Raw genomic sequence first — 144,179 nt, 5'->3', positions numbered from 1 at the left:
GCATGTTAACATCAATTCATATTGTGTGTGATGAATGTTAAATTTGTGTCACCAGACGTTTGTGGGTTGCCGTCCCCGACAGAGAGGCACTCGAGGATTCTGCTGAGCTCCAGCACCTCCTACTCCGTGTCTGTGAGGACCACTACTTGTTGTGGCCCCCCCATCAATCCTTGCCCTCTCGTGTGCATTTTGCATGCTCTTCTCCTACAAGGGGACAAAGAACAGACGTGTGAGTGAGTGATGGTGAAGTGGCCAACTGATGAATGCATTGCTTTGGGTGAGACTGACCGTGAAATAGATGCATCAGAGGGTGAGTATGAGACAGAGCCATGACATTGGATGAGGATTTGGGTGAGTGGTAGTGGTGGGGTGACTAATGGGGAGGTGATGGAGTGCTGAGGAAGTGCAAGTAAGTTGAGGGTGAGCTTTAAGTGGGTGTAAGGAGTGATGCGATAGAGTAGTGTTGGTAGTTAAGAATGAGTTGGGGGGGGAGGGGTGATGATGTGGAAGAAGGAATGTAGGAGAATGAGTAAGTGTACTCACTTTTGCTGACCTAGTTAGGTCATTGAAGCGCCTCCTGCACTGGATCCAGGTGCAGGAGATGTTGCTGCTGCTGGTGACCTCCTCTACCACCTCAAATAAGGCCTTCTTGGTGGCAGAGGCAGGGCACTTCCTCCCGTCCGCCAGGTAAAACACTTCCCTCCTCCTCCTCACCCCATCCAGTAGCACCTGGAGTGAGGCATCATTAAATCTTGGAGCATCCTTGCCTCTGTGCTGCTCCATCGTGATTTCTGGGTCATTGCTCCAGCAAAAGCCTTTGGATCAATGGCCCTTTAAATAGAGCTCCTCCAGCTGACAGCCTGTGATGCGGGTGCGCAGTCCACCCGCTGCACAGCTTTCCAACGGCAAACCTGGAAGCCACGTGAAGTGGCACCAATTGAATTGCGATCGCGTGAGAAACGGACATTTTTTATTGGTCGGGATACCCACGCACCCAATCACCCCCCTGTTGCCATCCTGCCTCCACTCTAATATCGGGGCCTATGTTTCTTCCCACAACTGGAATTTATGGATTACTCTGGTGTCATGGATTGTTTGGAAGGTATATGCCTATGGAAAGAAATCCATAAGGAGTCCAGTGTCCCTCAGATGAAATACATTACATATGCATCAATCAACGAAACAGAATAGTGCTACCGTTTGGATTGGAACCTACAACCATAGGGGTGCAAAGAAAGTAGCTTGACTGCCATGCTGGCAGGGCATAATGTAAATTACAAGATGGTCCAAAGATCGTGACACAGAATTGGGGTTCTCTTTCCCATTCTTTTCTCTATTCAGTCTTTCCATTTTTTTGAACAATAATCATTATTGACATAATTAGGATCTGGGACATTGTACGCAGCTGAATAGTGTAAAGGAGCTGAATTTCTACACATAGTTGAAGCTAAAGCACTTTGGCTTAAATATTTTTGGAACGAATTTCTGTGGGTGTTCTCCCGCTCATCTGCCATAACTTTAGTAGAAAAGCCACTGAAGCCCTGGAAAAATGGTGCAAACCATTACCAAATTACACTATTCCTCCAGGATTCCTGCAGTTCTTCCACCAAAGTTAGGGCAAGCGAGCAGGAGAAGCCCTGCAGAAATTCACCTTACCAGACTTAGGGTTCCTCCCAGGGCTCAGTAAATGTATTTAGTGTGCAACTGAGCTCCGAAGTTTGATCTAAGGTGAGGTAACTGATATCAGCTAGGGCATTAGTAGAGACACTACAGTTGGCCACAGGGCTATCACATTGGAAAGGGGAAAAACAGCCAGGTTCCCATTCTTGATTTCTATCCTTTGATCTCTGTTGGAAGTGTAATTGTGGATGTCAGCTGAGGAAAGTATGCTCTCTGCAGTTGAATAGCACTCGTTGTCTAGGTTCACAAAAAGTGGCCACTTCAGCTATGTATTGGAGGGTGTACACTATCTTTGGAGCCATGTCCCAACAAGCAGTCAGCAACTACACGTGAGGAGATGCAAAGGGGACAAAATTGTTGAGAAAAAAGGAGAAAAGGGAAAAAAAGACAAAGTTCCTGGACTTCCTTGCTGGAAGAAAGCATGCTGTCCAAATCGTCAAATGTCAACAACTACCACCAGGGAAAACAGCTCTCTCATTGACACTGACTTACATTGTCAGTGATTTACCCAACTCCTGATTAATGACTTCTGAGCCTGAATAATTCTGCTTAATTTGTGTTTGTCGTAACTTAGCAACAGGTTAGCTGTAATAAATGTAAAGGGGGTGATGTTATTTGAAGACCATTAACAATGTTAAAAATTATTAAAAGTACAGATTGCACTTGTTGATTGTATCATGTGATTTATATCAATTAATGTTAATTGTATTCAGGTGATGTGTATCAATTGGGGTTCTCTTGTATCCATGTATAAGAGAGCTGATCTCGGGTGTGGAGTGTGTAATGTGGAGCTCTGTGAATAAAGGCTGGGAAGCAAGTGAAGACCAGGCTCTAGTAGTCTATCCTTCAACCACCGGGCTATCCAGTTTAGAACAGCACTTGCTGGATTTGACAGGTAGTAATGTTCTATCTACAATGATAAGAAAATAATTGTGTTTTTTATTTGTTCTTGGGAGGTGGTGATGCTGGCAAGGCTGCATTTAATGCCTATCCTTCGTTGTCCCAAGAAGGTTGTGGGCCTTCTCCTTGAACTTCTGCAGTCCTTGCGATGATGGTACTCCTACAATAGTGTTAGTGGGGAATTCCAGGATATTGACCCAGTGATGATAAACAATGATCTATGTCCAAGTTAGGATGGTGAGTGACTTGGAGGGGAACCTGGAATGTTCCCACAACATTGGGAACAGTACAGCTCATTAAATACGTGAGTACACTGCCACCACCCTCCTGGCCACAGTCATAGACGGACACCATTTCCCATTGAATGATGGTTCCACTAGTGCTGCTTACTGCTCTGCAACCCAATCATGGTTGGTACTGATCCCCAGATATATGAGCACATGTTCTCACACACAGTCTCTAAATGATGTCTTCCAGCAGTTGTTGTGCCAAATCTCAGAATTTCCTCATTGACAATAAAATAGGCTTCTGGTTTTAGCATTGCAGGGCAACTTACACAGCATAATCTGTGCCATGCCAGCCACCTCATTGTTCTAGACATCCAAGTCTAATGCCGCATACCAGGCTTACATCACAAACTATTTAATTCAGATCCTCATTTGAGGGACTTTAGGAAAGAACATAGCCATTATGAGGCCAATGGTACTTAGTGATAAGTTGGTGTAGGCCAGAGCACCTATCCCTGCAGCCACTTCTCCATTTTGCCATAAATCCATCTCACAGCTTAGACCTGGATCTTACACATGAGCTGAAGGAAGCCCTACCATTGCTTGCTTAGGAGTTCTGAAGTATGAAGGAAAACCCTTTGGACGCATGTTTTACACCACAAGCTGAACCTACTGGGAAATGTAAATCCACCTTTAGGATTCAAAGACAGGGTAGATAATATTAACTTGACACATTGAAGTCAACGGAAAGTAAAATCGGACAATGTGTAAAACAGGCGGCCGATCTGGTCCTGTCAGTTTCCCGCCAGGCTGGTCAAATTAAAATGATCTCACACGTCATTGAAGATGATAAAAATGAATAATGACAGAACTTAGCAGGCAAAAATGCACCAAGTCATTTTAAGCTCGAGAGAAACAAAATCTGATGACAAAATATAAATTAGGAGAGAAAAATAGAGAATGGAGATGGAGGGAGTCAAAATAGGAGAGGACCAAAAACTATGTTGGGGAAAATATGCTTTTGAACTGTGCTTTGTGGGAATGAAACAGAGTATATAAAATAAAGAACCAATTGGACACTTGTGATAGTGTTAGCATTTATGCATGACCCTTATCAGATGTTAGGCTTTAATTCCAACTGATTGACCTCAGGAAATTAACCCTCGATTCATACAACTAACCCTAGGTAAAACAATTCAAGACAGTGCATCAACTGACTCATGAATACCTATATCATAGACTACTAGTTGATCTCCCAAGGCATGGCTCATTGCAAGTCAAGGATACACGGCCTTATAAGGACAGGAGCATCATACAAAGCATCATACAATGCATTACAATCTGCTGCTAAGGTAGATCTGTGTCCGTTTAAGTCCACATATGCGCAAATGGGCTGCCGTGTTTCCTATATTACTACTGTGACTACACTTCAAAAGTACTTTATTGGCTGCAAACACTTTGGGACGTCCTGAGGTCGTGAAAGATGTTATATAAATGCAAGACTTTCTTTCATTCTTTAAAGTGTAATTTCTATAAGAAGGCATACTCTGAGGTCAATTAGATAGCAATTATTTTCTGTAAATTGGCAGCTGATTGCAAATCCTGAAGGTCAGAAAAACCAGCAGGAAATGACTAGATTTCATCAATTTTTAAGATTGTTTTGCAGTGTGACAGCTCAAGTGTGATGGACTCAAAACCTTTGTATGTAGACAGGGGAGCCATAAAAATTTCCACGTGACCCAAACTGGCTCCATTGTTCCTATTTTGCCACTTCCATTGGGTAGATTTGTATGTTATTGCGAACCAAAAATATGAAAAGCACTATACCAAAAATCACATCTTAATCCTAAACGTCAAACAAACATATTCACATAACATTTAGAGTCTTAGCCTTGGATGTGATCTAAAAGAGTTAAAAATAGTTAGTTTACAGTGTGAAACTTTTCATAAAAACTACCTGACTATATAACACCAAAAATCTGCGGCAGTGACCATATTTTGAGAACAGAAACAGTTTAATGTCCCTGCACCTGGCCAAAAGCATGACCATATTTTGTGTTGCTAATTTCAGAATGGAAAATTTTGATTTTATTTTGCTGAAGGACGTAGAACCCAAGAATGGGCAACAGGAAAATAAAAGAAGTGAAAAATGAACAATGCTTTAATTGGACGTTTAAGTGGAAAATGAAATAGAAAGGAGCTTGTAAAACTGCCTTAATCTAAGAAGGTGAAACTCTTATGGAGGAAGTGAAAACTATAATATTCTAAAGGGACTAAGTACAGGATAAAACTTTCAACCCCTGGCCCCGCAGATAACTTTTACTGATGGTTTTAGCACTGACACAAATTGCAGGAATAAAACAAAGTCCTATTTTTCTCTGTAATTCATAATTTAGAACTATAAAAAGTAATCTAATGCTAATGAGAGAGAGAAAAATCTTGCTTATATTGAACAAATACTATTGAATAAATATTCAGCGTCTGACTATCTGGAATTCCAGATACCAGATACCAGGGGCAGGATTTTAAAAGGGAAAAACTGGTGGTTTGGGGGCAGGGGGACAGGGGGGCATTGAAAATTGCAAAAACTCAGACCTGCCCCCAACCCGTCTGCAACGGGCCAATTTCCGGTTTGCAGGATAAGGGGATGGCAACCAATCCGCTCTCAAGAGGCGGGTTGGTCACTAAAACCCACCAAGGAAGCTGCGGACCTCCATTTTGAAAGTTTTTTTGATTTCAACCTCTGGGGGCTAGGATTCCCGGGCCTTCTCCTTCCCGTCGAAGGAGAGAAGGCCCAAAACTGCGGGTAGTTGGCTTTATAACACAACTTGTGGGCCCAGAGGAGCAGGAGTGCTTCCCGCAGGCTCAGCAAGACTACCTGCAGCGACCCCCCCCCCCCCCCCCCCCCAATGATCGTTCCGCTGAGCCCCGATCGCCCCCCCGATCACCCCGATTGCCTCCCACCGATGACCCCCAATGGCTGACACCCTACACCCCCCACCCCCCCCGATGACTGACCTCTGAAGACTGACATCCCCCCTCCCCGGATGACTGACTGTCTCCCCGCTGGTGACCCCCATACCATCAATGCTACCATGCCCACTGATGCCCCCATGCCCACCATACACCCTGTGCCCCATGCCCATACATGCCCCATATCCACCCATGCACTCCCCCCCATCCCCCCATCCATACAATCTAAGACTTACCTGAACACTTACCTGAAGACGTCCTCTTCCTTCCTCTGCTCCCATCCGACTGAGACCAGCCTGTCAATCAGGCCGGCCTGTCGGACGGCAAACCGGCAAAAAAAAGAAGACGTCCTTACATCAAAATCGTAAGGACATCCGGGAAATCTATACTTTCGGGTTCCCCATCCATGACTCGACCCCCTCGCCCCTTTCCCAGTTCCGGGCTAAAATCCTGGCCCAGATATCCAGATTGTAGTTCTATCATTAAGATGGTCATTTAAAGGAGCATTGTGATTTCAATAGGAAGGTATTCAAGAGGTTTAGGCTTAGAAATTCATTGAAGCCTCACCCATTTTACAGGAGTAAATGAGCGCCTAACCATCCAATACCGCGGGCAGCGTGTGTACCACCCACCTTATTGGTAAAGGCTGAAGTAGAAGCATCCAGGGCCCACACCCGAAACATATGAAAATTGGGGGCCTGAGGCCTGTCACAGGACCCCTTCCCAAAATTGGGCTGCTCTGAACACAGCCGGTGCTGAATTTTCATGTGGCCTAACTGATGGTCCTTATAGGAACCACTGGAGGCCACCACCAAAAAGGTACATTTTTTCAAAAATATTTGCTTGAATGTGGAGCCTTAAGGAGCAGGAGTGCTCCTCTCAGCTCCACAGCAGTCCCAGAGCTTTACTTTAGTTGGGGCCCTTAAAAACTGATAATGGTGATATTGTAAATGAAAATAAGAAAATGACTGACATGTTCAATAATCCCTCAGAACGGTAGAGGACGTTGTGTTTATAGAAAAAAAAAGTGAAAAGAAAAGCCGCTCAATTAGATTAGAGAGGCTTCAGGTGAACCACGCGTTAGGTCCCGAGGTTTAAAACATCTGCAAAAGTCGAAAAAGATGCTTTGAGAGCAATAACTGAACACACAGATGCCGGGACAGCGCGGATGGAATGAGGAACTGCACGGCACACAACAGACTGCTGCGCGGTCACGCACACGCGCAGCTTAGAGGGAAAAGTGTTAGAGAGCCGGTCTATTGAATAAAGTCCTCATGCCCGTAGTCAGCAATTTTTCCAGAAGTTGCATAATCTCGTCCTTATGAGCTGGCACGGATGAACTGAGATGGCGGAGTGATGAACCTCCATCTGTAAGAGTTGCTATCTGTTCCACCAAGATCCCTTGATCCTGGGTAAATTCACCTTCTGTGCTGATAGCTGTATCTGGACTAGCTGGCTTAAATCTCACTTCCCTTGATTTCTTCGAAGTGACACACTTATACCTGCCTGTATCTGGCTGGTATAACCATGCAATCTGTAACCTTCTCTCTGTCAGAGATGTATATATCAATTTTAAGCAGAAACCCTTCTACAATATACTCGACAAAATACTACCAGAAGAGCTTGAAGTAAACTAAGAACTAAGGACTGAAGACTGAGAATTGAGACTGAACTTTAGTGTCAAAAATACTATTTTATATATCCTTAATTTCTAGAGAAACCTCCTCAATTCTATTATCAATCTGAGTGACATGTGTTAGAAGACTTCAGACATTCTGGTGTCAGTCACCTCACACAGTCCTGTTGGTACCTTGATGATCTCCAGGTTAATGAAGCACTGGCTCTTAGACCTGCCACGTCATTCATTTAGTCCCTAGCTTCACGTCTTTGCTAACAGAGGTCCTTACACAGTCCCAGAAGGGAAGAACACATAGGTGTCTATATTTACTGGGAGGCAGGAAGGGAGCGGGGGTTATAATGGCTGGCAGGGCGGGGGGGAGATCGTGGGTCGAGGGGAGATCGTGAAGATCATTAGCGGGGGGGGTGGGGGGGAGATTGTGGGCAGGAGGTAGATCGTGGGTCGGGGGGGAGATCGTGGCGGTCCGGGGGGGGCAGATCGCGGCGGTCCGGGGGGGGCAGATCGCGGCGGTCCGGGGGGGGCAGATCGCGGCGGTCCGGGGGGGGCAGATCGCGGCGGTCCGGGGGGGGCAGATCGCGGCGGTCCGGGGGGGGGCAGATCGCGGCGGTCCGGGGGGGGGCAGATCGCGGCGGTCCGGGGGGGGGCAGATCGCGGCGGTCCGGGGGGGGCAGATCGCGGCGGTCCGGGGGGGGGCAGATCGCGGCGGTCCGGGGGGGAAAATGTGGATGTCGAGGGCGGTGATTTTGGACATAGGCGGGGGGGGGGGGGGTGGTGGAGATTGTGGAGGTCGGTGGGGGGTCATGGGTCAGGGGGAGATTGTAGGTCAAGGGGGATATTGTGTGTTGGGGGGAGATCAGAGGGAAGATCAGGTGGATATTGGATCACGGGGAGGGAGGTGGATTGCGGTGGGGGGGTCGGCGGATCATGAGGAGGGAAACAGGTTAGCTTGGGGGGAGAGGGTGGGCCGGGGAGAAGCACTCCTGCTCCTCCTGGCCCATAAGCAGTGCTGGAAAAGCATTTACCTGCTGGATCCGGCCATTCTCGCCTCCCTTTAGCTGCCGGATTTCCCGAGCCCTGGGAAACCCGGCCCGCAGCTGTTAAAAGTAAAACTCTGGAAAGATTTGAGGCCGTAGCCTCATTAAAATATTTGAATTACTGATCCGCCTGTGGAGAACAGGTTAGTTGCCCTCCCTGCGATCTGCCTCCATTAAAACAGGAAAGTGGGCACGTTGGAGGTGGGTTTCTGATTTTTGAAATTTTAACCCCTCTCCCGCCTGTCCTGGGGGGGTTAAAATTGTCCCCACTATGTCCTCAGCCATCTCCTGGCCTGTAGTCTTGAAGACTCGTCTTTTGTGCCTGGTAAGGAATGTTTTGTTTGTATAAGCCTTCATGGTTAAATTTCCCTAGCATTCAGTCTGACTACTGACTACAATTTAAGGACACATTTCTGGCAATATTTAGAGCATTTCACCTACAAACCCCATAGTCCCACATCAAAGCATCCAACTGTTTATAGATGATGCAAAGGTTTTTGCCTCCAATACCCTACCTGGAAGTCCATTCGCAACCCCTCAGATAATGAAGCAGTCCGAGCCTGCATGCAGCAAGACCTGGACAACATCCAGGCTTGGGCTGATAAGTGGCAAGTAACATTCGCGCCAGATAAGTGCCAGGCAATGACCATCTCCAACAAGAGAGAGTCCAACCACCTCCCCTTGACATTCAACGGCATTACCATCGCCGAATCCCCCACCATCAACATCCTGGGGGTCACCATTGACCAGAAACTTAACTGGACCAGCCATATAAATACTGTGGCTACGAGAGCAGGTCAGAGGCTGGGTATTCTGCGGCGAGTGACTCACCTCCTGACTCCCCAAAGCCTTTCCACCATCTACAAGGCACAAGTCAGGAGTGTGATGGAATACTCTCCACTTGCCTGGATGAGTGCAGCTCCAACAACACTCAAGAAGCTCGACACCATCCAAGATAAAGCAGCCCGCTTGATTGGCACCCCATCCACCACCCTAAACATTCACTCCCTTCACCACCGGCGCACTGTGGCTGCAGTGTGCACCATCCACAGGATGCACTGCAGCAACTCGCCAAGGCTTCTTCGACAGCACCTCCCAAACCCGCGACCTCTACCACCTAGAAGGACAAGGGCAGCAGGCGCATGGGAACAACACCACCTGCACGTTCCCCTCCAAGTCACACACCATCCCGACTTGGACATATATCGCTGTTCCTTCATTGTCGCTGGGTCAAAATCCTGGAACTCCCTTCCTAACAGCACTGTGGGAGAACCGTCACCACACGGACTGCAGCGGTTCAAGAAGGCGGCTCACCACCACCTTCTCGAGGGCAATTAGGGATGGGCAATAAATGCCGGCCTTGCCAGCGACGCCCACATCCCGTGAACGAATAAAAAAAAAATTCTATATGTTAATCACATTTTGTAGGAAGAACTTACTGATATAAGTCCTAAATTTGCCTATTACTAGTTGATATTCATGCATATATTGTTTTTTATACCTATACACCTCCAGTACGGCAATTGTACACAATGTCGTGTAATTGTTTGAATGGTGCTTTTTAAATTGCAGTTTCCATTTTAGCATTAAGATTTGCCTCGTATCTGAAAACCTATGATATATAACAGAACTTCAGTTATCACAGTATTTCCTGAACAGGATCCAATAGGACACCTTCAGATTCCAGTAGAATGTCCATGGGCTTACTGCATATGTATCAGTTACTCCAGCTCACAGATACAGGCCCACTTAAAAATCGCAAAAGCACAGTACCGCTGGTTTTGTATCAATGTTTTCATATGCATCAATCCTATGTTTGCTGTCATCATTCACAAATTAATCTTATTTCCCTGTTTTGCTTAGTGTCTGATTGACAAATAATAATCCTAATATTAGACTCATATTAGCCGATTATTCCGTTGATACAATTTTTGTGAAGTGCAGAACATTTTTGCAATAAACATTTAAAGGGGTAAAATCAGCCAATTAAACTGCCTTGTAAAAAGTTTGCAATTTATGCTATCATGCAATGATATCATGCAAAATCTGTAAAAATATCTTTACTGATTTTTTGTGATATTGACTAACTTTTATAAGACAATTAATAATTGGTACTAAAATTGCCGAAGAGTGATTTATGCCATATCAGAGTGATAGGTTCTTTTACACAATTACAGGTGCTTTATTTTGCAGGCTATCCTGTTATTCCTGGAATTCTATGTACCTGTCAAACTTCTCTGTCTTCTCACAGACACACATGTACACACAGACACAACACATAAAGATGACAATGCTTCATTACAATGGGGACAAATAGGTTGAACTGATATGTGAAGGAAACATGAAAGGAAGAACTGATCAGAAAGAAAGAGAAAAAAATTAAATGGACAAATAGAATTCAAACAAAAAGAAAATGAGGAAACAGAAGAGTGAAAAAATTGGAATTAGAACAAATGATAAGAATAGGAGACAAAAGAATATGAACGGGACAGAAGAACATTGAAAGAGAAAGAGGGCAGCTCCTCAGTGAGGTGAAAAAACAACGAAAGTGAACGTGACAAAAATTAAAAATAAATGAATGAATCAACAAGAAAAGTGACAATGGAAAAAAAAGTGAGAGTAAATATGAAATGAAGAAAAAAAGAAAATGAAAAAAATCAGCTGAGAAAGAGAGTACAGGAAAACTGGTAAGCAAAGGAATCTGAATTAGCAGGCTCCCACCATTCCGTGTGTTACTTTAAAAATATTTATTTCACATTTGTGCAAGTAATAAAAGGCATTGTATTCAGTGATAATTTATCAATAATGACATAATTTAAGGTATGCAGTATACATATTTATTTAAGAGGAAGATTTTTTAAATGTATCTGCCGTAGCATTCCCCAACTATCAAAAATGCTGTTTGATCTAGCATATACATACAGAATTCCAGTAAATGCACCTTTGAATATCCGATGTATGTATTCGCACGTTTATAGTTGCCAAGAAAGTGAGTTCTTGGGAAAAATATTTAAAACACTTTCTCCAATTCAGACTGCAATCAGTTTGTCTTGAGCCTTTAAGATATTGATTACTCTAATTCAAACATTAATGCAGAGATAGAAAAATGCAAAATCTGAAAAATGACATACCACACACAAAACACTCACATGCACTTTTTAATGAATTAGTTAATGGGTTTGGATGAAATTTCATAGTGTTTGCTATTTTAACAAAGTTGTTAATCGATCAGGTTAACAAAGAAATTTCTTCCTAATCCATTAACAATTTGTTAAAAACAGTGCATAGAATAACTTTTATCGCTTTGAAAGTCACAGTAAATCTCCTCACTTCCATATTACACAGACTTTGCAAACTATACAAGGTTCACGCAACAACCCCATTACTGATTAGTTCAGCAACTGCAGCAAAATGGAGGGGCAAGCAAGTTAAATTTTTAATCTTCACTGCATGGGCGGTAATCTGATGAGGCAGATCACCCGCCCATTACAGACCCACCTAATTTTCATTCCATGGATCACTCATCCATTATAGAATCTGCCCAATTTTTATTTCACAAATAATCTGTTCCGCCACTCGTGGTTAAGACGAAAATTTACCCAAGGGAGTTCAGAAATCTGTGCTGCAGCTCCCTGACTGGTCAGTAATGTCATTGCAAGGCAACTATAGCAAACCAAAGTCTAACCAAAAGTGGAGAAGATGTAAGCAGCAGAAGTAAATAATATATTTTTAAATTTATGTTTTATTATTCTTCTCATCTGATAAAAAGTAAAAGGCGAACAACTAAAATTAAATTCATTAAATATAACAATTGTCTTATTATTTGTAAACAATTTTACAACACCAAGTTATAGTCCAGCAATTTTATTTTAAATTCACAAGCTTTCGGAGGCTACCTCCTTCCACATCGTTCACCTGAGGAAGGAGGTAGCCTCCGAAAGCTTGTCTTATTATTTGTCAGTGAGTCAGCTTGGCTGAGGTGGTATCACCCTCAGTCTGTTCCCCACCATTCAATTAGATCATGACTGATCTGCACCTCAACTCCATTTATCCACCTTTGCTCCCTATCCCTTGACACCATTACTTAAAAAAAAAATCTATCGATCTGTCTTGAAAATTTCAATTGACCTGGCATCAACAGCCCTTTGGGGGAGAGCGTTCCAGATTTCTACTACTCTGTGTGTGAAAAAGTGCTTCCTGATTTCATTCCTGAATGGCATAGGTCTAATTTTAAGAATATGCCCCTTTGTTCAGAGGAGATAGTTCCTGATCTCTTGATGCATTACTCTGCAGCGGAAATTTCCTTTGGGGTTCTCCTGATCAACGGAAGATGTGCGGAAACCACGTTTACATGTTTATCTAAGGTTACGGCAGAACTTCCACTGAAGTTATGGCGGCCATCAGAAGAAACCTTGAGGAAATTCCTGGCGATTATATTTAGTGCTGCTCCATTTTGGGCCAGTAGGGAGAGCAGTGGAGCACTGCACAATGGGAATGAGGGAGTGGAACACAATGGGTGGGACCAAGAAGCACACACAGAACTTTAAAATTCTGGAATTAAAATACTAGTATCAGTAATGATGGCCATGAAACTACCGGATTGTCGTAAAAACCCATCTGGTTCACTAATGTCCTTTAGGGAAGGAAACCTGCCATCCTTACCCGGTCTGGCCAAAATGTGACTCCAGACCCACAGCAATGTGGTTGATTCTTAATTGCCCTCTGAAATGGCCTAGCAAGCCACTCAGTTGTAAAATCTCGCTACGAAAAGTCATAATAAGAATAAAACCGGACGGACCACCCGGCATCGGACCACTAGGCACCGGACACGACAACGGCAAAACACCAAGCCCAGTCTACCCTGCAAGGTCCTCCTTACTAACATCTGGGGACTTGTGCCAAAATTGGGAGAGCTGTCCCACAGACTAGTCAAGCAACAGCCTGACATAGCCGTACTCACAGAATCATACCTTTCAGCCAACGTCCCAGACTCTCATCACCATCCCTGGGTATGTCCTGTCCCACCGGCAGGACAGACCCACCAGAGGTGGCGGTACAGTGATATACAGTCAGGAGGGAGTGGCCCTGGGAGTCCTCAACATTGACTCTGGACCCCATGAAATCTCATGGCATCAGGTCAAACATGGGCAAGGAAACCTCCTGCTGATTACCACCTACCGTCCTCCCTCAGCTGATGAATCAGTCCTCCTCCATGTTGAGCACCACTTGGAGGAAGCACTGAGGGTAGCAAGGGCACAAAATGTACTCTGGGTAGGGGACTTCAATGTCCATCACCAAGAGTGGCTCGGTAGCACCACTACTGACCGAGCTGGCCGAGTCCTGAAGGACATAGCTGCTGGACTGGGCCTGCGGCAGGTGGTGAGCGAACCAACACGAGGGAAAAACTTACTTGACCTCGTCCTCACCAATCTACCTGTCGCAAATGCATCTGTCCATGACAGTATTGGTGGGATTGACCACCGCACAGTCCTCGTGGAGATGAAGTCCCGTCTTCGCACTGAGGACACCATCCAACGTGTTGTGTGGCACTACCACCGTGCTAAATGGGATAGATTCAGAATGGATCTAGCAGCTCAAAACTGGGCATCCATGAGGCGCTGTGGGCCATCAGCAGCAGCAGAATTGTATTCCAGCACAATCTGTAACCTCATGGCCCGACATATTCCTCACTCTACCATTACCAATAAGCCAGGGGATCAACCCTGGTTCAATGAGGAGTGTAGAAGAGCATGCCAGGAGCAGCACCAGGCGTACCGAAAAATGAGGTGCCAACCTGGTGAAGCTACAACTCAGGACTACATGCATGCTAAACAGCGGAAGCAACATGCTATAGACAGAGCTAAGCGATTCCACAACCAACGGATCAGATCAAAGCTCTGCAGTCCTGCCACATCCAGTCGTGAATGGTGGTGGACAATTAAACAACTAACGGGAGGAGGAGGCTCTGCAAACATTCCCATTCTCAATGATGGCGGAGTCCAGCACGTGAGTGCAAAAGAAAAGGCTGAAGCGTTTGCAACCATCTTCAGCCAGAAGTGCCGAGTGGATGATCCATCTCCGCCTCCCGATATCCCCACCATCACGGAAGCCAGTCTTCGGCCAATTCGATTCACTCCACGTGATATCAAGAAACGGCTGAGTGCACTGGATACAGCAAAGGCTATGGGCCCCGACAACATCCCAGCTGTAGTGCTGAAGACTTGTGCTCTAGAACTAGCTGCGCCTCTAGCCAAGCTGTACCAGTACAGCTACAACACTGGCATCTACCCGACAATGTGGAAAATTGCCCCGGTATGTCCTGTCCACAAAAAGCAGGACAAATCCAATCCGGCCAATTACCGCCCCATCAGTCCACTCTCAATCATCAGCAAAGTGATGGAAGGTGTCATCGACAGTGCTATCAAGCGGCACTTACTCACCAATAACCTGCTCACCGATGCTCAGTTTGGGTTCCGCCAGGACCACTCGGCTCCAGACCTCATTACAGCCTTGGTCCAAACATGGACAAAAGAGCTGAATTCCAGAGGTGAGGTGAGAGTGACTGCCCTTGACATCAAGGCAGCATTTGGCCGAGTGTGGCACCAAGGAGCCCTAGTAAAATAGAAGTCAATGGGAATCAGGGGGAAAACTCTCCAGTGGCTAGAGTCATACCTAGCACAAAGGAAGATGGTAGTGGTTGTTGGAGGCCAATCATCTCAGCCCCAGGGCATTGCTGCAGGAGTTCCTCAGGGCAGTGTCCTTGGCCCAACCATCTTCAGCTACTTCATCAATGACCTTCCCTCCATCATAAGGTCAGAAATGGGGATGTTCGCTGATGACTGCACAGTGTTCAGTTCCATTCGCAACCCCTCAGATAATGAAGCAGTCCGAGCCTGCATGCAGCAAGACCTGGACAACATCCAGGCTTGGGCTCACAAGTGGTAAGTAACATTCGCGCCAGATAAGTGCCAGGCAATGACCATCTCCAACAAGAGAGAATCTAACCACCTCTCCTTGACATTCAACGGCATTACCATCGCCGAATCCCCCACCATCAACATCCTGGGGGTCACCATTGACCAAAAACTTAACTGGACCAGCCATATAAATACTGTGGCTACGAGAGCAGGTCAGAGGCTGGGTATTCTGCGGCGAGTGACTCACCTCCTGACTCCCCAAAGCCTTTCCACCATCTACAAGGCACAAGTCAGGAGTGTGATGGAATACTCTCCACTTGCCTGGATGAGTGCAGCTCCAACAACACTCAAGAAGCTCGACACCATCCAAGATAAAGCAGCCCGCTTGATTGGCACCCCATCCACCACCCTAAACATTCACTCCCTTCACCACCGGCGCACTGTGGCTGCAGTGTGCACCATCCACAGGATGCACTGCAGCAACTCGCCAAGGCTTCTTCGACAGCACCTCCCAAACCCACGACTTCTACCACCTAGAAGGACAAGAGCAGCAGGCGCATGGGAACAACACCACCTGCACGTTCCCCTCCAAGTCACACACCATCCCGACTTGGAAATATATTGCTGTTCCTTCATTGTCGCTGGGTCAAAATCCTGGAAATCCCTTCCTAACATCACTGTGGGAGAACCGTCACCACACGGACTGCAGCGGTTCAAGAAGGCGGCTCACCACCACCTTCTCGAGGGCAATTAGGGATGGGCAATAAATGCTGGCGTCGCCAGCGACGCCCACATCCCGTGAACGAATAAAAAAAAACTTTAAAATTAAAACCAGTGGAGCTTGAGAGGAGTAAGAGTTTGCTATAATATTCCTGTACTTTAAAACAAATTCAAGTAATTCACCAGAGCAGTATAAAGATTCAGTGCAGTTACGCACTTGGTTCTAAGCAATTTCCATCACAGTTACTACCCAGAATATCGCTAATAACCTCTTCAAGCAACACTCAGGTTAATAAGCTAAAAAGAAATCTAACAATATACCACCGTGTCTACCTATTTAATATTTTCCGTGAGGGTGGCGGTTCAGAATTTCTTTTCCCTGGATCAGATTTACAATCTTGTGGATTTTGTTTTTAATTAGAAAATCAAGATGTCCTGAAAGCACCATTATTTTTAACTGATTGATAGGAAGACTGGCCATTCACAGAGTGCCCCATAACTCCCTATTTGTAAGCCCCTCCCCTTGGTTTAAGTAGAAGAATGGCAATCTAACATGGTTACATTCCATGTCCAATTAGAGGGTGAGAAGGTTGGTTCTCAAACAAGCGTACTGAGCTTGAATAAAGGAGACTATGATGGTATGAGAGCGGAATTGATTAAAGTGGACTGGGAAAATAGATTAAAGGGTAAGACGGTACATGAGCAGTGGTGTTCATTTAAGGAATTATTTTACAACTTTCAAAACAAATATATTCCACTGAGGAAAAAAAGGTGTAAAAGAAATGACAGCCATCCGTGGCTAAGTAAAGAAATTAAGGATAGTATCTGACTAAAAACAAGGACATATAAGGTAGCCAAACTTAGTGGGAGGATAGAAGATTGGGAAGTCTTCAAAAGACAGCAAAAAGTAACAAAAGGATTGATTAAGAAAGGGAAGATAGATTATGAAAATAAATTAGCAAAAAATATAAAAACAGATAGCAAGAGTTTCTACAGTTATATAAAAAGAAAAAGGGTGGCTAAGGCAAACATAGGTCCCTTAGAGGATGAGACCGGGAAATTAATGGTGGGAAACATGGAGATGGCAAAAATGCTGAACAAATATTTTGTTTCATTCTTTACGGTAGAGGACACTAAGAATATCCCAACACTGGACAAACAGGGGGCTCTAGGGGGGGAGGAGCTAAATACGATTAAAATCACGAAGGAATTGGTACTCAGTAAATTAATGGGACTCAAGGCGGATAAATCCCCTGGACCTGATGGCTTACATCCTAGGGTCTTGAGGGAAGTGGCAGTAGGGATTGTGGATGCTTTGGTAATAATTTTCCAAAATTCTCTGGACTCGGCAAAGGTCCCTGCCAGATTGGAAAACTGCCAATGTAACACCCTTATTTAAAAAGGGTAGTAGGCAGAAGGCTGGAAATTATAGACCAGTTATCTTAACCTCTGTGGTGGGTAAAATTTTGGAGTCTATTACTAAGGAGACAGTAGCAGAACATTTGGATAAACGTAATTTAATAGGACAAAGTCAGCATGGCTTTACAAAGGGGAAGTCATGTCTGACAAATTTGCTTGAGTTCTTTGAGGATATAACGTACAGGGTGGATAAAGGGGAACCAGTGGACGTAGTGTATTTGGACTTCCAGAAGGCATTCGACAAGGTGCCACATAAAAGATTATTGCTCAAGATAAAGAATCACTGGATTGGGGGTAATATTCTGGCATGGGTGGAGGATTGGTTATCTAACAGGAAGCCGAGAGTTGGGATAAATGGTACATTCTCGGACTGGCAACCTGTAGCCAGTGGTGTTCCGCAGGGGTCGGTGCTGGGTCCCCAACTCTTTACAATCTATATTAACGATTTGGAGGAGGGGACCGAGTGTAACATATCAAAGTTTGCAGATGATACAAAGATGGGAGGGAAAGTAGAGAGTGAGGAGGACATACAAAACCTACAAGGGGATATGGACAGGCTGGGTGAGTGGGCGGAAATTTGGCAGATGCAATACAATATTGGAAAATGTGAGGTTATGCACTTTGGCAGGAAAAATCAGAGAGCAAGTTATTATCTTAATGGCGAGAAACTGGAAAGTACTGCAGTACAAAGGGATCTGGGGGTCCTAGTGCAAGAAAATCAAAAGGTTAGTTTGCAGGTGCAGCAGGTGATCAAGAAGGCCAATGGAATGTTGGCTTTTATTGCTCGGGGGATAGAATATAAAAGCAGGGAGGTATTGCTGCAGTTATATAAGGTATTGGTGAGACCGCACTTGGAATACTGCATACAGTTTTGGTGTCCATACTTAAGAAAAGACATACTTGCTCTCGAGGCAGTACAAAGAAGGTTCACTCGGTTAATCCCGGGGATGAGGGGGTGGACATATGAGGAGAGGTTGAGTAGATTGGGACTCTACTCATTGGAGTTCAGAAGAATGAGAGGCGATCTTATTGAAACATAAGATTGTGAAGGGGCTTGATCGGGTGGCTGCGGTAAGGATGTTCCCAAGGATGGGTGAAACTAGAACTAGGGGGCATAATCTTAGAATAAGGGGCTGCTCTTTCAAAACTGAGATGAGGAGAAACTTCTTCACTCAGAGGGTAGTAGGTCTGTGGAATTTGCTGCCCCAGGAAGCTGTGGAAACTACATCATTAAATAAATTTAAAACAGAAATAGACAGTTTCCTAGAAGTAAAGGGAATTAGGGGTTACAGGGATCGGGCAGGAAATTGGACATGAATTTAGATTTGAGGTTAGGATCAGATCAGCCATGATCTTATTGAATGGCGGAGCAGGCTTGAGGGGCCGATTGGCCTACTCCTGCTCCTATTTATTATTATTATTATTAATAATCTTAATTGCAATCTGAGTAATGTTGGTGCACTGGGAGTTATTATCCACTACCTTGTTGAGCCTCCAGATCAACAGGGAAAATAATGCAACCTCTAGAAATTTAGCAGATCTGTGCTGCTCATGGTGAGTCCAACGATACACTGAATTATAATAGGGGTGTTAATAATAAAATGTGATAAGGAAAGAGTTACAGAAAGTAAGAGTGACACTTGCAGGAAGTGCATATTACACTTTTGGTATAGATATAACATTTGTTTAGATTAAGTATTTTTATATATTGCATATGAAGTATTGTACATATTTCTATTGAGTATTTTGTATATCTATCATGCAATGAAAAAATTTAGAGATTTTAATATTTGTGTTAGTGTGAATTGTTCTGCTGGTTGGAATGTAAGTATGAAGTCGGATATGCGATGTTCAGAGAGATGTAGGTTGGGTGTTTGGCTTGAATGGTGCAGAGGTATGAAACATTGGGGGAGAAAAGAGGAGGAAACAGTGGACCTGCAGAAACATTGGTAGTGGTAAATGGATAAGAGATTGTGGTGATGAGTGAATGGTAAAAGATGAATGATGGGAAGTGTCAAAATATTTGAAAAGGAAAGTTTAGGATTACAGAAAATTTGGCAGCAGTCAGTGGTGAGCACAAAAGGGATGAGATTTGGAGTGGGAATGAGGGGTTTATTGTAGATATGGTGAAGAGAATAATGAAAGAAAATGTGGGGAGGGAAGTTAAAAGCAATGTATTTATAAGCACTGAGGAGGTAAAATCTTGGCCCCTGAAATTCCAATGGTGTGGTAGGGCATATATCCAGATCCATCAACCTGTGGTGGGGATTTGGAGGAGAAAGGGTCTACACCCCATTTGAGTTCTGCTCTAAATTCCGCTGGAAGTGAAGGAGGGTGTAAGATGTACCTGCCTTGGCTCAAGGTGCTGTCATGCAACTGATGGGTTCAGGCGAGGATGACAACATCAGTTCTAAATTCCATCATGCGTGCCTAGGATTCACCAATCTCACTTATGCCACCATGAAACAGAGGTAACTTTTAACAGCAACTGAGGAAAGCTGATGCTGGAATCTTAAAAGTGGATTACTGTGTTTTATTGTACTGTTAGATAGAGGCTCATAATTTTGCTTGGATTGATCTTTTGTCAATTTTTGTTTTTATTTTTACTTTTACGGCTCCTTGTTTCATTTGGAAGTCTCCCCTCGGACTCTTTCTTGTTGGGGAGTTTCCCTAAAATGAAAGGAAAAGCTGCAAAATGTTTTTCCCCATGGGGATTCCCTTCTTTATTATTTATCCGTTGGAAGAGAATGAAGAAGAGGAACTGCAGGCGTTCAGGAAGCTAGACTTACCAGACAGCACCACAGGAAATCTAGATACTGCTTCAGAAACACAAACCCAAAATGATAATTTCTCAATTTTCATGGAGTTATGTGTCAGGATACCTCTGTGTTCTCTGGGACATAAGCTGAGTCCCGGGAGCTGCTACTCACTCCAGAATGCTCTGCCTTGTTGAAAAGCCTTCACTGAAGTTGCTGCAAGAAACTAGACCAATTTCCCATGAGAATGGGTCTAAATAAATACTGGGAGTGGGAATAAAAAAAATACAAAACCCAGCAATGGGATTAAAAACAATGCCACAGCTATATTTTAAAAACAAACACCAAGGGCAGGAGTTGAAAAATAATGCCAAACCTGAAGCAAGACTCGAGGAAGCAGAAACTCCAGCAAAAACCAAGATTACATCAGTGCCTTCAACAGTTGTTATTCTTTAAACCAATAGATTGTTTTCAGTGTTCAATGGAGGTGCAGCACATTGGAGTGCCAATCCACTATGCCATGGGTGTGTACGATGATTCTGCAAACAGTGAATTTGCAGTCCCAGCTGTGCTGTTGTGTGGAGAGTAGAAAGACCAGCTGCTTCATCATAGGAAAAATATTGGAGAAAATTGCCTCAGGCCACTCGCATGCATCTCCTGGTGGCTGGCTAAACAGCAGCACAGACAGAGGCTGGGAGCAGGTTGCCTGCAATCAGACTCAAAGTTTATGAGCTGGGCAGAAGTTGTGAGATGGAGAAAAATAAAGTAACTCACAAACTTGGGATTCTTTTATGAAGTTCTTTCATATCATCTAACAGTTTTCTGTTCAATAGTTTGCAGGGAATTCACCCCATTAACTTCCTGTCCATGATTGAAATTTATGTTGCTTCTCCTGCCTGCCCCTTTATTTCCTATTCCCCTTTTTTCTTCTTCCGTGAACCTTACTAAAATGCTTGCTTGTCTTTTAGTCTTCGTTCCCGGTATATTTTTTAGTCTCACTCCCTGCATTTTTCCAATAAGCACAGTGGAAGTGGTGTGATATATTGAAAGAGTAAAGTTGATAGTTAAAAAATGGGGCTGCAAGTGTATGACACACATGATTCATACTAGACTAATAAAAGTTTTATTTTCTTCTAGAGTATAGAAAAAAAGCCTCGAGATATATTATATCACACATATATTAACATTTGTAATCTCATTAAAATGTAAGTTTATTAGAAATAAATTGTGTCTTAGGGCTAACATGAGCATTGGTGTTTTGAGCGACACAGTGGAGAAAATTTCTGCTCTGTGCCACTTGTAGCAAAATCACAAATGGGTACTTACAAATCCCCATGTGGAGGATTTACCATCTTGTGTCACTAGAGGGAAGCACTGGACACAGTCTAGTCACTTCTCACTTAGCAAGTCAGCCAGCATCTATAAAGAAAATATTAACGTTTCAAGCATAGCCTTTCATCAGAATCAGAAGATATTACAGATGAGCAGCTAATTAGAAGCTGTTAACCTGTAATATCCTGATTTTTGATGAAGGGCTAGACCTGAAACGTAAATAGTTCCTTTCTTTACAGATGCTGCCAGACGTGCTGAGTGTTTTCAGCATTTTTTGTTGTTCAGATTTCCAGCATCTACAATATTTTGTTTTTTTAATTTATTATTTGGTCACTTCTCACTATGGAACAACACATGATGGCATGATACTCCGTGCTATCTTCGTACAGCTTTTAGCTATTGATTCAGGAGTGAAATTGGCAGAGGCCGAGCAGCAATAGCCTCTCAATCTCTGTGAATCATTTAAAAAGATGGAGTAATTTAAAGAAAATGTTGAGATCTGGTATTAACAGAAAGTATTGTGGCCAGTAGTGACATATGATACAACTAATGTTGAGATCAATGTGTACATAACATCAATATTATCACAACCTACTGAAATATATTACATCATCATGTACTTAACGGTCCTTGAACCAAGCAAAGCAAACAAAAAACACTTCTCATTTGGCCAGCTAAACTACCCTTTTTGGAATTAAACCTGAAAATGTTGGAAATACACAGCAGGCCAGCCAGCAACTGTAAAGAAAAAAGACAAGTTAATGTTTTGGGTGTGCATCCTTCATCAGAGTTGAAGACTAAATGACAAGCAAGCATTTTAGTAGGGTTCGGGGGGGTGGGGAAACGGCAAGAGAAACAAGAGATTTCAATCATGTGGCGAGGAAGTTAATGGGGTGAATTCCCTGCAAGCTGCTTAACAGAAAACTGTTAGATGATATGAAAGATCATCACTCAGACACCTGCAAATTTGGGGCAGCTGGATTAATGGTATTCCTACTGCTGCTCATACTATTCTGTCCAAAATCCCTTTAGACATTTATAAAAATAGAAAGACTTGCATTTAAATAGCATCTTTCGTGTCCTCAGGACATTCCAAAGCACTTTACAACCAAAGAAGTACTTTTGAAGTGTAGTCACTGTTGTAATGTAGGGAAACGTGGCAGCCAATTTGCACACCATATGGTCCCACAAACAGCAATGAGATAGTAACCAGTTAATCTGTTTTTATTAATGATGTTGATAAATATTGACCAGGACACCCAGGGATAGCTCTTCTTCGAATAGTGCCAAGGGATCTTTTGCATCCACCTGAGAAGGCAGACGGGGGCCTTCGTTTAACGTCTCAGCCAAAAGACGGGTCTGAAAATCCCCCTGTAATGCAAAATAGGTGAATGCCTGTTACCTTTCAAAATGAAAGACCCACTAATAAAGTTGTGAGCACAAACATCTTTAAAGCAGTGATGGCTGATGACCCTTTTGACAGGTGAGGCACACACTATAGCTGTCCAGATGAATTAATATGACAACATTGGATCTCCAGTTCCTGACTGTCCCACATTTAATTTGAAAGAATAATAGTATCCTACATCAATTTTAACATTTGTAATTTATGCTTCTGTTTTTGCACAGACCAAAGTGGGATTTCACAACCAAAAACAGTTTATTGATTACATTGCTTTAGTAACAAACAAAGCCAAAATACATTAGAATACACTGAAAATAACAAATAATTTTTGTATTTTGACTTACATAAATGTGTAGCAAAAATGTGTACTGACTGGAATTTCACATATACACTGCCTTATCAAGCAAAAAAAAACATTTTAATTATCTGCACGCTATGTGACATGATACACTTCTGAAAAGGTTACAGTTGAGCACAACAGCAACTTGCATTCAAACAGTGCCTTTAACGTAGTAAAATGTCACAGGAGCGATTATCAAACAAAATTTGACACCGAGCCATATAAGGATATTAGGACAGGTTACATCATTACATGTAGACTGAGACTTTTTTCCTTGGATAGACTTTTTTTCCCTGGAGAGTAGAAGGTTTAGGGGTGATCTTATAGAAGTCTATAAAATAATGAGGGGCATAGATAAGGTAGATAGTCAAAATCTTTTCCCAAAGGTAGGGGAGTCTATAACAAGGGGACATAGATTTAAGGTGAGAGGGGAGAGATACAAAAGGGTCCAGAGGGGCAATTTTTTCACTCAAAGGGTGGTGAGTGTCTGGAACGAGCTGCCAGAGGCAGTAGTAGAGGCGGGTACAATTTTATCTTTTAAAAAGCATTTGGACAGTTACATGGGTAAGATGGGTATAGAGGGATATGGGCCAAGTGCAGGCAATTGGGACTAGCTTAGGGGTATAAACTGGGCGACATGGACATGTTGGGCCGAAGGGCCTGTTTCCATGTTGTAAACTTCTATGATTCTTCTATTGAAACTACAGCACAGAAACAGGCCATTTGGCCCAACTGGTCTATGCCGGTGTTTATGCTCCACACAAGCCTCCTCCCTCCCCTCTTCATCTAACCCTATCAGGATAACCTTCTATTCCTTTCTCGCTCATGTGTTTATCTAGCTTCGCCTTAAATATACGTATGCTATTTGCCTCAACTACTCCTTGTGGTAGCAAGTTCCACATTCTTACCACTCTTTGAGTAAAGACGTTTCTCCTGAATTCCCTATTGAATTTATTAGCAACTATTTTATATTTATGACCTCTAGGCAAATTCATTTCACGTCTACCCTATCATTATCTTAACAACCTCTAGCAAGTCACCCCCAGCCTTCTCTTTTCTAGAGAAAAGAGTCCCAGCCGGTGCAGCCTTTCCTGATGAGGTTATCCTCTCCGTTCTGACATCATCCTGGTGCAAAAAATATTCACATTCTCCAATGCCTCCATATCCTTTCTATAACATGGAGACCAAAACTGTGCACAATACTCCAAGTGTGGTCTAACCAAGGTTCTATATAAGTTTAACATAATTTCTTTGCTTTTCAATTCAACCCCTCCAGAAATGAACCTTAGTGCTCGGTTTGCCTTTTTTATGGCCTTACTAACTGGCGTCACTACTTTTGATGATATTTGCATATATACCCCTAGATCCCTTTGCTCCCCTATCCCGTTTAGACTTTTATTATCCAAGCAGTATGTGGCCTCCTTATTCTTCCTACCAAAATGCACCACCTCACATTTATCAATATTGAAATTAATTTGCCAATTATATGCACATTCTGCAAGTTTATTAATGTCCTCTTGCATTTTGATGCATTCTTCCTTTGTATTAACTACACCCCCCAAATTGATGTCACCCGCAAGTTTTGAAATTGTACTTCCGATTCCCGAATCCAAATCATTAGTGTAAATTGTGAACAGTGGTCCCAGCACCGATCCCTGTAGAACTCAACTTCCTACCTTTTGCCAGTCTGAATAGCTACCTTTAACCTCTACTCTCTGTTTTCTATTTTGTAGCCAGCTTGCTACCCATTCTGCTACCTGTCCCCTAACTCCACATGCTCTGACCTTAGCTATGTGTCTACAATGTGATACCTTATCAAAAGGCTTTCGAAAATACATTACCCTTGTCTAATCTTTCTGTTACTTCTTCAAAAAATTCAATAAGGTTGGTCAAGTATGACTTTCCCTTTTGAAATCCATGCTGACTATTCTTTATTATATTTTCGTTCTCTAAATGTCTTTCTATTACATCTTTGAGTAAAGATTCCATTATCTTTCCTATCACCGACGTTAAGCTAACTGGAGTGTAGTTCCCTGGACTTGTTCTATCTCCCTTTTTAAAATATAGGAATAACATTAGCTGTCCACCAGTTCTCTGGCACTTCTCCCTTTTCTAGTGAATTTTTATATACATGTAATAGTGCCTCTCCTGTCTCCTCCCTAACTTCTTTTAATATTCACAAATGCAATCCATCCGGACCAGGGGTCATATCCTCCCTAAATTTGATTAGTTTATCAATTATCGCTCTAAATGTTTTAATATCTTTTTTGATCTCTTCTTCTAATGTCCTGTCCTGGTAAATATGGAGGCAAGTAACTATTCAAAATTTCTGCCATTTCACTGTCATTACCTGTGAGTTTATTGTGTGCATCCCTTATTGGCCCTATCCCTATTCTGATTTTTCTTTTGTTATTTATATGTCTGAAGAATACTTTACTATTTCTTTTTATATTCCTTGATAATTTAATTTCATAGTTCCTCTTTGCTTTCCTAATTTTTTTTTGACTTCTTTCCTAACTTCTTCGTATTCCCTTTTGTCATCCTCTCCTTTATTGTCTATGTAAATGGAGTATGCCTTTCTCTTTAGTTTCAATTTTATCCTTATCTCTTTATTCATCCATGGTGTTTCTATTATTGGCTAATTTGTTCTTGCTTTTTAGAGGAATATGATTCTCCTGAACTCTATTGATCACCGTTTTAAATATTACCCACTGCTGTTCTATTTTTTTTGTCTGTCAATTTTTTTCCCCAGTTTACCTGCCCTAGTTCCATTCTCATCCCCTCAAAATTAGCTTTTTTCCAATCTATTACTTTGGTCTTTGTCTTATTTATATCTTTCTCAATCATTATATTAAACCTCATTATGTTGTGATGGCTATTGCCTAGATGTTCCCCTACACTCACTTCTCTTCTCTGTTCTGGTTCATTTCCTATTACTAGATCCAGCAGTGATTCCTCTCTTGGGCTTTTCACATACTGGGTAAGAAAGGAATCCTGTATACACTGTAAAAACTCCATTCCCTTTTTTCCTTTCCCTGCCTCTTCTTGCCAGTTTATTTGGGGGTAGTTGAAATCTCCCATGATTATTATTTGATGTTTTTTACTCTTTTCATAGATTTGTCCACATATTTCATCCTCCACGTTCCTTCCACTATTAGGTGGTCTGTAGAATATACCTATTAATGTGATCGATCCCTTTTTATCCTTTGTCTCAATCCATATGGATACTGTTTCTATCTTAATGTTACTTATGTCCCTTTTTTCTATTGCCATTATGTTGTTTCTAATTAGTACAGCTACCCCCCCCCCACCTTTTCCTTCCCTAGCCTTTCTAAATACATTATATTCTGCAATATTTAACTGCCAGTCCTGTTCCTTATATAGCCATGTTTCAGTTATCCCTACAACATCTGGCTCCTCGCAATGAATTATTACCTCCAGGTCCCCCATTTTGTTTCGGATGCTGTGCACATTGCTGTATAGGCTATTTAATTTGTTTTTAGTAATTGTTCCCCTCCCTTAGTTTTTAACAGTCATTTTGTACCTATGTTCTATAACCGTATATGTTCCCTGACCGTTTATGTTGCCCTTATTCCTTACCTTGGTCTGACTTTTACTCTCATTTCCTATTTCTTTTTTCTTCAGACTTATGTTATCTTCCCCCAGATCCCTCCCCCTGTCTTACTAGTTTAAAGTCCTATTGACAGCCCTGTTTATCCTTTCCACTAGGACACTGGTCCCATTCCGGTTCAGATGGAGCCCGTCCCAGTGGTACAGCTCCTTCCTGTCCCAATACTTGGTCAAAGAAGTAGGTTTTGAGGAGTGTCTTAAAGGAGGAGAGAGAGGTAAAGAGGCAGAGAGGTTTACGGATGGAAATCCAGAGCTTAGGGCCTAGGCAACTGAAGGCATGGCCACCAATGGTAGAGCGATTAAAATCGGGGATGCGCAAGAGGCAAGAATTGGAGGAGTGCACACTAAAAGATTTCTTTACTTCAACAACTTGTTTGTGCAATGAGGCACTGTTAGCATTGCTGGTCTTTTGACAATAAAACTGTGAAATAAAAAAAGGAAATGCTGGAAACATTCAACAGGTCAGGCAGCATCTGTGGCGATAGAAACAGAGTTAACTTTTCAGGTCGATGATCTTTCATCAGAACTGGAAGATGTTAGAGTTGAACAGTTTATAAGCAAGTACAGAGCCAGGGAAAGGCGGTGGGGGGGGGGGGGGGTTGCAGGAGAGCAAAGGGGAAGGTTTGTGATAGGGTGGAGAGCAGGAGAGATTAAATGACAAAAGGGATGATGGTGCAAGGCAAGGAGGGTGCTAATGGGACAAGAAAAGAAACAAAAAATGGGTCCAGAGGAGGCTGTAAAGTGCCTAATAGAAAGATGAGGTGCTGTTCCTCGAGCTTACGTCCAGCTTCATTGGGACGGTGTAGGAGGCCAAGGACAGAGGTCAGAGTGAGACCCATTTTGGATGGCGGGTTGCCAGAATCCTGTCTATCAAACTGTATAAACAGCCCTCTGGCTGTTGGCCAGTCCGCATGAAAAGCAATTGTGGCACAGCGACTGTTTAGGGGAGCCCCATGCTAAGAGTAAGAGAGAGCTAGAAAGTGAAATTATGGTTTCTCAGCAGCCTCTAAAGAGACCCAAATGGCCCTAGATTGGAAGTGTGCGACAATTATAGGTGAGGCATTGCCTTGCCTGACCAGCCGCACCCTGCTTTGAAGTACGTGATTTGTGTAAATGTTAATTACAGAGAAAAACAGGCATTCTCCCATTTTTCATTAAGAAGAATTTCTCCCCTTAGTTTTTCTTTTATTTTGGCTTTAGTGGGGTGCTTGCTGGTTTCTAATGCACTATTTACTAAATATGGCTGCTGGGCAGGTCTTTTTTTTTACTGGGACATTAGCCAGGCAAGTTTACACTGAGCAGGCCCACAAATAGGAACTGGCATTGCAAGTATCCCTCTAAGGCCAATGTAAAAGCAGTTTTGATTTCTTTTGGGGGGGGCTTCTCTTCTCTTTCCTGTTACTCCATTCTGAAATCTACCACATAGGAGTCTAGCTGCAAAATGACTGAATCAGCTGGCAAGAACTCCAAAGCACCATATCTTGTTACATCATGCCAACCTCTCCAACACACACACTTGCAACTTGCAATATAACTGTCATACTACTCAACTAATGTTTCAGTTGTACAAATATGATACAAAAAATGGCAACAATGGTTGAACAGTGCTTATCACAGTAGTGAAGAAAGGATATGCAACTCATTCGCTCGCATTTTGAGGCCAGCATTCACTATCAAGTAATTTAAATTGGGTCGTTTCTATGAGGCTAAATTACTACAAGTGAGCTTAATGACAAATTCACAGTTTTAATTTCATGCCTCCCTATTTTGTAATAAACCAACATTTATAATCATTTATCTTTTTGTGACAAAGCTGCACGTATGAAATAAAGCTCATGAAAGTTACCAAGTTTACAGTATCCTCCTCAGTTCATACAAAATATGTTTTAATAAATCCTCTGAGGTTATTGATTACTTTATTTTCACTTCCAACATTTATCACAGCAGTACACTCAACAGCACTTTAATGTTTCATTATCACATTCAAAAGAGGGGTCTAGTTCACTACAGTTCTGGAAATAATAGCCATCTCATCCCATACTCATTTTCCTAAACTCTAAATATATGAATGAAAGTGATAAATAAGGATTTAAAGTCTCTATTTCCCCAGTTGTAATAAAATTCTGCATCAGGTAAGTTTTTTAAAGCACTTCTTTGTCTCTGTGTGTAATCTTTGAATTCATAAAGAAAATGTCCTTAAGGAAAAACCTGTTGAAATCCCTCCAATCCCATAGCACTGAAACAGCTCTTACCAAAGCCACAAATGATATTCTCTGTGACTGAGATGCATTATCCCTCCTTGTGTTCTGTGACCCTTTGTACCCTTTGACACAGTTGACCACACTATCCTCCTCCATCACCTTTCCTCCATTGTCCATCTCACTTGGTTTCATTTTTACTTATCTGATAGTAGCAAGAGCACCTTTAGCAACTGGATCACTTTTCAACTCGCACCATCACCTCTGGAGTCCATCAAGGTTTGATCCTTGGTCTCCTTCTCCTCCTCATCTGCTTGCTGTCCCTTAGTGACACTATCTTGAAACACTGAGTTAGTTTTCACCAAGTTACTATAATGATGATGCCCAGCTCTACCTCTTCACCACCTCCCTTGATCCCTCCATTGCTTCTATTCTGTCAGACAGTTTGTCTGAGATCCAGTCTTGGATGAGCCTTAACTTCCTGCAGCTAAATATTGGGAAGACTGAAGCCATTGTCTTCAGCCCCTATCACTGACTCTGCTTCCTTGCAACTGACTCTATCAACCTCCTTGACTGCTGTCTCAGCCTTAACCAGAATATTCACAACCTCATAGTCCTGTTTTACCCCAATCTGTGACTGTCTACTTCAATCTCCATATCATCACCCATTTCTCTCTCTTTCTCTGCTGAAATCCTCATTCCTGTCTTCATCACCTCCACACGTGGCTATTCCAGCTCTCTCCTTGATAGCCTCCCTTTCTCTTTCGCTACAAACACTAGTTTGTCCAAAACTCTGTTGCTCGTATCCTATCCGTAACAAAGTTCTGTTTGGCCATCACCCTTACTCTTGCTCAGCTACATTGGCTTCTGGTCTCCCAATGCCTCAAATTTAAAATCCTTGTCCTTGTTTTTAGATTCCTCCATAGCCTCACACTTCCATACCAGCTCTACAACTCCTTCCAAACTCTCCATTCCTCTGACTCTGGCTTCTTGTGCATCACCCTCAACCCTCCCTTCGCCCCACCACTGGCAGCTGTGCCTTCAGTCACTTAAGTCCCATTCTTGGGTATTCCCTCCGCAATCCCCTGTGTCTATACACTTCCCTCCTCTCCTTAAGAGCCACCTCTTTGCCCAGGCCTTTGGTTAACCCATGTAATATGCTAATATCCTTGCAGGGGGGTTTGCTACTGCTGTTGTGGAGGGTTTAAACTAGAGTGGCAGGGGGATGGGAACCTGAGTGGGGAGTTAGAAGAGAGTAAAGTTGAAAGCAGCAAGAGAGGGGAGGACCCAAGGGAAATTTACAATACAAATAGTACAAATAGTTGTTCAAGAACAAGTGAAAGGGAAAAGTGTAGAGCAGCAGAAAGAAAGTGTACTTTAGGCACTACAGATAAAGTGAAAACTAGAAGGCGTAAGGCAATTAACCCAGCATCAAAGCTGAAGGTCTGGCTAGGGTGTATGGCCCAACTAAGAGTTCTATATACAAATGCACGGAGTATAAGGAATAAATTAGATGAACTACAGGTACAAATTAAAATTGGAGGGTATGACATGATAGCTATTACTGAGACATGACTGCAGGATGGTCAGAATTGGGAACTAAATATACCAGGTTATAAGGTCTACAAGAGAGATAGGGAAAATGGAAGAGGGGGAGGAGTAGCCTTAGTGATTAGAGATGAAATCACTTCAATGATAAAGGAGGATATAACGAGGGGTAAGCAGCCAACAGAGACCTTATGGGTTGAATTGAGAAATAGGAAAGCAACTAAGACTATAGTGGGAGTTGTGTATAGGACCCCTGGCAGCAGCTCTGAAGTGCTAGATTGTATAAATGCAGAGAATAGACAAGCGTGTAACAAAGGCATAGTGGTCTTAATGGGGGACTTTAACCTTCACATAGATTGGGAAAAGCCGACTAGCAACTGTCGGAAGGGTAGTGAATTTCTTGAGTGTGTCCGAGTTTTCTACAGCAGTATGTCCTAGAGGCAACAAGGGGGCAAGCCATACTAGATTTAGTAATGAGTAATGAACCAGATTTAGTTAACAGCTTAACTGTGGGTGAACATCTATCCAATAGCGATCATAACATGATCGAGTTCAAGGTAGTGTTTGAAAGGGAAAAAAGTGAATCAGCTGCTAAGATTCTAGATTGGGATGAGTCCGAGACTGTCCACAGTAAACTGGGCAAATCTGTTAATGGGTAAAACGACTGATGATCAGTGGGAAATGTTTAAAGAAACATTTAATGAGATACAGAATTGGTTTATACCCCTGAGGGGCAAGAACTCTACTTGCCAAAAAAAACAGCCATGGACAACTAAAGAGGTACGGGACAGTATAAGACATAAGGAAAGGGCATACAAAAAGGCAAAAAATGGCACAGATCCTGGCAAATGGGAAAGATACAAAGATTAACAAAGGGTCACAAAACAGATAGTAAGAGCTACAAAGAGAGAGTATGAAAAGAAACTTGCAAGGGATATCAAAACCAATACAAAGAACCTTTATCGTTATATTAGGAAAAAGAGGGTGGTCAGGAGCAGTGTTGGCCCCTTAAAAACTGAAAGTGGGGATATTGTCATTGACAATGGGGAAATGGCGGACATGTTGAATAAATACTTTGCGTCAGTATTTACAGTAGAAAAAGAGGGCAGCATGCCGAAAATCCCAAGAAAACTAATATCGAATTGGGGACAGGGATTCAATAAAATTAACATAAGTAAAACAACAGTAATGAAGAAAATAATAGCACTAAAGAGTGACAAATCCCCAGGACCAGATGGTTTCCATCCCAGGGTTTTAAAGGAGTAGGTGAGCACATTGCAGATGCCCTAACTATAATCTTTCAAAGTTCTCTAGATTCAGGAACTGTCCCTCTGGATTGGAAAATTGCACGTCACTCCGCTTTTTAAGAAAGGAGAGAGAGGGAAACTGGGGAATTATAGACCAGTTAGCCTAACATCTGTTGTGGGGAAAATGCTGGAGTCTATAATTAAGGATAGGGTGACTGAACACCTCGAGAATTTTCAGTTAATCAGAGAGAGCCAGCATGGATTTGTGAAAGGTAGGTCGTGCCTGACAAACCTGATTGAATTTTTTGAAGAGGTGACTAAAGTAGTGGACAGGGGAATGTCAATGGATGTTATTTATATGGACTTCCAGAAGGCATTTGATAAGGTCCCACATAAGAGACTGTTAGCTAAGATAGAAGCCCATGGAATCGAGGGAAAAGTATGGACTTGGTTAGGAAGTTGGCTGAGCGAAAGGCGACAGAGAGTAGGGATAATGGGAAGGTACTCACATTGGCAGGATGTGACTAGTGGAGTCCCGCAGGGATCTGTCTTGGGGCCTCAATTATTCACAATATTTATTAACGACTTAGATGAAGGCATAGAAAGTCTTATGTCTAAGTTTGCCGATGACACAAAGATTGGTGGCATTGTAAGCAGTGCAGATGAAAACATAAAATTACAAAGCGATACTGATAGATTAGGTGAATGGGCAAAATTGTGGCAAATGGAATTCAATGTAGACAAATGTGAGGTCATCCACTTTGGATCAAAAAAGGATAGAACAGGGTAATTTCTAAATGGTAAAAAGTTAAAAACAGTGGATGTCCAAAGGGACTTAGGGGTACAGGTACATAGATCATTGAAGTGTCATGAACAGGTGCAGAAAATAATCAATAAGGCTAATGGAATGCTGACCTTTATATCTAGAGGACTAGAGTACAAGGGGACAGAAGTTATGCTACAGCTATACAAAACCCTGCTTAGACCGCACCTGGACTACTGTGAGCAGTTCTGGGCACCGCACCTTCGGAAGGACATATTGGCCTTGGAGGGAGTGCAGCGTAGTTTTACTAGAATGATACCCAGACTTCAAGGGTTAAGTTACGAGGAGAGATTACACAAATTGGGGTTGTATTCTCTGGAGTTTAGAAGGTCAAGGAGTGATCTGATCGAAGTGTATAAGATATTAAGGGGAACAGATAGGGTAGATAAACTATTTCCGCTGGTTGAGGATTCTAGGAGTAGGGGGCACAGTCTAAAAATTAGAGCCAGACCTTTCAGGAGTGAGATTAGAAAACATTTCTACACACAAAGGGTGGTAGAAGTTTGGAACTCTCTTCTGCAAACGGCAATTGATACTAGCTCAATTGCTAAATTTAAATGTGAGATAGATAGCTTTTTGGCAACCAAGGGTATTAAGGGATATGGGCCAAAGGCGGCTATATGGAGTTAGATCACAGATCAGCCATGATCTTACCAAATGACGGAGCAGGTGCGAGGGGCTGAATGGCCTACTCCTGTTCCTATGTAATTTCTTTCTCTTCGGCTTAGTGTTCACTTTTCACCATGCCTCTGTGAAGCACTATGGAACACTTTCCTACATTAATGGTGCTGTAAAAATGCAAATTATTACCATTGTTATTAATCTAAAAACATTCTCATACTTTTCAGCTAAGGCCCACTTAACATGGTTCCCAAACTCAGAGAAATATTAGCTTCCATTTCATTCCAGACTCTTTCTCCACCATATTTTCTGATCAAATCATCATACTTGCTTTGTTGTCCTGCTTTCACACACCACTATATAATTCATCTTTGGTTCCAAGTGCAGTTCCTAGTTTTGCCTTGAGTAGTTAGCTGCTTTGTTTCACTCAGTCTCTCTTTTGGTCTTCCCAACTCTCTGGGGTTTCCTATTTTTGTTTTCTATGTTTTCCTTAGTATTTGTTTAACTTTTCTTTCCCTTTGGTCTCAGTTTTTATTTTTTTTTATACAATGCTGCACTACCATTTGTGATTTTTATTTTCTGTTCAACACATATCTCCCTTTCTTCAATTTTTCTGCATTTCAAGGTCTTGTTTGTGGTTTTTTTATGCTTGTTACTATTCTGAGCTAGTTTCTCCCTTAGTTATTCTTATATTTTTCCCCTTTAGTTGAGGTGGTGTGTAATTAACACTGCAGAAGCTGGCAAAGTAGGGATCTAGAGGAAAGAAGAAAATAAAAGCAGGCGTTCCAACGGATGGTCTCTACCCCAAGAACCAACTAACTTCCCCTGTCCCTGACGCCCACGTCCCCAGCCATAATGAAAATGAAGCCTGTAGTTAAGGTCTGAAGTCATTAAAGTTAATGTTAAGGCCAAAGGGTGCAGAACGCCCAAGAAAAAGATAAAGTACTGTTCCTCAAGCTTGCAATGAGTGTCATTGAAACTGTGTAGAGAGCCAAAGACGGAAAGATCAGAATGGGAGTGGGACGGGGAATTAAAGTGGCAAGCAACATAGAGCTCAGGGTCATGTTTACTGACAAAGCCTTTGGCTCCCATTGCTGTTAATCTGCTCCATATATTGAGTCAGATTCCACAGCCAAAAAGCTCTGCTGTTTCAAAGTCACAATTTGTCATGAAGGGTCCACACCTGAAATGTTAACTCTGGTTTTCTCTTCACTGGTGCTGAATGACCTGTTGAGTGTTCCTAACATTTTCTGAATTTTTTTTAAAACTTTGATTCTGGCTGCCTGGCTGCCAGACTTCCCCTGATAGCTTTCCGACAACTGTAAAAAGAGCCTCTGCTTCCAGAGCCAATGTTTATGTTTATTGCTGGGCTGCTGCTGCCACAGGCAACAACCCCTTTTGCACCACTACATTAATCTCAGAGCAACGTCACTGGCAACAGCATTAATAAGGTAAAGGAAGCCGAAGAGCGACCTGACATGGATTGCAAAGCCACTTAAACCCATAGACCTGGGCTGGGTTTAATTTTTACACTAACAACAACTTGCATTTATATAGTGCGTTTAACATAGTAAAACGTCCCAAAGAACTTCACAGGAGTGTTATCAAGCAAAATTTGATAACCAAGCCACATGAGTTATTAGGATAGGTGAGGGTCAAAGAGAGAGGTTTTAAGGAGCATCTTAAAGGAGGAGAGGTAGAGAGGCGGAGAGTTTTAGAGAGGGAATTCCAGAGCTTAGGGCCCAGGCATCAGAAGACATGAGTGAAACAAAGTAGCTTACAGCTCAAGGCAAAACTAAGAACTACATTTGGAACCAAAGATGAATTATATGGTGGAGCGATGAAAATCAGTGATACGCAAGAGGCCGGAATTGGAGGAGCGCAGAGATCTCGGAGGGTTGTAGGGCTGGAAGGAGCTTTACCAAAATGGGAAGCGCACGGTCATAGCCGATGAACGATTGGACAGGCACAGCCCGACTTTTAATACTTGTCCCACATCCAGAATTGGATGAACAGAAATTTCCTCCAATTAAATATTGGGAAGATATGAAAACAAGGATGAGAATTTTTAAATCATGGTATTGCCAGACCGGTAGGTCAGCGAGTACAAGGGTGAACAGGACTTGTTGTGAGTTAGAATACGGGCAGCGCAGTTTTAGATGAGCTCAAGTTTACGGAGGGTGTAAGGTGAGAGGCCGGCCAGGAGAGCATTGGAACAGTCAAGTCTCGAGGTAACAAAGGCTTGGATGAGGGCTTCCACAGCAGATGAGCTGAGGCGGAGACAGACGATGGCGGTCGGAGTAGGCGGTCTTGGTGATGGAGTGGCTGTGGGGTCGGAAGCTCAGTTCCAAGGTCAAATGGGACGCCGAGGTTGCGAACGGTCCGGTTCAGCCTCAGACGGTGGCCGAGGAAAGGGATGGAACCGGTGGATAGGGAACGGAGTTCGTGGCAAGGACTTTGGTCTTCCCAATATTTAATTGGAGGAAATTTCTGTTCATCCAATTCTGGATGTGGGACAAGTATTAAAAGTCGGGCTGTGCCTGTCCAATCGTTCATCGGCTATGACCGTGCGCTTCCCATTTTGGTAAAGCTCCTTCCTGAGATCCCTGCATTCACCGTCTGGTCGCCGAGATTCACGTACTTGAGATACGCCGCCTGCAGCTGAGGGAGAGGCGCAATCCTGTCAGAACCGGCGGCCGCTTCGCTCACCCCTCTCCGCTGATTCACCTGAAATGGGGGAGTGGCGGGGGTTGGAAACCAGCGTCCTCCAAGTTTTGAATGGCTGTGTGCCGACAACGCCTTCTCGCCTGACTGACTGCAGCGTTGAGTCGGCGGGTGGAGGCGGGGCGCGCGCGGGGTGGAGGCGGGGCGCGCGGGGTGGAGGCGGGGCGAGAGGCGGGGCCCGCGGGGTGGAGGCGGGGCACGTGGGGTGGAGGCGGGCAGGGGCGGGGCACGCGCGGGGTGGAGGCGGGGCGAGAGGCGGGGCACGTGGGGTGGAGGCGGGCAGGGGCGGGGCACGCGCGGGTGGAGGCGGGGCGAGAGGCGGGGCGCGCGGGGTGGAGGCGGGGCGAGAGGCGGGGCACGCGCGGGGTGGAGGCGGGGCGAGAGGCGGGGCGCGCGGGGTGGAGGCGGGGCGATGACGCCGGTCGCGCGGCGGGGGGGGGCCGAGGACGTTTGCAGCGAATACAATGGGAGCGCGAGTGTCACAAACTGGTCGCTTTGGAGACGGGGGCAGCGCGTAAATTTCTCTCTCTCGGTTGCTAAGAAACGGTCTGAAGACATTTGATTAGGAGACGGAGCGGCAGACTGGTAATTCACCATGGCCACGGGACCTTTGGTTGGTGCTATCGATCAGGGCACCAGCTCTTCTAGGTTCTTAGTGAGTACACTGCACGCCCCTTTATCAGTCACTTTCATCTTGTACACTGTGTTTCGTTATGCGACCGTGGCGCCGGCAGAATGTCAGGTTCACCTCGCAGCCGGGCAGCAATACCCGCCCGCTCACCTTTTACTGACTTGCAAGGGTAGCCCGCGGTCGCCGTGAAGTTTACTGTCATAGTACCCGCCCGCCCCCCCCCTTCCCAAAAAGAGAATAACCACCCTCCCTTTATTGCACTGTTTAAGTTTTCCCTGTTCAGACAGCTGTTCATCAGTGAAGTTGTGATCCAGCCACTGTAAAGCTGATGTGAATAAATTGTACAGCACGTCCTGGCAGTGTTGCAACCAACATTCACAGGAACTGAAACATTAATGCCTATTATAAATCCTAAACGTGTCCTTGTGCAGTGATGCATCTTTACAGTACTGGTCCAGTTTCCTCCCAGATTGAAGTACGCAGTGCTACAAAATGTTTCACTGGTGGACGAAAGGAATGTCCTGTCCCTGATTCGGGCTGACCTCAGTGCAAGCTGCCCCACACGTGTTGGGCAAATTCTTTGATGTAACGTTGTCTATTTCTGGCAAACCATTGATACTCCCCTCTTGTAAGTAGTCTACGTTGTTGGCTTGCAAACTCCCTCCCCCTCCATGTGGGATTTCCTACAAATATTGACTTCTGCCTCCGTGTCATGTACGCAAAGAAAACATTGCTACAATTGAATAAAAACGCCTTTTGCCCATACAGCAACAGAAATGATGTGCCATTTGCAGGGAGGAAGACCATGAGAGATGCATGTCTTTTGAAGTTGATGTGTCAATGTCTTGAGCATTGTTCGCATGACCTTCTCTCCAGTGTGGCGTACGGACATATATTGTGTGTACAACTGCTTACGTTTTTTCGTTGCTGTAGAAGTTGCTGCTTCTGTTGGAAAGCTTTTTCATGCTTTTTTTATGTTTTTAAATTTAAAGATTTTTTTTAGTTTAGCTAGAGCAGTGTAGGATTGTAGATTTTATACAAGTTGTTTGGAGTCCACGAAGTTTGCCAAAGTCAGGGGGACTTTATGTTTCCTAAAACTGCAACATGTTATAAAATTTATTGATGAATTTATGGTGTCCAAGACTTCATGGAAACCACGTGCCTCTTCCAAAATGTGGGAGAGAAAGAGAGAGAGCAAGACGTCATCTTGTACTGGAACAGAAGATCGGGGGGACATTGGTGGGGGAGAGGGGGAGATCAGAGAGGGAGATTGGAGAGGGACATTGGGGGAAGAGGGGGAGACATCGGGGGCTGAGAGGGACATCGGAGAGGGAAACATTGGACATCGGAGCAAGGTGGAAAGGTAGGTTGATTTTGTGTTTTAACTTTGTGCAATGGTTTTTTGCCTGATGCGGCCCTTCACGCCTGGTTTCACCTTGTGTGAGAAAGCTGCCCAGGTAAGTTAAAAATCGTTCTAACTACCTGTTATGTCACAAGTAAAGTACCTTAAGTACCTTTGATTCTTTTACTATCATCCCGCCGGCTTTAATTGCCGGTGGGACTTCCGGATTCGGGAAGCATGCGCGCACACAGGTGCGTCTGTGGAGAACTCCGAAGTCGGCGGGTTGGAGCCGGTTTCCGAACCCGCTCTGAATTTTTGCAATTTCCCCCCCCCAATGCACCCGCAATTTAAGTTCAAAATTGAGCCCCATGCCTCTGGTTTGGATTCGCTGGGGAGGTGTAGACTTCAAGGGGAATCTGAAACAGGAATTTAAAATTGCTCCTCTTCCCACCTCCGCCACAAATTCCGTACCCTTGCCACCGCTTCCGTCTTTCTTCCCAGCCGCTGTCTGAGATTGAACTAGACTAATTGCAGCCTTGACATTTTACTCGACCCTGAGCTGAGCTTCCAATCCCATATCCCCTCTCCATTATAAACGATGCCTATTTCCACCCGTGTAACCTTGTGTGCCTCCGTTCCTACCACAGCCCATCTGATACTGTGATTCTGGTCTATGCCTTCGTCACCTCCAGAGTCGATTATTCCACAGCTCTTCTGGACAGCTTCACATCCTCCATGCCCTGTGAACTTCAGTTCATCCAAAACTCTGCTGTATGTTATCATGCACCAAGCCCTGCTCACTTATCACTCCTGACCTTGTTGACCTACATTGGCTCCCAGTCCGTCAATGTCTTTTTATCCTCATGTTTAAATCCATTCATGGTCTTGTGTCTCTCTATCTCTGTAACCTCCGCCAGCACTACTACCTCCCGCAACATTTCCCCCCCCCCCCCCAAGAACTCTTCATTCTTCCAATTCTGGCCACTTTGTCCAACCATTGGTGGCCGTGCCTTCAGCTGTCTAGGCCTCACGCTCTAGAATTCCGTTGATTGTGCCTAATTGAAGTGCCTTGGGATGTTTTTCTTGGGATATTAGAAATCCCATATAAATGCAAGTGTTTGCTGCGGAGACCGAGCATAACACAAGTGTGTGCAAGGTAGTGAAAAAGCAAACCAACGCACTACAAAAAAAATCATTTTGTTGCCGAGAAATAGGGAAAAAAGTGAAAGTAAGGATGGGAAGGGCACCATTAGAATCAGCGGCTCAGTGGGGGCCAACCTGACATTATAAGAATACAATGATTGCAGGGAGTGGGGGGGCGGGTGAAAGTGCAGATCCACTGGGCCACGAAAATATTTCATAATAAGGAACTGAATTAAGAATTCCACTGCGGTATATTGTTTTATTGTGATCTAAATAGTGGGTAGAGTGCAACCTTTATCAGGTGTGCAGTTAACCTTATTGACACATGGGGGGTAGGTGGGGGTGGCTGTGGGAGAGAGTAAAACAAATAAGAATTAATTATATAAATAATCAAAAATGTTAAATTCTAAAACTGAAAACAAAGGAACTATAAATTTTTTTTTGATGAAACCAGTGCAGTACATATCAAATTTGATATAGTACACATGTCAATCATTTTGATAATCATATGAAGAAGCAATGTTAGTAAAAGTTTTAATTGGGTTCAAAGTACATTTACTGGTGGTTAGAGTGAGTCAGCATGAAGCTTACTACTGCATTCCATTTCAGTGTTGTGCAACACATTCCTACATGGCTTAGATAGAAATATAGCCAAGATCTCCTTGTTTGTAAAGAAATTGGATCACTTTAGAGTGCCCTGTTTTTCCGCTTTTACCTGTCTCTCTTCAAGCTTTTATTGTCATTCCCAAAATTTGTTTTGCGCATCAGTATTATCTTCAGGAGGGGTTAGTGTCCTTGCAGCAGTACATTGAGCATGCAGCAAAATATTTGACTTGCACCGATAGCACATCCCTCTGTGTATTAATATTGCTTTAACTACGAGCATCTCAAGGTTAGAGGGTTTTGAATACTTCCTTAGTCAACTTTGATCTACAAAAGAGTCAATAAGTGAAGCTCTAGAAACTTGGTCAGTAACAGATGGAAACTATTGAGAACATAGCATATTTGATATAAATGTGCACACAGTTGTTTAAAAAACATTTGTACAAGAAGCTTACTACATGTTTATAGCAAAGTGAAGGGAATTTGTCGGCATCAATTTGAGGGACACTAGTTACAACTGTGTCAGTGTTTTGTTGCAAAGTTTACTTGTTTTGGTCTGTTTCTCCATCTAATCCCTTTCTTTACCAGTGTAATATACCAGCCATTCTTTTGGTTCCTATAAGTGAGATTGCTAGTTTGTGCTGATTTTATGAACATCTTTATGTGAATGACTTGTGATCCCACCGATTTGGGTCAGATTAAAACATAGTTATGAGATGTGAAAACACAGTGTGCTAACTCACTTGCATCATCCAGTACCTTTCTTTGTATCATAATATTGGAGTTAGTGATCTCTAAGCAATGTCAACAGGACAAATGTCAAATCTGATGTTAGGAAATTGAAGCCAAGAGAAGTTGGCGTGGAATTCATTTTGCTCTTGCAAATTAATATTTTAATCTTGTACTGTCCGGATGAAGACAAAGATATGTTTAATGATGTTGTTTCATTTCGTAATGATTCATTTTATTTCTCAATAAATATACATTCCATTGAGAAATAAAAACTCCACAGGAAAAGGGATTCATCTGTGACTAACTAAAGAAGTTAAGGATAGTATTAGATTAAAAGAAGAGGCCTATAATGTTGCCAAGAAGAGAAGTAAGCCTGAGGATTGGGAGAGTGTTAAACCAGCAAAGGACGACCAAAAAATTGATTAAAAAGGGAGAAAATAGAATATGAAAGTAAACTAGCAAGAAATATAAAAACGGATTACATAGCAACATAGAAAATAGGAGCAGGAGTAGGCCATTCAGCCCTTCGAGCCTGCTCCGCATTCAGTATGATCATGGCTGATCCTCTATCTCAATACCATATTCCCGCTCTCTCCCCATACCCTTTGATGCCTTGTGTGTCTGGAAATCTATCCAGCTCCTTCTTAAATATATTCAGTGACTTGGCCTCCACAGCCTTCTGTGGTAGAGAATTCCACAGGTTCACCACCCGCTGAGTGAAGAAATTTCTCCTCATCTCAGTCCTAAATGTCCTACCCTGTATCCTGAGACTGTGACCCCTCATTCTGGACCCCCCAGCCAGGGGAAACATCGTCCCTGCATCCAGTCTGTCTAGCCCTGTCAGAATTTTATACGTTTCAATGAGATCCCCTCTCATTCTTCTAAACTCGAGTGAATACAGGCCGAGTCGACCCAATCTCTCCTCATATGACAGTCCGTAAGACCATAAGGGATAGGAGCAGGAATAGGCCATTCGGCCCCTCCAGCCTGCTCCTCCATTTAATGAGATCATGGCTGATCTGATTTTTACCTCAACTCCACTTTCCCACCCTTTCCCCATATCCTTTGACTCCCTTGCTGATCAAAAATTTGTTTAACTCAGCCTTGAATGTATTCAGTGACTCAGCCTCCACAGCTTTTTGAGGTAAAGAATTCCAAAGATTCACGACCCTGTGGGAGAAGAAATTCCTTCTCATTTCCGTCTTAAATGGGCGACCCCTTATTTTGAGACTATCCCCCTAGTTTTAGATTCCCCCATGAGGGGTAACATCCTCTCAGCATCTACCCTATCGAGTCCCCTCAAAATCTTGTATGTTTCAATAAGATCTCCTCTCATTCTTCTAAACTCCAATGAGTATAGACCCAACCTGTTCAATCTTTCCTCATAAGACAACCCTTCCATACCCGGAATCAACCTAGTGAACCTTCTTTGAACTGCCTCCAATGCAAGTATGTCCTTTCTTAAATAAGGGCACCAGAACTGTACGCAGTATTCCATGTGTGGTCTCCCTAATGCAGCACCCTGTACAGTTGTAGCATGACTTCCCTGCTTTTATACTCCATCCCCCTAGAAATAAAGGCCAGTATTCCGTTCGCCTTCCGGATTACCTGCGACACCTGTATGTTGACTTTTTGTGTTTCATGTACGAGGACACCCAGATCCCTCTGTACCGCACCATTTTGTAGTATTTCTCCATTCAAATAATATTTTGCTTTTTTATTTTTCCTCCCAAAGTGGATGACTTCACATTTTCCCATATTATATTCCATCTGCCAAATTTTTGCCCATTTGCTTAACCTGTCATCTTAACCTGTCTTCGACGCTTAACCAGTCCTGCTATCCCAGGAATCAGTCCGGTGAACCTTCACTGCATTGTAATTTATTTTAATTGTAAATCGATTGTAAGAGCCTCTACAAGTATGTAGAAAGGAAGAGAGTAGCAAAAGTAAACATTGGTCCCTTAGAGGCTGAACAGGAGAAATTATAATGGGGAATAAGGAAGTGGCAGAGACATTAAAAAATTATTTTGTATCTGTCTTCACAGTAGAAGACACAAAAAGCATACTAGAAATAGTGGGGACCCAAGGGGCTAATGAGAGTGTGGAACTTAAAGTAATTAATATCAGTAGAGAAAAAGTACTGAAGAAATTAATGGGACTAAAAGCTGATAAATCCCCTGGACCTGATGGCCTACATCCTCGGGTTCTAAAAGAGGTGGATGTATTGGTTGTGATCTTCCAAAATTCCCTAGATTCTACAACGGTCCCAGCGAATTGGAAGGTAGCAAATGTAACCCCGCTATTCAAGAAAGGAGGGAGAGAGAAAACAGGGCACTACAGACCGGTTAGCCTGACATCAGTCATCGGGAAAATGCTGGAATCCATTATTCAGGAAGTGGTAACAGGGCGCTTAGAAAATCATATGATTAGGCAGAGTCAACATGGTTTTATGAAAGGGAAATTGTGCTTGACAAATCTATTAGAGTTTTTTGAGGATGTAACTAGCAGGGTAGATAAAGGAGAACCAATGGATGTAGTATATTTGGATTTTCGAAAGGCATTCGATAAGGTGCCATATAAAAGTTTGTTACACAAGGTAAGGGCTCATGGGGCTGGGGTCAATATATTAGCATGGATAGAGGATTGGTTAACAGACAGAAAACAGAGAGTAGGGATAAACGGGTCATTTTCAGGTTGGCAGGCTGTAACTAGTGGGGCCACAAAGATTGGTGCTTGGGCCTCAGCTATTTACAATCTATATTAGTGACTTAGATGAAGGGACCGAGTGTAATTTATCCAAGTTTGCTGATGATTCAGCTAGGTGGGAAAGTAAGCTATGAGGAGGACACAAAGAATCTGCAAAGGGATATAGACAGGTTAAGTGTGTGGGTAAGAAGGTGGCAGATGGAGTACAATGTGGGGAAATGTGAGGTTATTCACTTGGGTAGGAAGAATAGAAAAGCAGTATATTTTTTAAATGATGAGAAACTATTAAATATTGGTGTTCAGAGCGATTTGGGTGTTCTCGTACAAGAAACACTAAAAGTTAGCATGCAGGTACAGCAAGCAATTAGGAAGGCAAATGGCATGTTGGCCTTTATTGCAAGGGGGTTGGAGTTCAAAAGTAAGGAAGTCTTACTACAACTGTATAGAGCTTTGGTGAGACTTCACCTGGAGTACTACATACAGTTTTGGTCTCCTTATCTAAGGAAAGATATACTTACCTTGGGGACGGTGCAACGAAAGTTCACTAGATTGATTCCTGGGGTGAGAGGGTTGTCCTATGAGGAGAGATTGAGTAGAATGGGCCTAAACCCGCTGGAGTTTAGAAGAATGAGAGGTGATCTCATTGAAACATGTAAGATTCTGAGAGGGCTTGATAGGGTAGATGTTGAGAGGTTGTTTCCCCTGGCTGGAGAGCTTAGAACTAGGGGGCATAGTCTCAGGATAAGGGGTTGACCATTTAAAACTGATAGAAGGAGGAATTTCTTCACTCAGAGGGTTGTGAATCTTTGGAATTCTCTACCCCAGAGGCCTGTGGGTGCTGAGTCGTTGAGTATATTCAAGTATAAGATAGATAGATTTTTGGACTGTAGGGGAATCAAGGGATATGAGGATCGGGCTGGAAAGTGGAGTTGAGGTCGAAGATCAGCCATGATCTTATTGAATGGCAGAGCAGGCTCGAGGGGCCGTATGGCCTACTCCTGCTCCTGTTTCTTATGTTCTTATGTCAGTATTTTAAATGCACTTTGAACAGTCACTCATTAACTTCTGATTTTAAAATATGAAATTCCATCTTGTCATTGCATAAACGATCCCAGGCTAAAAATATAGCTGGTGTGGGAGGGGGGGCGGCATTTCTAAGGCAGGCTGGAATTCTGCCCCACTGGGAAGCAACCCAAATCAAGTTGGGGGGGGGGGGGAAAGTCAAGGTCATTGTTACCTGGCAATGTGTCTTACAAGACCATTTTACTATATTTTTTGTCATAAGGAATGCTAATACTAACACCAATGTTACAACGTCACAGATGACCTACTGTTTTTAAAAACTAATATAAAGTTATAATAAAATGTAACCCCTTTAGAGACCAACACAACGATTAATGTTTCTAGATTATGATCAGACTCTTGCCAGAGTACAATTAGTGGTTTTCCTGCACATTTCCTGCGTACACACAAGAATAAGAACAGAGTAGAATCATCAGAAAGTGGGCTGCCTGGCCTTTGCTGGGGGTTGTGCCAGTCTGAGGGTAGAGACTTGCTGCATTGGGTGCCTGCTGCAGGAGAGGAAAATAAATATTTTTTCTTCAATGCTTCAAACCCCACTTGATTGACACTTCAGTATGGTACTGAGGGCATGCTGCATTATTGGAGGTGTTGTTTTTCAGATGAGGCATTAAACTGAGGCCCCATCTGCCTATTCAGTGGTTCAAGTGAACATAAAAGATCCCGTGCCATCACACAAAGCAAGGGGCTCTCCTAGTGTCCTGGCCAACATTCCTCCCTCAAAAAACACATTAACTGGTCATTCATTTCATTTGCTGTTTTTGGGACTTTGCTGTGTGCAAATTGGCTGCCATGTTTGCCCACATAACATTGACTCCACTTCAAAAGTAATTGTGAAGTGCTTTGGGACGATCTGAGGATGTGATAAGCTGGTATATTTAGAAAGATCTCCATCCCTTGCGAATCACTGACAGGAAGGAGCTGCCTGCATCCAAATTCATTTTCATAGGGGTAGCAACATCAGGCTGGCCTCACCCAGAGTTGCCTGGCCTAGCAGACTACACTACTGGTTAGCTGCATACGCTTTCCTGTCATTTTGAATGGAAGTACTATCTCTAGATTTTCCTTAATCAAAGTAATTTTGGATAATTGCTTGTACTATACCAGGGAAATCAGCATGGGCTGGCAAAACAGCTTGCTGTTTTTAATTCACATTTGCTGTCAGAGTCCATTGTTGTTATTCAATCACAATTTTCTACTACTATTTTAAGCTGCTACTTTGTATGTGCTTGCTATGTTCTATAGCTTTTAAACATTATTTTTTGAGCCAATGAAGCTGCTTGTGTGAACTGGACACTAACCTCATGTGCTCCTACGTGCTTTTATTTTGTCTTCTGGAGGGCAAACTGATGGTTCTAGCGAGTGGATGGCAATTGTAAATCAACAGGCTAATTTTCTTCTGCCTTTGTGAACAAACAGAATAATATATACAGTGAATTTAAATCTATTTCATTATGCACTTTTTAACATAGAAAATAAAGAAAGCATGCCGCACCATCCCTGTTAACAGGCTAAATACACTTTGCTGACTAGCAATTTCTCTGAAACTAGTCAGCATTAAACACAAGCAGGATATTCCCCCCCCCCCCTATTTGAATTCATTGCTAGGTTTCTGCAGTCTATACTTTCTTATCTGGATAGGAAACCAAAGACTTAGTGGGCTCTTAGTGAATCGGCAACCCATTTTACACCGCGCCTGATTTTTTTTTCTCTAATTTCACCCCCTTGATGTCTGATCCTTCCCCAGGTTTCTGTCAGTTAAGCTGCCAATCAAATTGGCTACTCTCCTCCTAGGTGAAGGTTTTCCTGGCAGCACTCTTCTGCTAAGCTCACGTGAATTAAACTATTCTATGATATTACGCCCAATTACAAAGTCCTCTCTGGAATGTATTATCAGACTCATTGGCCTTTATAATAAAGGGAGGGCGGGATGATTGCAGGGGAGCCTGGTAGCGGGCGATGAACCCGGCAAGGCCAAGGAGTGGAGGACCTGCCGATTTTAAAGACAGATCCTCCTTTAAATAATTCTTCGCTGATTCCCGACCAACACCCGGCCAGAATGACTGCTTGGCCAGCGGGCGGGAGTAGAAATTTAGTGGCAGGAGGCCACAGCCTAGGACCCATGAGGATGATCCCCGACAGTCAGTGGAAGGAGGGCTTTGCAGGAGATTGGCGATTCCAGTGAGATCGGGGTGGGTTGGCTAGGGATGGGGAGGCCCAAGGAGTCTTTGTGGGGCCTGGGGGGAGCACTCCTTCTTCTCCTGACCCACAAGGAGTTCTAAAGGGAGCAGATCTTTAATAACTACCTTGGCAAGTCAGCACTTCCCACCTTGGATCTGCTGCCGGGAAGCCGACAGCGTGGGTCTCCCCCTGAAGTTCAGTTAATTCTGCGTCGCGGTGTCAGTGGTGTCATTGAGTCGCGACTTTTGATGTTAACTAGGCCCTCGCCTGCCTTTTGCGGGAGCAGTGTCGATGGCCTAATTTGGGGGCGGGGGAGGTGAGGGGGTGTTAAAGTTGGGTCCATTGTCTCTAGCTGATATGGGTAACAGTTTTAGTGGCTACCCAATTTTCTTTTGGGAGAGCTCATCAGCATTCCCAGACATCCTTTTTTCCAGTGATTCCAGCCTATTTTTTTGTTGTGCCGTTAGAAAAAATATACGGGACCTTTTGGGAATTAACTTTTCAAAGTCAAGTTCGAGATTCTATCAGAAACTTATTATACCTTACACCAAAAAGCCCTTCTCGGCCAAATAGTCAAAAATGCTGAAACTCAACAATTTCATTGGCTGAAAGAATAATGTGGAATAATTATGGGTTTGTTATAGTGGTTTCGGGTTGATGTGGAAGAAATAAATGTTTTAGTCCTAAAAACCTTTTAGTTTTAGTCTTCATTTCAGTTTGATGTTTAGTCTTATTTTACTTGTAGTCTGCTTAAGAAATTTAGGCTTAATTTTCATATTGTTGATGGAAATAGAATAATTTTCTAAAAGCTGTTTTAGTCCACAAAGACAACACTGGAATAAATATAGAAAGGAAAATATAAATTTTCCTTTCACAATGAATGTGAATTGTTAATTATTTTTATACAAGTATTTTTCACATACAGTTATCTAAAATATTTTGAATGTTACTTCCTCACACGGAACAGATATTGTTTCTGGCAAGTGCCACATGTTCGTTACACATGGGATTGGTGCAATTGGGGTTAGATTTGATAAACATGATAGTTTTCTCTTTCCAATATCATGCCTGGGATGAGAAGGGGTGCCAGTGCCATTTGGCAGCATTCTCAATGAATCTCCACAAGTCTCATGTGCCATGTCCCCCCAACAATACTAGATACACGTAGAGTCATACGAACTCCCCTGCGATCAAATGCAGAGATTTTTGAAAAGATATTAATTGCAAATTTGCTTCAACATTTGATTGATTTTGTAATGTTTAGCTCATGTGATTCATCATTTCGCTATTTTTCATTGATGTCGATTCCCACTGTGCCTGTGGATACAATGTCGTTTGGCCGTAGATACGCACACGTGAATCTTTGACAAATGAACTTATTATGTATTACTGTCTGTCCAGTACTTTGAAGAAACTTACAATATTTAACAACCACTTCACAGGTCTTTAATCCTCAAACAGCTAAAGTCGTTGTTCAACATCAAGTGGAAATTACACAGAAACTTCCAAAAGCAGGGTGAGTTTTACAGTTTTCTCATTTGTTTTTCTTGCTGACAGAATTTTGTGGTTTTTCTTAAACTCAGTTGAGGAATGGAACATATTTTATGTCTTTACTCAGTACAACATTAGACAACCCCATCAATTATACAGCGTTCCAGTACAGTGCCTTAACTTCAAGCTCAGCAGAATATATGCTGCTGCATGGCATGACGTAGCATTTGTGCTTCCAGTACAAATCTGTTGCCTAATTCTATATAATCTTTTTAAAACAGTCCTTTTTCCCCCACCAACCTTTCCTTTTCTTCCTCTGAAAGTTGTTTTCTCCTTGCTGGACATCGTTACCTTGTTCAAACATTGAGCCTAACTAGTGAATTTTAGCAGCCTATTTGATTCCGGGGAGCATCATAGCTTGGTTCCCATCCTTTTATCAACTGATGTCTACACCTACAAACCTCAGCAGGGATTGCTGGATAATAACTGAGTAGAACATTGGCAGATTCATTTTTTTTTCTTCACTGCTGCTGAGGCCAGTTAAAGGTCCCGAGCTCCTGGCTGAGTTTAGTTAACTCAACACACACTGAATCAAACTAGGAACCTTCTTGATCACTGGCTAAACTCACTTAGCCAGTGGGGAGCTTTTGTAGTGAAATTCTAATTCAAAATTGTGTTTTTTTTCTCCTCAAATTGCCAATATCACCAGAGCCAAAGTTATGATAATCAGAAGTGCTGAATGTTCATCCTTACCAACTAGTGCCGTTTTATTTTGTGAACTCTTGTGTAATTTGTACCTTGTGTTTAATCCTTGTAATGGTCAAACATTGGGTTGCTGATTAGCTAGCACGTGCACTTTGGAGCGCTATCTTTTCATCTGTTTAATAATTCCAACAGTTTTCAAAACAAGGTAAAGTACAAAAACCCAGATATATTTACAGTACACAGGTTTGCAGTTCAGTTGTTTTGAGTGTGTGCAAGCAATTAGGTAAATGTACTCTGCCTCCTTGCTCTCCATTGCAGCATCTACATCATCCTTTCATGGGATGGTTTTCTCTGATCATACCTGACCTGCTGCTTCATCACATAGCTCAACAGGGAGCACCAGCTTTTTGTTAAGGCTCAGCATGACTTCCCAATCTACGATGTTTTAGTGTCAACATTCTGTCATAAACTACACTTACTTCATGCAATCAGACTTAACGTATTTAAAGTTTTTGAATTTTCAAGTTATTGAATACCAATTGTACAGTACACCAATTGTATAATTTACCAAACAATTCCAATGATTATCAGTTAAACCCGGTACAAGATGTTCTTCTTTATGCACTAATCTTTTTCAACAACTGTTTTGAATGCACTAGATTGATGTATGTCATGCATTTAACAGGAATTCAGTCAAGCAGCTTCCATTTTCACACATTTGAATCTAACTTCCTTTGTTTAGCAACTAACTGCCTCTACCACACACCACACACCTTACTTGCATCTCTTCCTGTATTCGCCTTCTCTCCTAGCTTTTTCTTTTTCTTCAAATTCCCACCACCAAAGCCAAGTTCTTTCCTTCCCATCCACACAGATTCAAAATTGACTGATGTTCTGCTTTCTGCTCTGCATCAAATAATGCTTCCAGTTTGGACTTCTGACTGTAGTTCCCACACTTTGTGACCACTTCCCTTTCATGTGTTGATACTATTCTCAACTTTGCTTGCTTTTTAAAAATGTTATGTTCATCAAGGTGGGGGATGTTGGCGCTGGTGAATCGAACACTTTCCATTTTGGGCACCCAGTGCCTGTACTGAGTAAAACTGATGTTTAAGCAACTTCATTTCTGTAATAGTGCTATTTCCAGCACCCATACATGAACTGAAAACATGCTAAATCAGTTGATCTAGGGAGACTGGAATTTCCCTAAATCTGTTGTCAGTTTGAAGTTATCTTCCACATGTCGATGGGTTTTTCAGAATGAAAATATTCTGAAAATGGTAAAAAGAAATGAAGGGACAGTATCCCTTTAAAACATTTTCAAGTTGAAGATGCCACCTTTGTGCAGTCCTTCCCAGCTACCTGCCCTCCAACACTCGTCTCAATGTAGTAGGAAAGTAATGGGTTCTTTACTTCAAAAACTTATAAAACACCAGTTCCTTTTTGCTACAAGTGGCAGAAATGAAGTATTCAGCACTTCATCCCTCTGACTTTTTAAAATCTCTTTGTTTGCTTTATTCAATGGATGTTCATTAACTTCAAACATTTTTTTATTATGGTTCTGATTGGCCCTAGTTGGCATCATGAGCAATAATGGCTTTTCATTTTATTGGTTTTAGACATTGTACAGAATGCTCAAGTGCTTACTATAGCTGACAGCATGATTGTTATTTAGGTGCCTTTTCTTGCATTAGGTGCCTTTTCTTGCATCTTGAGTTTGCATCTCATCAGATTTGGGATGATCATTAGGCGTTCTTGACGTGTATTAGATGGGGCAAGGTCGAATGCATGAAAATTATAATTCTAGGAAAAATTACAAAAGCAGAATATTTAGGGACATGCCCTTGACTATAACTATTTTGCTGAAGGGCTGCAATCAGCACTGCCCTACTTTTGATGTCCTCTCCTATTGGTGTGTTTTCTCAATACAATGGCAGCAGTAATGTCAATGACTACATGCTGGTGGATGCCTCTGGAGCTGCCTAGTGCTGAGTGACACGTACGTTTGTACTTAAGGACAGCTGATTTTCCCTGGAGGCAGAACAGTTTGCCCTCTTCCTGAAACCAAATGTTTATGCACACATTCCTCCTGTTCTCTAACCACAGGGTTCCCAGGGCTACCAAACATTTGAGCAGACAGCTGCTAAAATTCTGTTAGACACCATGCTAGTCTCGGAAACTCTAGTTCTGACATTTTGCACTGAGCTGTGTCATGCTGATCTCGGTGCCCCACAGTAAGGGCCTCCTCTCTACAGTCAGGCTTGGTCTTCCAGTCAAACCAACCAGCTTCTATTTTACCTGAGTGTTAGAGGAACATGTCTTCTGACTGTCATGGTTTCCAGTTAGTATCCACATACTGTGCATTTATCAGCAAATGGAATAAATTTGTCAGTAGATATCCAGCAACTGCTGTAACCCTGTGAGTTGGAAAATTCCTCTGGAGTATCTCTAGCACCTTGTATCCCTCTATGTGAAACCAAGCACCATCCCTTGTTCACAAGGTGGCAATTTCAGGTTTCCACAAAACATTTCCTTTACATTTCTTGGGATTCATCCCCTTATTTTTGCCTTCTAAAAGGAATATGGGTATTAAATCTCTACTCCTCCATAAGATTTAAATCTTGTCCTTCCTATGTGCTTCCCTTGAGCTTTTGCAAGTTTCAATTCTTGTTATGGAACTTTGCTGTTGACTGTGGTTAGTCTGGCTTAAAAAAGGGCAGGATTGGGTACTAAATATTCCTGGATACAAGGGGCCTGATTTTAAAAGTAAAAAACAGGTGGGTTGGAGGGGGGAGTGGCATTGAAAATTGCCACCATTTCAGACCCGCCTCCAACCCGCCCATTTCTGGTTTTCATGGGGGCGGGACGAGGGGTGGGTGGCCAACCCGCTCCTAGGAGGTGGGTCAGGCCTTAAAACCTTAAGGCCTCCATTTTTCACTAATTCCCGATTTCATCCTGGGGGCCGGGATTCCCAGGCCTTCTGTTTTACGCCTTGTGAAAGGAGGCAAGAAGGCCTAGAAAGGCACAGCTTGTGGGTCCTGAGGAGCAAGAGTGCTACCCTCAGGCCCAACAAGCCTACCTGCACGATTTTTTTTTCCTTTTTTACCCCCACACCCCCCCACCGATGCAGGACCCCGATCCTCCCCCCTCAACGATTGCCGACCCCCGTGATGACCTCCAATCCCGCCCCCCCGCCCCGTGACTGACGCCCAATCCCATCCCCCATGACTCACGACTCCCGTGCCCACCTACGCCCAGCCATGCCCCCCCCCCCATCCATACAAAGAAAGACTCACCTGCAGACTTATTTGAAGACATCCCCTCCCTGGCTGGTCTCCTGTCTGACTGAGACCAGCCGGTCAGTTGGACGGGAAACCGACAAAAAAAATAAAAGACGTCCTTACATCAAAGTCGTAACGACGTCCGGGAAACCCGTACTACTCGGTTTCCCGACCTCAAAATGACTCCCCCACCCCTTCTTGTCTCTGTTTGAAAATTGAGCCCAAGGTGTTCAGGGATGATAGGGAGGTGGTGGCAGTATTGGTTAAGGAGAATATTGCAGTACTGGAGAGAGAGGGTGTCCTGGAGGGGTCAAAGACAGAATCTATTTGGTTAGAGTGAAGAAATAAAAGAGGTTCCATTACACTACTGGGTGTATTCTATTGGCCACCAACTACTGGGAAGGATATAGAGGAGCAAATGTGCAGGGAAATTACAGAGAGGTGCAAAAGCTAAAGAGTAGTGATAACTGGGGAATTCAACTATCCTAATATAGACTGGGATAACAATAATTATATAAGGGGCAAAGAGGGGTAGGAATTTTTGAAATGTGATCAGGATAACTTTCTTAACCAGTATGTTTCCAGCCCAACGAGGAAGGAGGAATTGCTGGTCTTGGTTCCAGGGAATGAGGCGGGCCGAGTGGAGCAAGTGTCAGTGGGGGAACATTTAGGGAGTAGCAATCATAGTATCATGAGGTTTAGAATAGCTATGGAAAAAGACACGGACCACTCTAAAGTAAAAATATTCAATTGGAGGAGGGCCAATTTCAATGGGATGAGAACAGATCTGGCCTGGGTAAATTGGAGTCAAAGATTGGCAGGCAAAACTGTAATTGAACAGTGGGCGGCCTTTAAAGAGGAGATGGTTCGGGTACAGTCTAGGCACATTCCCATGAGGCAGAAAGGCAGGGCAACTAAAGCCAGAGCTCCCTGGGTGACAAAAGAGATAGTGAGTAAAATGAAATGGAAAAAAAGGGCGTATGACAGATGTCCGGTTGATAACACAAGTGAGAACCAGGCAGAATATAGAAAGTTCAGAGGGGAAGTGAAAAAGGAAATAAGAGGGGCAAAGAAAGAGTATGAGAATAGACTGGCGGCCAACACAAAAGGGAATCCAAAAGGCTTCTACAGGCATGTAAACAATAAATGGGTAGTAAGAGGAGGGGTGAGGCCGATTATGGACCAAAAAGGAGATCTACTCATGGAGGCAGAGAGGATGGCTGAGGTACTAAATAAGTACTTTGCATCTGTCTTTACCAAGGAAGAAGATGCTGCCAGAGTCTCAGTAAAGGAAGATATTGTTGAGATACTGGATGGGCTAAAAATTGATAAAGAAGAGGTATTTGAAAGGCTAGCTGTACTTAAAGTAGATAAGTCACCTCGTCCGGATGGGATGCATCCTAGGTTGCTGAGGGAAGTAAGGGTGGAAATTGCGGAGGTACTGGCCATTATCTTCCAAACATTCATAGATACGGGGTGGTGCCAGAGGACTGGAGAATTACACCCTTGTTCAAAATGGGTTTAAGGATAAACCAGCAACTATAGGCCAGTCAGTTTAACCTCAGTGGTGGGGAAACTTTTAGCAATGATAATCTGGGACAGAATTAACAGTCACTTGGATGAGGGTGGATTAATTAGGGAAAGCCAGCATGGATGTGTTAAAGGCAAATCATGTTTAACTAACCTGATAGAGTTTTTTGATGAGGTAACAGAGAGGGTAGATGAGGGCAGTGTAGTTGATGTGATGTATATGGACTTTCAAAAGGCTTTTGATAAAGTGCTGCATGGTAGGCTTATCATCAAGATTGCAGCCCACAGTATAAAGGGGGCAGTAGCAACATAGATACAGAATTGGCTAAGGGACAGGAAACAGAGAGTAGTGGTGAACGGTTGTTTTTCGGACTGGAGGGAGATGTACAGAGGTATTCCTCGGATCGGTGTTGGGACCACTGCTTTTCTTGATATGTATTAATGACTTGGACTTGGGTGTACAGGGCACAATTTCAAAATTTGCAGATAAAACAAAACTTGGAAGGGTAGTAAACAGTGAGGAGGATAGTGATAGACTTCAAGAGGATATAGACAGACTGGTGGCATGGACAGACACGTGGCAGATGAAATTTAACGCACAAAAATGCGAAGTGATACATTTCGGTAGGAAGAACAAAGACAGCCAATATAAACTAGAGGGCACAATTCTAAAAGGGGTACATGAATAGAGAGATCTGGAGGTACATTTGCACAAATTGTTGAAGGCGGCAGGGCAGGTTGAGAAAGCAGTTAAAAAAGCATGTGGGATTCCTGGGCCTTATAAATAGAGGCATAGACTACAAAAGTACGGAAGTCATGGTGAACCTTAATAAAACACTGGTTCGGCCACAACTGAAGTATTATGTCCTGTTCTGGGCACCGCACTTCAGGAAAGATGTGAAGGCCTTAGAGAGGGTGCAGAAGAGATTTGCTAGGATAATTCCAGGGATGAGGGATTTTAGTTACGTGGATAGACTGGAGAAGCTGGGGTTGTTTTCCTTGGAACAGAAACGGCTGCGAGGAGATTTGATAGTGGTATTCAAAACCGTGAAGGGTTCTTGGCAGAGTAGATAGAGAGAAACTGTTCCCATTGGCGGAAGAGTCAAGAATCAGAGGACATAGATTTAAGGTGATTGGCAAAAGAACCAAAGATGATACGAGGAAAAACTTTTTTTACACAGCGAGTGGTTAGGATCTGGAATGCACTGCCCGTGGGGGTGGTAGAGGCAGATTCAATCATGGCCTTCAAAAGGGAACTGGATAAATACTTGAAAGGAAAAAAATTGCAGGGCTACGGTGATAAGGTGGGGGAGTGGGACTAGCTGGATTGCTCTTGCATAGAGCCGGCCCGGACTTGATGGGCCGAATGGCCTCCTTCCGTGCTGTAACCTTTCTATGATTCTAGTTCTTAGGGTTAGCAAGCTTCAGGAATTGGTTGTTGATCACCCCAACTTGATATGGTAGAGGGATCCTGAAGTCCTTAGGCCTCGCCTAAGGTTTCTGGTTAAGGTGGTTTTCTCAATTTCATATGTAGCAAGATAATTCCATCTACATTGATGCACATGGGCCACTGGACTTTTATGTGAAGTCCATTTTTAAATCCTAGTGACACTTTGTAGCACATGGCCTGAAGGCACTTAGCAATTCCATATTTAAACTTAAGGAATCTTACAACACCAGGTTATAGTCCAACAAATTTATTTTAAAATCACAAGCTTTCGGAGATTATCTCCTTCGTCAGATGATTGAATGAAAAGGTTCTCAAATCGCATATCTTATACGATGTTGGGACAGCATCACACCAATCAAAAGGTGTCGTTGTTATTCAAACAGGCCAGTCACGGAGAACAGCACGTCCCAGTACACTCGATATACATTGTGTCTTTTACACAGGCAGGCAGAAAGAAACTCAAAATGGCAGAAAGAGAGAGAGAGAGAATTTTAAAAAACATATAAATTTTTTCCCCCTTTTTGCTGGTGGGGTTACGTGTAGCGTGACATGAACCCAAGATCCCGGTTGAGGCCGTCCTCATGGGTGCGGAACTTGGCTATCAACTTCTGCTCGACGATTTTGCGTTGTCGTGTGTCTCGAAGGCCGCCTTGGAGAACGCTTACCCGAAGATCGGTGGCTGAATGTCCTTGACTGCTAAAGTGTTCCCCGACTGGGAGGGAACCCTCCTGTTTGGCGATTGTTGCGCGGTGTCCGTTCATCCGTTGTCGCAGCGTCTGCATGGTCTCGCCAATGTACCATGCTCCGGGGCATCCTTTCCTGCAACGTATGAGGTGAACAACGTTGGCCGAGTCACAGGAGTATGAACCATGTACCTGGTGGGTGGTGTCCTCTCGTGTGATGGTGGTATCCGTGTCGATGATCTGGCATGTCTTGCAGAGGTTGCCATGGCAGGGTTGTGTGGTGTCGTGGACGCTGTTCTCCTGAAAACTGGGTAACTTGCTGCGAACGATGGTCTGTTTGAGGTTGGGTGGCTGTTTAAAGGCGAGCAGTGGAGGCGTGGGGATGGCCTTAGCGAGGTGTTCGTCGTCATCGATGACATGTTGAAGGCTGCGGAGAACATGGTGTAGTTTCTCCGCTCCAGGGAAGTACTGGACGACGAAGAGTACCCCTCGTCGTCCAGTACTTCCCTGGAGCGGAGAAACTACACCATGTTCTCCACAGCCTTCAACATGTCATCGATGACGACGAACACCTCGCTAAGGCCATCCCCACGCCTCCACTGCTCGCCTTTAAACAGCCACCCAACCTCAAACAGACCATCGTTCGCAGCAAGTTACCCAGTTTTCAGGAGAACAGCGTCCACGACACCACACAACCCTGCCACGGCAACCTCTGCAAGACATGCCAGATCATCGACACGGATACCACCATCACACGAGAGGACACCACCCACCAGGTACATGGTTCATACTCCTGTGACTCGGCCAACGTTGTTTACCTCATACGTTGCAGGAAAGGATGCCCCGGAGCATGGTACATTGGCGAGACCATGCAGACGCTGCGTCAACGGATGAACGGACACCGCGCAACAATCGCCAAACAGGAGGGTTCTCTCCCAGTCGGGGAACACTTTAGCAGTCAAGGACATTCAGCCACCGATCTTCGGGTAAGCGTTCTCCAAGGCGGCCTTCGAGACACACGACAACGCAAAATCGTCGAGCAGAAGTTGATAGCCAAGTTCCGCACCCATGAGGACGGCCTCAACCGGGATCTTGGGTTCATGTCACGCTACACGTAACCCCACCAGCAAAAAGGGGGAAAAAATTTATATGTTTTTTAAAATTCTCTCTCTCTCTCTTTCTGCCATTTTGAGTTTCTTTCTGCCTGCCTGTGTAAAAGACACAATGTATATCGAGTGTACTGGGACGTGCTGTTCTCCGTGACTGGCCTGTTTGAATAACAACGACACCTTTTGATTGGTGTGATGCTGTCCCAACATCGTATAAGATATGCGATTTGAGAACCTTTTCATTCAATCATCTGACGAAGGAGATAATCTCCGAAAGCTTGTGATTTTAAAATAAATTTGTTGGACTATAACCTGGTGTTGTAAGATTCCTTACATTTGTCCACCCCAGTCCATCACCGGCATCTCCACATCATATTTAAACTTGGATGAGCAAAATGGATAGATTTGGATTCTCCATGTAATTACATAGATGGTCGGGAAACATTAGGCTTCATCAAGGTGCTTTCCATTCAGTCCTCAGATGCCTTGTAGGCCAATCCAAAACTTATTTCTAGTGAGTGCATATATAAGACTGTGACGTGGAATAAGCGACACATGTTTTATCAATTATTATTATTTGGACTTTGCTTTTGAAAGAAAAGTTTACATTTTCATTTGTTTTGGTAGGTCTGTCCTAGCACTCAGTGTCCTCGCCTATGCTGGTGACTCCCCTCACATCACCTCTCTGCATCCTGCTTGCAATGCTTGATTAGTCTTCACTGGTATGTGAAGGAAAAATTGTCTGCCTGTAGAGAGCTCATTCTTTGAAAGTAAGCATTCTTCCCTGCTTTCCCTTCATTCCCTCGGTAAACTTTATATTGTTGCCTTTCTTTTCTTTCTCGAGTGTTGAGTTAAAATGAATGGGTGTTCCATGGGCAGTTTGTACCATTTTTATTTTGCACACATGGACAAAAATTTGATGCCATGGCATCATCCGTATCAAAATGTAAGAGACACCATCCCTTTGTGTTTTACCCATTCTGATGAACCCATTACTGTGAAGAGGATGCCTACCGTTGATGAACGAAGGAAATCCTATAATAGGGTAACATAATTTTTGTTCAGATAAAATTGGAAGAATCTCCGCTTAGAACATCTGGAGATGCTCATGGTTCAGGTAGCAGCATCCTTATTTCTTTATGAATAACTTATTGCCCTTCCACAAATGATAAAATTGTGTGTTTGTGGTAAAGCATTCTATAGTATAAAAATGTACATATTTCATTGTAGCTACCAAATAAGATTGAGTCCTGTGGTATTGGAAGGCAGATTTTGGGTTGGATAAGGAACTTTTTGCATTCTCATAGACAGAAAATAGTTATTAATGCTAGTAGTTCTGTGTGGGACTGGGTCACTAGTAGAGTCCCACAGAGATCAGTGTTAGGGGTGTTGCTGTTCACCATCTTTGTCGATGATCTGAATGACAGTGTTGGGGGAACTGTCCACAAGTTCACGGATGATGCAAAGATACGTGTGGGTTTAAGCACCTTAGATGAGAAAAATAGATTGCAGGTGGATCTAGATGTGATGGGGAAATGTGCCTGTATCTGGCAGATATCTTTTAATATAGATAAATGTAGTTTAATGCACTTGGATAGGGGCAACTCCAAACAAATGTATAACATGCAGGGTTGGCTGCTAAACAAGAGAAAGACCAGTGTGTTTTAGAGCAAGTGTAATTGAAGGTGCACTGCCAAAGCATATAGGGTATTAGGATTTATTGCCAGGATAATTAAATATAAAACAAGGAAGACTATTCGTTTTCTGTGTATAGGGCCTTGGTCAAGCCTCATCTAGAATACAGTGTCCCGTTTTGGTCCCCTCGCGTGATGAGTGATTATAGAGGACCTGGAAACGATACATAGGAGGGCCACAGGATCAAGGATATCTAACTCATTTTATATGCTGGACCTGATCTGAGATCCTGGCATTTGGCACCGACCATATTCAGCAAAAGTTATTGATATAGATAAAGATAAACCATATTGGTACTTTCTTACATTTAGATTTTATTTACTGCTCCTGCTGCACCCCAATACGTGGCGGCACCTCTTAGCATGAAACATTGCATCAACATATGGAGCAAATGACTGGGCTGAGGTTATCGTGAATCCCGGTTTGTATCAGAGTCGAGAACGTGGTTTAAACTTGTTGATACTCATGATGGAAAATACTTGTTCACACACGTACGCGGTCTCAAACATGGGAAGAATTCTTGATGCAAAGGACTTCAGTTTGGGATAATTTAATAACAAGTAAAACTTGTCCTTCAGCACAGCATCGCACTGCAGTTCAATAACTTCCGTTTAGGGCATCATGCACATTAACAGAGAGTGGTATGCTGTAAATTGCAAACTCTCCTTCAAGCTTCCTGAAGCCAGAGAATCATTCTTGAAATTTCTTTCTCAATTCAGCAACTTTGCCCATGTACCGTTCTGTGGTGCCATCATATTAAGTCCCAGCAGTGTCATGTAGTGATTTCAAGGCAGGAAAATATGCCAAGTTACTCTGGGAAAGTTGCTTCTACAGCTGAAGCTTAATCTGGAAAATGCGAATGGTGTCATAGTATTCTGTCACTACTTGGATCCGTCCCTGCATTCTTCTGTTGAACTAGTTCAGGTGCTCCGTAATATCTACCATGAAAGCAAGGTCTTGAACCCATTCATTGTCCTTTTAATTCAGTAACATCTTTCCCCTTCTGATCCATGAACAGTTAGATCTTACCATGCAATTCAAAAAAGCACTTCAACACAGCACCCCGATTTGCTCACCAAACTGCAGTGTGATATGGCAATCCACAGTGAATGTCACATTCTTTCAACAACTGTCTAAACTACCGGTGATTGAGACCGACCAGTACCTTGAATAAAATTTAAAGTTTTAGTAACAACATCCATAATATGATTCACTTTCAAAGTTTTACCATACAGAGCTTCTTGATGTAAAGTGCAGTGAAAATTACTAAACTGCTAATTTGGGTTGCTAAGTTTGCAATTTTGTCTTCAATTTTGCCACAACTTCAGCTTTCTTGCCCCCATTGAGGGTGCCCTGTCTGTGGCCTGACTCTCAGCTCTTATCCAGTCCACATCAGACTCATCCAGAGCTCCCACCAAGTTGTTGAAGAGGTCATATGTGTTGTTATGTCTCTCATCGGCACCAATTCTACAAGCTCCTCTGTTATGCACATGTTCTCACCAACTCCACGAGTGTATATTGCTAACTGAGCCACATCAATTACATCAGTGCTTTCATCTATTGCAATTGAAAAAGCAACAAAGGACTTTGCTTTGACCCGGAGTTGATTGTTCAAATTCTCAGCGATTGCGTTTCTTCAAAGGCTGATATTTGCAAACGGCTGCTGCTTATCTGGACACACTGGCCTCGATATTGACCCCCTCCCCCCACTACAGGTGGGAGAGGGTCGGGGTGGAGGAGGTTAAAAATGAAAACTCAGGAAATGCATCACCTACCTGCCACGCATGTGCCTGCTGCCATTTTACGGCGAGGGTTACGTGGCGACACTTCATTTATCATATTTAAATCCGGCCCCCACAGTGCAGCTGAGAGCCAGATTTAAATCTAACAGCTGCCGGCCAGGTTTCCCAAGGCTCGAGAAACCCGGCAGTGAAATGGAGGCAATACCTGCCAGCTGCAGTAGGTTAGTGCTTTTTATAGCAATCCTGGTGGGCCAGGAGGAGCAGGAGTGCTCCCCCCGCCTTGCCCCTCAAGGAAGCCTTCGTCCTCTCCTCGCTGCTGCAATCAGCGACCTGTCCCCCAAACCCCAATCTTTCCCTTGCAATTGCCAGGGACCATCCCCAACGGTTCCTGGTTGCGGCCTCCTGCCACTGGCTTTCCCGCTCGGCAGCTGGCCAGCGTGTCAACCTGGCCGGCTGCCAGACGGGAAACGGAAGAAAAAATTCAGCAGGACCTCCGCGTCCCTGCCCTTGCCAGGTTTTAGACGCACTACCTCACTCCCCCACACCCTCCCAGCTCCCCATAAATATTGGGGCCACTATTTCTGCAGCTTTTAGCATGCAGTTCTTTAAAAATTCTCCCTCAGCAAATGGTTTCAATGACACAGCTATTTCATGGGCAACCACATAGCTTGCCTTAACAGCAGCATCACTTATTAGTAAACGTTTGGAATATTTCAAAAAAATTATCTTCACGTAACTGTGTACTCATCATATTTCTCACCATGGTTTGCCTCATAGTGTCTTTTGAATATTGTATTCTTTCACATGCTTTTCATTCATGTCCATTAAAAAAATTGCAAAATTCTTAATTTCTCTTAAAATGCATGGCACTCTTGATCTATCTTTCTCTTCTTGGATAAAGACGTCAGGGCTACTTGTCAGTACAGAACTTAAAAATCAAGGAACAATGTTACAAGATGTTGAAACAAGTTATGAGAAGTGATCAGTGGTATGAGACCTTCAAAAATTGAGTCAGACAAACAGTGGCAGATGTTATTGCCATCTCTTGGCAGTAACGGCTATTAGATGCAGGGTGTCGCGTAAATGATTTCAACTTGTTATAAAACAGGTTGGGCAGGCTTGGCCAGGGGTGTCAACCCAACAGCTAAGTAAAGAAATTAATTTAATTATGGTTTTCAAAATGCTGAAAGAATTAGACTTGGTCCAAGTGGATAGGCTATTCAAGCCAGGTATATTAGGGAGGACCAGGGACATAAGTATAAGTCACAAAGCACAGAACTAGGTTAGATGCTTGGTGATACTTTTCTTCATAGCGTTATTCACCTCTGGAACAAGTTTTTGGCACATTCAGTCAGTACAAGGATTCACTACAAGCATTCAAAGGGGAGCTGGCTGAGTTCCTGAGAACGGTCAATGTAACTGCACACAGAAGGTAGGTGGGTCATTGAGAGGGAATATATCACCCATGCACTGTCATCTCCTGGAACTTGTTTGATCACTTTTGGGGGTCAGAGAGAGATTTCCTAAGTTTTTTTTTCCTAAGTTAGCCTAAGGTTTTTTCTCTGGTATTTTGTGTCTCCCAAGAGATTGCATGGGTGGGGGTGGAGGTGGGGTGGGGACACAGATGAGAGTGATGGTGTGCTTAGGTTGCACCCTGCCACTATGGGACAGGCTTGGTGACCAGCTGATCTTTACCTGTCATTTTTCGTATGTTTGTATATGTTCATCAAAACTTTTTATCTTTGTTTTATGTTAAAGGTGGGTGGAAGAGGATCCCAAGGAGATTTTACATTCTGTTTTTGAGTGTATTGAGAAGACATGTGATAAATTGAAGCAACTCAAGATTGACATTTCCAGTGTTAAAGGTATTTAATTTTTAAATCTTTGCTGTTATGAACATGATAAAATGGATTTATTAACATCTTAGAAAAAACTAATCAATGCACCTAAGGATTGCCTGCAGAAGCAAAGAACTGAATAAACTTGCATAATGAAGATGATTTATATTGCTTCCTTCAAAACCACATTTAAACAATCTGACCTTTTGCGACGCAAAAACTGGAACAACTTATTGACCTGAAAAAATGAATGTATAGATAGCAAGTTTGATGCAGTCAACAGCTTAGTTACCATAACCGTGGAAGATACAGGTGTCAGAACTATGAGGTAGATTTTCCAGTCTTGGGACTTGGGGCTGTGGGACCAATGTTGTGAGAGCTTTGCACTCAGTAAAACTGGGAACAGCTGATCCTACGGGCTCTTCTGGAGTCAGCCCTTATTTCATATGTATAGTTAGTTCCTGGCCATAATTAACAAAGGGGGATGTGCAATAGCCAGCTGTTAACAGCTCTTCAGGGGATGTAGCCAATTAAAAGTAAGTAGCTGCATGTGGGTCAACAAATTTTGGCTGTCTTTCCAATGGCTATGCAGGTCAAATAAGTGGCTGGTTAAAAAGATGTGGATGGCAGGAAATGGAAACTATGGACAAGTGAGTGGCATAGTGTCCAAGCTCTTTGTTTGATGGCTGACTAAGTGGAGGCACTGCTACATGTTTTGTTTGGTACTCCAGGGCACCCACCCCAGAGAACAGCAGTGCAGCACGCTGTCAGGAGTTGACTGCCAGAATTAACTTTTAAGAAAGATGCAAGAAACGGCAACACAGCAGTACTGTGCACCAGGTAGATGGCCTAGTATGCATGCTACAAAGTGTTGTCTTTCAACCTGTTACACATTTACTGCAGACCAATTTTTTTTTATATTCGTTCATGGGATGTGGGCGTCTCTGGCGAGGCCAGCATTTATTGCCCATCCATAATTGCCCTTGAGAAGGTGGTGGTGAGCTCAGCCAGTTAAAACCTTGTAACTTTCAGTGCTTGCCTTGCATGTCCATGTTCTCGCAGGGTGGCACTGCAACTTACAACTGAAACTTATTGATAAACTGACCTCTTGTAAGGGCTTCACAAAGCTTATTGTTATAACACAGAATCAGCTGCTGATACACAGGATAGGCTGCAGATTGAGCACACGTCTGTCACTGTATAGAATCATAGAAGTTTACAACATGGAAACAGGCCCTTCGGCCCAACATGTCCATGTCGCCCAGTTTATACCACTAAGCTAGTCCCAATTGCCTGTACTTGGCCCATATCCCTCTATACCCATCTTACCCACGTAACTGTCCAAATGCTTTTTAAAAGACAAAATTGTACCCGCCTCGACTACTGCCTCTGGCAGCTCGTTCCAGACACTCACCACCCTTTGAGTGAAAAAATTGCCCCTCTGGACCCTTTTGTATCTCTCCCCTCTCACCTTAAATTCTATGCCCCCTCGTTATAGACTCCCCTACCTTTGGGAAAAGATTTTGACTATCTACCTTATCTATGCCCCTCATTATTTTATAGACTTCTATAAGATCACCCCTAAACCTCCTACTCTCCAGGGAAAAAAGTCTCAGTCTATCCAACCTCTCCCTATAAGTCAAACCATCAAGTCCCGGTAGCATCCTAGTAAATCTTTTCTGCACTCTTTCTAGTTTAATAATATCCTTTCTATAATAGGGTGACAAGAACTGTACACAGTATTCCAAGTATATGTGCTCCTTCAACTTGCAACATTTCAAACCTACTTCTCTGCTTGCACAAAAATTTGATATATTTGGTAACCAACCCGAACTGAAGAAGGGTCCAGTAATTACAAGCTCTTATTGGAGGACACTTAAAGGGTTTGAAATAGTAGCCATTGCAGAGAGCTGGGTATGATTGGAAGCTAAATATTACAAGCTATAGGATCTTTAGAAAGGACACGGAAATTGGGAAAGGAGGAAGAGTAGCAATATTAATAAAAAGCACATACAGCAGTACAAAGAATGGATTTCAGTAAGGGTGATCAGGCAGTGGAGGCGCTGTAGGTAGAATTAAGGAATGGCAAAGAATGCAAAACTCCAGTAGGAGTTGTCTACAGACCTCCTGATGATAATGATGTAATGGAAGAGGGAGGTGTATGAATCCAGAGATCAGTAGCAACATATTATCAGCATGTAGCAAAAATAATGTGATTATAATGGGAGATTTTAATTTTTACACAGACAGGGACAAACAGAACAGTTCAAATAGCAACAGTAATGAATTTCTAGAATGTATTAGAGACAGTTTTTATTAGCAAAAATAAAAGTGCACAGAATTAGATGTAACCTTGTGACGTGGCTTGGTAATTAGCTGGGAGGTAGGGTACAGATAAAGGGAATGTTTTCTGGCAGGATGTAACAAGTGGTGTTCCCCAGGGATCTACACTGGGGCTTCAGCTTCTCACCATATATGTTAATCACTTGGATGAAGGAATAGAGGGCTGTATATCCAAGTTTGCAGATGACTCTAAGTTAGGAGGCATAGTAAGTTGTGTAGATGGGAGCAGGAAGTTACAAAAGGACATGGACAGATTAAGTGAGTGGGCAAAAATATGGCAGATGGAGTTCAATGTGGGGAAATGTGAGGTCATCCACTTTGGATCCAAGAAAGACACATGGGAATATTTTCTTAATGATCTATGAGAGATTAGGAGCTGTGGAGGAGCAAAGGGATTTAGGTGTCCATGTACACAAATCGCTAAAAGCTAGTGCACAGGTACAAAAAGCAACAAAAATGACTAATGAAATGTTGGCCTTTAGCTCAAGGGAGTTGAAATGTAAAAGTGAGGACCCTCCAGTCCCTCTCCGCTCTTCCTATTGGTCTGGAGCTCCCGTCAATCACCTGGACAGTGTGAGCTGAGCATGCGCGGCGGGCGGGGAGTGAGGCAGAGATCGTGTCCGCAACAGGGTATTAGAAGGGGAGGATTTGCAGACAGGAAACTCAAACCAAAGATCATGTCAAGATCTGACAGAGTCACTCGAATCATCAGGACCTGAGTCTCATCGGCCTTTGAATATAGAAGGAGAAATGTTTGTTTGTTTTGTCTGTGGGAGAAGATTTCAAACACCCGAGTGAGAGTGTTCCACTGCACTGACTGTGGAAAGAGCTTTCACCAGTTACACAGCCTGAAAAAACATCACACCATTCACAGCGGGGACAAACCGTACACGTGTTCTGTGCGTGGACAAGGCTTCAACTGATCGTCCAACCTGGAGAGACACAAGGACACCCGCACCACGGAGAAACCGTGGAAATGTCAGGACTGTGGGAAGGGATTCAATTTCCCGTCAGAGCTGGAAACTCATCGACGCAGTCACACTGGGGAGAGGCCATTCACCTGCTCCATGTGCGGGCAGGGATTCACTCAGTCATACGACCTTCTGATACACCAACGAGTTCACACTGGGGAGAGGCCTTTTAAATGTTCTGACTGAGAAGAGGTTGAAAAGCAAAAGTAATCTGCTGACACACCAACGCACTCACACTGGGGAGAAGCCGTTTACCTGCTCCGTGTGTGGGAAGGGATTCATTCAGTCATCACAACATTTGTCACATCAGCGAGTTCACATTGGGGAGAGACCGTTCACCTGCTCAGTGTGTGGGAAGGGATTCACTCGGTCATCCACCCTGCTGACGCACCAGCGAGTTCACTCTGTTGAGAGACCTTTTAAATGCTCTTGACTGTGAGAAGAGATTTAAAAACAGAAATGAACTGCTGTCACACCAACGCACTCACACTGGAGAGAGGCCATTCTCCTGCTCTGTGTGTGGGAAGAGATTCACTCAGTCATCCACCCTGCTGACACACCAGCGAGTTCACACTGGGGAGAGGCCGTTCTCCTGCTCTGTGTGTGGGAAGAGATTCACTCAGTCATCCACCCTGCTGACACACCAGCGAGCTCACTCTGTCCCAGGAAGCTGTGGAAGCTACATCATTAAATAAATTTAAAACAGAAATAGACAGATTCCTAGAAGTAAAGGGAATTAGGGGTTACGGGGAGCGGGCAGGAAATTGGACATGAATTTAGATTTGAGGTTAGGATCAGATCAGCCATGATCTTATTGAATGGCGGAGCAGGCTCGAGGGACCGATTGGCCTACTCTTGCTCCATTTCTTATGTTCTTAAGTAATGCTTCAGTTATGCAAAGTGTTGATCAGACCCTATCTGGAGCACTGTGTTCAGTTTTGGACACCAAACCTCAGGAAAGATATATTAGCCTTGGACGGGGTGCAGCATATATTCGCCAGAATAATACTGGGGCTGAATTGTTTAAATTATGAGGACAGATGGCATAAACTTGGTTTGTATTTCCTCCAGTACAGAAGATTGAGGGGTGATTTAATAGAGGTCTTTAATTGATAAAGGAATTCAATAGGGTAGATACAGAGAAAATATTTCCTTAGGTGGGGGAGTCCAGAATAAGGAGCGAATAACCTTAAAATTAGAGCTAGGCCATTAAGGGGTGATGTTAGGCAGCACTTCTTCACACAAAGGGTAGTGGAAATCTGGAAAACTCTTTTTCCACCCCCCCCCCCCCAAAAAAAAAAAGCAATTGAGGCTAGGTCAGTTGAAAATTTCAAAACTGAGATTGATGGATTTTTGTTGGGTAAGGGTATTAAGGGATATGGAACCAAGGGGGGTAAATGGAGTTAAGATACACATCAGCCATGATCTAATTGAATGGCGGAATAGACTTGAGGGGCTGAATGACCACCTCCTGTTTTTATGTTCCTATGTGGAAGTTTAAACTGTAATAGCTCCTTTTCATATTTACTTTTCTTCTATAGTCTTAAATGTTCTGCTGAACTCTTGTAGAAGTTTGTACCACAGCCTGCTTTCTTATGATTTTAATATTTGGCTGTTTTTGTTTGAAATAAACATTCTCTGCATATTGTTATGTCAACAAAGTACAAAAAAGAAAAAAACCCACTGAAGAGCAACCAAAAGAAATGGGGGGGAAAAGTACACAAAACAGCCAAATATTAAAATCATACACAGCGCAGCACCTCCCATCCTAATTGGGCAGGAAATCACATGAGGCATGGGGGACAATTGGAGTATTATAATGAAGCTCTCACACACAATATGCATTAGCACTTTAGGTAGATCCTAGCTGACTTTCCTGGTCTTTGCATGGTTGTTCCCACTGACTGGAAAATCTGCCCTTATATTTTTTGGAGGAAGGAAGAAGAGACTCTTTTCAAAAATATTTATAGAGATAATTTAGAAATATGTTTAAGATTTCTTGTTATTTTTCTTGGGCAAAAAATTAACAAATTTTGTAATTTTTTCGATTCTAGCAATTGGAGTTAGCAATCAGAGAGAAACAACGATCGTTTGGGACAAAGTAACAGGGCTTCCCCTCTACAATGCAATTGGTAAGTTGTTTTCTTCATTTGCTTACCCCCTCAAACAGTTGGGGCTCGAATTTAGCAGGCCTGCGGGTTCCCAGCGGGTGGTCCTCCGGGAGCGTGGTCAACACGCTCGGCGAAATTAGTGGGTTGCCCACGCGATCGTGGCAGGCAACCCACTAATAGGAATCAATTACCTGCTCCTCCGGGGTCCACGGCGCTGGCCTGCGCGTCGGTCGGGCTGCGCATGTGCAGTGCGATCTGTCAGCTGGAGGCTCTCTAGTTAAAGGGGCAGTCCTCCACTGACAGATGCTGCAACCAATGGGACAAATTGCAGCATGGAGCAGCCCAGGGGGAAGGCTGCTCCCAGTTTAATGATGCCTCACCCCAGGTATCATCAGATGGGGTGAGGAGGAGGGGGAGGACACAGATCTTCCCCCCGGCGGGCGGGAGGAAGCGGTCTGCCTCTGCCACCAAGAAGGCCTGGCTCGAGGTGGCAGAGGGGGTCACCTGCGCCACCAACATATCGCCCACCTGCATACAGTGCAGGAGGCGCTCCAGTGACCGCAGTAGGTCAGCCGCAGTGAGAACACAAAGTTTTTCCCCTGCACTCCGTCTGCCACAACACTGCCCCCACCCCACATCTCCTTCGGCACCGCCAACACTATTCTGTCACATCACCCTTCATACCCACTCAAACCCCATCCTCATCTTACCTCCACCTACTCACCTCGCCAGTACTCATCCTGCCACTAACAGGCAACCCAATCCTCATACAATCTCATTGCTCCATCCCATACTCACCCTCTCGTGCATCTCCCTCACGGCCAGCCTCACTCAACCTGTCACTACCTGTGCTGCAGCCACAGGGCATGCATCACATATGTGCATAAGGCAAACGTCTCGTCAGCATGAAGGGGGTGCACAAGGGTGTCTGAGGGTTTGTCATGGGTGTTACCCATATTGAATTTCAGAGCAACAAACAGCACACATTATATTGACACCACCACTGCCATGTCTCCGCGAATCCTGTCCGTTGTGTCCAATAATGCCCGCTCCTGGGTATCACTATGAGGACCCACCACTGATGCCACCCATCGTGTTACTGCAGAGTAGGTGCAGGTGTATTTGCAGGGCTCGTCCGCGCAGACGACTGAGAGACATCGGCGGTGTAGCCGGCTGCACCCTGGAAGGATGCGGAGGAGAAGGTGTGGAGGGCAGTGGTGACTTTGACAGCGACAGGTAAGCAGTTGGTGCTGGGGCCAGCCAGTAGCAGCTCGGCATGAAAGAGGCTGCAGATCTCCACGACTACATGTCGAGCGAATCTGCGCCTCCCTGTGCACTGCTGCTCGGAGAGATCCGGGGAGCTGCGCCTCGGTCTGTGGACCCTGTGGCGAGGGTAGTGCCCTCTGCGACGCGTCTCTCTCTGCGGTAGCCCTCCCTCCTGCTGTGCAGGTGGGCGTGCAACAACACCGTGTTGGGGGGATCCACGTCTCTGCGGCGGACGGCGTGGACTGCGAGGCTGCTGGTGCTGGTCATGCTCTTCGTCCTCCGAGGGTCTCCACACACCACCCAACTGGCAGGTGTTGGTCTGAGGGGTTGTGCAGGGTAGGTGTGTGGTTCCTCGGACTGGGGCTGCGGTTTCGTGTCGGTCTGTCCTCTGGCTTGGCGGGGGGTGGTGGAGGGCAGGGGTTGCCCTATGTGACGCGGTGGCCTCCTGCGTGGGTGAGGGCTCTCCCCCGTGGAGCGCACCTTGGCACCTGCCACAGGCTGCTGGCTGCAACACGCCTGGTTGAGGAGGGACTGTTTCCCCCAGTGTGGGAAACTCACTGCCTTGAACCGAAAATCCCACACTTCCTCTTTTGACAGCTGCTTCAGCTCATTAACTGACCACAACAAGCAAGGTAAGTACTCTCAAGTGGAACCCCGCTGGCTTTAATTGCCTGCGGGATTCCCACCAGCGGGGCTTGCGCGCGCAGCCCCGCACGTCAGCGCGGTACCCGGAAGTGGCCGGGATTTCGTCGCAATCCGGTCACGTGACCGGATATCGGGATTTTCAGGGCCACCCCGCTGGGAACCCGCCGGAAGCACGATCCTAAAATCGAGCCCTTGCAGACTGTCTGCTAAAATGGATCATTATTGTACATTTCTGAGAAAAATTAAAAGTAGTAGGTTTCACAGGGTGCTTCTTGCTTTTCATTTTCAAAGAATGCTACTGAACGTTGCTACTCTTGGCATTTTATTTTACTTTTTTAAATTTGCTATCCTGTTGCTGCACCAAGATGATAACCTGAGGGCCAGGGATGCTAGTCGTGCTTAGCTGCACTGTGGTATCATGAGACTCTTGGGATTAAGATGGTCCTTGTCTCAGGGCTTCTGAATCACAGAAGGACTTTGAAGACTGCGTGACCATTCTAGGTCTGTGGTCAGCCTCGTTCTCTTATCTTAACACCTACACAAACAAGCATCTAAGGTCATTAGCTAAAAGGTCACACAAGCTATCATCGGGATTGAGGAGGCATCATGTAGATGGACTTTGGCTATGACATTTGTTTTGCTTCTGGATCTGAGTGCCTAATAAGCAGGAGGGCAGAACTTATGGTATCAGTTAAATCTGGCAACCCACTGAGACATGTTGCCCTGAAGCTCTCAGGAGTCGCTTTCCATCGTTCTCCCCCAAGCGGAACCCCAAGGCCTGATGGCCAGTGGTCAAAGCATCCACTTTGGATGCACTGATTAGTCTGGTAGCTTCTCCGTCAGGGAGACGGATGCGGATGTTTGTGGTGCCACAGTCTGCTCCAGGACACTGCTGCATTGTGTTAAATCCTTCTTTGATATTGGCACTGAGAATGGCATGAGACTCTAATAGTACTTGATGCCTCCATGTGAGTCTGATGCTCATCCATCATTCCTTCTTTTCAGAGCAGGAGCCCAGAGATCTGAGTCACGGGCTCGGGGGCCAGAGACTGACTTCTGCGGAGCCTCTACTCCCCACTGTCAGATTCCACTTTTGCTTCTGATTCCACTAGCACCTTGAGTGTAATGAATGAAGGAGTGCCACACACACACAGACTTCAAGGAAGAGTCAAATGAGCGAGTAGCTTACCTTGACTGTTCTGGTGATGTTGTTAAACTTCTTGCATTGCAAAGGAGTCCTGGGGTTCTGGGGGTAGCAACCACTGCCACATCCACCTTCCACCACAAAATGCCTCCCATATTCTAGGTGGGTCTCTGACCCTCAACTCCAAACTGACCGTCCCTCCTGCTCTGTATCTCTGTTACACAGACATACAGGCCCAGATCTGTGAAATAGGCAACCTCGTTATTTGTTCTGGCTGCCATCCTTGTCACCCAGATTCCCTGCTCCCTCCAGTATTGCCACAAGTTTATGTCTTGCTGCTGGACCACGTCTATGATCTCCTCCAGGTACCACCTCCACACACACTCTGCCCACCCCTCCTCACTTCCATTCATCCTGCCAGGTACATTCTGGCTGTAAGTAATCTATTTTACAGTTCTAGTCTTTAAACAAAAAGGCTGCAAGGTGTTTTGTTCCAAAATATAATAGCTTTATTAAGGAGTTATAATAAGTAACAAAGATGTTAAAATACAAGAGTAGAATTAAATATGCTAGTAATATGAATACAACCTGACAAAGTTTATCACTGTTCAAGAACTCGAAGTGCATTATCGAAGGTCTTTGATTAGTTGAGCAATCCAACCTCGCTCCAAGAATGTTCTAATCAATACGACAGGGTACCCGACATTATATATATATTTTAGAGACAATTAACTCTACATAGGCGTCCCATCATCATTCATCCTCTCTGTCTCATGGGGAATCATCCCCTCCCTTATACACACATCTGACTTTACCACCTCCCTCATGATTAGTTGCCTCTGAGATGTCAAGAGCTCTTATCCTTACCTAAAACATAATAAAGCAAGAGACAACTCCCCTTTTCTAACTTATAAGCAGGAGATGAGGATGGCACCAGATGCTAGTTACTCAGAGGCCCTCTCTTGCACAAGGTCATAAAAAGCTTGTTTTGAATAGACAGAATGCCTTTGTTCACAGAAAAAACTGACATATTGCTTTTCCTTAATAAGGTTTACAATATTATACAGAAAGCTTGTATAATGCTTTTCTTACAATGGCCCATTTGGGGCCTAACCCCCATCCGTGTTATTTTCAGCCACTCCAGGCCTTAGTGTATCTGAACTGTTGGAGACTGTATTTACATAGCCTGCACACCTCTGCCTGTTTAAATTAGATGACCCAACAATTTATGGCAGGTTCAACACCAATACCTGAAAACTGGTGGAAGTCCTGTTCCACCTTGGTTCTGACTTTGCTATTGGAATTTTTGGGCTGTTTTGTGTCCAGCTTAACAAGACGCAATTTATATTAAAATTAAACCTACCATTAACGAGAACTGACTTTGTCATGTCAAGATGGCACTTGGTAAAGTGCACAGTTTAGGCCAGATCACATACTCACTGTAACTTTTTCACAAATGGGGCTTGATTTTGTATGGGTGGCGGGATGGCAGTGGAGGGGTCAGTGGGCGCGCGGGGAACCCAACTAATAAAATCCTACTGTTTCCCACGTGATCGCAAGTTAATTGGTGGCCCTTTACGTGGCTTCCGGGTTTGCCATCCGAAAGCTGCACAGTGGGCGGACTGCACATCCGCATGACAGGCTGTCAGCTGGAGCGGCTATATTTAAAGGGCCATTGCTTCAATGGCTTTTGCTGGAGCAAACACCAAAAAACACACAATATGGAGCAACACAGGGGCAAGGCTGCTCCAAGGTTCAATGATGCAGCAGCTACTGGATGAGGTGAGGAGGAGGAGGGAAGTCTTTTACCCCATGGATGGAAGGAAGTACCTTGCACCTGCCACCAAGAAGGCTTGACTCGAGGTGGCAGAGGAGGTCACCAGCAGCAGCAACATCTCCTGCACCTGGGTCCAGTGCAGGAAGCTTTTCAATGACCTAACTAGGTCAGCAAAAGTGAGTACACTTATTGATTCTCCTGCATTCCGTGTTCCATATCACCGCCCTCCCCCCCCCAACTCCCTGCCACAACTCATTTTGCACTGCCAAGACTACTCCATCACATCACTCCTCACACCCACTTAAGCTCACCCTCAACTTACCAGCACTTCCTCACGTCCCTATTAGTCACCCCACCACTACCACTCACCCCAATCCTCATCCGATGTGATGACTCTGTCTCACACTCACCCTCTGATGCATCTCTTTCACGGTCAGCCTCACCCAAAGCAATGCATTCATTGGTTGGTCACTTCACCCTCACCCACTCACACTTCTGTACTTTCTCCCCTTCTAGGAGAAGAGAGCTCAGAATGCACACGATAGGGCGAGGACTGAAGGGAAGGCCGCATCAAATAGTGGTCCTCACAGACGCGGAGCAGGAGGCCCTGCAGATCGGCCGCACCCTCGAGTGCCTGTCCGTCGGGGATGCCGAGACTGGCACCCGACAAACATCTGGTGACACAACTTCTGGGCTGTGGAGGCTCATTCATTGAGTACATTCAAAACAGAGATCAATAGATTTCTAGATATTAAAGGCACAAGGGATATGGGGATGGTGCAGGAAAATGGTGTTGAGGTAAAAGATAAGCCATGATCTTGTTGAATGGCAGAGCAGGCTCGAGGGGCCGGATGGCCTACTCCTGCTCCTGTTTCTTATTTTCTTATGTTCTAACATTGTTTAAAAAGGAGTGAGGGATAAGACCGAGTGTTTACAGGCCAGTCAATCTAATCTCGATGGTGGGCAAATTATTGGAATCAATTCTGAAGGACAGGATAAACTGTCACTTAGAAAGGCATGGAGTAATCAAGGACGGATATGTTAAAGAAAGGTTGTGTCTGACTAACTTAATTGACCCTCCTTGTTACCACCTCAAAAAATTCAATGAGGGAGGTGCATTTGATGTAGTCTACATGGATATTAGCGAGGCTTTTGACAAGGTCTCACGTGGCAGACTGGTCAAAAAAGTACAACCCCATGGGATCCAAAGGAAAGTGGCAAGTTGGATCCAAAATTGGCTCAATTGGTCCAGTTCTGGGCACCGCACTTCAGGAAAGATGTGAAGACCTTAGAGAGAGTGCAGAAGAGATTTACTAGAATGATTCCAGGGATGAGGGACTTTAGTTACATGGATAGACTGGAGAAACTGGGGTTGTTCTCCTTGGAACAGAGAAGGTTGCGAGGAGATTTGATAGAAGTATTCAAGATCATGAAGGGTCCAGACAGAGTAGATAGAGAGAAACTGTTCCCATTGGCGGAAGGGCCAAGGACCAGAGGACATAGATTTAAGATGATTGGCAAAAGAACCAAAGGTGACATGAGGAAAAACTTTTTTACATAGCCAGTGGTTAGGATGTGGAATGCACTGCCTGAGGGGGCGGTGGAGGCAGATTCAATCATGGCCTTCATTAGGGAACTGGATAAGTATTTGAAAGGAAAATATTTGCAGGGCTACGGGGAAAGGGCAGGGGAGTGGGACTAGCTGGATTGCTCTTGCATAGAGCTGGCGCGGACTCGATGGGCCGAATGGCCTCCTTCCGTGCTGTAACCTTTCTATGATTCTATGACTCTAAAGGGTAATGGCCGACGCATGCTTTTCTGACTGGAAGGCTGTTTCCAATGGGGTTCCACAGGGCTCAGTACTAGGTCCCTTGCTTTTTGTGGTATATATTAATGATTTGGACTTAGATGTAGGGGGCATGATTAAGAAGTTTGCAGATGGTACAAAAATTGGCGGTGTGGTTGATAGTGAGGAGGAAAGCTGTGGACTGCAGGAAGATATCAATGGACTGATCAGGTGGGCAGAAAAGTGGCAATGGAATTCAATCTGGGAGAAGTGTGAGGTAATGCATTTGGGGAGGGCAAGCAAGGCAAGGGAATACCCAATAAATGGGAGGATACTGAGAGTTCTATATGTGATGTGGAGATGTCGGTGATGGACTGGGGTTGACAATTGTAAACAATTTTACAACACCAAGTTATAGTCCAACAATTGTATTTGAAAATCACAAGCTTTCGGAGGCTTCCTCCTTCCTCAGGTGAATGTGGAAATGAAATCCTCGAACCTTTCGCATTTATAAATCACAGAACAATACCTGGTGATTACAGATAGTCTTTCCAACTGCCCGTTGCCAAGGCAATCAAAGCGTTCAGACAGAGAAGTTTTACTTACAGGGCCACCGAATATACAAACAACCAAAAAAAAAAAACAGAGAGAGAGAGAGGCAGAAACATAGAAACATCCGGAAGGAAGAGAACGACAGAAAATGACCCGTTATATTAAAAACAGATAACTTTTGTTCGCTGGTGGGGTTACGTGTAGCGTGACATGAACCCAAGATCCCGGTTGAGGCCGTCCTCATGGGTGCGGAACTTGGCCATCAATTTCTGCTCGACCATTTTGCGTTGTCGTGTGTCTCGAAGGCTGCCTTGGAGTACGCTTACCCGAAGGTCGGTGGCTGGATGTCCTTGACTGCTGAAGTGTTCCCCGACTGGGAGGGAACCCTCCTGTCTGGCGATTGTTGCGCGGTTCATCCGTTGTCGCAGCGTCTGCATGGTCTCGCCAATGTACCATGCTCTGGGGCATCCTTTCCTGCAACGTATGAGGTAGACAACGTTGGCCGAGTCACAGGAGTATGAACCATGCACCTGGTGGGTGGTGTCCTCTCGTGTGATGGTGGTATCTGTGTCGATGATCTGGCATGTCTTGCAGAGGTTACCGTGGCAGGGTTGTGTGGTGTCATGGACGCTGTTCTCCTGAAACCTGGGTAATTTGCTGCGAACGATGGTCTGTTTGAGGTTGTGTGGCTGTTTAAAGGCGAGTAGTGGAGGTGTGGGGATGGCCATAGCGAGGTGTTCGTCGTCATTGATGACATGTTGAAGGCTGCGGAGAACATGGCGTAGTTTCTCCGCTCCGGGGAAGTACTGGACGACGAAGGGTACTCTGTTGGTTGCATCCCGTGTTAGTCTTCTCAGGAGGTCTATGCAATTTTTCGCTGTGGCCCGTCGGAACTGTCGATTGATGAGTCGAGCGTCACATCCCGTTCTTACTAGGGCGTCTTTCAGCGTCTGTAGGTGTCCATCGCGTTCCTCCTCGTCTGAGCAGACCCTGTGTATTCGCAGGGCCTGTCCATAGGGGATGGCCTCTTTGACGTGGTTAGGGTGGAAGCTGGAAAAGTGGAGCATCGTGAGGTTGTCCGTGGGCTTGTGGTAGAGTGAGGTGCTGAGGTGCCCGTCTTTGATGGAGATTCGTGTGTCCAAGAAAGAAACTGATTCTGAGGAGTAGTCCATGGTGAGCTTGATGGTGGGATGGAACTTGTTGATGTTATCGTGTAGTCTCTTTAGTGATTCTTCGCCGTGGGTCCATAGAAAGAAAATGTCGTCGATGTATCTGGTGTATAGCGTTGGTTGGAGGTCCTGTGCAGTGAAGAAGTCCTGCTCGAACTTGTGCATGAAAATGTTGGTGTATTGGGGTGCGAATTTGGTCCCCATGGCTGTTCCGTGTGTTTGGGTAAAGAACTGGTTGTAGAGTTGTAGAGGAAGTGAAGGACCTTGGAGTGCTTGTCTACAGATCCTGAAGGTAGCAGGACAGGTAGATAAGGTGGTTAAGAAGGCATATGGAATACTTTCTTTTATTAACTGAGGCTTGGAATATAAGAGCAGGGAGGTTATGCTAGAATTGTATAATAAAACTAGTTATGCCACAGCTTGAGTACTGCATACAGTTCTGTTCACCACATTACAGGAAGGATGTAATTGCACTAGAGAGGGTACAGAGGAGATTTATGAGGATGTTGCCAGAACTGGAGAATTTTAGCTATGAGGAAAGATTGGATAGGCTGGGGTTGTTTTCTTTGGAACAGAGAAGGATGAGGGGTGACTTAATTGAGGTGTACAAAATTATGAGGGGCCTAGATAGAGTGAATAGGGAGGACCTATTTCCCTTCGCAGAGAGGTCAATAACCAGGGTGCATAGATTTAAAGTAATTGGTAGAAGGATTGCAAGGGGAATGGAATATAAAAGTAGAGATGTTTTGCTTTGGTTGTACAGGGCATTGGTAAGACCACATCTAGAATACTGTGTGCAGTTTTGGTTTCCTTATTTAAGAAAGGACATAATTGTTTTAGTGGCGATTTAGAGAAGGTTCACTCGACTGATTCCTAGGATGAGGGGTTATCTTATGAAGAAAGGTTGGATAAGTTGGGCCTGTATACACTGGAGTTTAGAAGAATGAGATGTGATCTTATTGAAACATATAAGATCCTAAGGGGACTAGAAGGGGTAGATGCTGAGAGGATGTTCCCCATTGTAGGAGAGACTAGAACTAGGGACACAGTTTAAAAATAAGGGGTCTCCCATTTGCGACGGAGATGAGGAGAATTTTTTTCCCTGAGGGTCATGAGTCTGTGGAACTCCCTTCTCCAGAAAGTGGTGGAGGCAAGGTCATTGAATATTTTTAAGGCTGAGTTAGATAGATTCCTGATTAACAAGGGAGTCAAAGGTTAAAGTAGGTAGATGGAAAATTGGGTTGAGGTCACAATCAGATCAGCCATGATCTTATCAAATGGCGGAGCAGGCTCGAGGGGTCGAATGGCCTACTCCTGTTCTTAATTTTTTTTCCTCAGCTCCCCCCTAATTTTCACCCAGAGGGTGGTAGGGGTCTGGAACTGATTGCCTGAAAAGGTGGTAGAGGCAGAAACCCTCAACTAAAAAGTACCTGGATATGCACCTGACCTGCCATAACCTACAAGGCTACAGGCCAACTGCTGGAAAGTGGGATTAGGCTGGGTAACTCATTTTCAGCTGGCGCGACACGATGGGCCAAATGGCCTCTTTCTGTGCAGTAAATTTTCTATGATTCTATGAAATGTCATGGATTTGGTGGTTGCTGATGTAATGTTATTTCCTACAGTTAGGAAATGCAATAGACTGATAGCTCAAAACCCACCGTGATTCTTTTTTCTCCTTACTTTGAAAGGAGACATCAAAAATTTAACACAAAACCATGAACAAATCAAATCAAATTGCAAGAATTATGAAGACCAGTTTTAATTAGAGGACACTGTCTTGGATGTATTTAGCTTGACTGTGTGAAGCAACTGAATTAACTTCAGTTAATAATGTGAACCAAGACTGTTTCAGCTGTGAGTGTTAATTCTATCCTCATACTGTTAACTTGTTAACTCCCTTTAAGCCATTTCCATCAATGTTATCAGCATATGCTGCATCTGTGTAATCATGCATTGATGCTTCAAGGTGGCGTACCACAACTCTATGTAAAAGGGAAAATAATTAGTGACTCTTATTTTACTCAGTGAATTAAATTCCACAGTGTAAATGTTTTTTCCCGTTACTGAGCTGTGTACAGTGGAGCCTTTGGAGGATACGGTGACAAAAATGAAGCATTTCTGTCTAGGATTTAGCTTGGTATTGGCTTCTTGAATTCTACCGCAGTACATAAGGGATTAAGGACCAACTTCACTCATAGAAATCCTGTGCAAGTCCAATTTGATACATTGCAGCATTGTATTGAGTTAAGTTGGGATTCTGTTTCTGTGAGTGAAGATGGTGGGTTCACACCCTCACCATTCAAATCCATGTGTTGAGCATTAATACTTCACTGCACAGTTGTACCTTTTTAAAATAAGAATAGATAGTGCAGTCAAATTGTGCAAAAAAAACACTGCTTTGCTGTGGCCTAGGCCAGTATAATTCATTACATAGACGTTATTGCACAACACTTTCTTGGCTGCAAAGTATGTCAATTCTCAATTCTGAAATGACCACTTGATATTAAGACACTTTTTAATGGTCTTCGAATGTGTACATTTTACATTAAAACAGCACAAAATTTTCCAAGTGCACATGGCACTGGAGAACCTCACTCAATATTCTCTGAAATGCAGTAGGGATGGGTGACGTTTCATTCCAGCAGTGTATCCTCAGAAAATTACCCTTAATTGGATAATTCAGAAATTCTAATGTCCAGTGATGTCTTGTAAATGAAACACATGAAGCAGAGTATTCAAACATATTTCCATTATTTTATTTTATTGTTGCTTTTACAGATATGCTGTGTTTCTGAGTAGATGTTTTGACATTTTTGTTGTCGAAAAATATAGAAAGTTCGGTGTTTAGGTGTATTCTGGCCATGTTGCTAGAGGAAAAAAAGGTGACTTTCATTTTTAAACTTGCATCAATTCTGGATTATCAGTATGAGCTTTTGTCAGAATAGTTGAAACTTTTGTTATTTCAGAGTGCTGGTGGAGGTAACAGACATCTTAAGTACCTAAACTTGTGACTAAATGATGGTGCTGTATAATCTCTGAAAGTAGGAGTAATGAGGTATACACATTCTGTTTCAGTTCAAGACCTTTTTCTTTTAGTGATTCATTAAGCTGAGTTATCGTTGGATTGTTAATAACTGGGCAAATTCCTGCTTGCGCTTTAAAATGGCTCATAGGCAGGGGAATACATATGATTTTAAACGTTAATGTTTGCCAAAATAATTTGCTCCCCAATGATCTAATGGCTATCAAACTGTTGTATCAATTGCCTAATTGTCCTTTGCAATACTAGTGTTGCACTTACGGCATATTTGTATGTGTTTTTCTCATCAGTGTGGCTTGACCTTCGGACACAGCCAACTGTAGAAAAACTGATCAACAGTGCACCAGGGAAAGACAAAAACGTCCTTCAGGTGAGGGATTTATCAGTGACTCCAGTGTAGGTTTGGCATTTGCTTGTTTCAAAAGTATTTTTTTTATAAGGTCAAAATGTCCGTGCTTAAGTCCCCTAAAGTTTTGTTCATGTTCTACCTATAGAGAAGATTTTCTATATGTTCATGCAGTAGATTAGGCAACTATTCACAAAATTTACATTTGGCTAATAATGATTATTAACACCTGAATATAGTGATGCAAGCAAAAGTACTTTCACAACCACACAGAGCGATTCTTGGGAAATCTGAATATAGAAGTTGCTGTCTAGGTAGCAATTCGTACCTTTCCAACTAAAAGTGATCCCAAGACATGTATTAATTGTATTTCTCATTTGTCGCAAATATGCCAATTGCAGATATGTTGCACTGTTTTTATTCACAGACTTAGCTTTCAGTATGTGTACAAAACTTGTATTAAAACTGTAACTGAGTGGGCTTTTATATGACTAACCTTTTTGGTTTCTTTTGATTTTGATTTTCGTTTTAGGCAAAAACTGGCCTTCCAATCAGCACCTATTTCAGTGCTGTGAAACTAAGGTGGCTTCTGGATAATGTGGATCAAGTTAAGCAAGCAGTGGCGGATAACCGGGCTATGTTTGGAACAGTTGATTCTTGGCTTATATGGGTAAAGCTACTGATACTATTGAAACTTCAAGCAACCCATTCAGGAAAATGTTCTGATCAATTCTTATTCAGTTGTTTTTTTATGAAATATTTGTATATTGGTTCGGTGCATAAGCCGTGAAAAAACACTAGAAAAGGAGCAAGATGTGGTTGGAATAATGGCCTTTATTTAAACTAAGATTTGTATGCAAGAAATATAGGCTTTAGATTTTGATTCTTATGGCATTAAAATGCCAATTTTGCATGGCTTAAAATAACTAATATGCTGAAGTTAGAGCAGTGCGCTTTTTTGGCTACAACTGATCTCACAATGTTTTATATACTTATCTGAATGTGAAATCCTATAGAAATTAATTTAGTTCAGAAAATGCTACTTTTTTGGAAGATTGTTATCTACACCCCATTACTGTTTGCCTTTTCTTTTGCAATGTTATGAAAATGTTTCTTTTCTGATTTTTGCCTTTAACCCAACCTACTCTATCTCTCCACTGTTGCTCTAAACTGGTATGAGAATGGCTCTAATGTGCAATACCACTGTGTTGCCTGAAAAAAAATTGTTTTTTGACATTTGTAATGCAGTTTAGGATGAATAAAAACAATGAAAACATTGGCCTGTTCAGAGAATAATTCTGACCTCGATGCCATTCTGAATTGAGTGATCTATGCTGCAAATCAATCCTTGCTCCAAGTACTCAAAATTTTAATCTTGAAGTCTGATCTGAAACAGTACTAAAACCACCAGACAAATATGTCCCTATTGGAATTGTCTTTTTTAGAAAGAAGGTATAGACAAAGATTCCTACCACAGTACTCACTGTGAAAATGACTATTACAAAAAGTTGGACCCTTCATTCAGTGTCATTAGGCTTGTAATAAAATGTAAAGCTTTGTTTATTTTATCTGTTGCTTTGATAATGAAGGTGCTGTCTGCTTTAGTGTTTGACAGGTGCACATGGCGGTGGTGTTCACTGCACAGATGTGACCAATGCTAGCAGAACTATGCTGTTCAACATCAACACCCTGAAGTGGGATCCTGAGCTCTGTCAGTAAGTTGCATCTAATGACATATTTCCATTATTGTATTGAGTGATTACAATCATGATCAGGGTACAGAGGAACTGAATAGGCATTTTGGTTTTGTGCATGTTGGCTAGCTTTTAAACTTGTTATGAGATGCTGCTCTGCAAATTTGCAAACTTATATTTTGTTCAGACTGACTTTGAATAGTTATTTTTTCTGGTAGTATGTTAAATTTAACAATTGAAATGGAGATTTTTATGCACTGTTAGCTGAGTGAGGACAACTATGAGCAGCATTTCAAATTTTAAGGGTGTTCATTTTCATGTAGCCAATAAATAGAAGTTTATAGCATGAAAAGATTCCATTTGGCCCACTGTGTATGTGCTGGGTCTTTACTTGAGGAATTCAAAACTAATTCCACTGCCCCCCCATAGCCATGTATCTTCCTCTGCTTCAAATATTTGCAGTAACTATTGTATGTCATTGAAGAATCTAAAATGTTCATTTGTTTTTTATTTGTTTGTGTGTGTGTGTTTGATTTATTTATAATTTATTTTATTTCTTTTCAAAGTAATTCATTGTGTGAGGTGCTTTGGGAGTTTTCTGAGGGATGTGATAACGTTCTATATGCAAGTGTTTCTTTCATCCCTTGAAGATTATTTTTGAGCGCTGTAATTGGTCTGAGAGAAGAATGTGACTGAGTTATTATGTGGTAACTGTTGCTTATTGGACCCTGGTAGTCACTTGACTGTAACAAGGAATGGCATCACAACGATAAGTGATTTCATGGAGCAGTTTCAGTTGTCATTTCTTGTGTTGCAAAAAAAATTACCTTCAAAAATATGTTGCAGGGTCATGAATAATAATAGGATAAATATTTGGAGGGCTCAGCATTTTCTTCCCTTTTCTTATAAAGTTAATTAATAGAGAGCAGTGCAAAGAAAGATGAGTCACATCAAATTACATCGAAACTACAGAAGCAGACCGTTCGGCCCAACTGGTCTATGCCGGCATTTATGCTCCACACGAGCCTCCTCCATCCTACTTCATCTACCCCTATTAGGATACCCTTCTATTCCTTTCTCCTTCATGTGCTTATCTAGCCTCTACTTAAATGCATCTGTGCTATTTGCCTCAACTGCTCCTTGTGGCAGCGTTTTCCACATTCTTACCACTCTTTGAGTAAAGAAGTTTCTCCTGAATTCCCTATTGAATGAACAATGGAATAGCATGAAATATTTAAATATGCATACTGTGTAATACAATAAATATACTTTTTTTAAAAAAATGTACATGTGCATCATCACAGGAGATCAATTAGTTGTGAAAAAATGATTTTGACAGAAGGCTATTGTCAGTTTGGCACTACTAGCGTTACGTCATTACCTCTTGGTATATAAAATGGACACTGGATTCATCCAAGTTTCTGTACAGATTTCACCTCTGTTTTCCTGCTGGTCGTCATTTATGTTGCAAGGTAGTTTCTTCAACTAGCAGGTAGAGGGGGAACAAAAAACTGCCACTATCCTAACTGTTCCTTCCTTCTTGCAGCCAAATTAGCCCCCTCTCTTTTCCCCCGCACAATTGTATTTGTCTGCTGTTATTTCAAAACTTTTTAATTTTGTATTTTAAAGTGTATGGGTTTTTGCGCACCTTCAGATCTACTTAAAATGGTTCAATAGCTGCAGCCTAAAGACTATTGTTTTATAGGAACAATTTTTCAATTGATATCCTTGGTAAGTTTTGACATCCACAGATATTTATTAATGTGATTGCTGCAATCGTGGATTTTTGAACATAATGTTGTAAAGGGGAAGTAGAGATATCCATAGAGCATTTGTATTACCTTTTTAAATGTCAAAATTTGGACATTTTTATCTTCTTGTTGGGTGCAGAGTGCTGCTTCAATCATCAAATGAGGCTCTTTCAATCTTATTGGTATACAATTACTTTGTTTGCTATTCTAGATTCTTTGATGTTCCAATGAGTATTCTCCCAGATGTGAGAAGTTCATCAGAAATTTATGGATTAATGGTGAGCCAATCCAAATTACTTGTACATTATTAGCAACTGAGGTATTCTTATTGTAGTTTTAGGTATAAGCTACTTGATTTAATGCTAGCGCTCTCACCTCTGAATCAGAAGGTTGTATGTTCAATTCCCACTTCAGAGACTTGAGCACATAATCTAGGATGACATTTCAGTACTGAGTGAGGGAGTGCTGCGCTGTCGGAGGTGCCGTTTTTCGGATGAGACGTTAAACCGAGGCCCTCTCAGGTGGATGTAAAAGATCCCATTGCACTATTTAGAAGAAGAGCAGGGGAGTTCTTCCCAGTGTCCTGGCCAATATTTATCCCTCAACCAACATCTGTAAATTAGATTATCTGGTCGTTACCACTTTGCTGTGCACAAATTGGCTGCTGCGTTTCCTACATTACAACAGTCACTACACTTCAAAAGTACTTAATTAGCTGTAAAGCACTTTGGGACGTCCTGAGGTTGTGAAATGCCTATATAAATGCAAGTTCTTTCTTTTCTTTCAAGGTGTTGAGATGGCCCTCCTACTGCTGCTTCCTCGCCTTCCCTCAGTCTTCCTCATCCGATGAGGACTGCTACTGTTGCTGTGCCTCCTTCAAATGAAGAACTCTCTCTCTAATGTGAGGTTGTTCAGCATGCAGCGCAGCAGGACAACACGGGAAATTCTTTAAAGGGCATATTGAAGGGTGGCCCCAGACCTGTCGAGACACCTAAACCTCTGCTTCAGCATCTCTGTGGTGTGCTCAGTAATGACCCTGGTGGTCCCCGGCCCTTGATTATAAATGTATAGTTCAGGCATGATTGGGTTGCAAAGGGTTGTCATGAGCCACGTCTGTGGAGGTATCCCTTGTCCCCCATCAGCCATCGTGCCAGGCTCCTGGGAGGGTCGAATATTGGGGGGAGGATGCGACAGTCTCGCAGGATAAATGCCCTCCAAAAACCTGAATGTAATGTATAACAGTTTAAAGAATCCAATTAGTAACTCAACTACAGAATGTATGCTAATTGGCTTTAAAAAGTTTTATGGTAGAGAAGATATCGTTCATTCACTTTTCAGATTTCTCGTATACTATAAAAGATGAATATATCCCTTGGATAACAACAGAATTTCTCTCACAATAAGTATCAGCACAGACACGATAGGCCGAATGGCCTCCTTCTGTGCCATAACTTTCTATGATTCTATGATCACTATTAAACTGTCAAGACAAACCCTGTTAAGTTTAACCAATATAACAGTGCATATCCGTTACTTAATGCTAATCAAAATGAATTTCATTGTCTTCATGCAGCTTTTCTTATTCTGGTAACATCCAAATCCATGATTTGGTGTACATTCTCATCGAGCGTGGGGGTTAAATTCAGGGCTTTCATTCATTTGGGTTAATTTGTGTGTTTGAAAAATTGTGTGTATTTTGGAGGTGGGGTGGTTGCTGGCATTGGTTAACTAAGTTTTAGAATACCCATTGTTAGTTATAAACACAACTGATCTTATCTCATTACTCAGGACAAGCAATAATGTATGTTGGCACTGAATTAACCAACTAGAACCACATCTATTGCATCTGATGGTGGAAAGTACATTCTTTCTGGATGATCATGGAGGAGAGGGATGGGAAGGAAAATCATATGAGGGGTCTGATATATTATAAGGCATTAGAAAAATAGTCAAGAATATAGATTTTAAATACAGTTCCTGCATTATTTTTTTAAGTGCAGAAACACTTTAAAATGTGAGCAACCACTGATAAATATTTTGCATTCTGTTCTATTTTTAATAGAAATGTGGGTCACTAGCTACTGTACCAATTTCAGGGGTAAGTATATTTTGTTTGTGCATATATATTCTTCTCTTGCTGAAAGCCCCAGAGAGAGTTTTTTTTGCCAATGCAATCCCAAAAAATTATGACGGTAGAAATCCTGGGGGTGATTTTAACCCCCAAGAACAAGTGGGTTGAAGGCAGGTGGGAGTTGAAAATAGTTGTTTTTTGGGTCGCGACTGGAACCCTGCTTTATTTCCGGGTTTATCTTGGGCGCATAAAAGGACAGGCTTCCTATTGGGAATGCAAAGTCCGAAAATTTTGCAGTTGCGAGCCAAAAATCAACTACTTTCAACTCCCACCCGCCCCCAACTCACCCACTCTTGGAGTTTAAAAATCACCCCCCCCTGTGATTGTTCGAACTTTTGAAGATGTCACATGCAGCATGACTGAATTATAACTGGTACCAGGAATATGGAAATGTTTCTACTCAGTATAACTATTTTAAATGGTTACAAAGAATAATGCGAAAAGAATATATTTCAGTCTGAGCATTCAAATTTAATTAAAGTGTTTACCAATAATGATAACAAGTTGGTTAGGTTTGTTGCATATGGTTTTCTCTTTGTTGTTGAAAATTCCTTGGTAAATGCCAGCAGAGATTTGTAACTGGGATCCCAAAAGTTAAAGTCAAAGTTCCAACTTACTGCAGTACCCAGCAAATATGTATATAATTCAAATAGTTTCATTCATATGGTCAGAGCTCCAAATTGCTGGATTTGTTTAATTTTTGTGAGGGAATTTTAAAAAAAATGTCCTGTTGATCAGGTCGTGGGAGCTAAGGAGAGAAATTTGCCCCACCACTTATTCTTTTGTTATAAAATATGGGTTGCTCAGGTAGTGTATTATAAAGTTGCAACACAATTTCATTGTTGAGATAACTTTATAAACTGCTGTCATAGTTTACCCCTCAATTTGTGTTAACTGCTTTATAATACACTCCAAACAATATTTTCTACTTACAATGCAATACCATTCAGAGGAAGTAATTGCATTTATATTTATATGCTATCTTTATCAGTGTTTAGGTGACCAATCTGCTGCCTTGGTTGGACAAATGTGTTTTTCTCCTGGACAGTCAAAGAACACGTAAGTTTGAACTTTTAAGAAACTACTTGCAATTTGCCACAGGTTAGTTAGTGATGGAGGTATTCAAACTTAGTTTTTGAATAGATTTTCATAGAAGGGGAATTTTGTATTCCCCTCAATAGATTGTGGTAAAATTACAATAGTGATGTTTAAATCTTTATGTTTCTCGTGTCGGTAGTGTGCATTGAATCTGTCACCTCGGTGATCAGTTTTCATTCTAATTGGTTAAATATCTCTCCCTTGCTGTTTAATTCTATTTAGGTCTCTGTTTTTCTCCTTTGCGATGTGGCTATTTTCTACTTTCATTGTCCACCAGTCATTTTATGCAAAACCTTATTCCCCAATTTCAGTTTTGTCTCCAAATACATTCCACCTAAGAATATTCTACCCAGTCACATTCCAGCAAAATTAAATGCTAAGACAAAGCCAAGGCAGCTTTTCATCTACTTGATTATATACTCCTAAAATAAAATTGATCATATAACAAAGATACAATATAATATAACTTTATAAACTGCTGTCATGCTATAGACAGAGCTAAGCGATTCCACAACCAACGGATCAGATCAAAGCTCTGCAGTCCTGCCACATCCAGTCGTGAATGGTGGTGGACAATTAAACAACTAACGGGAGGAGGAGGCTCTGTAAACATCCCCATCCTCAATGATGGCGGAGTCCAGCACGTGAGTGCAAAAGACAAGGCTGAAGCGTTTGCAACCATCTTCAGCCAGAAGTGCCGAGTGGATGATCCATCTCGGCCTCCTCCCGATATCCCCACCATCACGGAAGCCAGACTTCGGCCAATTCGATTCACTCCACGTGATATCAAGAAACGGCTGAGTGCACTGGATACAGCAAAGGCTATGGGCCCCGACAACATCCCAGCTGTAGTGCTGAAGGCTTGTGCTCCAGAACTAGCTGCGCTTCTAGCCAAGCTGTTCCAGTACAGTTACAACACTGGCATCTACCCGACAATGTGGAAAATTGCCCAGGTATGTCCTGTCCACAAAAAGCAGGACAAATCCAATCCGGTCAGTTACTGCCCCATCAGTCTACTCTCCGTCATCAGCAAAGTGATGGAAGGTGTCGTCGACAGTGGTATCAAGCGGCACTTACTCACCAATAACCTGCTCACCGATGCTCAGTTTGGGTTCCGCCAGGACCACTCGGCTCCAGACCTCATTACAGCCTTGGTCCAAACATGGACAAAAGAGCTGAATTCCAGAGGTGAGGTGAGAGTGACTGCCCTTGACATCAAGGCAGCATTTGACCGAGTGTGGCACCAAGGAGCCTGAGTAAAATTGAAGTCAATGGGAATCCGGGGGAAAACTCTCCAGTGGCTGGAGTCATACCTAGCACAAATGAAGATGGTATTGGTTGTTGGAGGCCAATCATCTCAGCCCCAGGACATTGCTGCAGCAGTTCCTCAGGGCAGTGTCCTAGGCCCAACCATCTTCAGCTGCTTCATCAATGACCTTCCCTCCATCATAAGGTCAGAAATGGGGATGTTTGCTGATGACTGCACAGTGTTCAGTTCCATTCGCAACCCCTCAAATAATGAAGCAGTCCGAGCCCGCATGCAGCAAGACCTGGACAACATCCAGGCTTGGGCTCATAAGTGGCAAGTAACATTCGCGCCAGATAAGTGCCAGGCAATGACCATCTCCAACAAGAGAGAGTCTAACCACCTCCCCTTGACATTCAACGGCATTACCATCGCCGAATCCCCCACCATCAACATCCTGGGGGTCACCATTGACCAGAAACTGAACTGGACCAGCCATATAAATACTGTGGCTACGAGAGCAGGTCAGAGGCTGGGTATTCTGCGGCGAGTGACTCACCTCCTGACTCCCCAAAGTCTTTCCACCATCTACAAGGCACAAGTCAGGAGTGTGATGGAATACTCTCCACTTGCTTGGATGAGTGCAGCTCCAACACCTCCCAAACCCGCGACCTCTACCATCTAGAAGGACAAGAGCAGCATGCACATGGGAACACCACCACCTGCACGTTCCCCTCCAAGTCACACACCATCCCGACTTGGAAATATACCGCCGTTCCTTCATTGTCGCTGGGTCAAAATCCTGGAACTCCCTAACAGCACTGTGGGAGTACCGTCACCACACGGACTGCAGCGGTTCAAGAAGCCGGCTCACCACCACCTTCTCGAGGGCAATTAGGGATGGGCAATAAATGCTGGCCTCGCCAGCGACGCCCACATCCTGTGAACGAATAAAAAAAAAATTTAAAAACACAAAATAACTAATCCTACTTTCCAATTATTACAACAACTTTTACCCACGCAACCTGATGTGAACATACTCAGCTGAAACGTCACCTTAAGTGTTCAAGAAAGCACGTGCACAGAAACCTAATTCTCGTGCTGGTTGCCTTTTGTCTTTTCGGCGTGAGCAAAAAGATGCCAACAGCGTGCTCCCAGGACACACACTGTTACTGAATGCTCCCAAGCCACAGGTCCTGCTCCTGCCTTCATGTCATTGGTTTCTCTTCCTCCCCTCTCAGGAGCTTTGGGCCATGAGTCACGCTTTCCCCAGCCGCCTTTGCTGTCAGGCTCTGGAATCTCTGTTGTCTATTGGCCATAGCACCAGGTTCCCTTGCTCTTCCAAACTTATCACCTCCATTCTGCTCCCTAAGTTTCGGAACCTTCTTCAGTTTATTTAAAGCTTTTTCGCTTGCTGTTTGTGCTTTCGTTAATTCTCAGCTGACTATTGACCACAAAATCTTCCAGGTCAATTACCATCAATACAAAATTAGATGTATTTTTCCTGTCAGCAGTAACTTGGTTTCCTCAAGGCAGTAGTGTCAAAATGTCCTTCTCTTTTTCTCACTTTTTCTCAACCTTACTCCAGCACTAGCTGCGATGAGTTACTTCTAATGCTCAGTCAAAGCATTTTAGTTGTTTAGTCAACCCAACATTTTGTGTTTCTGTTAATATTGTACAATTCTGGTTTATATTGTGTTTTTTGATATCTTGGTTGAAGATTGGAATCAAATGGCAATTTAAAAACAAAATCATTAAATATTTTCCTCAGTGAAGTGTATTGCCCTGCTTTATATAGCACTTGAGCAAACAATCTAGACCAGCACTTAATTGCAGTGCTTGGGGAGTGATGCCTTGCTAGAATTGCCATCTTTTGGATGAGACATTAAATTGAGGCCTTATTGGCTATTCAGGTGAAATAAACGATCCCATGGCACTATCCAGAGAAGAGCAGACAGTTGTCTTGGTATTATGGCCAAAGTTTCTTTCTGTGCCAACATCATCAAAATGAAAAATAATTAACAGGTCATAACAAACAATATAAATACATTTTTTCTCATTGGCACTTTTAATTCCTACAGACTAATTTATTGTATTTTGCATATATATATCCTTTTTTCTTTAGATATGGAACAGGTTGTTTCCTCCTGAGTAACACAGGCGAGAAGGTTAGTCTGTCTCTGCTTTAATGTCTGAGATTTGGGCAGAAGGGAAGTATGTTTTTTCCTAAATAAAATTGAGAGCAGGATTGAAGAAAATATTAAACTACTGAACATTATATACTGATGAATCTAGTGGCCAAAACCTGATGCTGCATTAAGTTTATGATTCACTCTTCCACAACTATACATTTCCTTGCCATGTACAATTCTTTATTCAAATTGCAGCATAATGTTATTTTACAGTTGGACTAACATGCTTGTTCTTCACAGCCTGTGATGTCTAAACATGGGCTTCTGACAACTTTAGCGTATAAAATGGGCAAGGACAAACCCGCAATCTATGCACTAGAGGCAAGTTTTGTTTTTATTAAGCTTACAGTTGTAGAACTCTTCTTCATTTTTCATATACATTTGAGTAATGTTGCTTCGTGTAAATGTAACCTGATGTGCCACTTTCAAATTTCTTCTGAAAGTATTAATAAACTAATGAAGTAATGGATGGTCACAGGAGTTTAGTTCGTGTCATAAATGCAGTAGTAGTTATTTTGGGGCTTGTGTTGTGTTGATGGTGACCGCTAGTGCACTTTGTGGCATGTCAATGTTCATGTTGATATGGAGTCAATAGTGATATTACTGAGTTTGATATAATTACTTTTTATCATTTTTGATTCAATTGTTTTCTCCTCAAACATAGTGGCCTAGAAATTTGTTGGCACTGTGCCTATTATACAGGCGCAAAATTGGCACCTAAGCATCCAATATGGGGGGCAGCGTGCGTGCGTACATTCTGCGGCTGAAGTGCGCTGCCCACCATATTAGTTTCGGGTCTTGTATAGGCATCCAGGGCCCGCGCCTGAAATAGATGTTAGGCCCCCTATTTCCATATGGGACTAATGCCTGTTTGAGGCCCTCTTTCCAAAACTCATTGACAACTGACCGCAGTAGGCGCTGTGCACGCTGAGGTCAGTATTCTCGGGCACTTGCAGCCAAATCAGCAGCCCTTAAAGGGACCCCTAGAGGCTGCCTCCCGAAAGATAAGTTATTTTCTTTCTTGCCTCATTGTGGAGCTGGGATGAGCAGGAGTGCTCCTTCCAGTTCCATGTCAAATTCGCAGGCCATTGCTGGCCACCTTTCACTCCCCTCCAGATTTGCCTCCTCTATCCCTCTCCCCACCCAGACTGAGCTTACCGCCTTAGCTGGCTGATCTTTGTTCTTCCCAGCACCAGTGAGTTGCCTCTGGGGCTGAATTGGCGCCTGCATCTTGCCAATTTCGTGTTGTCCTGCCACTGGCCTCATTAGGCACGGGCAGCATGTGTGCACCGGGATTGTACCCTAATTTGGGCGTGATCCAATTTCTAGGCCACCATATGGATATACATCTCCATGCACCCATAAAGCTCTTGTAACATGACCATTGTTTATTAGTCTACTGGCCCTTGCCTTCCAGACTTTCAATGTTGCATTCAATGTCATGTTGCATTCAATGCTAAGTCAAATGTCGTGTGCCTCAATATAATGTGCAAAATGCTTCACTCTGTGGAACATGCTGTAATAAGGGTAGGTGGCTATCATGCCCTTGGATTGAACTCAGGACATGACTGCTGAAAAAACTGCATGTAAGAAAATCTTTTTTTTTTGCTACTAGTTCACATCAGCGGGTAATAGTCTTCACTCAGTGGCATCTGTATATTATAGGTGGACTATTAGTCATTGCAGCCATTGCAGAGTAAGTTCAATAAGCAGGAGACGTTAGTCTATTGCCAGATAGAAAATGAAGGAGTGAAAGTTGAGAAATGAAGAACAATTTTCACAAGAATAGTCTTCCTTGCAAGGTGGCAAGTTATTTTCTTTTTCAGCTCGGCAAAGGTGGAAAGTAACTCTCACCTTCAAATTTGGTGAGTGGGAACTTTCTACTTTTGGTGTGTACAATATAATTGATACGTGAACAAAATTATTACTCCAAGTAACATTATTTATTATGAGACCACTCGCTCAAATTTAAAAAGTGAAATTACATGCCTTAAATACACAGTTCCTCTGCTGATGATTGCTCTATGTTCGTGTTTCTTTAGGGATCAGTTGCCATAGGTGGTGCTGTGGTACGCTGGCTGCGAGACAACCTTCGTATCATTAATTCAGCAGCTGAAGTTGGTAAGTACTCTTTATTTTCATTTATAAACACAGGAAATATACAGTAAATTGACAGTATAAGGGAAATAAATTACATTTGTTGCATCTTTGAGACCTGGGTTCATTCTAGAACAGACTAATGGTATTATTGTACTCAAGCTCTAGGCTTGATTATCAAAAACTTAAACAGTCCAGATTGTAGACCCGAGGACTGCTTATGGGGAACATAAGAATGTACAGGACTGCAAAAAAATAAATAATTATAGTCCATCTGGTTGGTGTCAGTGTCCAGTAAATATCATATTCCATAATACCCTTCAAATGCCCCCTATCAAATATTTTTCCAGGTCCTCGTCCAACTCAAATCAGCAAATTCAAGAAAGTCAACCCCCAGTGCCCCTTTTGGCAGTCTATTCTGTACACTCGCACCCTCTGGGTAAAGTAGTTAAATCTAAATGGTCTTTTCACTCTCCTTTGAAGTTTAAGGTTGTAGAATCTGTGACTTATGTTAAACATGCTGACATTTAACTTGTATATGCCCTTTTAGGATCTTGAATATTTCTAGAAGATTACCCCGTGCCTTCTCTTCTCCAGCATATATATTCCCAATTTCTGCGGCCTCTAATCATAATTTAGCTGGTTAATCCCAGCTATCAATTTTAATCACCAATAGCTGCACCCTCTCCAATGCCTGAACGCCTTTCTAAGAACACACTGACCAGAATTGCACACGATATTCCAGGTGGGGTTGGACCAGTGATCTATACAAGCTCAATCTCCTCCTTAGATTTGTGCTGTGTTTGTCTGACCCACGATCCTGTTTGCAGCCATATACTGCTGATGAATTCAGCGATCTATCCACCAATATCCATGTTCCCTCTCCTGTGCCTTGTCCTGCAGAATAATACCATTCAGCTTATCACTCAATCTTGTGACGTTGCATTTGTCCACATTAAGTGACATTTCAACCTATAGTTCCCCAATCTAACCAGGTCCTTCTGTATTTGATTGGTTTGTTTCCAGTTTTCAGTCTCCCAGTTTGATATCATCTGCAAACATGGAGAGTTTTGTTTCTGTCCCCACTTCAAGGTCATTTATATACATTAGAAATGGCAATAGTCCCAGCACTGATCCCTGAAACTAGTTACCTCCTTCCAAGCAGGTCCAGCTCCATATACAACCACCTTTTGCTTCCTCCATTGCAGCCAAATTTGGATCCAGAAGCACTCCACCTTGGTTGTGCTTTCCAACCTTATGGACCAATCTGTTATATGGCACTTTAGAGTTCAGCAAAGATTTTGATAGATAAACAAAATCCACTGATTTTTTTCCATATAGGATTTCCTCTTAACCAGGCTTGCCAAGTCTCATGGATTTTAGTAAATCTTTTCATCTTTGTGCTGTTCTAACAACTTTACTAAAAATGCTCAAAGTCTGTAAATTCTACTCTTTTTTTTGATCAGTTAAGTTTTTTTTTAAATGACGTTTTTACAATTGGATAAAATTTGCTAATTCATTGTGGTGGAGAAATGCCCCAGTGAAGCACCTACACAATTTTTAACGTACTACATTTCAGTAGATTTTATGGAGCAAGGAGTTGAGATTTAGCTTTCCCAGTTATGTTTTTTGGTTTTTACTCCAGACATTTTTCCCCAGTTCAACATATTAGACCAATCCCATAGGCAAGCTTCTCATCCTCTACAAACCAGAGTATGCCTTAACTTGTTGTAGCATTTTGGGAAAAAGTCAGGCTGAGATATACTTTAACCTGGAGTGGAAGATGTGTCACTTAAACTCAACTACCTAGCCCAAAAAAACTTGCAAGATACTTGAATTTAAATTGAATGACGTATCCCCCACCCCCTCTACTGTATACCTGTTGCAAACAAGCTGGACTATCTTCTGAATCTGATTTTAACCCCATATGTACAGTGATAAGAAAGAAAAAAACCAATAACATCATAGACGACAATGCTTCATTTTTTTGTCAGTTATTTTCTAGTAATCTCATTAACATTTAATTTTTGAAATTTGACAATGCTATATGCATGCCAGAGGGAAAGTGTCCCCAAGTTCCTCCCTCCCAAAAAACCCTGCGAGATCAGCCTGTGAATTAGGAAAATCCACCTCTTGTTTAAAAATGACATCATAGAAAACAGTTACTAAACCACACCTGAAAAAAACACATACATAGTTTGGATTTGTCCATCTGCTTGTACTTCATAGGAGCAGTAACTTGTATGACAGCAATAATGCAGCAAGATATTAAAACAATCAAAATGAGCACCTGTTCACAGTTGTGTAGCAAGAGTGTTTGATGCTTAATTTATATTACCAAACTATATGAGATTAAGCCTATTGTTTGACTACGCTTGACAGTGTAAATATTTCCAGATTGCAGTCTCCAGTCTGATCCAGCTATCCTCTCTGGATAGCTTCTTCCTTTGAGTTTGGCAGCAGCATACTCAAGCTTACATGATTTAATGTGCTGGTTTTACACATCTGTGATAGTGTTCCATGTACAGGCTCCTCAGTTGAAGAAGTTCTGAAGCCTGCGTACACAATCTCAATCTCATGTACTTTGGAAAGATGGCGAGAGGACATATTTGTGCATTATAGGATTCTTGAAAAACTAGTTTTCAAAGTTTGGTGTCTTGTTCTTTGTTTCATCCCGCATCACGAAGACTGCTGTTTTTTCACCTGCATAACATCACTCACCTCTCTGCTTACTTTATCCACACCATTGCTGAAACGCTCAACCATGCCGTCATCCCCTCTAGGCTTAACTTTGCCAACACTCCCCTTGCTGGTCTTGTGAGCTCCACCCTACAGGAACGTCAGCTCATCTGAGACCATCCACATTCTATCCTGTTCTAAGTCTTGCTTACATATTGCCCTGTTCTCACTGATTTCCATTCACTACCTGTTTACCAATAAATTCATTTCAAAATCCATGTGCTTATTTACAGAGCCCTCGATGGGCTCACCCTACTCTACTTGTGTAATCTCCTCCAAATGTACACCCCAGCTCGCACCCTCTGTCGTAATGACTCACAGGAACATAGGAACAGGAGTAGGCCATTTAGCCCCTCGAGCCTGTTCCGCCATTCAATGAGATCACGTCTGATGTGTGACCTAACTCCATATACCCCCGCCTTAGCCCCATATCCCTTAATAACTTTGCTTAACAAAAAATTTAACATTTGAGCTAGCATCAACTGCTGTTTGCGGAAGAGAGTTCCAAACTTCTAGCACCCTTTGCGTGTAAAAGTGTTTCCTGACTTCACCCCTGAAAGTCCTGGCTCTAATTTTTAAATTACTTCCCCTAGTTCTAGTCTCCCCAACCAGCGGAAATAGTTTCTATCTACCCTATCAGTTCCCCTTGATATCTTGAAAACTTTGATGAAATTATCCCTTAATCTCCTAAATTCCAGGGAATACAACCCTAGTTTGTGTAATCTCTCCTCGTAATTTAACCCTTGGAGCCCAGGTAGCATTCTAGTAAATCTACGCTGCACTCCCTCCAACGCATCCTAAGGTGCGGTGCCCAGGCACCTACTGTGTGTCCATTTCCCCCAATGCTCCAACGTGGCAGAATCTTCATCCTCGTGACCCTGCACCCTGGAACTCTCTTCCAAAACCCTTCCATCTTGCTACATATTTCCCTACATTGAAGACCCTCCCCAAACCATGCCTTCAGTCACCTCCCCCCCCCACCCCCCCCCCAACTCCTAACTCCTGCTTGATGTTTGTTTTTTTTCTCTGCTCCTCAATTTTGCGAAGTGCCTTGGGAAGTTTCACTAGATGAAAGGAATTATGTAAGTGCAAATTGTAGTTGTATTAGGATTGAAACACAGTGAATAAAACCTTGAAGCAATGTTCTTGAAATATCCAAGAAGTTATTTTGGTTCTCATGAGTTCTGCAATGTAAATACTGGTAATTGAAACACTTTTTTGGATTTTGGGCACCCAGTGTCTGCATTGAGGACTTTTTGGGTCACATGTGGGATAAATATGGAATAAACTCTTTCTCCAACAATGTAACTTAACCCCCGCCTTAAAAAAATGTTCTATACTGCACCTGTGCAAGAATTGCATTTCCCATATATGTGAACCTTCTGGCCTCTTTGAGTATGGTTACCAGTTTAATGCAAATTTTGCTGCATTATGGGTAGTTTTAAGCTATGGACCTTGTTTTACATGGAACTGAGCTATGATTGCCTATCCTCATGTAGGACTCATTCAATCATCAGAGAAAGAAAACATTCATTGCATTAGTCTGGGCAGAATTCAAATCTAGGTTCCACAGTTAAAAGAATGTACAGGATGCTTCACAAATTCTGGTGTGATACCACGTTTAAGCAAGTAAACCTCTCTGCACATGCAGGTGACAATATATTGCATATGTTTTGTCTGGTGCAGGTCATGAGTTACACACCTGCGGTTTTGCACTGGGACTATGTGGCATTCTGTTTATATGGTAATTGGACAAGAATGGAACATAATAGGATATAATATATTGAGAAAGAATAGGAAAGATGAGAAAGGAGGCGGAGTGTCAAGATTGGTCAAAGAAAGAATACATGCTGTAGATAGGATTGATGTGGACAAGAAAGGGGTGGAGACAAAATCAATATAGTTGGATCGCAAAGATAAAAAAGGCTTTTTACATTAGATGTGGGTGTTGCTACACCTGATTATAAATAATGAAATAGATTGGGTGGATGAGCTAAATGTGGGTGAGCGCCTTTGGAGTAGTGACCACAATAGACACAGATAGAAAGGGAAAAAGTCAGTACAAAAACTAGAACACCACATGGGATTAGGGCAGTTTTAGAAAGATGAGGAGCTCGCTTGCTGAGGTGGGGCAGAAGCAGAAATTGGCATATAGGACTGTGAAGCAACAGTGAAATTTTTTTTAAAAATTGGAATAGTACAGAATAACTATATTCCGCTTTTTAAAAAAAAGGAAATGACTAGTAGTTTTACGGTGCCATGGATAAATAAAGAGGTTAGCAACCAATTAAAATTGAAAAAGAGGACCTATAAGGACCATAAGAATAATAATGAAAAACTGAAGAAGAATATGAGAAAATAAGAAAAGAGGTTAAGAGTGGGATAAAGAAAGCTAAGAGTATGAGGGAATACATTTCAAAAAACGTCGAAAGGAACAGTAAAATATCTTACACATATATCAATAAAAGGAATTGTTAAAAGCGATTTGAAAGGAGAGAATTGTCAATTTGTAGAGGATCAAAATGGCAAGGGTATTTATTAATAAGTACTTTGCATCGGTCTTTGCTAAAGTGACTGATATCAGAGATGAGGTGAATCCTGAAGTCGTTGAGAGAGAGAGAGATAAGCGATAATTATGAGGAAAATTTTAGATCCGTTAGATTAAAGGAAGACAAAGCGCCAGGGCATAACTGGATACATTCTAGGATCATGAGGGAGGAAATAGCTGACGGCCTGGAAATTATATTTCAGGGCACTATTGAGTGTGGATGTGTGCCCATTTTCAAAAAGGGAGACAGAGCTAATCTGGGTAATTACAGGCCTGTTAGTTTAATATCTGTGGTAGGGTAGAATCTTTCACTAAGGATGAAATTACCACAAAGAGAAAAGAGTGAGAAGTAGCCAGCATGGATATCAAAAGTGACAATCGTGCTTGCCAAACTTCATAGAGTTCTTTGAGGAGGTAATAGATATGGTAGATGAGGGAGAATATAGTGCACATGGACTTTAGGAAAGATAGCACATGGGATTACGAGAGAAGACTAAAGGGCATGGAATTAGAATCATAGAATTAAGGGGATGATAGCAAACTAGATTAAAAATTGTTTCAAAAGGAAAAAAAGAGAGTAGGAGTTAAGGGCAGTTTTTCAGAATGGTTGGAAGTGGGTAGTGGTGTGCCACAGGGTTCAGTCTGGGGCCACTTCTGTTCACTGTGTGTATCAATGATTTAGATATAGGCCTAGAGGGAGTGGTGTTGAAATGATCAAAATAGAAGCCATAGCTAATTCTTTAGAAGATCAAAGGATGCTGCAATGGGCTGTTAAAATGAGTGAATGGGATAAGTAGTGGCAGATGGAATTCAATGTTAGCAAGTATGAAGTGATACATTTTGGTAAAACAACATAGCAACAGTTATCATACTCTGAGTAGAAATAGGCTCAGTGCTGTGGAAGAGCAGAGGGACTTGAGGTGCAAGTTCACAGCACATTGAAGGCAACACCTCAGGTTTTAAAAAAAAAACAGCCTCATGGAATCCTATGTTTTATCACGAGGTGTGGAATATAAAACCCAAGAGGTAATGATGAGCCTATATAAAACCTTAAGATCTCAATTAGAGTATTGTGTGCAGTATTGGGCTCCATGCTTTAGGAAGGATATTGAGGCCTTAGGGTACAACACAATATGACTAGAATGCTGCCTGGTATGTGGAAATGCAAGTATGAAGAAAGTCTTAAAAATTGGGACTTTTTTATTAGAATAATGCAGATTGCAGAGTAATATTGTAGAATTATAATTATGAAAGGATAGGACAGGGTAAGTAAAAGTAGACTATTTCCAGTAGTTTAGAGGTCTTGAACAAGAAGTCACAGATACAAGTTTATTTGCAATAGATTTCGAATAGAGTAAGAGAAATTTCATTCCACAGAGAGTTGTGAGTCTGTAGAAGTGAATGAAAACATAGAAACATAGAAAATAGGAGCAAGAGTAGGCCATTCGGCCCTTCGGGCCTGCTCCGCCATTCAAAATGATCATGGCTGATCGTCTAACTCAGTACCCTGTTCCTGCTTTTTCCCCATATCCCTTGATCCCTTTAGCATTAAGAAATATATCTATCTCTTTCTTGAATATATTTAATGACTTGGCCTCCACTGCCTTCTGTGGTAGAGAATTCCACAGGTTCACCACCCTCTGAGTGAAGAAATTTCTCCTCATCTCTGTTCTAAATGGCATACCCCATATCCTGAGACTGTGACCCCTGGTTCTGGACTCCCCAGCCATCGGGAACATCCTCCCTGCATCTAGTCTGTCTAGTCCTGTTAGGTGGAGGTGAACACCGACACAGACTGGTTGAGCTGAATGACCTTCCATGTTGTAGCTTTTTTGTATTTCTATGTATATTTTAGTGTTTTTCATTTTTAAACTTTTCAAATAAAAAAGAAAGTAAAGGACCTATCTTGTATTGATGTGCAGGGATGTGACAAATGCTCTTGATAATTTGGTTTCCCTGCTGATAGCTGAGTTGTGACTTATGCTGTGAAGAAATTGGAGGACCTGTGTGGTACACCTCATGACGGTCAAAACTAGCTCCATGGAAAAGTGGTAGATATCACACTGATTCCAAACACACAATCATAGCATAAAATGTGTTAACCAATTGAGCTGAAGAGTCTGCAGAAACAGTAAAATATTTGAAAATATAACAATGAAGAAAGAACTTGCATTTATATAGCACCTTTCACAACCTCAGGACGTCCCAAAGCACTTCACAGTCACTGAAGTCCTTCGAAATCACTGTTGTGATGTAGCCAATTTAACAGGTCATCAGATAACTGACCAGCTAATCTGTGTTTAGTGGTGTTGGTTGAAGGATAAGTGTTAGCCAGGATAAAGGAAGAACTCCCTGCTCTTTTTCAAATAGTGCCATGGGATCTTTTATGCCATCCTGAGAGAGCAGACAGGGTCTCAGTTTCACGTCCCCTTTGAAAGATTTCACCTTTGGCAGTGTTGTACTCCCTCAGCATAGATTTTACACTCAAGTAAAGTGGGGCTTGAACCCACAGTCTTCTGACTGAGGTGAGAATGCTACCACTGAGCTAAGGCTGATGCCAATTAAGAACACAAACAGAAACAGCAGTACCAATTTCTTCCCTTAAAACATTGTGTGTATATATACACACACATATAAATATTTGGATGTAAGTTACCACTTAAAAATATGCATGATTTTATTATTTATTTGATAAACCATAAACCTTTCTACAAAAAGGTCAGCAGCATTTGCGGTTTTATAAATAGGGGCATAGAGTTCAAGAGTAATGACAAATTTGTACAAAACATTGGTTAGACCACAGTTATGATTCTGTGTGTAGTTTTGGGTACCCCATCATAAATTATATTATGCTCTCTATGGCTTTAGATATGCCAGGATGGGAAACTATAGTTATCAGGAGAGACTTCAGCAGATGGACTACAGCGGTTCAAGAAGGCAGCTCACCACCACCTTCTCAAAGGCAATTAGGGATGGGCAATAAATGCTGGCCTTGCCAGCGACGCCCACATCCCATGAACGAATTTTTTTTTAAAAACTTGACATACTGGAACTAGTTCCATTGAAGCGAAGAAGATTGAGATTTACAAAATTATGAAGGGTTTTGGTAAGAGTAAATGGGAAAAGACTTTTCTCTGATGGGCAGTCAGTATAGAAGGGTCATTAATTTAGAAGTGTCACTAAGGGAGTGAGGAGAGAGGTTTTTTGCACAGAGGATTGTTGGAGAATGGAATGTTATGCCACAGGGAATGATTCAGGCAGGGAACCTTGCATCTTTTAAGGGAATATTGGATAATGTTTGAAGCAGAGGAGGTGATAGGGCTATGGGGAGAAAACAGGGAATGGGATTAATTTTGGATTATTCTAGCAAAGTGCGGCACGGACACTTCAATTTTCAAATTGAAGTCCGGGGGTGGGGGAGGGCAACGAAAATCGGGAAAATCTGGAGCAGAAAAGGAAACTGGCTCCAACCCGCCAACTTCCGTGTTTCTCACAGACGCATCTGTGTGCTCACGTGCTTCAGGAATCCGGAAGTCCCACCGGCAATTAAAGCTGGCGGGCTGATATTTAAAGCAGTCATTAAGATAGTTAAAGTTGTTAAAGAGGTTAATTTTTAGGTGATTGAGGCAGGGGAAAGATTTTCATTCTGCCTCAGCATGTTTCCCGTGCTGTGTGAAACACACCATTCAGCCAGTAGCCATTTGGACATTTTAATGCCTGTTTGACAGATGTTGATAAAAGGTGTTATTGCAGCAGGGCACTCAGTTCTCTCAGACAAACTTTTGGCTGGGAGATCTTGGTCTTTAGACTGAGAATTCTTGGTTTCCACTCAGTATTGTTCTATTTACACATATTTACCAACATTCCGGACCTCCTCAAACTTACACCATCAGGATGGGGGGCACGATTCCTGCATTCCCCAGTACATCCGAGGACAAGGAACATCACCATCCTCGCCCAGGCATGGTGTGCACTTCCGCCACTTGGAGCTCCATAACACAGCGCTGTACCACTGGGACCTGCACAAGAGCACAGAGGGAGCGACGTCGCAGGAGTCACTACCCTCGCCAGAGGGTCTACAGACCGAGGCTCAGCTTCCTGGACCTCTCGGAGGCTGAGTGAGTCGCCAGGTGGTCACCGACATCTGCAGCCTCCTTCATGCCAAGCTGCACCTGGCTAGGCCTTGCGGCATCTCATTACCCGTCGCAGTTAAAGTCACCACTAGCCTCAACTTCTTCACCTCCAGTTCATTCCAGGGTGACACCGGTGACATCGCCGGGGTCTCTCAGTCATCTGCACACAAGTGCATAAGGCAGGTCGCCGATGGCTTGTTTCGCAGAGCCTCACAATACGTCAACTTCTCCATGGCCGACCTCAGCCAGACAGAGAAGGCAGTGGGATTCCGCTCTGTGGCTGGCTTCCCACGTGTGGAGGCGCTCGTATTGCTATATGGGTTCAGGGTGCGATCAATTGCACCCATATAGCAATACGAGCGCCTCCACACGAGCCAGGACTGTTCATCAACAGAAAGGGGTATCACTCCATCAACGCTCAACTCGTTTGTGACCACCACAAAAGATTCCTTCACGTGTGCGCCAGATTCTCTGGCAGCTGCCACGATTCTAAGGGAATCCAACATCCCAGGCCTCTTCCACGCACCAAACACCTCTAAGGGCTGGCTCCTCGGGGACAAGGGATACCCCCTGCACACATGGCGCATGACACCTCTGAGGAACCCCATCAGCGAGCAACAGCATCAATACAACGACAGCCACATCACCACCAGGTCTATAATTGAACATGCGATAGGGCAGCTCAAGGTGCGATTTCAGTGCCTCGATTGTTCAGGGGGAGTGCTTCAATACGCACCAGCGAGAGTGGGTCGCATTATAGTAGTGTGTTGTGTCCTGCACAACATGGCGCAACAGAGAGGGGTACCAGTTGAGGAAGCCCCATGCCCTCATCCACCATTCATATCTGCCATTCACAGTGAGGAGGAGCAGGAGGAGGAGGAGGACGAACCCATGGGCAGAGCAGCGGCTCACCTGGCTGCTCGTGAGGCCAGGGAGTCACTCATACGTGAACGGTTCTAGTAAGATCAGAAAGTGAGAAGAGTCCAGTCCTCAAACCACCTGGAAAGAGCAGCGCCAACACCAGCACCCCCCACCCAATCCCTGTATAATACAGTGCTGCAACTACACATACACCCACTGTAAAGTGACCCACTGGGTGGCATCAAGTGTCACCGTTCATGATGAAGCACATTAAAGGGCGCTATCACAAAAGCCAGTCAAGAATGGCCACGACATGGCAATAGAGGTGAGAATGATAACATTTAATGTGACTTTAACAAAAACCAAATATAAATGAAAAACATGACAGTCTGTCACACCCTTGTGCATACCCTTCATGATCACAAATCCTTAGCCGTTCTCTTCCTACTACTTCTACGTGGTACATCCCCTGTGGCTGCAGCAGAGGTAGTGGCAGGTTGCTCATGTTCATGTCCTGCCTGCTTAAATGCTTTGGGCCTACGCCCACTGGCTTTCGGAGCCCATGAGGGCCCCTCCAAAGACTGCTCCACCTGCAACTGTGCAGGGGCAGACTTGGCCACCTGGAGAGGAGGCAGCATTGTGGGTACTGGTTCACAGCAGGGCAACGGGTGAGATGTGGGAGCGCTTTGAGTGGTGTCCCCTCTTCCATGTACCCTTTTGCCATCATCCCTCTCCTGGGCCAGGCCCACATCACTCCTACCACCCTGCTGGACAACAGTTTGGAGGACATGTGTGATGCCTTGGAAGGCCACTTCCAAAGCATCTGTCAGCCTGTTTAAGGCGGCAGAATGTTGTTCACCCTGAGTCCGAACGGCCATTGTCAGGACCTGAATGGGCTCATTTGTGAACCGTGCTTGAAGCTCAACAGAGGCTAGCCTCTCCATCACAGACATTCCTGCACTTACCTGTGACACTATCTCAGACATTTCCGCAGCTACCTGCGACACTATCTCAGACAGTTGCTCACATCCCTGTGCCACTATCTGAGATTCCCTCACATACCTGTGCCACAATTCCATTCGTGCAGGAGTTGGACCCCTCCATCCTCTGCGCTATTTTGGAGAGTGTGCGTGGCACCTATTCCAGTATCTCACAAATGTGCTGCTGTCCCTCGATCATTCTCCTTTTAAAGGATGGCTCCCGGGGTTCAGCATCTGCATCCAGCTGAGCAGAGCCTGGAGAGGAGTGCGCCCACCAACACGGATTCTCCTCAGCTGCCCCTGCCACCAGTGTCTGCTCGTGCTCACTTGTGTGTGGTGATTCACCAGGTGCCAACCCAACTAACTGACTGCGCTGGTGGATGATTCGCTAAGATGTGATGGTGCGTCCTCAGAGGCCGGGACCTCCTCTGAGGAATCGCCCTCTCCCGCCACTGCCGTCATTGATCGGCCTGTAAGAGAACAGAAGGCAATATTAAGCATCATCACAGATGTGTCCTGTTGCGATGAGCATACTAAGGTGTTCAACATGCCAAGCATTGTTAACATCAATTCATGTTGTGTGTGATGAATGTTAAAGTTGTGTCACCAGACATTTGTGGGTGCCTGTCTCAGCATCCCGGCCGGACAGGCACTCGAGAGTGCGACTAATCTCCAATGCCTCCTCCTCCATGTCTGTGAGGATCACTACTTGTTGTGGCCCCCCTCCAGTCCTCACCCTTTTGCGTGCATTTTGCGCTCCCTTCTCCTAGAAGGGGAGAAAGTACAGACGCGTGAGTGATGGTGAAGTGGTCAGCCCATGAATGCATTGCTTTGGGTGAGGCTGATGGTGAAAGAGATGCATCAGAGGGTGAGTATGAAACAGCCATGACATTGGATGAGGATTGGGGTGAGTGGTAGTGGTGGGGTGAGGAAGTGCAGGTAAGTTGAGGATGAGTCTTAAGTGGGTGTGAGGAAATATGTGATGGAGTAGTCTTGGCAGTGTAGAATGAATTGGCGGTGGGGGCGTGGGGGGGTTGTTGATGTGCACCATGGAATGTAGGAGAATCAGTAAGTGTACTCACTTTTGCTGACCTAGTAAGGTCATTGAATCGCTTCCTGCACTGGATCCAGGTGTGGGATATGTTATTCCTGCTCGTGACCTCCACTGCCACCTTGAGCCAGGCCGTCTTGGTGGCAGAAGCAGGGCACTTCCTCCTGTTGGCCGGGTAAAACAGTTCCCCCCTCCTCCTCACCCCAGCCAGTAGCACCTGGAGTGAGGCATCATTAAGTCTTGGAGCAACCTTGGCCTTGTGCTGCTCCATTGTGTCTTTTTGGTCTTTGCTCTAGCAAAAGCCATTGGAGCAATGGCCCTTTTAATACAGATGCTCCAGCTGACAGCCTGTAATGTGGGTGCGCAGTCCGCCCACTGCTCAGCTTTCGGATGGCAAACCCAGAAGCCACGTTAAGGGCCACCAATCAACTCTCGATCGCGTGGGGAAAGGTAAGTTATTATCCGGGTTTGCCGCGTGCCCATTGAAAATTGAGCCCAAAGAGTTGAATGGCCACCTCCTGTGCTGTAAATTTATATTGTTCTATGTTATGTTTAACCTCCAGAAAATCGCACCACACTGGACAAGTCAAATCTGTGCTGCTACAGAGGAAAATGTGTGATTGTCATATTCATAGTGCACAAATTGCTTGCCTCAGCTTGATGTTTGTTAATAGTACTTTTTGGGGAGGGGGAGGTACTTTTCATGTGGCCAGCAATACAATAAATAAAATTCTTAAACTGCTCGGAACCTGAGGGATCACCAAGCTCTACCTTCCTATTAGCTTCCAATAGGCAGTAATGCTTCAAGCTCTTTTTGATTAGGGTTTTGTATTTTTTTCGATTTTGGTAAATGTGAATTATTGCCCTAACCTTTTTGTATTTTTTTTCTTCAGAAAAGCTTGCTGCTTCTGTGGGTTCCTCTTATGGTTGCTATTTTGTTCCAGCATTCTCAGGGTTATATGCACCATATTGGGAGCCTAGTGCAAGAGGGTAAGAGCTTTACTTTTTATACTCTCGTCAACAAAACTTAACCGGTTATTATTGGCTTCAGTGTACTACAGCAGCAGTATTTATCATTATTGTAAATACAAAGGCATGATCTCTAGAAACCACTGTCTGTTTCTGTGAACAATAACCATAGAATCTATTCTGCCATCGTATGATTGCACTCAGCAGTTGTGTTTGTCTGATAAAAGGATATATGGAGTATTTGCTGACCCGACACTGCCACATCATTTTGCATTGTTCTTTCTGCATCCTTTGTAAGTACTCGCACTATTTTTTTTTAAGGCTAAAACTATATTTTTAAATCAGATTTACGTGTTATGTTCGTTCACAGATTAAATCTGAATAGCACTTTATCATTAAAAACTCAATACAAGCACAGTATTTTTTTTTTACTTCCTGGAGTGGCAATTATATGCTGTGGTCCAAGTTGGAATGTGGCTCTTTATAATGAACTGTTAACTATAACCTGTAACTAACCTCTTGTTTCACTGAGTTGAATAGTGTGAAATATTTTTCACTCACTTCAAAATGAGCAGATAATGACTTGCTTATTAAAAGGTGTTTCTGAAGCATGTAAAAAGTTTGTTGCCCCCATGCATTTTTTTCACCTCCCAAACAGAAAAATATATATTGATTATATTTTATAGTGTGAACAGTGCTCCCTTATATTTGTGTGGCTTTTTTGAATAGGCAAATTCCCAACACTTCAGATATATAGTAATACTAAAGCAACAGTGTCTAGCAAAGGTTACATGACCTTGTCAAAAATCTTGTTAAATGTTGTCCAAGTGCAGGAATATTAAAATTTAAATCTCTCACATTAATCGTTGGTGGATTAATCCCCAATATGTCTTCGTTATCTAGTCTGGTCTTATGTCTCCGTTTTCCTTTTTCCCCTCCTGCTCGGAGTCCACTATTTCAGCTGTCTTTTTGCTCATGAAATGCGCTATAGAAATACAAGCAGTTGTTTCTGTTGCTAGAATAGATTGTTAGATCCAAACTGCAGTTTTGTAGTGGCTGCATGCAAGTGACTCTGTGTATAGAAATTGTTCACATTTCAAAATGTGTTGATTATAATCTGAAGTAATGTGGTAAATAGGCTTCATTATAACTAATGTTATCTGTTGCCAAATAAAAGCTATTGAACAATTGTTTCTTCTAAAACATAGGATATTGAAATCTTTTGCACTATGTAAATCATATCTGTGCAAATTTACTTCACTTAACTTAATAAAATTTTGTTTTTACACCTATTTGCTCTGCAGAATAATCTGTGGCCTTACCCAGTATACAAATAGAAATCATATTGCATTTGCTGCACTAGAAGCTGTTGCCTTTCAAACCCGTGAGGTAAGCCAGTGCTTTATTCTGTTGGGGTGCATTTTGGTTGCAAGTTTAAATTTCTTTGCAGCAACTGTCCTAGCAGAAACCAAACTGCTCGGTTATTGGAAGTGCTGTTTGGTGACACTGTTGCCGACTCCTTGCATCACTTTGCTGATGACTGGGAGGAGGCTGATAGGGCAGTAATTGGCCAAGTGGATTTGAACTGTCTTTTGTGGACAGGACATACCTGGGCAATTTTCCACATTGTCAGGTGTTGTGGCTGTACTTGAACAGTTTGGCTAGGGGTGCGGCTAATTCTGGAGCACAGGCCTTCAGTCCGACAGCTGGGATGTTGTCGGCGCCAATAGCCTTTGCTGTGTCCAGTGCCCTCAGCCAATTCTTTGTCATGTGGAGTGAATCGAATTGGCTGAAGACTGACATCTGTGATGATGGGGACCTCCAGAGGAAGCCGAGAAGGATCATCCACTTGGCACTTCTGGCTAAAGATGATTGCAAACACTTCAGTCTTGCCTTTTGCACTCACGTGCAAAAGACAAGGCTAAAGCATTTGCAGCCATCTTCAGTACACATAATTGCCTTAATTCATTTGTGATTTTTAGAATTGGAACTTTTAATGTTCAGTTGCCTCTAAGTGTAAATGGCAGTCCGTATACTTATCAACAGGCTTCTTCACGAGATTGAAATAACAATTCTGTATTATATTTTAGGGGGTATGAAGACAGATTACACAATTTAATTAAAATGTTGATTTTTTTTTTAACCCAATTTAAAAGCAATTTAGACAGTAGATTGTTTTTGGTGTAAAAAGCCTGATAGAATCTAAACCCAACATATCATACATGACAACCACCGATATGATGGTATAATTTCACCTTATTGGTAACTTCTACTGGCTGGAGTTAGAGGGGGTTAAATTGGATACCCCCGAAAATGGGGATTAACCTACGCCCGTTCATTGCGCTCCAGGCAGCACGTTAAGTTTGTGTTGCCTGCTGTTCTAAATGATTGCTACGTACAGCCAGCGCTACCTACGCAGTTCATTGGCTGCATCAGCAGAGGGCCCGGTATCGCAAGTGGCTAGCGCCATTTAAAAGCAGCCTGCACCTCTTAACAGCGAGGTGCATTGTGACCTCAAGAAGTGGTGGGAGTCGCTTGAAAACTGAATCTGTGCTGTGATACTTTGAGGAATGGCTGAACATGCGAGAGAGCGTTCACCAAGGTTTTCTGATAATGGAGGCCTTGGTGCAAGAGGTGGAGAGAAGGAGAGACATCCTGTATCCGCAGGGGGGCCCAAGGCCCTCGAGACATATGCTCAGGAGGCAGTGGAAGGAAGTGGCAGCAGAGGTCAATGCCAGGAGTATAGCTGCAAGGACATGGATGCAAAGCAGGAAGACGTTTAATGATCTGACAGGAGTTGTCAAGGTGAGCGAGTTCAATCTTCAAATGGCATATCCTAACAACTGCACCATTAGCCTCATCCACTACTCAATTCACTACACCTCCATCACCCACCTACCAAAAATCTCTCTCAATTAGTACTCAACCCTTCAATTTACATGCTTTACTGCACCCTCACACACTTAGCACTGTTGCAAGCCTCACATCCACAACTCACAGCTCACACGCACTGGCAGCTATTCAACCATGATAGCCACATCACCCAAACATATTGCAGGACAATCATCGACACACATCCCTCCTTTCTTGAGGGAGAAGGTGGCGCATAACAGGAGGCAGCAGCAAGAAATAGGATAGAGGAAGGATCTGCACGTGGTGAGTCACAGACACAATTGCTCAGGAGCCAGAGCAGGAGGAAAGGATACCACAGGTGCCAGCTCGCCGGAGGGCAAGGGCACACACTAGATCTGCTGCAGAGGAGTCAGATGATGACTTCGATGGCCCAGGCTACAGAACAACGCTGATGGACGTACACAACCTAATGCTTGGTGCACTGGAAAACCTAGCAGAAAGCCTGCACACAATGTCAATTTCCAACCTGGCACAGGGCTTTGCACAGAGCTTGGAGCCTATCCTTTCCAACATGGAACAGGTGGTCACCTCCATCAGCACACCTGCTGAACCCACCATGATGCGGCGTTTGATCGATCTCACAGCTTCCATTGCAGCACAAACAGCTTCCATCGAAGTTCTGCCTGCTGCCTTGAAAGCTTAGATTGCTGCCATCGTGGCTCTGGTACCACTGGGTACTACTGTTGAAAGGAGCTTCCAGGGCGTCACAGTAGTCCAGCAATCTGTTCTTCAACAGGTGCCTAGGATTGCTGAGGTGCCGCCCCATGGAACAGGAACCTGCTGTCCTCTCTCAGGCTGACAGCTTTCCTGCTGCCACTCTGCCAGTGCCCTTGCTGTTGCCTGTCATTCAGCCGGCCCAGACTTCTGCAGCCCAGGCTGAAATGGTGCAGCCTGAAGCCGGGCTCTTCCGGCCCAGAGCTGCTCAAGGTCGCTCTTCAAGGCATCTGCACTCTCCTCAATTGCAGGTCAGCAGCCTTCCACCACCCATGCTCTAGCCACTGGGGAAGCATCTTGTAGGAGCACTAGGAAAGGTAAAGGCACACGGAAGATAGGCACTAAGGGGATGATTACTTTCATTTTGTATGTATTATTTAATGATTGAATTGGTAAATTTGGATTTGATTTTGCATTTATGGTGGTTTTTATTTCCACTGTGAACTGAGGGAGGAACCAATAAGTATTGTCAGAAAGTGGAAGATGTGATGGTCAGTGAGAGAGGAAAGGTAAGAAGTGTGGTGGGACTGTTGGTGAATGGGGAAGTGTTGTTAAGGTTATTGGTATCATGAATAATCAAACACTTAGAGCCCTGGTGTAGCCCCTCTTCCACTTCCTCCTCCTCCTCATGCTCCTGCTCCTCAGCTTCTCACCTGATAGGTGGTGGCAAAGGTCATTCCCTCATAATGGCCAGGTTGTGCAGCATACAACCACAAATCTCGATACTCATTCAGCTGAGTACTGCAGGGCTCTTCCAGAGTGGTCCAGGTAGTGGAAGCATTGCTTGAGGATGCCGATGGTCCTTCCTTGTGGCAGCATGGTTCTCATCGTAGGCCTGCTATGTACGTGTGCCTGGGTTCCTGACCAGAGTCATGAGCCATGTCATGAGAGGATAACTCTTGTCTCCCAGTAGCCAGCCTTTGACTTGCTGTGCTGGTTCAAATATAGGTGGAACAGAGGACTGCTGCACAATGAAAGAATCATGATTGCTGCCAGGATAGCGGGCATTGACCTGCGGGATGCGCTGCCTATGGTTGCACACCAGCTGCACACTGAGGGAATGGAATCCCTTTCTGTTGATGAATATGTCTGAGTTCAGACGTGCAGCACGCAAGGCAATGTGTGTACAGTCAGTGGCACCCTGTACCCTGGGGAAGTCTGCAATCCATGCAAAACCTCCTGCTTATCTCTGACAAGAGGGAATGAGATGTACGTGTTTCTCACTGTATAGAGAGCCTCAGTGACCTCCCTTATACAGCAGTGCACTGAAAACTGCGAGATGTTGCTTATTGCTCCAGCAGCAGCCTGAAAGGAGCCAGAGGCATAAAAATTAAAAGCCACGGACACCTTGACGGCCACCTTGCCCTGCTGTGAGGCTGCAGTTGTGAGATTTCAGTCACAACCTCTTTTGTGAACCAAACATGTCTGATGTACTAGTTCTCACTGAAGTTGAGGTAAGAGAATTGCTCCCTGAAGACCCTCCGTGGATATGGCCTCCTGCTAAGTGCCCTCCTCCTCCTCCCTCTTCTAGCAGCTTGTCCTGCTCTGCGTGGCCTCTCTTCATTCTCCCAGTCATGTTCAATTCCCAGAGGAAACCCTATCAGTCCCCCCATGTCTGGAAGCAACTTTTTTCAGCACAATATTTTAAATGACACAAAAAGGACTGCAAGACCAGCCAGACCACTCCCTGTAGAGTAGTGAAACTTTAGCCAAGTAGAGGAAACCTCCAAAAACACATACAATTGCACCAGCAGCCAGAAGAAATAATGCTACAACTAACCTGTAAGTACTTCATGATCTCTTTAAATAGCGCTGGTGAGGGGTCCTTCATGCCATTTAACGTTCTATTTAGCTGTGCGAGGTTAAGACAGGGTAGGCTGGAGTGTGGAGTTCTAAAATGGCAGCGGTGGCTTCAAATCATTGTTGCACACTGATTCGCGTCATGATCTGCCTGCTCTGCATGCTGCCGGCGGTCATTAGGCACACGCAAACTCCATTACCAAGATGGCGTCCTGTGCAATTCCCATCGGAAGTGTGTGCGCGCATCTTGGACACCATTTTGTAACCTTAGGTTTAGCGCCTAAAAATCCGGCGCTACACGGCCCAATTTAACCCCCAAATAGTCAAGATTAAGTTGTCCACATGAACATACATACAATATAAAAAGAAGGTTGGAAAAAGACCATGATATCCATCAAACTGGCCGATCCAGACATGGTGCAGTCATGTACCAATTACTATCCCTCCCCTTCCCCCCACCCTCTGCCAAACGCAATCTCCTGGCAGAGCAATAACCCAGAGAGAAAAAAGCTTGGTCAATTTAGGAAAAACACTGAGAAATTCTTCTCCAACTCCCAAGACAATAAGCGAATTTCCAGGAGATTGTAGTCACTCAGGAATCCTTCTAATCCCAATCACCCCACAACTTGCCCTCCATAACTGGAAATGTTCTCCTCTCTCAGGACCCTGTGCAGCCTTCTTTTGAAGCACTGCAGGGAGTTCATACTCACATCACGCTTCAGTCCCTGAGCTTTAGTTTCAGATTTTACTGACTTTTGTGGTGAAACCTGTGGCTTGAAACAGTGTCAGAATTGCATACACAACAGGGTAAATGCAGACATTCCATGCTCCCAGTGGGAGCTATGCTTGAATTGAGCGTGGACGGTAAATCAGCACTACATTGTTGTAGCCTTATTTCCGAACTGCACTCTCTGAGTAAAGCTCCCTGCTGGGAGTGCAGGATTAAGGAATTTACCCGTACAATTTTATTCGCAAGTGGAAAGTTATATTAGATTTTTTTTTTGTAGGGGAAAATGTGCATCATTAATAGTACATTAGGTTCTGCAGGTAATACAAATGAAGTGAGTAGCCGCTCTTCGAATATTTTTTGACCTTTTACATGCTGAATAAAATTTCTTATTGGGCGACGTCATCAAAGAGCTAATCTATATTGGATGGGAAAAAAAAAACACAGACTTAAATGTGTTTCTGTTACTGTTCAGTGATTGTATGCTTCTTTTAGCTTCTTGAGGCCATGAATAAAGACTCTGGGATCGATCAGACCAGTCTCCAGGTGGATGGAGGAATGACCACTAACAAGATAATGATGCAGCTTCAAGCAGATATTCTTTCTATACCAGTAGGTAAGCATCCAAGATTCCACCCTCCCTTCTGTTCCCCCGCCACAAAAAAGGAATCTGACATCAAGTACTTCATACTTTTCTTCCAGAATCATGAAAATTGAGCAATAGTGTTGTCCTTTCTAAAATATGAAGAGTAATTCCAAAAAGAATTGTTATTGCATAGCTTTCCAGAGGATTGAGTGTAGCTCCATACTAATAGTTTAGACATTTTAATTTAATGAAAGTATGCAATCTGAAACTTGCCCGAAGGCTGTGGATGAAGATATTGGGGTAGAATGTCTACAGGAGTTCTCCTGATCTCCTGCTTGAAGGTCAGTGAGAACCCCAGAAAAACGCTATATTGACAACAACAGTATTTAATTTATTACAAACTGAAAAGGTACTAAAATTAAATTAAAGCAGTTGGCTTTCTTTCAATGACAGTCAACATTTAAAGCTTACAGCAAAAGTAATGTGAAGTGTGGCGCTGGTTCTTAGTTTCATGTTGGGAGTCATTTTGGGAATGGCAACTCTGAAGGAAGCATTTACTGCTGCAAGTGGAACTCCATTTCAGTTGCTGTTACTAACATTGGGAGCTTGCTAAGGATAGCTCAGAGTTTGTTCTCCTTTCCACATCTTTTTTGTGTCTGATACTCTGGCGTTTCTAACAGTCTATTCTGGTGAGTGTGTGGAGTTCAGTGTCACTGGTCCAGCCAACCCTATAACAGCATCCTCTCTGTGATTGAATGTTGCTAAGGCCTACTGCCAACTACAGGCCCATCAGTCATGCAGTGTTGCAAATGAACTGGGGTGGGTTCTGTCCTTTTTACTCCATTGGTAGTGATAATAATGGATTAGTCTTTGCTAGTGCAGGCCCCTCTGATGAGGTCTCTCAAGCCTTTCCTCCATTATTCAGAGTCCACAGATGTGCATATAAAGTGTGGGAGGCAGTTGCATTGTTGTTGGGTACGTTATCTTCTCCATTGCTTGTAGGGCTGTGCTCAAAGTTTAGAACAGTTCTGGTTATGTATGGATGTAATGGTCCATATTTTTTCCCAGCTATGTTGAATTTCTTATGATTCGGTTTGGTGTGGACAGTGCAGAGGTGATCTTTGTGGAACTCGGCTTTCTCGGAGTCAGTCTCTGCACTGTAGCCCACGGTGGGCAACATTGATGTGTTTGCACTGGCTCTGCCCTGCAACAACAAACAATAACAACTTGCATTTTTCTTTGCTCATTCTGGGGATATGGGTGTCGCTAGCAAGGCCAGCCTTTATTGCCCATCCCTAGTTCCCCTTCAAACATTGGTGGTGGGCCTTCTTCTTGAACCGCTGCATTCTATGTGGTGAAGGTATTCCCACAGTGCTGTTAGCTACGGAGTTCCAGGATTTTGACCCAGCAATGATGAAGGAACAGTGATATATGTCCAAGTCGAGGTGGTGTGTAACTTGGAGGTGGTGGTGTTCCCATGTGACTGCTGCCCTTGTCCTTTTGGTGGTGGAGGTCGTAGGTTTGGGAGATGCTGCTGAAGAAGCCTTGGCGAGTTGCTGCAGTGCATCCTGTGGATGGTACACACTGCAGCCACGATGCTTTGGGGAGTCAGAAGGTGAGCCACTCACTGCAGAATAGCCAGCCTCTGATATGCTCTAGTAGCCACGGCATTCATGTGGCTGGTCCAGTTGAATTTATGGACAATGGCAACCCCCAGGATGTTAATGGTAATGCCACCAGGACTACTGATTCATCAGCTGAGAGAGTGGGGGGTAGGTGGTAATCAGCAGGAGGTTTCCTTGCCCATGGAGGTATGTATTGATCTTGTACTAAATACTTATTTGAATACCTCCCACTTTTTTTTGTAGGTTTACCTGTTAACAGCTTAGCCCAGTTTAATTATTCAGCTTGCGTCTCATTGCTTTGAAGTCAGCCTTACTTAAGTTTAAAACCTTGCTTTGTGTATGCTTGGTTTGTGTGTGATCGTTCTCCTTCTCAAACTTGATGTCAAACTATCATGTTATGGTCGCTGTTTGCAAGATGCTTTTTTACTGTCAGATTATTAATGAATTCTGGCTCGTTACTCGTTTCAGTCAGACTTTGGTTCAAACCGTTCATCATCGTGAGAACAAATTTCACCACTTGGTAATTAGACTTGGGGTATTGTGGTAATACTACCTCCCTTTCAAGAGATGGTAAACCTAACATGATCTGCTAGCTTCTTCCAAGCAGACCTCTTGGTCTTCATATGGGTTTGGTGATAGAGAGTCCAAGACTTCAACAGCACCAAATTCCTGTCTGAAGCACAGTGAACGACTTCTGCAGATTCTGATTTTTGGAAAAAATAAAGGGGACAAAAAAGTGTTTGAGATAATGACATCCTGCAATTTGCTCCACCTCGCACTGATCGAAATTGTAGCAATTTTTGTGAATGCACCTACATTTACAAATAATTTAACTTCAAAAATCTAAACATGCAGCAAGCAAGTACAACATTTAGTGTGTTTCGTTTTCTTTCAGTAAAACCAGCCATGGCAGAAACAACTGCTCTAGGTGCTGCGATGGCAGCTGGTGCTGCAGATGGTGTTGGAGTGTGGAGTCTGTCTCCTGACAATCTCTCAGCAGTAGTATGGGAGAAGTTTGAGCCACAGATAGAACCTGATGGTAAGAAAATGTTTGTTCTGAAAATCTTTTCAGAAAGTGTTCATTGTATTAAATTATATTGCAATACTTTTTTTATTTAAAAAGTGAAAGCGTTCTTATAATCACATCACAACTCCATAAAATGCAGCAAGCAACATACTGTATTCCTTATTTCAGCATTCTCCACATTCCAAAGGGAATAAGCAAGAAACTGACAATGATGAAGACCTTTAGAACTTATAACATTGTGATGGTTAGTTTCCTGGGCTTAGTCTTATTGGCATGTGCAGGCTGCTTCCATTTGAAAAAGAAGGAAGTCTCTACAAGATAGGTCATTTTTAGGTAAATGTTTAGCTACATGGTAAGATAAAATTAACATTGTATTCAAATAAAATCCAGAAGTTTACAAAATTTTAAGTTCTAAGAAATGATCTTCACTCATTTTGAGATAACGTATAACATTTGGTGCAATGGTTGGAATGGCTATCCAGTACAACTTGGAGAAAAAGGAATGACCTGCAATTCAATGTATATGATAAATGAGTCAATCCTGTTTAGCTGATGTATTTTCTACAGGATGGTTTGATACATCAGAAGCCTGTCAATGATTGGCTATACATAGATTTGATTCTCAGTCAATGTAGGGCTCCACTTAATACATTCCATAAGTTAGTAAATAGTACTTATTTTTAAGTTCCCACAGTCAGTTTCTGTCTTAATTTATTCTGTTGTCAAACATTATATATTGTGTCAATGTACGCAGATGTATTTTGCATTTAAATATTCTATAGCAACACTAAATTTGCATGTTGCAGAATTTTTTTGTTTCAGCACAGTTATGCTATAGATTTTTCATAAGATTAACATCAATACAGATTGTGTAATTGAATCTTACAATACATGAATAAAGCTCAGACTCCTGTGTAAAGGTACTGACTGTTGCCAGTGCATTTGTCCAATGTTGTCAGCTTGTGGTGCATCACTACATTTTCCCCTTCTTCCTACCCCCCTTCCCCTTCCCCACCCCACCTTCCCAATTTTTTTTGCTCCTCTTGAGGGCAGTGACTCATTTTGGGGTACAGTTCTAGGACATGAGAAGCCCTTCAGTAACTCATTCAAGTGCCCAATCTTCACACATGAGCTCAGACAGCAAGTCTCAGTAAGCAATTTGACTGAGCAATAGGGTGCAGAAAACTAGTTGAATCTCTCTCTCCACTCGGTCTTTCTGTCTGATATCAGGTTTTATTTCTGCCACTCTCAGGACCTCCAATAGACCTCCAGTCTCGATTTATGCATTCAAAGTTTCACCTGTTCTATGCCATCTCTCTTGCTACCACTCCACCTGTCTTTCTCTTCAGAAATTTGCTCATATTAATCCTACCCCCTCAAAGTTGATCCCCCTTATCCTTCTAATTGAAACAATATTGCCCTTGTATTGATTATTTCTAGTACCGTAGTAGGTACAGCACAGGAGGAGGCCATTCGGCCCACTGTGCCTGTGCCAGCTCTTCAAAAGAGCTATCCAATTAGTCCCATTCCCCTGCACTTTCCCCATAGCCCTGTAAATCTTTTCCCTTCAAGTATTCATCTAATTCCCTTTTGAAAGTTACTATTGAATCTGCTTCCACCACCCTTTCAAGCAGTGCATTCCAGAACATTACAACTCGCTGTGTTTAAAAAATAATGTTTCCTCCTGTCACCTCTGGCTCTTTTGCCGATTGCCTTAAATCTGTGACCTCTGTTTACCGACCCTTCTGCCACTGGAAACAGTTTCTTCCTATTTACTCTATCAAAACCGTTCAAGATTTTGAACACCTCTATCAAATTTCCCCTTAATCTTTTCTGTTCTAAGGAGAATAACCCCAGCTTCTCCAGTCTCTCCATATAACTGAAGCCCCCCCCCATCCCTGGCACCATTCTAGTAAATCTCTTCTGTGCCCTCTCTAAGGCTTTAACACCCTTCCTAAAGTGTGGTGCTCAGAATTGAACACAATACTCCAGCTGAGGCCCAGCCAGTGTTTTATTAATGTTCAGCATAACTTCCTTGCTTTTGTACTCTATGCCTCTATTAATAAAGCCCAGGATCCCATATGCTTTTTTAACAGCCTTCTCAACTTGTCCTGCCACCTCCAAAGATTTGTGTATGTGCACCCCCAGGTCTCTCTGTTCTTGCACCCCCTTTAAAATTGTACCATTTAGTTTATATTGCCTCTCCTCATTCTTCCTACCAAAATGCATCACTGCACACGTCTCTGCGTTAAATTTCATCTGCCACGTTTCTACCCATTTCGCCAGTCTGTCTATGTCCTCCTGAAGTCTGTTACTATCCTCCTCATTGTTTACTACATTTCTGAGTTTCGTGTCATCTGCAAACTTTGAAATTATACCCTCTATACCCAAGTCCAGGATATATCAAAAACTGCAGTGATCCTAATACTGACCCCTGGGGAACACCACTGTATACTTCCCTCCAGTCTGAAAAACAACCGGCCACCACTACTCTCTGCTTTCTGTCACCTAGCCAATTTTGTATCCACGCTGCCACTGTCCCTTTAAGCCCATGGGCTTTAATTTTGCTAACAAGTCTATTATGTGGTACTTTATCAAATGCCTTTTGAAAGTCCATATACACAAGATCAACTGCACTACCCTCATCAACCCTCTCTGTTACTTCATCAAAAAATTCAATCAAATTAGTCAAACATGATTTTCCTTTAACAAATCCATGCTGACTTTCATTTATTAGCCCATACTTTTCCAAGTGCCAATTCATTTTGTCCCGGATTATTGTCTTTAAAAGTTTCCCCACCACTGACGTTAGGCTGACTGGCCTGTAATTGCCAGGTTTATCCCTCTCCCCTTTTTTGAACAGGGGTGTAACATTTGTAATCCTCCAGTCCTCCGGTACCGTCCCCATATCTAAGGAGGATTGGAAGATTGTGGCCAGAGCCTCTGCAATTTCCACCCTTACTTCCCTCTGTAACCTAGGATGCATCCCATCTGGATCTACTTTGAGAACTGCCTATCTTTTTCTCTACTTTACCTGTCTTTATCCTATCCAATATCATTACTACCTCCTTCTTTACTGCTACAGTGGCAGCATCGTCTTCTCTGGTGAAGATGGATCCGAAGTACTCATTTAGTACCTCAGCCATGCCCTCTGCCTCCACAAGATTTCCTTTTTTGTCCCTAATCGACCCCATCGTTCCTTTGACTACCTTTTTACTATTTATGTATTTATAAAAGACTTTTGGGTTCCCTTTTATGTTAGCCACTAATCTATTCTCATACTCTCTCTTGGCCCCTCTTATTCCCTTTTTTAGATCTCCTCTGCACTTTCTGTATTCGGCCTGGTTCTCTACTGTATTATGAACCTTACATTCATCATAAGCCTCCTTTTTCTGTTTCATTTTAATGTCTATATCTTTAGTCATCCAGGGAGCTCTAGCTTTGGATACCCTTCCTTTCCTCCTCGTCGGGATATGTCTACTCTGTACCCGAACCAACTCCTCGCTTGAAGGTTACTATTTTGCCTACCAATTTTTAATTCCAATCTACCTGGGCAAGATCCCTTTTTAACTCACTGAAATTTGCCCTCCGCCAATTAAGCATTTTCATATTTGATTGTCCCTTGTCCTTTTCCATAACTATTCTAAACATAATGATATTATGATCACTGTTCCCCAAATGCTCCCCCACTGAAACATGCTCCACTTGCCCCACTTCATTTCCCAGAACTAGATTCAGCACTGTTTCCTTTCTCATTGGGCTGGAAACACATTGTTCCAGAAAGTTCTCTTGAACACATTTCAGGAATTCCTCCCCCTCTTTGCCCTTTACACTGTTACTGACCCAGTCTATATCGGGATAATTGAATGCCCCCATAATCACTACTTTATAGTTCTTGTATCTTTCTGTATCTTGCCTGCAAATTTTCTCATCTATCTCTTTCCCACTTTTTGGTGGCCTATAGTATACACCCAGTAGCGTGCAGCTCCTCTGTTGTTCCTTAATTCTAACCAAATAGATTCTATCTTTGACTCCTCAACTACATCATTCCTTTCCTGTGCTATAATAGTTTATTTGATCAATACTGCCACCCCATTTCCCCCCCCCCTTTTTCTTTCCTTCCCTATCGTTCCTTGTAGCCAGGAATATTAAGTACCCAGTCCTACCCTTCTTTGAGCCAGGTCTCTGTTACTGCCACTTTTTATAGTCCCATGTGGCAACTTGAGCCTGCAGCTCACCAAACTTATTCACCACACTGTGCGTTTGCGCACATGCACTCTAAATTCATCTTAGATTGCCTCACATTTCCCCCTTGTCTGATCCCTCCTATTTCTGAACTATTCTTTACTCTATTGCTACTTGTTCCTCCCAGTCCTCTCTGCACCTTGTTTCTTCTCTCTAATGTTTCATCCTGACGCCCATCCCCCTGACAAATTAGTTTAAACCCTCCCCACACAGCACAAATTAACCTGTCCTCGAGGACATTGGTCCCACCTCTGTTGAGGTGCAACCCTCAACAGATCTTGAACAGATCCCTCCTGCCCCAGAACTGATCCCAATGCCCCAGGAATCTGAAGCCCTGCACCATTGCTCCAGGCACGCATTAACCTGTCTTATCCTACTATTCCTATATTCACTAGCGCATAGCACTGGGAATAATCCAGAGATTATTACCTTTTGCGATCCTGCTTTTTAACTAGCTGCTGAAGCTCTGACTGCAGGATCTCGACCCTTCCTATGTCATTGGTTCCCACATGGACCACGACTTCTGGCTGTTCCCCTTCCCGCCTCAAAATGTTCTGCACCCTCTCAGTGATGTCCTTTACCTTGGCACCAGGGAGGCAACACACCATGCAGGACTCTCATAGGCGGTTGCAGAAATGCCTTTCTATCCCCCTGACTATCAAATCCCCCATAACAACTGCATTTCTTTTGCCCCCCTGTGCAGCTGAGTCTCCCACAATGCCGTGGATTTGCTCCCAAATGCACTCCCCCCAAGGTGTCAACACCCTCACTGGTATGCAACACTGAATACCGATTTTTGAGTGCCATACTTCCAGGGTACTCCTGTCCTGTCGGCCTGTTCCTCCTAGTCTGTCTGGTGGTCACCCACTCCCTCTACGCCTGAACGCTCTGTAGCTACGGGGTGACCACGTTTTTTTTTTTTTATTCATTCATGGGATATGGGCGTCGCTGGCGAGGCCAGCATTTATTGCCCATCCCTAATTGCCCGAGAAGGTGGTGGTGAGCTGCCTTCTTGAACCGCTGCAGTCCGTGTGGTGAAGGTTCTCTCACAGTGCCGTTAGGTAGGGAGTTCCAGGATTTTGACCCAGCGACGATAAAGGAACACGATATATTTCCAAGTCGGGATGGTGTGTGACTTGAGTGTTGTTGGAGCTGCACTCATCCAGGCAAGTGGAGAGTATTCCATCACCCTCCTGACTTGTGCCTTGTAGATGGTGGAAAGGCTTTGGGGAGTCAGGAGGCGAGTGACTCGCTGCAGAATACCCAGCCTCTGACCTGCTCTTGTAGCCACAGTATTTATGTGGCTGTTCCAGTCTTTCTGGTCAATGGTGACCCCCAGGATGTTGATGGTGGGGGAATCGGAGATGGTAATGCCGTTGAATGTCAAGGGGAGGTGGTTAGACTCTCTCTTGTTGGAGATGGTCATTGCCTGGCACTTGTCTGGCATGAATGTTACTTGCCACTTATCAACCCAAGCCTGGATGCATGCGAATGTAACTGAACACTGCAATCATCAGCGAACATCCCCATTTCTGACCTTATGATGGAGGGAAGGTCATTGATGAAGCAGCTGAAGATGGTTGGGCCTAGGACACTACCCTGAGGAACTCCTGCAGCAATGTCCTGGGGCTGAGATGACTGGCCTCCAACAACCACTACCATCTTTCTTTGTGCTAGGTATGACTCCAGCCACTGGAGAGTTTTCCCCCTGATTCCCATTGACTTCAATTTTACTAGGGCACCTCCTGAATCATGCCATCCACGAAACTCTCAGCTTCCCGTACACACTGTAGTGATGCCAGCCATCCCTCAAACTCAAACTCTGAGCTCGAGCTCGAGCAGTTGGCGACACTTCCCGCACATGTTGTTTTCCAGGACACATGAAGTGTTCTGGAGTTCCCACATGGCACAGGATCTGCATGCGACAGGCCCCAGCTGTCCTGCCGTGTTAGCTGCAGTTATTTAAACTGTTTGTTTAGCTTTAAGGCAATTTACCATTTATCTAACACTAAAACACTAACCACTAAAAAAAATACAAACCACTAACAACACTAACTAATGCACGAAATACTTACTGACTTACCCTTAGCGCTCCTCCTTATCTTGTGATGTCACTTTTTGACTTTTTCTTGATTTCTGATTTCTTGTGTGGCTCCCTTTATGCTCCGCTCGTCTTAGTCTTTCTTTGTAATTTTATGTATTTTTTATTTAAGTTTTACAAGTTGATAGATTAGTTTATAGTTCTTTGCTTTAAATCACCTAGCACCTCCTTCCCCCCTGCACCAAATTCCCAGTTGAAAGTCTGCACTTCGTTAGAGGTTCACCCACTGCCTTTGCTAACCTCTGCTCCATCCTAGTTATGGAAACTTCTCTTAATCCATCACCTTGAAAGACCTGGCCTGATAAATGATTGCTGGCATGGTCATTCCACTGCTGATCTTTTTAAGTATTCGTAGTGCTCTGTACTTGAATATTCTATTCAATTATCTATCATCGCTTTGGACACGTCCAAAGCTTTGACAGGATCTATTATTCTGGAATTCTAAACAATGTTGCATCATATGCGCCCTCACTAAAAACTATATTTATGGCTATTTAGTTTGTTCTCAAATCACAATATCTGATATATCTGATGGCCATCGTCTGACTCTTTCCATTAAATCAGGAGTTCTCTATTGGCCCATCTTCTGTCTCACTCTGTTCCTTCTTCATGTCAATGGCCTCCTCCCATTCATCATTGATCCTATCTGATGTTTTGCTAATTCCGCTTTACATTCAACTTCCTTCACATTACATGCTCCGTGTTTATGATTTCCAGCCATCCCTAAGTGCACTGGTTAAATCACTATCACTTGATTTCCTCCATGCGTTTCAAAGAGGCAATGAAAGTCTTGTTTCTTTCACTTCTTCCGAATCACCTTTTTGCTGTGTCTGTCGTTCTCACTCTCTTACACTTTAGCTCGCTCGCTCTCTCTTAAGTTTACCAAACAGCTAACACCCCTTCTAGAAGGTGCAGATGTGTGGACTTCTGGTAAAAACATGATCAGGTTCTGATGTAAAGCTGTCCATACAATAAAAGCTGGTTGATACTCCAGCTGGGATTTTATTCCCTGGTGCACTCCACAGCGTAAGTAATGGGTTGGGCTTTCAACCACCTGACTGACCTGGTGCTGGCCCAGCAAATTTTGCACGGTCAGCTTCATATAAATATTCCCAATCTCAGTGACAAAGAAGTCCATGAACTCCTCACATTTGTTGGGTGGAGAGGGCAGGGGAAAGTGGGTTAAGAGACAGTTGGTAGTGGAGAAAAGAAGCCTGGGGTGATTTCTGCGCTCCAGGTTGATCTTGAAGTAGTGGGCGGTTTTGGCAAAGGAGAGTGAGGTTCGATTGCCTTCACATGGTCCATTCAGATCAGGTGATGGATGACTAAACCATTTGTGTACCAGATACGCTGAAGTCTGCACCCACTGGACAAGAGGGAGTAAAGATGGGGCCGTACGAGGGGGAACGACAGAGTTGGGGGAATGAATAACGTTTTTTGCTGAGAACGAGGGCACAAAGATGGAGATGAGGAAGCGACTGAGCAGATTGATAGCTGCAGAGGTATTGTGGTGAATGGAAGGGGAAGGCTAGGCAGTTGACGGTTTGAAAGTGCAATTGTAAGTGACCTGGGGAGAGTTTTTTCCAGCGGCAGATGCAGAAACAGGTAGAGTTGGAAGGCGGTAGGGGGATGTGAATAGTGAAGGATAGAAGGAAGTGGTCGGAGATGATCTTGTGTGTGATTGACACCATTGGAGATTACAAGATCAAGGGGTGGCTGTGAATATATGCAAGGAAGTTTATATGGACGAAGAGGTTTGGGGAACACAAGGGGGCAGTAAAATCAGGAGTATGGGCAAGGGGACCGGAGATGGAGATTGAAATCACTTGAGGAAGAAGAGTCACTCAGTACACAGACTAAGGCAGGAAAAGAGGGAGTATACCTCAATGAGAAACTCAAGGATGCGACTGGGGGGTTTGTAGTGGTAGACAACGAGGATATTAAAGGAGAGAGGAGAGTGCTGGAACAAGGTAAGATGTTCAAAGGAGGAGAACGTAGCAGAGGAGTAAGGGGAGAGACCAAAGTGTGATTTGGTGATGAGGGCCGCACCGCCACTGCACCGGTTTGGGCAGGCAGGTGGTGGAACGTATAGCCAGGTAGGGAGGGTTTAATAAGGGGTAAGCTGTTGCCATCTGTGAGCCAAGTTTCAGTCAGTGATGTCAATGCAGTCATGCACAATAAGCTTGTGGATGGCAAGGATCTTGTTCACAAGTGAATGAACATTCTGGAGGGAATGGTGGTGATTGTTGATCACCTGGCAGAGTTCAAGAGGGAAATTTGCTGAATGTGTATTAGATGGATACCATCTAGCTGGTGAAAACTCCACTAGGTCAGTGAAAGATCATTTCGCGCTCTGCATTTGGGGCATCCCTAATGGAGGTGTCTATCGATAATGTTTTTTAAAATAATATTTAGATGACTTAATGAATATCATTTTTAAATCTTCAGAAAGCAACAAACGTTTTGCTCGGTGGAAGCAAGCTGTACAAAAATCGATGGGCTGGGTAAACACAGAAAATGATGACACTGGTAAGAATTTATTATTGTAATGCCAGAAAGGGGGTATAGTTAATACTGAGGAATAGAAGACGTTAATAAACTTTCAAAATGGGCATGTAAATGGCAAATGAATCTCAGTATAGATAAGTGTGAGGTGATGCATTTGGTAGAAGGAATAAGGAGTCCACATACTCCTTGGAAAATAAGAGTCTGAATTGGGTAGAGGAGGAAAGGGATCTGGGGGCACAGATTCACATCATTAAAAGTAGTAATGCAGGTTAACAAGGCCATAAAAAATGTAATCAAAGCACTGAAGTTCGTTTCTAGAGGAATAGAATTGAAGGGGGTTGATATGGTAGACGTAGAGAAGATGTTTCCACTTGTGGAGAGTCCAAAACTAGGGGTCATAAATATAAGATGGTCACTAATAAATCCAATAAGGAATTCAGGAGAAACTTCTTTACCCAGAGAGTTGTTAGAGAGTGGAACTTGCAACCACAAGAAGTAGTTGAGGCAAACAATATAAATGCATTTAAGGGGAAGCTAGATAAGTACTTGAGGGAGAAAGGAATAGAAGGATATGCAGATAGGTTTAGATGAAGAAGGGTGGGAGGGGGCTCGTATGGAGCATAAACACCGGCATAGATCAGTTGGGCTGAATGGCCTGTTTCTGTGCTGTAAATTCTATGTAATTATTATTAATGAATTGTAGATAATTTCAGTTTGGATTTGGGACTACTGATATAGTTTTGAATCTAATGATAAAATTATCTCCAAAAATATGAGAAATCTTGTGTCCTGTTTGTTTTTTTGGTTTTACATGCACTGAATTGATAAACCATGTTGTTGAATTCCCTTCCAATCATGCATTTGTGTGTGTTTGGGTGGGGTTTTTTTCTGCACTTTTCCCCACTTCCACCCCAGCAATACACAAATTTTAATCCTCAAACATCAGATCTGTTTGTATCTCCAAATTCTGTTGGCATACAAAGAATAGCTATTTGGCAACATAACAGAATGAGGGTGGAGAAGTTTTTAAAGTAGGAATTATGTGGTTGCTATAGATCAGGATGGACATTGTCTACTTTTTGCACATGACTCTTGAAAATAAAGTTTAATTGGAACCAGCTTGATGGCCAAGCGACACCTCTATCGTTCCTGTTCATGTTTTTTTTAGTAAAGTGCACAAACTGTGCTGAAGCTTTTAGAATGGTAAGAGGTGGTAGCTACAATTTTTTACAAAGCGATTTTTGCAAACCCAAGCATGCAGTATGGAGAAGCGTCACGTGGAGGTCAAGCATTTCATCAAATGGAAGCAAAATTGGAAGTGTGAGATCCTTTGGGCTATGCTCTTGCACTACCAAGTAGCTGATTACAGAGTGAATTGGCAGAGGCCTGATATTACCTGCCCAGCCGTGAATTATGTGGGGTAACATAGAAAGGCCTAAAGAGGGGGTGGAGGGGCAATGTTTAAACAAAATTTTAAACTCACGCATTTAAAGTCTAAGGTCGCCTTTAAAATGTGCTTACCAGGTTATATGCAAAGAGACAGAATTTGCTAGTAATTAACTGCAGATTTCTTTTTATCCTGCAGTCTAACGTTGCTGACTTTTATTTCCCTGTGATCACTTCTCAAGAACATGGAGCACACTTAGTGAGCATCCACGCAGATAGCCGCTGTTCGGACAAAAAAATCTGAATGAAAGTTGAATAAATTCCTCTCAAATATCAGAGAATGGTCCAGACTAGTTGTTGTTGTTTTAAATTGCTCAAGCTTCACTCTTGTAGCCTATAAAGCTATCAACATGCTTCTGTTGGATTAACAATCATCTAAGTTCCCCCCATACCCAGTTATCTTGTATTTAGTTGCAGAGTACAGGTTATATAAGTAAATTTAATGAATTAAACATGGGAACAATTATTAAAATGAATATTATGAGATTTTTAGGTTGCTTACTTCAATCTTTGGGGTAAAATGTCCACTGGGGTAGAATGTCCACTGGGGTTTTCCCGATCTCCCACTGTAACTGCTGTTTTCACCATTTCTCCAGTGTTTCCACTCATTTGCTGCCAGAATTACAGTTGGAGATCAGGAGAACCTCTGGAATTTTTATCCCTATGTTAAGATAATGAGCTTTACTTTTTGACAATTTCCCTTTCAACACAGCAGATTTCAGATGTTTTAAATAACTATACGCAATCTGGATATGCTCCAATAGAGTTGGTGAAAATCCATACTGAACATTTCTTCTACATTTCATTGAGTATTTTAGCAATCTTGTTCATGTATACCAATCAGAATCAGTGATTTTCTTTTTAGACCAGTCAGTGGTGAGTTCTAGTGCTCTGCAATAGCAAAGAGGCATTTATAATGGTAAATGAAAATAAAATTTGGGACATTTAGACTTGAATACACTCGAAGAACACTCTTTGCTTAAAGTATGTACCAGACATAGAAAACTAAACTAAAACTCACAGATTTGTAAAACTGCACGTGTGTGTGAAGCAGAACGAAGTGAAGGATATACCGGGGGTTAAATTGGATAACCCCTGAAAAGAGGCACGGGGGTCGCGGTTCGCGATTAACCTGTGCCCAGACGTTGCAATGCAGGCAGCACGTTACATTCGTGCTGCCTGCTGTTCTAAATGATTGCTGCGTGCAGCCAGCGCTGATGATTTGCTGCTCACATCAGCAGGGGGCCCCAGTACAGCGAGTAGCTCGAGCTTCTTAAAGGCAGCCTGCATATCTAAAAGGGGAAGTGCATTGTGGCTGCAAGAAGTGGTGAGAGTCATTTGTGAACTGGAGAATGGCTGTGATACTTTGAAGAATGGCTATGCCTGGGAGAGAGTGTGCACCAAAGTTCTCTGATGGTGCAAGAGGTGGAACAAAGGAGGGGCATCCCATTTGTGCAGGGGGCAGGAGGCCCTCCAGACATATGCTCAAGAGGCAGTGGGAGGAAGTAGCGGAGGAGGTAAATGCTAGGAGCATAGCTCCAAGAATATGGATGCAGTGCAGGACGACGTTCAATGATTTAGCACAAGTTATCAAGGTGAGAGAGTTCAATCTTCAAATGGCATATCCTACCAGCTGCACCACTAGCCTCACCCACTGCTCAATTCACTACACCCCCATCGCTCACCTACCAACAATCGCTTTTAATCAGTACTCAACCATTCAAATCATAAGCTTTATCTCACCCTCATACACTTCGCACTGTTGGAAGCCTCACATCCACAACTCACAGCTCACTCGCACTAGTAGCTATTCAACCATAACAGCCTACAAACATCTTGAAGGACACTCACTGACACACTTCCCTCTGGGATGGTGGTGCATAACAGGAGGCAGCAATAAACAACTGGAGGAGGACAAGCGCGCTAACACATTTTAACTCCCATGAAGGAGACAGTGCTGGCCATCATGGGCAGGGCTATCGATGAGGCCGTGGCCACTGGCAGCACTGGAGGCATCGACGATGAGGGTCTCTGTGTACCTAATCCTCCTTCTCACTTCCCACTTCTCCCTCATCCCACAATCTTTTCCGACTCAGGTGCTGCGGATGGTGTAAGCACGCACTTCTTACTTTCGCCTCTCCCTTCACCACAACTCAACCCTTGTCCCTTTGTCATTTCACATACCCAAGAACTGGAACTTTCCCAGTCAGAGGGGGTAGAGGAAGAAGACAGTGATGGCGAAGAAACACTGTCACTCGATCTTACACTCGCAGCCACCAGTTCAGAGACTGACACCACGCGTATTTTAGAGGCTAGGATTGAGGAGGGATCTGCAAGTGATGAGACGCCGGCACAAGTGCGCAGGAGCCAGGGCGGGAGGCAAGAATACCGCACCAGAGAGCGAGACTAAAGCCCAGAAATTACTGCTGCTGATGTTAATGGACAAACATTTAATAGAGGGTCAAATAATCCTGGGTTCCAGTTCACATTTCATGCAGAACTTTTGTTCTACTGCCCCCATGTGATCAGCAAAAACTGTATGAGAAAACCTATGAACAATCTCTCCTGGATCGGATAGGCTGACCAGGTTCCACAGATTTTTGGACAGGGCTGTGCTTAACCTCCCACCAGCAAAATACCAGAGGGTCTCTTAGATACAGGCAAAGTATGCAAGTTTCCTCTTCTGGGAAGGTCCCAAAATTCCCAAGATGGAGTCAAAATTGACATGATTGGGACAAGAAGTTGTACATGTAAGGCACAATCCACATGAATGGCATCTTAAAAACTTACTGAATCAATCGCCTGTTCAGGATGACTACCAATAGATTGGTAATGGTGCAAATTGTTATCAGTGAAGAGCCAGATTCAAGCCACAGTGGACAAAATTGGCCATGTGACATACCTTTAGCAGCAATCAACTGTAGATTGGAGGAGAGTGATGGAATAGTTATCTCGCTTAGAATCTTTCATTACGTTAATGCTGGCATTCACTATTTACAAAGTGAACTACATCTTGCATTCAGTAAGGTGGATGGTAACATTTTTAACTTCTGCTCAAGTTTGTAATGATGCCCACATAGGGGTCCTTTTTATATTTTTGTATCTTGATTCCTGACTTTTAAATTTTATTTCCATGTTTCATTTTATGTTGTTTGTTAAGTGGGTACATCTGCTTTAGAAAGACAGGAACATAAGAACATAAGAAATAGGAGCAGGAGTAGGCCATACGGCCCCTTGAACCTGCTCCGCCATTCAATAAGATCATGGCTGATCTTCAACCTGAACTCCTTTCCTGCCCGATCCCCATATCCCTTGATTCCCCTAGAGTCCAAAAATCTATCTATCTCAGCCTTGAATACACTCAACGACTCAGCATCCACAGCCCTCAGGGGTAGAGAATTCCAAAGATTCACAATCCTCTGAGTGAAGAAATTCCTCCTCATCTCAGTCTTAAATGGTCAACCCCTTATCCTGCAACTATGCCTCTAGTTCTAGACTCTTCAGCCAAGGGAAACAACCTCTCAGCATCTACCCTATCAAGCCCCCTCAGAATCTTTTATGTTTCAATGAGTTCACCTTTCATTCTTCTGAACTCCAGACAGTATAGGCCATTCTACTCAACCTCTCCTCATAGGACAACCGTCTCATCCCAGAAATTAATCTAATGAACCTTTGTTGCACCGCCTCTAAGGCAAGTATATCCTTCCTTAGATAAGGAGACCAAAACTGTACGCTTTACTCCAGGTGAGGTCTCACCGAAGCCCTGTACAATTGTAGTAAGACTCCCTTACTCTTGTACTCCAACCCCCTTGTAATAAAGGCCAACATGCCATTTGCTTTCCTAATTGCCTTCTGTACTTGTATGCTAACTTTTTGTGTTTCTTGTACCAGAACACCCAAGTCTCTCTGGACACCAACATTTAATAGTTTCGCACCATTTAAAAAATATTCTGTTTTTCTTTTCTTCCTTCCAAAGTGAATAACCTCACATTTCCCCACATTATACTCCATCTGCCACCTTCTTGCCCACTCACTTAACCTGTCTATATCCCTTTGCAGACTTTGTGTGACCTCCTCACAGCTTACTTTCCCACCTAGCTTTGTATCGTTAGCAAACTTGGATATATTACAATTGGTCCCTTCGTTCGTCATTAATATAGCTTGTAAATAGCTGAGGCCCAAGCACCGATCCTTGCGGTACCCCACAAGTTACAGCCTGCCAACCTGAAAATGACCCGTTTATCCCTACTCTCTTTTCTGTCCGTTTAACCAATCCTCTATCCATGATAATATGTTACCCCTAACCCCATGAGCCCTTATCTTGTGTAACAACCTTTTATGTGGCACCTTATCGAATGCCTTTTGAAAATCCAAATATACTACATCCAATGGTTCCCCTTTATCTACCCTGCTAGTTACATCCTCAAAAAATGCTAATAAATTTGTCAAACATGATTTCCCTTTCATAAAACCATATTGACTCTGCTTAATCATATTATGATGTTCTAAGTGCTGTTACCACTTCCTTAATAATGGATTCCAGCATTTTCCCGATGACTGATGTCAGGCTAACTAGCCTGTAATTCCCTGTTTTCGCTCTCCCTTCTTTCTTGAATAGCGGAGTAGGCCATTTAGCACCTTGAGCCTGTTCCGTCGTTCAGTGAGATCATGGCTGATCTGTGACCTAACTCCCTATATCTGCCTTAGCCCCATATCCCTTAATACTTTGGTTAACAAAAATATATCCATCTCAGATTTAAAATTAACGATTGAACTAGCATCAGCTGCCGTTTGCAGAAGAGAGTTCCAAACTTCTACCACCCTTTGCGTGTAGAAGTGTTTCCTAACTTCACTACTGAAAGTCCTGGCTCTAATTTTTAGGTGATGTCCCCTAGTCCTTGGCTCCCCAACCAGCGGAATTAGTTTCTCTCCACCCACCCTATCAGTTCCCCTTAATATCTTGAAAACTTTGATCAAATCACGCCTTGATCTTTTAAATTCCAGGGAATTCAACCCTAGTTTGTGTAATCTTTCCTCATAATTTAATCCTTGGAGTCCAGGTATCATTCTAGTAAATCTACGCTGCACTCCCTCGAAGCCAATATGTCCTTAAGGTGCGGTGCCCAGAACTGAACACAGATGTGGTCTAACCAGGGCTTTGTATAGCTGTAGTATAACTTCTACCCCCTTGTATTAGCCTTTTTGATTATTTTCTGTACTTGTCCATGACATTTTACTGATCGATGTACATAGACCCCTAAGTCTCTTTGAACCTCCACTGTTTCAAGCTTTTCACCATTTAGAAAGTACTCTGATCTATCCTTTTTAGGTCCAAAGTGGATGACTTCACACTTCCCTACATTGAAATCCATTTGCCACAGTTTTGCCCATTCACTTAATCTATTAATCTCTCTCTCTAATTTTGTGCTTCCATCTACACTGCTTACAATGCTGCCTATCTTTGTCATCGGTAAACTTGGATATGTGGCCCTCCATCCTGTCATCTAAGTCATTAATAAACACAGTGAATAGTTGAGGCCTCAACACTGATCCCTGTGGGACACCACTAGTCACATCCCGCCAATTTGAGTACCTGCCCAATATCCTTTCTCTCCTACTGCACAGCCAATTTCCTAACCAGGTCAATAATTTGCCCTCAATTCCATGAGCTTCAACTTTAGCTAACAGTATCTTATGAGGGACTTTATCGAATGCCTTCTGGAAGGGCTGTAGGGGTCTGGAGCTCACTGCCTGAAAGGGCGGTAGGGGCAGAAACCCTCAACTCATTTAAAAAGTACCTGAAGTGCCGTGACCTACAAGGCTACGGACCAAGAGCTGGAAAGGGGATCAGGCTGAGTGGCTCATTTTTGGCTGGCCTGGACACGATGGCCCGAATGACCTCCTCCTGTGCTGTAAATTTTCTATGATTCCAAACAAGCAACATCCATAGACATTCCCCTGTCCACTACTTAGTCACCTCTTAAAAAAATTCATCAGGTTGGTCTCTCTGATCGGCTGAAAATTTTCAAGGTGTTCAGTCGCTCGATCCTTAATTATAGACTGTGGTAATTTCCCAACAACCTATAGTGCACACTTTATTGTAACATAAAATGCTTGGGTCCCAGAAGGAGGAAAGACTATATACTGCTAAAAAGGTTTGGGATGACAGCTGCTGGAAGATGTTACTTGGAATGGAGTAAAACCTCAGACAAACTAGATTAATCAATAGCTGAGCTAGGGTGTTCTGTAATGTTCAGGCACAAAAAATAATCAAAAGGGCAAATGGAATGTTAGCCTTTATAACTAGAGAGCTAGAATATAAAGGCGAGGAAGTTTTGCTTCAGCTGTACAAAGCCCTGGTTAGATCACATCTGGAGTACTGTGTACAGTCCTGGACACTGCACCTTAGAAAGGATATATTGGCCTAGGAAGGAGTGCAGCCCAGATTCACCAGAATGTTACCAGGGCTCCAAGGGTTAGATTATGAGGAGAGGTTACATAAACTAGGCTTGTATTCCCTGGATTATAGAAGGTTAAGGAGTGATTTGATTGAGGATTTTAGGATTTTGAAAGGAATTGATAGGGTAGATAGAGAGAAACTTTTTCTGCTGGTGGGGGAGTTTAGGACAAGGGGACATAACCTTAAAATCAGAGCCAGGCCATTCAGGAGAGAAGTTAGGAAACATCTTCACACAAAGGATAATAGAAGTGTGGAACTCTCTCCCACAAAAAGCAATAGATGCTAGCTCAATTAATAGTTTTAAATCTGAGATCGATAGATTTTTGCTACCAAGGGTATTAAGGGATATGGAGCCGAGGCGGGTGGATGGAGTTAGGATACAGATCAGCCATGATCTCATTGAATGATGGAACAGGTTCGAGGGGCTGAATGGTTTACTCCTGTTCCTATGTTCCCAAGCAGTGTTAATTAACCAGCCAGCCTGGCTCATTAAAGGGAATTGGAGAGGTAAACCTGTCAGTCGGGCCAATAATTCTTTCCACTTGGCTTCAGATAACGCTGCAAGCTATTGTCTCAACAGGTAGGGTGAGGTCTTACCTTACCAGTGTGCTGCTGGTAAGTTGGCATGGTTTTAGCTGGTTGAACTCTAGCCATAACTGTGTGCATTTACGAGTCCTTAAACCTTGGCTCTTGCCAACCTGCACCAGAATATTCTGGATTTGGATATGAGGGATGTGGCCCTGTGGGGAAACTGTGCATACTTCATATTGTGATAACACATACTCTGGTATAGATTACTTGGTGGCTTGTTATGGAGACTCATGAGCACAGTGATGGATTTCCACATGTGTCAGACACCTGGCAGACCAAAAAAATTGATGATGTAATTTCACTATATATTTTTTTCTTTCTAGGCACAATAAAAAGCTGATGGAAGTAATATAACAGGATAGAAAGATACCATTTGGTGCTTTGTGATCTTTTGCCTCCAGATTGGCTAGAAATGCCTGGAAATCCTACAATTTTTAAGAGCTTCCACTGTACCATTTTCCGTATCAATTGTATGTCTTCTGATGTTTTGGACATGCAGCAAATCATATGTAAAGCATTAATTGAAAGTGCCTTTTAGGTATTATCAAAATACAAAAATATAAATGCAAGTACTTAAATCTCAGATCATAATATAGAAGAAAAAATCTATGAATAAGAATTGCAGTGCAAAATCAGATGAAGTGAAGCAGGTTAAAAGAAACCATGGTGGAGTTACTAAATGTACTGTCGAATATTAAACTTCCAGGACGTGCTATTTTGCACTCTCTGAAACTGTGACTGTTCTTCACTGTTGCTTTAGTACCTGATCCCTGCCAGAAGGTGATTGTGGTAGGGTTGAATTGCAACAGTAGATCACTGCTGAAGTGCCCTTTTTAACAATATCACCCCTGAATAAGTTAAGTGATGATGTGGAGATGCCGGTGATGGACTGGGGTGTACAAATGTAAGGAATCTTACAGCACCAGGTTGGACTATAACCTGGTGTTGTAAGATTCCTTACATAAGTTAAGTGATGGGGAGGGGAGTAAATGACTGACTGCTAAATAAACACAAAAAAGGGTAGTTGGAATTAAGAATATTAGAAAAGTGAAAACCAAAAGAGAAAGGAAGAATCAGTGGTACAAATGGCCACTACAAAATTAGTGTGCATCTTCAAATTATCTACAGCATTAATTTTGACTGTAGGAACATGGGATTACAGTTAGTTCTGAGATTAATAAACAAAACTGACTTTGACCCCTGAACAGATTCCAAGCATAGAAATGTAGATACAAGCACTTGTTACTTGGTTCATATGAAATTTCCACAGCCCAATACAGACTAAGAATTCACTTTTTTTTACCAGAGTTGAGCCAATGAGCCTAACAAATGAGAGCTCGATAAACACTCTAATTTTTCAATTGAATGACAAATAAAATGAAAGGGAAACTACCATCCTGGTGGATTTTAGGAAGTTGCAGACTTGGCTTCAGCATTCATCCCCCCCCCGCCCCGCCCCGCCCCGCCCCGAACAGCTGCAGTGGAAAACAAAGCTGGCAACAGCCCTATTCATGTCATGTTTGTAGTGCATTAATTTTATTAGCGCTTACTTGATAAGTGCCTCCTCTGTCCCACAACTTTGAATGGTTAATTTCAATTTGCACAAACACTGTGCATTTATGTTTTTAAATCTCCCACGTTTAGGACGGTTATGGACAAGACCCTGTACTGGTGAGTACTGGTAAAGCCACTCATCACAGGATGTAGAGGGGGGTGGGTTCTGGCAATTGTCTAATCTTCGAGTTGGGGAATAACCCTCACACTGGGGTGGTTTTACCAGTAGAGTGGAGAAAGCAAAAGAGTGTCCCTGCTATAAATTAAGTTCTCAAATGTAGTGCAGGGCTAAATAATTCAAACACTGTAGATTCTGCAGCATAAATTAAACAGGAATTTGTTTCTCACTTCTGACCAATGTAATAAGCATTTTTAGATGACTATGTTTGGAAGTTTAACATAAATCTTAAAGTGGAGATTGTTGCATGCAAGTTAAATAGCACCTCTGCCTGCAATTAGAATGTATCTCCAATTCACTGGGTAAACTGGGTATGGTTCATGATCACAGTAGATCACGTGCTCTAATTTTGATAACATTAGTTTTGTTTCCATCATAGGTTTGACCATGAACCTTCCTCTTGAAATCGTCTGCGTGCAAAAATTACTGCTAACAATATTAGCAGACAAACACTTAACATACTCATATAATATTCCTTTGTCTATGATTTTAGTAAGGAGTCGCACAACACCAGGTTATAGTCCAACAGCTTTATTTGAAATCACAAGCTTTCGGAGCTTTGCTCCTTCATCAGGACTCACCTTGTGATTTCAAATAAAGCTGTTGGACTATAACCTGGTGTTGTGCGACTCCTTACATTTGTCCACCCCAGTCCATCACCGGCATCTCCACATTATGATTTTAGTGGCGGCATTAATCTATTTAAAGTAAACTAGTTAATCTTAGAATCACGGAATGGCTATGGCTCAGAAGGATGCCATTCGGCCCATCGAGCCCATGCCGGCTCTTTGTAAGAGCAATCCAGTCAGTCCCATTCCCCTGTTCTTTCCCCATAGCCCTGTTGCTTCTGTTAAAATAGTGGATAGCAGAATTCGAAGAACCTGTTGAGCCTTCACCTACTGTTATTGCCAACAGTAATTTCCATGTTACGATTATTTCGTACAACTTAATTTTTATTTATTTATTCAATTGTGCTGTGCATTAAAACCAAGAGCTGTATCATTGTTGCAATTCAGGGTTTTAAAACTACAGTGCTCTTGTTCAAATGGCCTTACAACCGTTTTTTTGTCAGCAAACCTTATGACCTGAAATCTACACCTTTCACCTTTTACCTTGCAGGGAAAACATAGCCCGGGTCTAATGACCCTGATTGCAGTAAATTGCATACTGGAATTTTTATAGGATTCCCACTATGTTTTCACTCTCAGTTGGTGGAAAATATACGATACTAAACCGCATTCATATAGGCTAAAACAATTCATCCAATTTAATTTACACTTAAATAAAATGTAGAAGCAAAAATATGTACGCACAAGCTCTTGAAACTGCTTGCAAGGAGTTAATTACCCTTTTCAATCTTCAGTCTCCTTGCAGTTAAAAACAATCCAACAAACAATTCTTCCAGGTCGTCTTTTTGGTATATAATGCCAGCTAATTAGAGTTCTTTTGTCTGAACAGCCATTCAGAAATCCAACAAAGACCTCAAGAACACAGAAAATTCTATTTCTCTTGTGTACCTTTAATTCCTTTTGAATTATAAGACTATTGATCAATCATGGCAGAAGCAACAATAATAATTTGATATGTGATGAAAGCACAGATTCTCTTAATATTTATGAGATTAGAGTACAGTATCATTAAGATCCCATGAAATGCTAATGAAAAGGTAAGTAAACATTATCTGGAACATTTAGCTGGTTTCATACTTTAGTATATATAGCTAAAAACACTGCTGAAAACCTCCACCTTGGCTATCAACTGCACTACCAAAATCGTGTCTAGATTGAAAGATTGAGTGGCTAATAGGCCGACACGGTCTCTGAATGGCCATTTTAGATTTAAGAAAGATTGAATCCATCTTGGATCTGAGTTACCACAACTTTGAAACAGTGTATAAACCTAAAAATAGTTCCTGTATTTCTCGCAATTATAAAGCAAAGTGCATGTGCTACCTATAAAGGTGTGTAGATATAATAAACAAAATCCTGTGTAATATTATTTCCCTATTTTAACAGCTGTCATAATGGCAACTCCACATATTCTTCCACCTTCGCAATGTTCCATAATACAGTTGAAAATCTATCACAAAAGATTAGAATACATATTTTTTTCAGTATTGCCTATTTTTCAAAAAAGCCACAAATTCTAGTGGGTGGTCAGTAACAGCCCAACAAGTTTAGTATCAAGAGTCCATCGCAGCTCGGAAACACTGTTCCACCTGCACCTCATACTAGAACCCTGGCATCGCTTCAGATTCACATAAGACTGTTTGCTAGGATGGTTGGATCTTGGGAGAATGCAAAGTAAGTACATTTAAGAATTCACCTTTAGCCTCACCGCTTCTTCAGTAAAAATTGGAGATTAATTTTCCCAATGATGCTGCTTTGCAGGAGGAGCTTGATTAAGAATATTTAATTTAATTGATTCTCCCATTGGTGCTCATGTGTTTGTGTCACACTAAATCCCATTCACCTGAAAGATGACCCAAATCCTCCTCGCAGTGCCATTGAAGAGGAGGGAGTGAGTGCCACAAGAGTGTCCATCCCTTAAGCAACTATAAAACTATAAAAACTATAAAATTCTCAAGCTGTACATTTCAATTTACTCATAGCCACTATTCTGAACGTTAAGGCAGTAGTCAGTTGAACCTTCTCACTCAAGTGGGTCATCTGATGTAATAATTCAACTTTGTTCAGCTACTGTTAAGATTATCCAATTAATATGGTACTCTCCAGATCAATGCATATGAATGATACAATGCTACAGTTGTGAATTAGCATGCTACTGCCTTTCCTCATGTAACTGAAAACTATTTAAAGGAATGAGTAGAATGAGTAGAATGTTTTTTAAATCAATATATTTATGCAAACTAGCTATTATGAAAAAATACCTTTTAAGCAAGTGAGAATTAGGGAAACCAATATTATAAGAGGAAAAAATGTGACTTTGTAAAATAGTAAAATTGATTCTAGAATTTTATTTAAGATGTTGATTTCAATGAACAAGTATTTTATTTAAAGCTTGTACAGATTAATTTCCTGAATAATTTAATAAAGGTGTGTTTGCCAACTTCTGTGTTACTGATTCAATTTAAAACTGTGCGTGTACATGTTGTTCTTGATGGAAATCTCCGCTTATGCGGGTTGGTCTTTTGTTGAAAGAGTAGAACCAACTGGTTGGTCTGCAGATTCTTGCATGGCTACTAACAATGCTGTTCTAACGCAGGTCAAAAAGAGGCACATTTCTGTGGAGAAGAACCACTTCCTGCAACTAATTCATGTAAAAGCAAATTTACTGCATAATTTCTGGAAGTTACATATGTCCCTAGTTGGTAATTTTATTTGACATTTATATCTATTTTATTATTTAAAATTTTACATTTACATGTACTTCCTTATTTTCTGTTGTCACGTATTTGTCACACTTTGTGTCAATTGTATCATTATAAATTCCTTTTTGTCAGAGTTGTCTTGCATTTAGTTTGTATTTTTTTATTTTTTGGTTTTCCTCCTGCAATTATATAGTTTCAAATAAAAGCAGTATCACATTTGTTGTAATTTAATTTCTCCATTTTATTCCATTTATTTTTAATCTTCATGTTATTATACTGTCAGTTTCTGTTCTCACCAGTCTTAAGATTTACTGCCATCAGATAATTTGAGAACAGCAATGTAAAACATCCAAGGCTGTTTAGCTCTTGTGTGCATCGCCACGGCAGATCAATTTTTAAAAAACTTTATCTGTCCTTCCATATTTTGTACCATTTGATTATCCCAGTTTTCCCCCAGCTCATCAACCTTAATTATGTTAGTGGCAGAGCTTCAAACCAATGAATTGTGAGATATGGGGCTTAATTTTAAAAGGGCAGCGGGGGTTGGGGGCTGGGGTAGGGGTGGTGAATGGGCATGCAGCAAAACCGGATAATAAAAACTTACCTTTTCCCCAAGCGATCGCGACTTAATTGGTGGCCATTAACGTGGTTTCCAGGTTTGCCACCCGAAAGCTGCACAGTGGGCGAATTGCACACCCGCATGACAGGCTTGTCAGCTGGAGCGTCTGTATTTAAAGGACCATTGCTCCAATGGCTTTTGCTGGAGCAAAGACCAAAAAGACACAATGGAGCAGCACAGGTAGAGGGCTGCTCCAAGATTTAGTGATGCCTCATTTCAGGTGCTACTGGCTAGGGTGAGGAGGAGGAGGGAACTGTTTTACCCGACCAACAGAAGGAAGTGCCCTGCCTCTGCCTCCAAGAAGGCCTGGCTCAAGGTGGCAGAGGAGGTCACCAGCAGCAGCAACATGTCCTGCACTTGGGTCCAGTGCAGGAAGCGTTTCAATGACCTAACTAGGTCAGCAAAAGTGAGTACATTTACTGATTCCTCTGCATTCCGTGTTCCATATCACTCTCCCCTCCCCCCGCCCCTGCCAACTCATTCTGTACTGCCAAGACTACTCCATCACATCACTCCTCACACCAACTTAAGGCTCATCCTCAACTTACCTTCACTTCCTGAGCACTTCCTCACCTCCCCATTTGTGACCCCACCACTACCACTCACCCCAATCCTGATCCAATGTGATGTCTCTGTCTCATACTCACCCTCTGAAGCATCTCTTTCATGGTCAGCCTCACCCAAAGCAATGCCTTCATCGGCTGACCACTTCACCATCACTCACTCACAGGTCTGTATTTTCTCCCCTTCTAGAGGAGAGCGCAAAATGCATGCGACAGGGCGAGGACTTGAGGTGGGCCACAACAAATAGTGGTCCTCACAGACGCGGAGGAGGTGGCCCCGGAGATCAGTCGCACCCTCGAGTGCCTGTCCATTGGCGACGCAGAGACTGGCACCCCACAAACATCTGGTGACGCAACTTTAACATTCATTGCACACAACATGAATTGATGTTAACAATACTTGGCATGTTGAACACCTCAGTATCCTCATTGCAACATGACACATCTGTGATGATGCTTAATATTGCCTTCTGTTCTCTTACAGGCCCTACAGCGAACGCAGTGATGGCAGAGGGCGATTCCTCAGAGGAGCTCCAGGCCCCTGAGAGCGCACCATCACATCTCAGTGAGCCATTCACCAGCGCAGATACTCATACCTCGGTGGCTCCTGGTGAGTCACCACACACAAGTGAACACAAGCAGACACTGGTGGCAGGGGCAGCTGTGGAGAGTGCGCATTGGTGGGCATGCTCCTCTCCAGGCTCTGCTCAGCTGGACGCAGATGCTGAACCCCTGGAGCCATCCTTTAAAAGGAGAATAATCGAGGGACAGCAGCACGTTTGCGAGGTACTGCAACAGGTGCTACGCACACTCTCCACAATAGCACAGAGGATGGAGGAGTCCAATTCCTGCATGAGTGGAATGGTGGCACAGTATGTGAGGGAATCTCTGAGGTCGTGTCACATGGATGTGAGGGAATCTCTGAGATAGTGTCACAGGGATGTGAGCAATTGAGATAGTGTCACACGTAACTGCGGAAATGTCTGAGATAGTGTCGCAGGTAAGTGCGGGAACGTCTGTGGTGGAGAGAAGGCTAGCCTCCATTGAGCTTCAAGCACAGCTCACAAATGAGTCCATTCAGGCCCTGACAATGGCCATTCAGACTCAGGATGAACAACATTTTGCCGCCTTAAACAGTCTGACAGCTACTTTAGAAGTGACCTTACAAGGCATCACACGTCCTCCAAACTGTTGTCCAGCAGGGTGATAGGAGTGATGTGGGCATGGCCCAGGAGAGGGACGATGGCGAAAGGGGACATGTAAGCCACTTCCTCAAAGCGTTCCCACGTCTCACCCGTTGCTCCCCTCTCAACCAGAACCCGCAATGCTGCCTCCTCTCCAGGTGGCCGAGTCAGCACCTGCACAGGTGCAGGTGGAGCAGTCTTTGGAGGAGCCTTTATGGGCTCCAAAACCCAGAGGGCATCAGTCGAAAGCATCTAAGCAGTCAGGGCATGGACATGAGCAACCTGCCACTACCTCTGCTGCAGCCACAGGGGTTGCACCACGTAAAAGCGATAGGAAAAGAAAGGCTAAAGATTTGTGATCACGAAGGGTCTGCACAAGGGTGTCTGACAGAGTGTCATGTTTTTCATTTATATTTGGTTTCTGTTAAAGTCACGTTAAATGTTATCATTCTCACCACTACTGCCACGTCTTGCCCATTCTTGACTGCCTTTTGTGATAGCGCCCTTTTATGTGGTTCACCATGAACAGCGACACTTGATGCCACCCAGTGGTTGTATGTGTAGTTGCAGGACTGTTTTGTGCAGGGATGGGGGGGAGCTGGTGTTGGCGCTGGTCTTTCCAGGTGGTGTGAGGACTGGACTCTTCTCATTTTCTGATCTTACAAGAAGCGTTCACATATGAGTGACTCCCTGGCCTCACGAATAGCCAGGTGAGCCGCTGCTCTGCCCAAAATGGCATCTAGAGCAGCCCTATTGCATGTTCAATTGTAGACCTAGTGGCGATGTGGCTGTTGTTGTATCGACGCTGTTGCTCGCTGATGGGGTTCCTCTCAGAGGTGTCATGAGCCACGTGTGCAGGGGGTATCCCTTGTCCCCGAGGAGCCAGCCCTTAAGGGTGTTCAGTGCGTGGAAGAGGCCCAGGATGTTGGATTCCCTCAGAGTGAAGGAATCGTGGCAGCTGCCACGGAATTTGGAGGAAACATGAAGGAATCTTTTGCAGTGGTCACAAACGAGCTGTGCGTCGATGGATTGATACCCCTTTCTGTTGATGAACAGTCCTGGCTCGTGTGCAGGTGCTCGTATTGCTATATGGGTGCAATCGATTACACCCTGTACCCGTGGGAAGCCGGCCACAGAGTGGAATCCCACTGCCCTCTCCATCTGGCTGAGGTCGTCCATGGGGAAGTTGACGTATTGCGAGGCCCTGCGAAACAAGCTGTTAGTGACCTGCCTGAGAGACCCCGGCAATGTCACTGGTGGCACCCTGGAGGCAAAGAAGTTGAGGGTAGTGGTGACTTTAATAGCGACGGGTAATGAGATGCCGCCAGACCCAGCTGAGAACAGCTCGGCATGAAGGAGGCTGCAGATGTCTGCGACCACCTGGCGACTCACTCAGCCTCCATATGCACTGCTCCTCAGAGAGGTCCAGGAAGCTGAGCCTCAGTCTGTAGACCCTGTGGCGAGGGTAGTGCCTCTGCAACGTCGCTCCCTCTGTTGTTCCCCTCTGCGCTCTCGTGCTGGTGCAGCACTGTGTTGTGGAGCTCCAAGTGGTGGAAGTGCACACCGTGCCTGACAAGGCTGGTGATGTTCCTCGTCCTCGGATGTAGTGGTGAATGCAGCCATCGTGCCCCCCATCATGATGGTATCAGTTTGAGGGGGTCTGAAAAGTTGTTAAATATGTGTGAACAGAAGAATTGTGAGTGGAAACCAAGAATTTTCAGTCCAAACACAAAGATCTCGCAGCCAAATGTTTGTCTGAGAGAACTGAGTGTCCTGCTGCAATAACTCACCTTTTATCGCCATCTGTCAAACAGGAATTTAAATGTCCAAATGGCTGCTGGCTGAAACACGTCTCCTACAACATGGAGTGTTTCAGAGGCCACAGGAAACACGTTAAGGCAGAGTTAAAATCCTTTCCCTGCCTCAATCAACATAAAATTAAGTAGTTTAACAAGTACAACTCCCTTAAATTACTGCTTTAAATACCTTCCCGCCGGCAATTAAAGCCAGCGGGACTTCCAGTTTCCTGAAGTGTGCGCACTCAGATGCGTCTGGGTCCAACACGGAAGTTGGCGGGTTGGAGCCGCGATTCGTTCCCGCTCCAGATTTCTCCGATTTTCTTGGCTTCCCCGCCTCCAACGCACCCGGACTTGGCTTTCAAAATTGAGCCCGTGAAAGCTCTTCAATGGGGTTCGGATAAAGAAGCCAGGCAAGTGCAGAAACTTGCCTTTGTTTTTTTAAAAAGTAATGCAGCGCCAGTGATGGGCTTCAGACTGGTTGGAAGACATCCCAACACACTGACTGCATAATATTGCCCACCACCTGCAACATGGAATCCACCAGATTCTTAAACTCCGGCTGTCTGAGATACCCAGAACTGGAAAAGTCTAGGATTCAATTTATCAATTGTCGCTAGGTGACACCACAGTACTTAGGAATTGGGATGTGACCTGGTCGTGCAAAGTGAGAGCTCCAATTGCATAAGAAGGTAAGAAGGCACAAGTTTAATTTTTAATTATGTTTGCCAGTGACTAAGTTTATTTCTTCTTTAATTGGAATGTGGATTTATGTATCAACTGGATGTAACAGAGGTAGCAGAGCAATTTTGGAAAAGAAAGAACGTTTTTCAGGCACAAAGAGTATGGTATAATGCAAGCATCTAAATTCCCTTTGTCCATGAAGGTGATCAACTAGTAATTAAGGAAACTTCCACTCCAACTACCTCACAAACTCTAAACAGTCAATTTCTCTGAACTGATGCTAAATTTAATTTGTTGGAGTAATCTAACCACTTCACTCCCGACGTTGGACAGATCTGTTATTTTATCAGTCATGGCTGGGCGTCACTCTTGGATCGCTGCCAATCAGCAACACGAGAAGTAATTGAAGCTACTGATGCATCACCTTGGCTGTTCTGAAGGAGATAATTTTGGAAAAGAAAGAGCAAATGGAAATACTTTTTATGGATATGATCTACATGTATTGTACCGTATGAAATTATTTTTAAAATAATAAATGGGTTTTGATGTAACGTAGGGCACTCATTGTTTTTCGCACCTGAGCCACTTGGCACAAAAGCATTCCTTAATTTTTGTGTAAGCATGAAGAAGCAGCAATACAACCCCCATCACTGATACCGTCCATGCTTATCATGGGTAGCTGACTATATCTGGTAAATAGTGCTAACGATTTGCCATTACCATAGGAGTCAGTTACAAAGGCACAGCTTATATTAAGCGCGCCAGCTATTTCAGGCAGTTCAATAAGTTCATTGTACTGCGTTAATTCCTTGTACTTACTGATCAACTTCATGGGCTCAATTTTGAAATGGTGGCCGGTTGGCAGCCGGGGGCGGGAGGGGAGGTGGTGAAGGTGCGCTTAGCAAACCCAAATAAACAAACCTTACCGTTTCCAACGGGATCGCATCGTAATTGATGGTGATTAATGTGCTCTCCGGGTTTCGCGCCCGGCAGCCAGTCTGATTGACAGGCTGTCTGCAGTCAGGAGCTGCAATGTGAGGAGAGGGGGGAGAGAAAGAGAGACAGCAAGATATCATCCGGCGCTGGGGGGGTGGGGGGAGAGTGGAAGATCGGGGGTGGGGGGGAGAAGGAAAGATCGGGGGGACATCAGGGGGTTGAAAAAGGGGAGATCGGGGGTGGGTGAAGAAGGAGAGATTGGAGAGTAAGACATCGGACAAGGACATTGGAGCAGGGTGGAAAGGTAGGTTGATTTTGTGTTTTAACTTTGTGCAATAGTTTTTTATGTAATTTATTTTGTTTCTTTTTGCCTGATCCGGCCCTTCATGCTTGGTTTCACCAGGCGTGAATCAGAGGCCGTGGGAAAGCCACCCAGGTAAGTTTAAAAATCGTTCTAACTACGTAATATGTCACAAGTAAAGTGCCTTAAGTACCTCAATGAGGTACATTTGGCTCTTTAACTATCATCCCCCTGGCTTTAATTGCCGGCGGGACACCGGATTCGGGATGCCCGCGCGCACACAGGTGCATCCGTGGGGAACTCGGACATCGGTGGGAAACCCGAACGGGATTTCCCCGATTTTCGGAGCCCCCAACACACCCACAATTTCACGGGAAAATCGAGCCCCATGTTTTTCTTTATGTCACAAATGGGACTATAAATTTTAAACTGCCCAGCTTGCACTGATTGACATGCAAAGCTCATTTGGAATAAAATAGATGACATTTGAGCATCAACAACACAGGCAATGTTTCTGAGTTATTTCTGCTCGTTTTGGAAAGCAATAGCGGTGAATGTTCCACTTCAAAATGGACAGTTGAGTTCACGTTTCGCAACAGAGTGCAACAAATGAGAAATGACAATTGCTCTTTCAGCTTTCAGAGAAGCCGGGAACTGAAATCACAAGCTGCACTCCTCCAAGGTGTGGGTCTGTTTCATGCTGTTTCATTGCTACAACCTATTATGGTTTTACTGTCCACGCCCGTGCTATAAGCAGTGGGGACGGCATTTGCTTACGCACACTAAAGGAATAAGAGGAGGTTTTTGCACATCGGGGAGGAGGTATTGGACATGAGGGGACATGGAATGTTGACAGAATGAGACAGCCCAGTAATCAGTAGTCAACATCGGTTTAGAAGGGGTAAATCACGCCTCACCAGCCTCTGTGAGGAAGTGGACTGTGGTAAATCCCGTGACATTGTCTGTTTAGACTTCCAAAAGACATTTTATGAGGTTTCACATAAACGACTACTATTTAAGCTCAAAGCTGTGGGGATTCAGGTTAAATCTTGGGAATGGATAATAAATTGGCAGAATGGCAGAAAACAATGGTTACTGGTTAAAATAGTCATGGCAGGATTGGGGGAAGTATTAAGTCTGAGGAGGTTGCCCCTGGGCGGGTTGTTGGAACCACTGCTGATTCTAATTTACATCAATGACTAGGATTCAGAAACTCAATGTAATTTGGTTAAATTTGCAGATTTTCACAGAGCCGGCACAGGCACGATGGGTCGAATGGATTCTATGAACTAACACCTACTTTAAATACCAAGCGTGCAGTTCCGTCCCATTCCGTCTCAGTACTCGAGCTCTGTTGACTTCCTGACGCAGCACGTCTGTTGAGAGGAGCGTGGCTTGTGTGATTTGGGGCTGCCCGCCCTCAGGTTCAACTTGAGCCCTCCAGCAAGACAGTGTGGGCGGGGCTAGTCGACAGCGAGCCTCGTGAGAGGGGCCAGCACTCCTCCCAATCCAACCCGCTGACTGGATTGGTGAGGTCCAGTTGCATCGCCACATGAGAACTGGTCGTGGTGC

At 43.3% G+C, this 144,179-nt stretch overlaps 1 protein-coding gene across 3 annotated transcripts; it reads left to right on the top strand.

Annotated features, from left to right (window-relative positions):
- The first annotated feature begins 36,568 nt into the window (after positions 1–36,568).
- On the top strand, positions 36,569–136,683 carry gk (glycerol kinase). 3 transcript variants are annotated; one of them, XM_067992803.1, is made up of 19 exons: positions 36,570–36,788; positions 47,994–48,067; positions 61,996–62,102; positions 67,444–67,521; positions 79,173–79,252; positions 79,761–79,898; positions 80,834–80,943; positions 82,885–82,951; positions 84,736–84,771; positions 85,796–85,863; positions 89,274–89,316; positions 89,581–89,661; positions 91,383–91,461; positions 104,643–104,739; positions 106,023–106,107; positions 111,368–111,488; positions 113,979–114,122; positions 122,905–122,985; positions 131,785–136,683. In XM_067992803.1, exons 1-19 carry the CDS (start codon positions 36,729–36,731, stop codon positions 131,799–131,801), a joined length of 1,566 nt encoding a protein of 521 aa, XP_067848904.1. In that variant the 5' UTR covers positions 36,570–36,728; the 3' UTR covers positions 131,802–136,683. The 3 variants fall into 3 exon arrangements, with proteins under 3 accessions (XP_067848906.1, XP_067848904.1, XP_067848905.1); XM_067992804.1 differs by lacking the exon at positions 131,785–136,683 and adding an exon at positions 124,550–124,778; XM_067992805.1 differs by lacking the exons at positions 122,905–122,985; positions 131,785–136,683 and adding an exon at positions 114,279–114,825 and having other exon boundaries at positions 36,569–36,788.
- The last annotated feature ends 7,496 nt before the right edge of the window (positions 136,684–144,179 follow it).

The sequence above is a fragment of the Heptranchias perlo genome, chromosome 11 (genome assembly GCF_035084215.1).
Source record: "Heptranchias perlo isolate sHepPer1 chromosome 11, sHepPer1.hap1, whole genome shotgun sequence".
In the NCBI taxonomy this organism is placed as follows: domain Eukaryota; kingdom Metazoa; phylum Chordata; class Chondrichthyes; order Hexanchiformes; family Hexanchidae; genus Heptranchias; species Heptranchias perlo.
Note: the sequence above shows the minus strand (reverse complement) of the source record. Positions and strands in the feature narration are given on the sequence as shown.

Bases quoted from the DNA above. Each gene is read 5' to 3' on its own strand.
- gk (XM_067992803.1), top strand. From the start codon at position 36,729: ATGGCCACGGGACCTTTGGTTGGTGCTATCGATCAGGGCACCAGCTCT. The intron at 48,068-61,995 runs GTGAGTTTTACA...TTTATGTTAAAG, and splicing joins CAGAAACTTCCAAAAGCAGG to GTGGGTGGAAGAGGATCCCA. The intron at 85,864-89,273 runs GTAAGTTTGAAC...TTTTTTCTTTAG, and splicing joins CCTGGACAGTCAAAGAACAC to ATATGGAACAGGTTGTTTCC.